The sequence below is a fragment of the Dermacentor albipictus genome, chromosome 2 (genome assembly GCF_038994185.2).
Source record: "Dermacentor albipictus isolate Rhodes 1998 colony chromosome 2, USDA_Dalb.pri_finalv2, whole genome shotgun sequence".
Taxonomy (NCBI): Eukaryota; Metazoa; Arthropoda; class Arachnida; order Ixodida; family Ixodidae; genus Dermacentor; species Dermacentor albipictus.
The window spans coordinates 52171700-52315878 of NC_091822.1; the positions used below are offsets into that span (position 1 = coordinate 52171700).

The 144179-nt window shown below is 46.7% G+C and overlaps 1 protein-coding gene across 1 annotated transcript; it reads right to left on the reverse strand.

The window, feature by feature from the left end:
• Positions 1-12760: 12760 nt before the first annotated feature.
• Positions 12761-102668, reverse strand: LOC135904297 (alpha-amylase-like). The gene is made up of 7 exons (XM_070533595.1): positions 102499-102668; positions 97325-97482; positions 69679-69868; positions 44633-44954; positions 35312-35687; positions 24171-24489; positions 12761-13971 (listed from the first exon to the last, which is right to left on the reverse strand). Exons 1-7 carry the CDS (start codon positions 102604-102606, stop codon positions 13948-13950), a joined length of 1497 nt encoding a protein of 498 aa, XP_070389696.1. The 5' UTR covers positions 102607-102668; the 3' UTR covers positions 12761-13947.
• Positions 102669-144179: the final 41511 nt, after the last annotated feature.

Genomic DNA, 144179 nt, shown 5'->3' on the forward strand with positions numbered 1-144179 from the left:
CAAAAAGAGAATACCTGTTACCATCCTGCCTGGTGAAGCGCAACGCGTTGGTTGTGTGCACTGAGGTACAACCCAGCAGGAAAACTCCAACACTGGTATATGAGAGCGGGAGAACTGCGTTTCTGCAAGTCAACGCCGCATCGGCGAAGCCTTGTCCATACAGCATGCATCGATCATTCTGTACTGTTAAGCTGACCAATCGCACGGTGGTTATCAATGTGACTCACTCTGGTTAGCCTTTAGATCCCTGTGGTTAGCATCATCGGGGTTAACACAGTGACTGTCTCCAAGGTAGCGCTCCACGCACTGCGCGGAAGTGACGCAAGAGGCAGAGTCTGCTCTCGCTAACGCAGCGGCATGCACGGTCGTAAAACATTAAGAATGATGCTGAGGTAAATCATTCGTCGAACCAGTTCGAAATCGTCCCGCGAAGAAGTTCCGGTTTGGGTTTGGCTCTCAAGTTAGCCAAAAAAGATATCGCTTCAGTTCGGTTGCGGTTAAGCTGGAAAAAAAGAAAAGAATGTCGCTTGAGTATCCTAACGTGATTTGAAAGCGAAAGCATTCAAAACCACTTTAATCCACATAAGTCCTCTTTAATGGACCTTATTTCATTTCAACGGCACTTTACTTCCCCTTAGGTCACCGTACTCTAACTTGTTCTAACACTAATTGCCTTCACTTGTGTAATTCATACTAACCACGAGGTCGCGGGATTGAATCCCAGCCACGGCGGATACATTTCGATGAGGGCGACATGCGAAAACACGGATGTACTTAGATTTAGGTGCACTTTAAAGCACCCCAGGTGGTCCAAATTTCCGGTGTCCCCTTTGCGGCATGCCTCAAAATCAGAAAGTGGTTTTGACACGGAAAACACCATCATTTCAGTTTATTCACCTTTATTACTTTCATTGCCCAAAAATTCAAAAAAGCAATGCGCTACTCAAAGAAACCCTGATCCATACTGTTTCCAGTACAGTGGAGTAGCTGCCAGAAATTTTTTCGCTACTGCGATTTAAGCAGGTAATGGTAATTAATTATCTAACTCGAGGCGCGCTATCATATTCATCAAAGTGTCAATGAGGCACTTGTCCTTTAGCTGTGCCTACATCTAACTGCGGTATCTTCAACGACATACTAATTTTTTCTGACTGATAAATAAACCCCACAAAATATGGCGAATACCACGCCACTGCACTCCCAGCCGCACCATAAAGCAGCGCCCTCGGACAGGCTCCTTCCGAGTTAGCCAGAACGAAATGAAGTAATGAAAAAAATCACCACCGAAGCACTCCGTAGAGATGATTAACCAGCGAAGCTGAACCGTGCGGTCCCGGTGTTTATCACTCGATTAATCCCGACTGTTCATTAAGGGACAGATTGGTAGGCTGCCGGATCTTCGGTACGCAGTTGCTGCTTGCGCTCGGCTGCATGAGCCTCTTGTTGTGCGCGGACTGCAGCATCGGGATGGCGTAGACGAGCTAGTTCCCGGTTTTGCTCGCGGCGTTGCTGATCGAAAGCTGCCTGTTCCTCAGGGTACGTACGACGCGTGGCCTACCCATTTCGGAGCCGGAGAAAAACTGCGGCGCGCCCGCTCGGCTACGACGGAGAACAACGACGTCATACCGGCGCAGCCAATGGCGCGCTTCTCTTTCGCTTTTTTGTTCGTTTATTCGCATGGGATGGCGCCGGAGTAGTTTTCGGCGCACAGGCGACAAACGCAGGGACGGACAAATCAGATAGTCATACACAGCTTCGATATAAAACTTCGTGATCGAGCTAGTGCCTTGTCTGCTCCGCCTCGGCCAAAGTACCACGTCGGGTTTGTGTTAGTTGAAAACAAGCTGTGATAGTAGTTGTCAGCGTAGATAAACTGCATGAGTTGTTCATCTTTCTTGGCCACAAAGCTTATCGCCACAAAAGCAAATTGACAATGTCAGTGCAAATGTTTAAATGTGGGTTTTGATTCATCCCAGTCGCCATGTCTTTCTTTATTGAACAGAAGCTAAAAATGGCAAAAGTCCTCGTTGCCTTGCTAGCTTCAAACCACAAGAGGAAGGCTGCAAGTATATATCGGTCATGGAAGTGTGGCGGTGGACTGAATGCGTCGACTATCATCACAAACGATCAAAACCTGAGACAAACCGCAGCTTCAAGAAACGGCAGTGTAGGACTCCATCTTTGAGTCCTAGCGTACGCAAGGATGCTCTACAATTTGTGGCCTCAAACCCTCATGCTAGCGCGTGCGACGTGGCCACCCAGGTACCAATTCCTAAGTCATTAGATTGTACGATTCCAAACGATGGACTTTCACCCGTACCGCGATAACCAGCACCAATGCATGGAAGATAGGGACCTGTAGAATCGTCTAGATTTATCGAATTGGGTCTTCACAAAAGCCGATGAGTCACCTGACTTATTGAGCAACCTCATGTGCACAGATGAAGCCAATTTTCACAAGAACGCCCAGGTAAATTTCCATAATGTACGCTATTGAAGTGACTACAATATACACTGGGTAAAGCGCAATCGACACCAGTACAGTGGTCGTTCAATGTGGGGTGCGGAGCTTACGCCTCTTTTACAATCAGTCCCATCTCCTTCGATCAGGCATTCACTAGACTGCGTTACGTGGACGAAATCTTTGAAGGAGTAGTGCATGAGTTTCTCAGAGAAGTCCCGCTGTCACTTATGTGCTATCAGCAATATTGAACACGAGCACACAGCAACAGTTGAGCACGAAATTGGATGGATGCGACTTTTCATGCGCAATAGGTTGGAAGGCATGGGCCTGTAAATTGGTCGGCTAGGTTACTTGACCTCTCTCCCCTCGAATTCTTTCTTTGGGGTTATGAGAAAGACCGTGCTTGCGTGGTCGAGAAGGACGTCAGATTAGCTCAAGACAAGGGTAACGGATGTCTGCCGTAGAATTCGAGCGTCGGTCATAAAGAAAGCCACTGAAGATGTGATAAAGCGGATTAGTACTGCGTAGTTGCAGACGGAGACCTGTTCGAACACGCCCTCTTGGCAGCAGCTGGTGTTCAACTCCGCTTACGAATGCATAGGTAATAAGGGCATATTGAAATCAGATGTATTCTTTCAGTTTCTTTTCTTTGTGCAGGCGTCCCGATTGCCAATTCGGCTCACCTATAAGTGGACATTGTTGAACGCATCGGTTCTGCCTTTTCTCCACACGTGGGCCGTTTCCAAGTGAGTTTATTTCGCTTTTATTTGATGCCTTGAACCTGTTTTTGCAGCACGTATAGATTCTTATGCAAATTAAAACCCTCACTTTATTTCGGCTTTGGGTCCAAGCAAGTTTCTGGCGCGAAATATAGCTACGCGTGCACTCACTCGATGCGGTGCAAGCAGAGCCGGGATTTTGAAACATGCTGTGCCTATTACATTGCTTTTCGAGTTTCATGTGAGGTCCGAGCGGCGCTTCGGCCACGTTATCGACGGTCTTTTGTTATCAATGTGCTCGGTCGGCTTTGAGAGATGGATAACAAGTGTGACGTAGAGAGGAAGGAATAGCTGCAAAGACGCGAAACATGCTGTTGGTGCTCCTTCCATACCATTATCAGTGTGGCGCGCTGTCTCTTAGGGTCGGCGACAGGCAATGCAGTTGCTTTCAACCAGCTTACTTGAGAGTGCTGCTTGATGATGCGGGTTTACCCGCCGTGGTTGCTCAGTGGCTATGGTGTTGAGCTGCTGAGCACGAGGTCGCGGGATCGAATCCCGGCCACGGCGGCCGCACTCCGATGGGGGCGAAATGCGAAACCTCCATGTGGTTAGATTTAGGTGCACGTTAAAGAAACCCAGGCGGTCGAAATTTCCGGAGTCCTCCACTACAGCGTGCCTCATAATCAGAAAGTGGTTTTGGCACGTAAAACCCCGTAATTTAATTTTGTTTTTTAATGATGCGGGTGGGAGCGCAGTCACATGATTTTCTTCATATTTCGTGAGGTTTGTCTGCCAGTCGGAAAAAATTGCAAGCAATTAGTACGTCGCTAAAAGAACATCAATTAGATGTCGCTTGGGGCTGCCTGGCACTGCCTACAAGAGCCTAATTGACACTTGGATAATTAGGACAGTACTTCTCGAACTAGATAATCATTTGCAATTGTCGAATTAAATTTAAGGAACTAAAGAATTACTGGTGGCTACTTCACTGTACTGGAAACAATATGCACTAGCTTTTCTTCGGTTAACGCAACTGCTCTTTTTGAAAGTCTTGGTGCATGATAGTTGGGGCATTCTGTATAATTCACTCAGTAAGGGATATGAGGACCCCCGGATTCAGTGGAAATCAGAATCGACATGAGTCCTGCGCAGGAGCGCTTACTCGGAGTCACAGAAGAAGACAGAGAGAGGCTGCAGTTTCGCCAGCAAGGCGAAGTAGTATTAGTGATAGCGAAGTATAGTACTCTTGCACGAAGGAAGATTACACCACCGAGAGATGCCAGATTCTTGGTGGTGGGAGAGGACTCAGGGTGTGAAACTGAACTGTCTCCTGCTATGAGGTCTTGTAAATTCTTACGTAGGTCCGTCACTTCAGTGAACAATTTTTTGAGGTCGCACGAGGTTTCTTCAAGTGCAAGAACTATATATATATATATATATATATATATATATATATATATATATATATATATATATATATATATATATATATATATGTGGGTTTCAGAAAGCTGGTCCGGCCCCAGCCCCCGCACCCCCCCGCATTCCTTGGAAAATATGTATGAACGCTGTTGTACCATTTACTATCTTCTGTATTACTACTGAGGTCATACAAGACACTGATGACGTCACTTCCTCCCCATTGGCTGCGCCTTAACCTGCCGAACTACACGCGCACTAGGCCACACGTTTAGTCAGCCAGATGGCTGCGACGTGACGTGTGCAATGACGCATGCACTAGGCCCACTTTTAGTGAACTAGAACCGTGGAGCCACCGTGGCGACCGGGGAACACACCCCGGAGGCCCGTCGGGTTCTATTCCAACCTAGACCGAAGTTTACCAAATCTTCTTTTCAAAGGCATTCCTTTACTTTGTCTACACTATCCTTCCTGGAAAGTCTGAGCTCCTGTTTGTGGTTTGGTTTGGTTTGGTTCGGCACAATGCTGCCAAGATGTTCCTCTCTGAAACAATCAGCTGAAATGGGCGATCTAGCTTGTAGGCGTTGCCAAAAAAATGGCGCAGTTTCGCCCGAAAATCGCAGCATCAATTGCGACGATAAAATATTAGACAACTATAGGAAGTATATATAATACTTAATAAGCACTTTATCAGGCTTGCATAGGCAATATGAACAAATCTCGATCGATGACCGTGGACACTTGCTGTCAAAACGCTGACGTGAGGAAGAGCGTCAGCAAAAGCTTGGCAATCGACCTTCGTGCAGCCTCTCCCTTCAGAGCGTACTAGACGGCGAGAACACGGCGCACACAAAGCTATCAGCCATTGGCGTGCCTAGAATCTGTGATCATCGTAGATCGCTTTCAAGACAGGGCGTGCGCGGGCACGCACAGCCCCGACATACCTAGACGCCGCCGTAGTAGAACGTAAAAGCCCCTTGATAATTTGAAAGTAGCGACACTCCCCTCCCCGCGGCGCTTTCTTCCTCGATTCTCCTCGCGCACCGGGTGCGCGCGTTGCAAACGGCACGCTTTTTCTCCTTGGCAACCGCGAAGGGGCCGCAGCATCCGATGGAGGCGCATGATTTTGGGACACTGGTGCGCCCCAGTGGTGCAGAAAATTTCGAAAAATCGTGATAACAGCATAGAGAATGCTGACGGTAACGTTTGTGAGGAAGTTGGTTTCTTCTTAAAGCCGTATGAATAGGGACGCTGATGTAAAGCGAGCGTTCAGGCGAGTTCTATACTCCAAACATTTTTTCTTCCACATGATAAGGTGCTTTACTTAGTGCATCTTATCTAGTATTGTTTTGCGGCACATCCCTCTGTGCTTGGCTTTTTTTTCTTGCCTGTGCGCGCACTTGAACCCAGGGACTATATTAAGCGTGCCTACAGATAATGAATTAGTTGAGAGTGCATCGTCCGTCCATGTGTTTGTCTTCTTAAAGGGAAAGTAGCGTTTTGCACTGCAGTCTTCAAACTGTATAAGAACGTTGCGCGAGCAAGTGTACGCGATCATGCGAACACGCCTAGCACATTGCCTGTATCAGAGACAAGGCCAAATAGTAATCCTCACTCACTCATGCGTGCGTGGCAGCTCAATTTAATTTCATTGCGTTTTATTATCCTAAAGGCCCCTATATATGGGGTGTTGCATAAGGAGTGCCAAGAATAAAAATACATAGGCACAATAACAGGACGTTTTTTACATTTTCGACGAACTTCGATGGGATTCAAAGCATATTCAACATATATATATATATATATATATATATATATATATATATGACCCCACTGAGCAATATAAATCTCTGATCAAAAGCACAGTGCTAGATCTCGTCAAGAAGAAAAAGGTGCCTGACAATGCGGTTCATTCTCTAATTCCACTAAGTCCTGTTGCTGGTCGTTTCTACCTTTTACCTAAGATACATAAGATAAACAACCCAGGTCGTCCCATCATTTCTGGTATAGGTACAGTCACAGAAAATTTGTCCAGCTACGTAGATTCCCTGATTAGTAATATCCCAGCTACGTTTTCCTCTTATGTAAGAGACACTACCCACTTCCTGTCGGATATAATCGATCTCATTATTCCTCAAGGTTCTCTTTTGGTCACACTTGATGTAGCATCTTTGTATACTAACATTACACATTCTGATGGCATCATGGCAGTCGTCAATTGCTACGAATGTGTATCACCCGAGAAACTCATCGACAGCGACACATTGGCAAGTTTGCTAGCCCTTATTTTGGAACTAAATAACTTCGAATTTGAAGGACAACACTATGTGCAAATTAGTGGGACGTCTATGGGTACGCGAATTGGCCCGAACTACGCCAATATATTTATGGGTCAGCTAGAAGATAAATTTTTGCTAACCAGGACCTTAAAACCTTTTTACTACAAACGTTACATTGACGATGTTTTTCTGATTTGGCCTCATGGGGAACAAGAACTGCTTTCTTTCATATCTGACTTTAACAATGCCCATCCATCTATATCATTTTCTCACACGTATTCTGCATCTACTATTAACTTCCTTGACGTCAGCGTTTCAGTGCTAAATGATAAACTATCTACTGCCTTATACAAAAAGCCGACAGATAGATGTCAATATTTACACTTCGATAGCAGTCACGTTAAACATTGCAAGACCAGCATTCCTTATAGCCAAGCCTTACGTTTTAAAAGAATTTGTTCTGAGCAATCAGAGTTTCAAAAGAATTGTGGTACCCTAAAAAACGCTTTAGCCAAACAAAATTACCCACCACAATTAATTGACGATGCAATAAAACGCGCAGACGTGCATGACCGAAGGACGCTTCTTTGCATTAAGAACAAACCGACTCCCTCACCCCAGGCAAACCTTGTCCTAACCCACACTGCGTCAGTCTCAAATGTTTCGCATGTATTAAAGAAACACCACAATATTCTAATGCAAAGTGAACGCCTCAAAAACATATTCTCTGATCCGCCTAAAGCAGTATACCGTAAAGCTAGAAATATTCGAGATATACTAGCATCATCATCTAAGACTGACTGCCCTGATGCCATCGGATGCCATCCTTGTCGAAAACCGCGATGTAAAGTATGTCCCTACATGGCCACATCGCAACAGGTTACTAGTACGTCTTCAAACTTTTGTTTAAAAATCAAAGGCGATTTTGATTGTGACACAAAAAACGTAATATATATGCTTGAATGTACGCTCTGCAAAAAACGGTACATCGGACAAACAGAAGGGCCTTTCAGATTCCGCTTTAACAATCATAAATCCCACGCTAACACGTTGCCCAACCTGCCCATCTCAAAGCACGTACATCTTCCTGACCACTCATTTGATAAACTGAAAGTCACGTTGCTTGAATCTGGATTTCGCTCAAATTATGATAGAGAAGCCCGCGAATCCTTCCTTATCTATAAATTTGATACTGTCGCGTGTGGTATGAATGAATGTGTAGGAAAATTGAGTTGCCTGTCTTTGTAGCCCGTCACTTGTCCCTTCTTCTACTAGTACGTTGCTATTCCCCTTTTTGTGTCTGTGCTTGCTTGATAACATAGCACATATTGAGGGCATATCGACGTTTTGTTGTCACGTGGCGATTGGTTCTTACAATTCATTTCGGTACGTTTTTATACTTTGTATCTTAGATTATATGTTTGCAATCGCCATCGGTCTATACACGTGTCAGCTATCCTTTGAACGATTCGGATGTATTTTGTTCGCCCATTTTATTCGTTTTTGATACTGTCGCGTGTGGTATGAATGAATGTGTAGGAAAATTGAGTTGCCTGTCTTTGTAGCCTGTCACTTGTCCCTTCTTCTACTAGTACGTCGCTATTCCCCTTTTTCTGTGTCTGTGCTTGCTTGATAACATAGCACATATTGAGCGCATATCGACGTTTTGTTGTCACGTGGCGATTGGTTCTTACAATTCATTTCGGTACGTTTTTATACTGTGTATCTTAGATTATATGTTTGCAATCGCCATCGGTCTATACACGTGTCAGCTATCCTTTGAACGATTCGGATGTATTTTGTTCGCCCATTTTATTCGTTTTTCATGTTAACGTATCTTCATTTGGTTGATAAGCGCATGTATATTAACTGTAATGACACCATGCAATGCATTCTGATGAAGGCCGGACCCCGGCCGAAACGTCAATAAACCGCTTCATACGCGCGTCTACTTCACTGTGTATATATATATATATATATATATATATATATATACACGAGAAGTAAGGGGGTTAACCGAGGGTCCCGATATTTATTAGTCATATAATGAGAAGGCAACAAACACTGACACCAAGTACAACATAAGGGAAATTGCATGTGCTTAATAAATGAAATAAAGTAATGATAAATTAATGGAAATTAAAGTGGATGAAAAAACAACTTGCCGCAGGTGGGAACCGAACCCACAACCTTCGCATGTCGCGTGCGATGCTCTACCAATTGAGCTACCGCGGTGGCGTTTCCCCATCCACTTTCTTGGGTATTTATGTGGACTAGTAGAACCCTGGGAGTGTTAGCCAGCGCCCCCACTCACAGACCTTGGCGGCGGACGTGGAACGTCTTTTTTGCCGCAGGCGTCACGAGAACGTGATCTTTTCGGGTGAAGGCAACTGGTCAATAAACCCACATATGCTACCTGAAGGCATCAATGTTGCCGGATGCGAGACCCTCGTTAAGTAATAAACGAGAAGAAAGGGGGTTAACCGAGGGACCCGATATTTATTAGTCATATAATGAGAAGCCAACAAACACTGACACCAAGTACAACATAAGGGAAATTGCATGTGCTTAATAAATGAAATAAAGTAATGATAAATAATGGAAATCAAAGTGGATGAAAAAACAACTTGCCGCAGGTGGGAACCGAACCCACAACCTTCGCTTGTCGCGTGCGATGCTCTACCAATTGAGCTACCGGGGCGGCGTTTCCCCATCTACTTTCTTGGGTATTTATGTGGACTAGTAGAACCCTGGGAGTGTTAGCCAGCGCCCCCACTCACAGACCTTGGCGGCGGACGTGGAACGTCTTTTTTGCCGCATGCGACATGCGAAGGTTGTGGGTTCGGTTCCCACCTGCGGCAAGTTGTTTTTTCATCCACTTTAATTTCCATTAATTTATCATTACTTTATTTCATTTATTAGGCACATGCAATTTCCCTTATGTTGTACTTGGTGTCAGTGTTTGTTGGCTTCTCATTATATGACTATATATATATATATATACAGTTAAAGCTCGTTAATTCGAACTTCAATAATTGGAACTGTACGATTGGGTCCTGCCAAGCTCCACAGAAGTGTATGTATAAAAACTCCGTTAATTCGAACGCGAGAAGGTTCCCTCACGGAGAATTCGAACTACGCTCGCCTGGCACATGGCCAGAGAAACGCGCCTACTGCCTACACACAATGCTGTATCGCCTCCGAAACGGAGAGAACGGCGAGAGAAGGCAAAATCGGAAAAAAATCTAACCGACGCGGGGTCAGCCAAAAGGCAGCGGCGGCTGCCGCCTCTCCGTTCTACGTAACCTCCGAGACTTCATGCCCGTTGCGAATCTCGGAGGCTTTGCAAATCTTCTACAGCTGCTAATGTTGTGCGGAGATGGCATGGCAAGCGCCATCGTAACACAGCGAATCAAGTACGTCGCAGCTGCGCTTGCAATCAAGAACCAACGAATCAGGGCCTTCGCCACCTTCACATGTTCAACGTCTTTGTCTCGCACGTCTGTTTTCAGCTTAGGAGGTATCGACCATCGTGATTCATTGTGACGGTGTTAAGCCTCGGCTAACGTTCGTTTCGGTGGACATCGGTAGTGTGGCACAGTCGGACCCAGAGCTCCGACTTCAAGATGGCGTGTGCCCGCGGCACACGCCATCACTTTCTGACACGCCAAATTTCTGACATGCCCTACTGCTTCTAAATCGCAGTGAACTGTTGCTCTCCTTCACTTTCGTTAGTTCGAACTGAAGCGGCTTCCCTTGCGGTTCGAATTAACGAGCTTTTACTGTTTATATATATATATTTATATATATATATATATATATATATATATATATATATATATATATATATATATATATATATATATATATATATATACCGCACACATCGAAGTAAGCTGGAATAGATCTTTCTTACAAGCCGCTACTTCGATTTGCAGTAAGACATGCACCGGATCCTAAGAATCACAAGACGTGCGAACTGGAGGCTGCATCTTCCCATATAATTGTTCACAGCAGAGAGCAGCACCTGCAGAGCTGCATTTTCGACTGAATAACAGTAGACGACGTGGGAGTTGATCGCGTCCCAGCAGAATATTGAGCATACTGAGGAGAGCCTCACTTTTATGCAACGTACAAATTGTGCAACAAAAACGAGTCCGGAAGAACAACATAGTTATGCAGAAACTCCATTAGAGTTGTCTAAGTATGCACAACCATGTCTCCCAATTTAAGTTGGATCATCCCCAAATTTATATTTGCCCACCTCCAAACTTTACCTGGGCCATTCCTAAACTTCAAGTTGGGCCAAACCCAAATTTCAAGCTGGAACAACGCCAAATTTCAAGTTGGGTCACCTCCAACTTCACGTAGGTCCACACCAAAATTAGGTTGGCCCACCTCCACATTTAGGTTGCCCCTACGCATTTTAGTTGGCCTACGCCAAAAGTTAAAGTTCGCCCATGCCCAAATTTAGGTTCGCCAACCCCAAATTGCAAGTTGGGCCACCTGCAGATTTGGGTTGGCTGACCCCAAAATTTCACTTTGCCCACCTTCAAATTTGCGTTGGCCCATGCCGAAATTTAAGTCGGCCCAACGCTACTATAGCCTTCCTCATAGAATTTTTATGGAGCGCTGTGTATCCCTATGGAAATCCTCTCTAATCAATATTTTTTTTAGTTTGCTTTCGATTGTTACGTATCGCCTATAAAGCTTTCGATAATCTACATTTAAACTATTATAATAATTAGATGTCGTAACTTTGTGAATTACTCATTTTGGTGCAAATACAAGACATTGAACTTATTGCATGAGGAGGTGTGGCACTCGCTAGAGAATGCTTACACATTAAAGAGGCAGCATCAGGGCACACTTTGGTACTGACGATAAGAAAGCCGCCTTACCTCGGAAACAACACTGCTCGTTGTCAGAACAAAGTTCTTTCGGCCAGTGTTGTGTCGCAAGTGCCTCTTGCACAAGGCGTCACGTTTTCCTTGTGGTACACAAAAGCTGCATAACGATTTTCAGATATCGTGCTGCTGTAATACGCGCTATAGCACGGCGCAGCCCTGGCACCACACAGTAGCAAACACAGCGTACAACGTTCGCTGCGCCGTGCCAGCCGAGTCAAGGAGAAAAATGGCGCCAGCGAAATAGAAAAACAGAAGCAAAATGCAAGGTCTGTGTGTTTCCAAGTACAACGGCACGGATATCAATGGTCGTACAGAAAGCAGATGCGAAACCGGTTCCCGAGGAGGTCGTACAAGGGGCGAGGAGGAGGCGAGGAGGTCGCGCGGCGGCAGCAGAGTTTAAAGAGTGGCGGTCCTTTCAAATTATCAAGGGACTTTAGCAGAACGCCCTCTTCTCCGCCCCCTGGTGCCTTGCGCGCGATGGAAGACTGCGCTTTCCTGATGTCATGACATTCAGTATATGAAACACATATTCAATGCTAAAAATATCCACATTGAAATGGAGATTTGAACATCGATGACAGAAAGTGATGCTTTATCTTTTTATTGAGTTGTCTACAAGTCACATTGACATTCTTGGCCCATACTGACATAGGGTGGGTCTGTTTCGAAGGCAGCGAAGCGCAGATCAAAACTTGCGTTGAAGAAAGATTCGCGTACATAGATCAAAACAAATAGGCGGCTAAAGTGCTCACGTATCGGTACATCGAAAGCGGGGTCAAAAAATGAAAGAAGAGGTTAAGGAAGTTGCCAACCAAGTACAGGGTAATTGAATGTGTAAATAGCCAGGAATTATCAAAATCAAAGTGAGAGAAGCGGAGACAGTGTATTGACGGAAAAAATTGATACAGTAAAGGCGGTGAAGATTGACAAGAATGGGAAGAAATTAGAAGAGAAAATACGTACTATAACACAAAGAGTAGTGCCGTCCTATTTGAGGCTCGATCTGGTTGCCTTAGGACAAACACAAACCGGAGCAAATACTCGCAAAAAGATTAGGTGCGTTTATGGTGCATCAAAAGTACTGACCACAAATGCAATGCGAATGGATCCAGCCAGTGGGACCCGTATGTAACTTAAACCTTCCAAAAGCGCCTGAACTTAACTGGACGTAAGCATCAAGCGGTCATCAGTCGAGATAAGTTGGAGACATTTAGAGTATGGGGGTAAAAGCAGGGAAGAGACTTCGTTACAGGCCTAGGTAGCGGCACAAGGTAGACAGAGAAGTTCCGAAGAAGAGAAAAAGATTAACGAAAGGTACACAAAAATGTTCGAAAGAAAAGCATGCATAGCATACATGATTAACTCAAGAAGGCTAGGTGACTGTTTGTCACTGTTCCTTTTAAAAGGGGATGTCAATAAAGCATCATTTTCGTCGTCATCAAACTCCCGTACTGGTTCCCCATATCTTCCCTGTCACGCCACCGCTGTAATACATTCGTGGACGTTTTATTGTCCCTATACCGTCGTCCTCACGTGGTCGTCGTTCTACCAACGTCATCATCCCATTCTTGCCATGCGTCACAGTCACAGCCAGCCCTGTCGCGCCAGTGTTATAGCAAAGTGGGCCCTTGCCGTATGTAGTCTGTCGCATACAGCCGAGAGGAACAATGAAAAAATGAAAGGAAGAATGATCACGACAGATTTTAAATAAGGGTGTTATTAATTCGGGGTGTCGCCACATTGTTTAACTGCCAATTCCGTTAACATCGAGTCATCGTGAAATGGGTTCTGCCTGCAATTTTCCTCTACTGTTATTTTTGAATGCTTGTCCCTGAACAACGTATATTCGGAAGCATTAATAGCCGTTGAACAAACCATGCCCGAAGATGAAGCCACCATATTAGTTCCACTCAGTTTAACACGTCAATTTTCTATCTTCCTGTCGACCCCTGTCGTATTGACCAACACATGTGGCGTAGACTGGTTTCCACTCGTAAGGGTAGCAAAACTCAGCAATTAGGTATATTACAATATTGTAGTAATTCCTAAATTTTGAGAAAGGGTCATTACTAATACAACTGGTGACTAAACGGAAGTGATAATTTTTGTTAGAATGTTTGCGTATCCTTCCACCTACACGAAGCTGCGTGGTCTTTTCATGGTGTGCTCTGGAGTTTTGCCTGCAGAAAAGAAGGAAAAAAGACAGTGAAAACTAAGCTAGAATACCTAAAATTACCAGCAAACCCGTTAATAACCGCATTCAGTGTTACGAAAAATACTCTGCCCGGTTCTTCAGCCTGAACTACAGCTCACACAATTTGCTCAACACGCAGACCTACTCGGTTTTTTTACTTATGCTCACCCTTGCACTGAGCAGTTATTATCGCTAAGTTTTTAACACAAATATTTGCAATATAGTGTAATGTTTTGCTCTCTTTTGTTAAAATGTGCATTATTATGCCAATCAGTGCTCGTATTTTGGCACAATCGTACGCTTATGTGCGATTTTATGCCTACGCTCTCTGCGTATTAAAAATTGAGTGCGTAGAGAGAGGTTAACCATGTTTACAAATGGCTTTAGTCAGCACCATTCCAGATGGTGCTAGTAGAAAGAGCTCTGAGCGTTTTATCATCTCTGTTGATCGCAGTCGCTGAGCAGTAGCTATCTAATTCTCAGACGGTCTGGAAATGCCTCAAATGCCCGTTGGGCTCTTTCTTGTGCAAAATCCTAAGTATTGAGGTTTGCCAAACGTAATTCTGTTCATAACTTTAATTGCTGACCAGAACAACCACGCTATGGACACCATATCTATTTTTGTTCACTTTCTTACGACATTGTAAATTTTTTGTTAAATTTTCTTGAGGAAGCGGTAAATACGGCCTATAACATAGGCTTTCTTTAGCGATGTCCACAGTCTTGAGTTTAGGCTGCTCTTGACACAATATCTTTTCATTAAGTGTCATCGCCGAAAATCTGAATACTGCATGAAATATTTTCTATTAACTATCGACCTAATCAAGTACTCTTTCAAAAACAACAATAACAAATGTACAGAAACAGTTGAAGCTGATTCTCGGAACCAACAAACCATGTAGTGTTTTTCTTTCACCATACTGCGTTTGCATTGGCTCTGATTTGTTTTAGCTCCTATCGCAGCATGAATAGCACAGCAGAAAGAACTCTATCAGGAGACGTATTCTGTGATTATAACTTTCGGCAACAGTGTCGCCTTGGCTACGCCTTCGCCATCGGCACGTGCAGATTGGCTGTCTCAGCAAAATCAGTAAATAAACAGCGCTATCTAGTAGTTTCAGTCTACGGCAATATTACGTCACGCTGTCGATGGTTGCTCCCGACATGACGTATGTTGAATAGCGGAACACGTCTTTTCACATTCGTTTGGTGCTGAAGTGTAGTAGAGACAAGTGAAGTGTAGTAGGTCGTTTATATTGCTTGTTTTTAAGGCGGCTTACACGTGGTGTTTCACGGCGATATTATTGAGTGTTGACGGGCTATTGCATTCTGTTGCTTCCTATAAGTGACAATTTTCGTTGACAGTGTCTTGAAGCAGCTGACAGCGGCACCATGAACAACGCGCTGCTCGCCTGGTTGGTGGTCACCGGTTGGTGGTGAAGTGTAGTAGAGACAAGTCAGACGATGCCACTCTGGCGGTGAACGATGGATGACGCACAGATTGAGAAACAAAGTGTGTCGCTTTATATTATCATTATATTATTACCACATGAGTTGTGCACAATTTGATAATAAAAAAAATGATTCGGACTTTCTTTTCAAGTTATTTCACTTAAATCGGCCGTAGTGAACCCTAGTTCCTGTGCAGAAGCCGTACTGAGGTCGACACACTCGAAAGAACAAAAAGCACACACACACAGTTGAGCCACTCTGCACTCGCACGGTGCGCTCTCTCTCCTATTGTGTAGCGTTTGAAAGCGCGCGTAGGCCGTGCAACGATGACCTCGCGGGTGCGCAGTCGCTTGAATTATTGCAAGTGCCTATCGCCGTGGCGATAGTGTGACTGAAAATGATAATCGCAGTATACGGCCTCAGAAGTAATCTTTTCTAAGCACTTATCTATGGTCCTCGAGAAACCTGCATTATATGAAAGTCCTTAATGTGAAAGGGCTCTGCATTGCGCCTAGGTGAGTGCCAGTGATTCGCTGTATGAGACAGGTGCCAAAGAAGGAGCACGCTTGGACAAGCCGGCTACATTATGGCTCTAAATTCAGTGATGCTCCCTAGTAGTACACGAACATCCAGAATCACAAACTGAGATGTATTACGCACCTTTATGTATACACTGAAGTATCTGTACAAATATTACTGCATACTTAACTTATCCGCTTTACCTACACACCACTCGTAGTCTCAAAAACCCGAAAACCTGAATACTAGGTCAAGGATTCATTATGACCTGTCAAGAGTATCGATGCCGGTCGGGGAAAAATAAGAACTTGTTCCGCAAACACCGAAGGTGACTTTCGAAGTAAAACGAGCTTACACTTCATGCTGCCATACACATCAGCATTCTTTTGCTTTGTAGCCTCATTGAAGTGTGATCGTTTGGTGCGGCTTCAGGACAGCTGCACATCGTTGGCCATTGCAGGTATGACTGCCAGATGCGCGGCTGTGGGTTATCTTTGAAGCAAACTAATTTCTTGTTTACATTGGGTCCCTTAGTGTTGCACAACTCGCAAAGCTGGAAGCGTTCTTTATGCAGGCGACATTGGCCGATTGCAAAAGCGATGTCGTGTGCCAGCGTTTCAAAGCACCAGACTGCTCCCGGGAATGATGGGGGAAACTAGTGTGGTAATGGTGCGGAAACTATAGCCGCGATGACGTGTTTCCATCCCCTGCAATCGTAACTGGCACTTTCAGAACACAAAAGCACGGCCTTCGAGAATAGCTTCCATCCCTGGGGTGTGCTTAAGACACACCCTCTCGTTGCTATAAATGGCGACGCGCGCGCCCAGCAAATTGAAGGCAAGCTTGAACGATAAAATGCCTGTTACCTTTCTGTCACGCTAATCGTGTGTCTGTGGTATCTGTTGAAAATTGCTAGCGACCGCCGCGCGTTTCTTGTAACCGTGGTTGGGGGCCTGGCGACGCCCCAAGAGGGAGCCGGCAAACGGACGAGGGCCGCCCCGCTGGGCTAGCGTCCCGACCGGCGCCTTGACCCGAAACCTGATCCATGCCCTGTGTTTCCGGCGGACCACCTGTTGGGTTCCAGTCGCCGGTGCCTCCGAGAAGGACGAAGGCGTCGGTGTGACCAACGGATAACTTCAATTTTGTATTTTCTTTCCTCATCCTTTTCTCTTCACTGCGATCATCATCATCATCAGCCTGGTTACCCCCACTGCAGCGCAAAGGCCTCTCCCATACTTCTCCAACAACCCGGTCATGTACTGATTGTGGCCGTGTCGTCCCAGCAACCTTCTTAATCTCATCCGCCCACCTAACTTTCTGCCGCCCCCTGCTACGCTTCCCTTCCTTTGGAATCCAGTCCGTAACCCTTATTGACCATCAGTTATCTTCCCTCATCATTACATGTCCTGCCCATGCCCGCTCCCGCCCCCCCCCATTTCTTTTTCTTGATTTCAACTAAGATGTCATTAACTCGCGTTTGTTCCCTCAAACAATCTGCTCTTTTCTTATCCCTTAACCTTACACCCATCATTCTTCTTTCCATAGCTCGTTGCGCCGTCCTCAATTTATGCAGAACTTTTTTCGTAAGCCTCCAGGTTTCTGCCCCATGGGGCTCTTGCATTGCCCAGGGGGCGTTGCGAAAAAAGGGCTAAAAAGCGCCCTCTGTCCTAAAGTGGGTCGTACCACGCTCGGTCGTCTGCTTCGGAAAGCAAGTTTACAATATGGACCCGCCACTTTCGGTTGTGTTGTATCACGGCCTGCAGCGAATATCGGCCGTCGAAGCTGTTCTTCAGGGGTGGTACGCTGCGTAAAAGCAAGAAATGGTGCAGTGCCGAATACGTGTACGCCGTTGAAGAATTAGGCGGCGAAGTTTTAGCACGGTGTCAATCGCAAGTGAAGCGAGTCGCGTACGAAGTGGAACTTCAGGTAAGGTTTGCACGCTAGCTGCTAGATTCAGGCGCACAAACGCGAGGAAATGCTTGCTATAAATGAATCCACAGCAGCGATAAGCAGACATCATGTGTACGGAGCTGCTCGAGCGCAACATCGTCCGCGCCGCGACGGAAGCGGTCTTTCGACATGCCGTGAAACGGCAGGCCTGCTGCAACCTTTGTTGACTGCATGACGCTAAACAAGTAGTCATGCCTTCGTTGTAGTAGCGGCCATCTGTCCCTTTTAGTAACTGGTAATAACTGATGCAATGCATATGAGCTCGCACGTACGTGTGAATCACGCTGAAGCGCGAACTCATGCGCTGCTCGCTTGATGTAGCTTTTAATGACAGCGCTCGAATATCGATGTGCTGCAATCAATACTGCCTTGCTGCGCTGCCTCAACGTGCTGGCTTGAGATGAAGGATGAGCGCATTTAACTCTCTTAACCTGTGCTGCTTGTAGTGGAGAGTGAATTGTCATCGAATGAGCCCGACCATTTGTGCTCATTTGCACACACCTGGTCACTTCACCACTTCGCATCGGTCGAATTTTTTATTGTCGCTGTAGTCAGGTCTCGAATCGTGAATTACCAGCCATGCCTGCTGCTATGTCGGTCTGCTGTGGGGACCGTAGGTTCAAAAGACCGAAATTTAGAACGCAAATAATCAAGCAAGCTTCAAGACACGCGAAGCAGTGAGCGTGGCGCGAAGTTTCGCTTACTCAGCGCGACGAACTGCAGCTATGCAGCGCGCCCGCCGCTCCACTTCGTGAGGCCTTCAAGGAAAACGGTAGAATCTGATGTTGGGATTCAGGCCTTCTTGTTCACGGCAGCCCACGACGCAGAAGTAATGACGGTGACGCCTTTTCGAGGCTGGGCTAGGTCTCTCCGAATCGGCGTCACCGATTCCTTCTGCTCCCAGCATTACGTCCCACGGCACATGGAGAGTCCGTTTTCGTTAAACTATAGGCGGCGTCGAGCTCGCAGCGTGGTCGGCGTGGTCTGTGAGAAGTGACGAGCCTTTTCGCACGCGCAACAGGGCATAAAAAAGTGCGAATTTACGCAAAACTCGGCCTAGAAACGTGCTTCGCCATACCCACGGCTCAATACGACTCAAGCTGGTACGACCCAGAGGTCGTTTCCCGCGCCGCCACCAGGCGCCGCTACTATACCTCAAACTCCAGCGTAAGACGCCCATACGTGAGTACTGGTAGGACATAGCTATTATACACTTTTCTTTTGAGGGATAATGGCAACCTGCTGTTCATGATCTGAGAATGCCTGCCAAATGCACCCCAGTCCATTCTTATTCTTCTGATTATTTCCATCTCATGATCCGGATCCGCCGTCACTACCTGCCCTTAGTAGATGTACTCTCTTACCACTTCCAGTGCCTCGCTGCCTATTGTAAATTGCTGTGCTCTCCCGAGAATGTTAAACATTACTTTAGTTTTCTGCAGATTAAGTTTTAGACCCACTCTTCTGCTTTGCCTCTCCAGGTCAGTGAGCATGCATCGCAATTGTTCCCCTGAGTTACTAAGCAAGGCAATATCATCAGCGAATCGCAAGTTACTAAGGTATTATCCATTAACTTTTATCCCCAGTTCTTCCCAATCCAGGTTTCTGAATACCTCCTGTACACACGCTGTGAATAGCATTGGTGAGATCATACCTCCCTGCCTGCCGCCTTTCTATATAGGGACTTTGTTGCTCTCTTTATGGAGGACTATGGTGGCTGTGGAGCTGCTATAGATATCTTTCAGTATTTTTACATATGACTCGTCTACACCCTAATTCCGTAATGCCTCCATGATTGCTGAGGTTTCGACGAATCAAACGCTTTCTCGTACTCAATGAAAGCTATATATAAGGGTTGGTTATATTCCGCACATTTCTCTATCACCTCATTGATAGTGTGAATATGGTCTATTGTTGAGTAGCCTTTACGGAATCCTGCCTGGTTATTTGCTTGCCTGGTACTTTGCTTCACTGCGATGTCCTTTGCAAAATAAACATTCAGTCTCGAAGCGAACCCCGACGAGTGAGAATCGTTCCTTCGAGGCTCCTGCGCGTGCGGCCGCTATACGCCGCCCGAAAGAGTCTCACGCAGTTTGCAGTGTTAAGAACGGCCCGCTGACGTGCAAGTTTTGCCAGTCCGTTGGGACAGCGGGCGTCAACTTTTCCTGGAAGGCCACCGCAAACCTCTAGCCACGGTGTCACTAAGTCGACTGTGTGTGGACAAGAATACGCGCGTCCTCGACTCTCCCTCGCTTGAGCCAAGATGAGTGCGACGAAGCACGCTTTGAGGCTGAATCAGCCACCGCCAACCGGGTCTGCTGTGAACAAGGTTCTCCCCGAGGGAACGTAGTTCAAGGCCCCCTCCCAAGCGCCGTTCAAGACGCAATACAATGGGCAAACGGTGGGCGGGCTGCGGGGGTAAGCTCGGGGAATGAAATGCGCCTTTATAATCGTAAGCCCCGAGTTCTGCGAAGACCATCTGACCGTGGTTGGGGACCGTGAACCTGTGCGGAAATGTGTGTGTGTAAGCCCTCCCGCCTACGGTCCCTGGTCGTCTCGCCTACAGTGCCAGGTCGGCTCGCCTACGGTGCCTGGTCAGCTCGTCTACGGTGCCTGGTCGAACGTTTCCCTCACCTTCGGATCGAGGGAGCACCGAGTGTTTATAAACCGCTGTTGTGCGGCTGCTCAGTGCACTTTTCTCTCGCAGTCATGCTAGACTGATGAACTGCAACGTTCTGATGTAGATACTGTAAATAAACCCATATTCCTCGTTCTCGATGAGAAGCGGTCCTTCCCTTCAACAACGTCCTCATCGTGGATAAGTTGGACGACGGCATGGGCCAGCTACCATCTAATTCATGCCCCACTCCAATCTTCACAACTGATTACGAGCGATAGGATTGAGCCCCCAATCCTTACAGTAGTCGCACTCGCGAAGTGACCTTCACAGTGTTGGTCGTAGCTTTTATTCCACAGTCTCATGGGCAGAGGATCCGGCCACCAGGCTGGGAAATCCCGCTTTACTTTCAGCCGCCGGACGTGTAGTTATATTTATTGAGTGATAGCCTGTAAATCACGCAGCTGTTGTCGCTTCTATAATGCGAGCGCTAAGCACTCTCCCTTCTGAGCACTTACGCGACGGCCAAATTCATGTCAACGTTTGTGGTGTAACACACCACAAATATTGTAACGTAATACAACAATTCACAGGAGATTGGTCCAAGTGAGAAAACATTCAGGTCAAGGAGCGTAACGTTATCATGTGAAGTTGCCAGGCGCAAAGCGTTCATCTGGGTAGCTGTAGCCGCTGATGCTCTCCCTTTTTTAGCCTGGTTACACCAGACAATATACAACACTGCGTTCAGCTGCGAGGTTACCTCCAGTTTTTTTTTTTATACGATGCTTGCGTAGCTCCTTGGGCTTTGGCCTGGACCGACTGGTCCGTCGCCCAGTTTTTCGCTTCAATGACTTACCGAGGTGTCGCAGCGCTCGCGCTGTAGGAGCGCCGGAACTCGTAAAAAAGCCGAATGTTGACACAGATTGTTGCTCTATCAAAAAACTTAAGCTTGTCATATAATAGGTTTTGAACACAAATGCCCTAGCACAGCAGCCCGAGGCCTTAGCGCTACATCGCAGATGCATATGTTGCTCGAAATCATAATAACCTAACGAGACCTTCCCTCGTTCAAGTAAGAGCTTCGAAACGCGTGACGTGTGGGTCGTGTCTAACAGTAGCCATTACAAAAGTGATAGCACGCCAGCTTCCCCTATTCATCCAGCATCGACAAAGAGCATGAGCAAAACAGACACTAAGTTCATCCGGATATGGCAATGCAACTGCTGCCGCTACAAGTGAAATATGGAGCATTACGACAGTACACTTGAAAAGCAGACATCTCGTCTAGCACCATCGGCCTCCAAGAAAGCAGCACTATACCAAAGCACATAGGCAACAACAAACACAGATAATCACGAGAAAGCACAGTGGCAGGCAGCACTTAACAGCTAACAAAAATATTACCAACAAAAATAAAGTCATAGACGGCAGGGACACTGACGACAAAATGATAGAAATTCTAGCCGCCAAAAAATAACAAATGCGTATTCGTGCTTAACGTATAGAGTTCTCCGAGAAAGAGAAACCAGTCCTAAAACTACCTGGTTACTAAGGCTTCAACCATTGCCAAAAACGACGGCTTAATGATAGTAGGTCACTTTAAAACAGCACACCAGGCGTGGTCATGGTCAAGGCAACAGCACTACAGAATACGAGTCAACAACATTGTTTGACGCTACTCATGAACCTCTGTAAACTCGCGGACTGGTGCGAACGAAAGGGTATGCAAATCAATTTTGATAAAATAGTTGCTATGACAATAACCACAATGAAAAAGCCACTGTATCATACGTACCACATTTCTAATAAAACTATTCAATCAGTAACATCTCTCAAATAACTAGGGCTAACTATCACAAATAACTTAAAATGGGACGAACATTTGAAGAAGGTTTCTACAAAAGCGTTTAATAAACTTTGCTTTTTGCGCAGGAAATTAAAAGACTCACTGTGAAGTGTTAAACTCGAGGCATAGCGCACTTTGGTTCTGCCAGTCCTTGAATACGCTTCCGCAGTATGGGACCCATACTACGTTAAAGATATTGCACAAGTAGAACGAATTTAGCGCCTCACTGCTCGATTTATTGTATCTGACTATCGGTCTGTTTCATCTGTTACTGACATGTTGCAGCGAATGAATCTGGAACCCCTCAATGTCCGCCGAAAGAGTGCGAGACTAAAAACGCTTTATTGGATCTATCACAACAAAATCGGTCTGCCGCGCGAAACTTATCTTTCCCGCGCACGACACAAGTCTTCTAGAATTAATCACTCGAACGTTACCCGCCCGTACTTTGCGACGACGCAGGTGCTTCAGAAGTATTTTTTTCCGCTCAGAATTGAAGAGTGGAATTGCCTGCCAGCGTCTGTTGATTGTGCAAATGTAGATTCCTTTGTGAAATCTTTGTCATCGCACTTGATGTAAACCTCTCCTGCTTGGGCAGCATTGCTGCCTACACTATTTTGAAATAAATACGACTCCACGTGGATAGGAAACAGTGTGTCCAGATTTACCAGCCCCGACTTCACCGTCGTAAAGGGAATACGACAGGCAGAATTTCATAACACGGAGGAAACTGCAGGCATGCAGTGAACACTTTATACTAGCCACCGCGCTGCCAATGGCGCACGCATGCAAACGAGACTAACAAAGTTAGATTCCTATCGAAACCAAAGAAATGACTGTAGTATAACAGACATCGAATCACTGCAACAATTACTGCAACTTTCGCCACATGATTTCAATAAACATTCCGAAGAAAAAACCCTGACCACAGACACGCCGACTGCAGAACTACACCTCCTCCATCTCTGCGAGGCCAGACGCCGCCTAATCAAGATATAGAGAAGAGAAAATATCACCCGGAAGTTAAAACTGCGCATAGCGAAAATCGCATAAACAGCAGCGACGTCCGCGAGAGATCTCATGTGGCAAATATGGAAGCAGATGTGCGACGGCCTACAGGGTACCCTCACCACAAACAAAACGTGGTAGATTCACGCCATCTCCTGCATCGAACAGAAAGCAAAGCAAAGAGTGAACAAACAGTCCAATGGATCCTAGACAATTATTCAGGCATCGACAACGACATCGCCACCGAACTGAAGACGGGATATATATAGGAACCTACACCAATAGGAACCTACACAACCGGCTGAATGCAGCGCACGACGAGTGCGAGCTGGACAAAACAATCATGGTTGCAGAAGTTCGGCAAGCAATTCAATCGCTAATTTGAAACACCATACCGGATAAAGGCAAACCCCAACAGGCTTCTGAGCAACCTGAACGATCATTCAACACGTGCTCTGACCCAATTATTTCTACCACCATCGCACGCCGAAAACCAGCAGAATAAAAGCATGCAGGCAATCTCCTTATCAATAAATTAGACAAATACCTTTACCTGAAGAATCTGAGGCTGGTATCACTGAGTCCATCTACCGCGAATCATTTTCAACACGTCGTTTTGAATACACCTTAACGCTGTATGTCTTGGGCAATACAGCTTAACGAACGATCTTTTGTGACCATGAACACGGGAGCTGGTGGCATTTGCTACTATCAGGGCTGTCTAATGCTGTCACGGAAAGTTTTGCGTAAGCTCAGTTTCCGCCTGCGAACAGGTGCATGCATACAGTCTCACCTCAATATGTAGCGCGATCACAGGATCCTCCCATAAGTTGTCCACGGTAACATCAACTTTCCCATCAGGCTTCACGACGAATGACCTTCCAGTACAAGCGACTGAAGTCTTCACGCCAGAGATGACGTCGCAGTATGTTCCCGGTGGTAAAGAAGTCTGAAGAATCACGTCAAGACGGAAGTCCTCGTTGTTGATGACGACGAACGTCGCGTTTCCACGGCCGAATGCGATTGCATGGTAACCGTTGTCCCACCAGTTGGTGACAGGCGAGAACCCCGCCACATTGTGCAGCTTGACAAGGTTGTAGATCTGTCTCCATCTGGAGTGAAAGTGAAAGCAGAGTCTTATTGCATGTGCGCACAGTATCTCGAAGATACTGAGTCATCTGCAGCGGAAACACTGGGCCGGTTTCATGTGATACGTTGTGTGTCCGGTAATACAAAATGTCACCGCTCTTGCTGCGTACGTTACAGAACTCTCCGGCAGGAACACATAAGAAATGAAACAGCGAAAAAACGTGTCACACCAACCGATCCCTAAATACCGCTCATGGAAAAAATATGCGTACAGCAATGCAATTGCATTGTCCAATACATAGGTTTCCGCAAGTTTCGTTACAAAAGGAGGACAGCTCAAACAGGAAGAGCTTTATTTTAGTTCTGCTTTGAAATGACTAGCTGTCCCATCGGAATGATTTTTTTACAGCGCTGCTGGGAGTGTGCCTTTAAAAAGAAACGCTCGAAAACGCTATCAGCCAGTTTTCACGGTTACCTTATAAAACTACATAAGTCACAGAGTTTAAATTTTCGAACACTGTGGCTAACAATAGGGGCAATGTGCAGGCCAGTTCGAAAGTTTGTGTGACAGTTTGGAGTGTGCTGAAAGTTGTTAAAGGCTCAATTTCGACTCGTTTGGAAGCGCTATATGAAAGGCTTCAAAAGTTTACCCGCTTAACTCAAAGGACCAGACACAGAAGAGGTTTAGAATGATTAGGAAATGCGGCTTCCACAATGGGTAACACTTACCGAAAGTTTGAAAGTTTTCTGAAAATAATTTTTGAATACTCGTCTTCACGCAAAGTTTATGCAAATAGTGTGTGTTTTGTCATCAGCAGAATTGCGTTACAAAAAATTATTGATCCCTCCTTTTCAGTTTTGCACGCGTGATAACGAGGAATGCACTTATTCCTCCGTAAATTATACAACCCTCCTCGTTTGTGTAGGAAGCAACGAAGGGGAAGGGACCGGGTAATGTCTACGCAAAATTTAAGTTTTGTGGGAATTATGGCGTTTGCAATAATTTAACTATGCCAGTGCTCCAGAACGTTATGAGTATGTTTTGCGAGCAACGCAGAATAGCTACGATTGGAGGATTTTCTTAGCCGAGCACGAAAACAGACTTTCGTTCATTTTTCTGACTTGTGGGGTGCTATGAACGGTACATTGCGAATTACTCGCAAATGGCAAGTCCATTAACGGACGCCCTCCGAAAGGGAGCACCGAGTAGAGTACACAGGTATAAGGACAAAGAGAACGCTTACCGAAGTTTGAAAACGCTATTGGTTTCTCGTGCTTTGCTTCGCGCGCCAGACTACACAAAGGAATTCATAGTTCAATGCGACGCCAGCGACAGAGGTATGGGCCTGGTACTTAGTCAGGTCGGCGACAATAACGAGGAGCATCCTATCCTCTATGCCAGCTGTAAACTAAATGTAAGAGAGGAAGCCTACAGCGCTTCAGAAAAGGAATGCGCTTGTTTAGTTTGGGTCGCCCAGAAGTTGTCGTGTTAGTTGTACGGAGCGACGTTCATCTTCGAGACCGACCACTGTCGTCTGACCTGGCTCGATGAAATGCCACAAAAAAAAATAGTTGCTTGCTCCGATGGAACCTCACTCTCCAAGAGTACAACTTCTCCCATAGATATAAGAAGGGAAAGTTGCATAGCAATGCGGATGGTTTGAGCAGGCTAATTTGAATTCTGCCTTTGAGGGTCCCGCCTAAATTTTAGGGTTACTAGTGTTAATTTTGTTAAGCCAAGAAGATCCCCTCTCATTTAGCAAGATTCGATCCATGATTGCTGAAGTTGTCAGCACGAAATTGCTTCAAAAATTGGCATAGCGAAATGCAGCATTTTTTGTTTCTGCACTTATATTTGCTGTGAAGCCTAGTGGGTCTAAAGTGAGAGCCAAGGTACGTCATCTCGGCGCAAAGCCGTGTTGTGCGGTTCGTTTTGCAGTTGCCTGTCCTTGTTGGATGTTTCGGGGTGGTGACATCATTACACAAGTGGTTGCTGCGATCCAAGGAATCACCTCCTGGCCACCAGCCGTTCTCTTCCTGCCCAGCCGTTGTCAGCGCTGGACAGTCGAGATTTTCCGGGCCATGGAGGCACTGTTAAGAACGGCCAGCTGAAGTGCAAGTTTTGCAAGCCAGTTGCGACAGCGGCGGCAACTTTTCTTGGAACGCCACCGTTACGCTCCATCCTTGTCGCAATTGTGACTGAATGCGCCACCGCTGCCCTGGTCTGCCGCAAGCGGGGGAGTGCTAACGGGAACGTTGTTCGAGGCTCCTTCCCACGCGCCGTCCAAGACGCAAGACAATGGTCAACCGGCCCCGCTGCAGGGGTCAGCTCAGGGAATAAAAGGCACCTTTCCTGATACAAGACCCGAGTTCTAAGAAGTACGTCTGATGTCGGCTCCGGACCGTGAATCTGGTGCCAGGAAGTGTGTGTGGGTAAACCGTCCCGCCGAGAGGTGACTCGTTTGCGATGACTGGTCGGCCGTTTCCCTCACCTTGGGATCGAGGGAGGAACGAGTGTTTATAAACCGCTGTTGTGCGGCTGCTCAGTGCACTTTCTCAAGCAGTCATGTTAGACTGATGCACTTTCTCAAGCAGTTATGTTAGACTGATGCACTTTCTCTCGCAGTCATGCTAGACTGATGAACCGCATCGTCCTTATGTAGATACTGTAAATAAACCCATATTCCTCGTTCTCGATGAGAAGCAGTCCTTCCTTCAACAACATCCTCAGCATGGGTAAGTTGAACGACGGCATGGGCCAGCTACCTTTTAATTCATGCCCGACTCCAATCTTGACCACGAGTTGCGAACGGTGGGATTGATCCCCCAATCCTGACATTGAATACTCCAGCTGTTCGGATGGAGCTAGAGCGTTACAATATTCGCGGTAATCTGTCAAAACAATAAAAAGCGCAAAGAATAAACGCACCATTGCTTCACACTAAATGGTTCTGCCCGCCACTTGGTAAATAATTTTCGATAGAATCCTTAGGCCAATGAATTCAGTTTCCCGTTTTGACATATATTTACAACTCCGAACAGATCGTTTGACAGTAAAATGGGAAGCCTCATTTATTAAGCATAAAAGCAGCCGAAAGTGTTGCTCAAGTTTGTTCACAGTGGTGATGCAAGGTCACACGTGCAACAGCACACATCGCAGTAAAACACTGTGCCCATCGCAAGATGCCACTCTCAGCTAACAGGCTCTATGCAGCGGTAATATGCAATTACTTCCCTTAAACAATACACATACTCTATGCATAAACTCCGCTTCCACGAACCAAGAACTCAACTAGGCATCTGCGATGCCATCCGCACCTTCGCGTGACGTACCAATGCCAGTAACAGACCGAACGAATGTTTAGAGACTTGGTCAAGAATAATCTTGGCTTGAACACAACTGTTCACTTCTCAGTAACTGCTAACTCAGTAACTATGTGGCTGAAGGGGTTCTTGATGACATGGTAAAATGTGTAGTTCTCAGGCGTATCAGATGCATCAGTCATGAACAAGACCTACTGGAATGCGCACTTCGATATTGCAACATACTGTTGAGACTGTCCTATCCCCATCTTGCGTAAACTCCAGAATGAACGGAACTACGTCGTGTAGGTACACTTGCAGTATCCGTAAAGTAAGTGACGCGGTCATCAAGGCACCCTGCAACGAAGCGCCGGCATCTCCGAGGCCATGGTATTGGCGAATTGTCTTCTGCACTTGCGAATTATCGCGCTAAAGATACAAGCGCGCCACGTTAGGATGACTTATGAATTTGTTGTAGGCTTGCGTTCAATCACAAAAAAGTAGGGTAATCATAATTTCTCATAAACATTTTCATGCAATCTATAAAATCACGAGATTTGAACAGTGGGCTAAATGTTCAACGTGATCCATTTTGTGCCTGAAAATAGCAAAAGGGCCAGACTGAAACATCAATACAAACATCTAATACCAAGATAAAATTATAAAATGATTATTCTTCTGAAAGTAACAAAACGTTGTGCATATATGGCCACATCGCATGCACAACGACGACTTCTCGGGGTCTCCCGAGGTGATCAATTGTCACAAATTTTTTTGCTGAGAGCTAATGCTGCGGACCTCTTATCTGCTGAGACCAAGAAAGATACCTTGACATATGTACCACAAGGCGTAACCTGCGGCGCTATAACTTAAAGCTAATCCAAAGTGTGTCTTTTCCTATTCTGCTAACAGCCCTCCATGATAGGTCGAAAACATTTTCGGGCCACCCTCACTTTCGTGTCTGTCACGCGACATCCCCATAACCGCGAAAGCTGTCCATCTGATTAACGCATCCACATTGACTATGCATGATCAGAGCGAATAGAGGAGGAGGAAATAACTTTATTGGGTCCTGAGGAACCCCTCCCCGCCCATTCTTGTTTAGTGGTCGGCAGGGGTCGCGGGCCGCACCCACGTTGGGACGGGAAGCCCGTGAGCCTCCGCCCTTTCGTGAGCCCTCTGGACGCCCCGGAGCTGGGTCTGGTGGTCGTCGCTTCGCAGGGCGTCCACCCAGTCTTCTTCTTTAGTTAACACGGTGCCGCTTAACGCGGAGCCTTGCCAGAGCATATGCGCTAGCGAGAAGTACGATGCGCCACAATCCGGACATTGCGGCTCTACTCCCGGTGAATAACGGCTCAGTCTGCCTCTCGAGGGGAACGACCCTGTCTGAAGCATTCTGAATATCGATGACTGTGGTCTAGTGAGTTTAGCGTGGGGCAGCGGGAAGGTTCTCCTCGACAGCTGATAGTGAGTTGTTATTTCGTTGAAGGTGAGCAGCGGGTCTCGGTGCTCCCCTCCCTCCCCGCCACTTCGCTCTCCACGATCGCCATGGTGCGTGAGTCCTCGCCCGCGTCCGTGCGCCAGCTCGTTGACGTGGGGAAATTCGGGGTGCACGTCGGCCCCCATGTGGGCTGGAAACCATTTGACGATTTGCTGACCCGCGGCTCCCTCGCTGCCGAGGACGGCCGCCGCTTCCCGCGATATCGAGCCCGAGGCGAATGCTCTGGCCGCCGATCGCGAATCAGTTTAGACGTAAGGACGTTCGGGGTCCCTCATTGCTATGGCTATTGCCACCTGTTCGGCCACTTCGGACGTTACCCCCTTGACCGATGCTGCGTTAATTATTGTGCCATCCCAGCGTATCGAGACGGCCGCGTACCGGTCATTGCGCCCGTACTGGGCCTCGTCTACAAATGCCGCCAGTCCCGGGCAGTTGGCGGTCGATTTCAGCAGTGCTCGGGCCCTCGCCTTTCGGCGCCCCTCGTTGAATTGCGGGTGGACGTTTCTCGGAAGCGGCTCTACCTTGAAAGTGCCCCTTACCGCCGCGCTGAGCGCGACGCTGCGTGCGTTGCACTCTGCCTCTGCATTTATCCCTGCTTCTTCTAGGATGCGTCTGTTGGCCCTGGTGGTCGACAGCCGCACGACCTGTGCCTTGGTCTGCGCTTCGATTATTTCTGATAGTGAATTGTGGACCCCTAACCGATCGAGCCGCTCCGTGCTTGTAGTAATCGGAAGACCTAGCACCCTTTTGATGCTCTTGCGCATAAGTGTCTCTATCTTGGCCGCGTCTCTCTTGGTCCATTTTAGCGCTGAGGCTACGTAATTTACGTGACTCATGAGGAAGGCGTGGTAAAGTCTGATAAGATTGCTCTCGCTGAGGCCCCCCCTGCGGTTCGTCACCCTGAGGATCAGCCGGAGCATGTGCTCCGTTTTGGACGTGAGTTTCTTGACAGTTTGCGTGTTACCGCCTTTGGCCTCAATTAGCAGCCCCAGGATTCTTATAGTGTCCACCCTGGGAATCGGCTGACCGGCACTCGTGTGTAATTTAATCGGTATTTGATCGATCGGCGTCAAATTCCTCATGCCTTGTTTCGAGGGCCTGTACAGCAACAGTTCCGATTTGCTGGGTGACAGATGGAGTCCCGTTTCCTGCAGGTACTCTTCCGTTGTGTCCAGCGCCTCTTGAAGAGCCCGTTCGACTTCTGCGTCGGACCCTCCCGGGCACCACACCATAATGTCGTCGCGTACAGGGCGTGATTGACGTTGGTCACTCTCGTGAGGCGGTCCGAGAGCCCTTTCATGGCCAGATTGAATAATAGTGGGGAGAGCACCGCCCCTTGTGGGGTGCCCCTCGCGCCGAGCGTGTACCAATCGGACGTGGCCTGTCCTAGTTTGATCGTGGCTTTCCTGTCTCTGAGGAAGGAGCCTATGTAAGAGTGGAATTTCCGGCCGAGCCCCATCACCGAGATCGTATCCATGAGAAATTTGTGTTTCACCGTGTCGAACGCTTTCGTTAGGTGTAGGGCCAGTATGCCCCTGGAGTCTCTTGTTACGCCGTCGATTATCTGCTTTTTCAGTTGTAACATTACGTCCTGTGTGGAGAGGCCCGGTCTGAAGCCCACCATGTTATGTGGGAAGAGGTCCTCTCTCTCTATGTACCGCGATACTCGGTTATGTATGGCATGTTCGGCCGTCTTTCCTACGCAGGAGGTTAGCGATATTGGCCGCATGTTCTCCGCCGCAAGTGGTTTACCGGGTTTCGGTATTAGTATGACCGAGGCCTCTTTCCAGACCTCTGGTACTCGTCCCGTTTCCCACGCTCTGTTGATTTCTTCAGTGAGCTTCTCGACCGACTTTCCGTCTAGGTTCCTCAACAGTTTGTTCAAGACCCCGTCCGGGCCCGTAGCGGAGCGTCCGTTGAGGCCTTGTAAGGCATCCCAAATTTCCGATTCCGTGAAGGGCGCGTCGTGTTCTTCGACCTCTGCCCCGGCGTATTGTGGATAGTCGCCGTCGGCTGACTGGCCCAGTGGGAGATACATCTCCGCCAGCTCCTTTAGGAACTCGCTTTCCGTTGTGCCCTGCTCCTTTTGCTTTTGTAAAATCCTATCGATTGCCAATCTCTGATTGCCTTTGGACTGCCTGTCGTCTAACAGTTGCTTTAGGAGGTTCCATTTGCGCCCGGTTCGCATTTGTCCGTCTACCGATGCGCACACCTCGTTCCACTGTTGCTTGGAAAGCTCGATCGAGTGCGCTTCGATTTCCCGGTTTAGTCCCGCTATTTTCTTTCGCAGTCTGCGATTCAATCTTTGCGTTTTCCACCTGGCCGTGATGGAATTCTTTGCCTCTAATAGGTGTGCCAATCTCGCGTCCATCCTTTCCACGTTCAGTTCAGTTTGGACAACCCTCGTCGCGGTGCTAACATCCTCTTTGAGCCTTCTAAAAAGATTGTCTAGATGCGCGTATTCGCTTGTGTCTTCCTTCCTTATTTTGCGGAAGGCGTCCCAGTCGGTGACCTTAAATTCTCTCGGTGGTGCCGCCCTGATGGGGATTGTGACCGCCAGTATGTAGTGGTCGCTGCCGAGGTTCTCGTGCAGGTTGCGCCACTCGGCCCCTCGCAGGTTCTTGACGAAGGTCAGGTCGGGCGTCGTGTCCCGCGCCACCGACGTACCTAGTCGAGTCGGATAGCGGGGGTCCGCCACCAGCTCTAGCGAGCACGTAGTGACTGCCTCCAATAGCCACTCTCCCTTAGGCATTGGCCTTGCGTAACCCCAGGCTCCGTGGGGCGCGTTAAAATCTCCTGCCACTATTAACGGTGCCCCCCTGGCCATTGAGGCCGCCTTCGTTATTATCGATGTAAACGACTGTCTGTGGTCAGAGGGCGGGCTGTACACGTTCACTACGAATACGCTGTTTTTCAGCCAACTGTTCGGTATGATTTCGATCACGGATACCTCCGCTTTCGCATTGCCTAATTTCAAATCTCGTTCCTGGAAAGAGCATTTCTTCGCAACGAGGGTCGCTACTCCGCGCTTACCCTGTTCGAATTTGGACGAGGCGACTCGGTAGCCGGACAAGGTCGCCTCGCTACCCAATGTTTCTTGTAAAATTATGACGTGCGGTTTGTCCGCCTGTGAGGCAACGAACTTTAGCAGCGGAGCCTTGCGCTTTTTGAAGCTAGCGCAATTCCACTGCCACATTACCAGCTCTCTAGTTGAGTTGTTCGCCATGATTGATGCCTTGGATTTGTTTAGCACCTGCAGGCGCCATAGTGTTTCGATACGCGTCACTCTTGCCGCGAGCGCTACCATGCTTTCCGCTAGTTGCTGAACCATTAGCTGCAAAGAGCTAATCGACTGCTTAATTCCCAATAGGATGCTACTGGACTCGGGTTCCGTTGGGTTTACCTCCTCCGTCAGGGGAGGGGCCCTGCGTTTGACCGAGCGAACCGACTGTTCCCCTTGCGGGGTTGGTGTACTTTGCGGCACCTGCTGCAGCTGTTGTTCGACTAGCTGGGGAGTGGAACCTTGTTTCCGAAACGATTCGAAATCCGCCCTCATTTTCTGAATCTCCGCCTTGAGGCGCGTGTTTTCTTCCACTAGCTGAGCTATTTTAGGGTCCTCCTTGTTATGCTTTGGCAATGCTACCTGCGTTACCTTCGATTGTGATTTCGGCTTTGGCTTTGGCTTGGCCCGGTCCGCCCAGGTCGGCCCCTCTTGAATGCGAACTTGGCAGCGGGAGCGCCCCCTGGAGCGGGAACGGCCTCTCGATAGGCTGCGCTGTTGTGTCGGCGTTGTCAAACATCCCCCTCTGGAGGCGCTTGCCACGCTTGAATCGCGTGATCTACCCTCCAGCTGTTGCGGCTGGCTTTGCAGCTGCGATTTCTTCGCATTTCTGCGTCGGCGCCTCCTGCGCCGCACGACGTAAGGGATTTGGTATCGTTGCTTGCACTTGCTGTCCACCGTCGGGTGTTGACCCCGCAGAGGGCGCACTTGGGCGAGCACTGGTGGTCTTCAGCCGGGTTGTTGGCTCTGCAGCCACGGCACCTTTTCTTGTCAGGATTTGGACAGACGTCGACTCTGTGGCCCAAGTCACCGCACCCGTAGCACACGTCGTTCTGCCGCCTGTATAGCGTGCAGCGTATTAGGCTAACGCCACACATGACGTAGTTCGGCACTTTCATGCCGTTGAAGAGCACTACCACCGTCGAGGTGTTTTTGATCCGCTTGGCTTCCAAGGCCTTGGGATTTCTTTGATTCACGATCATGGCCTGAAGCTGGGCCTCGTTGATTTCGGGGTCCACTCCTCTGATGACCCCCTTGCACGTGTTCTCCGGCGCCGCAATGTATGCGGCCACATTGTATGCGCCTTCTCTTAGGTGAAGCTTGTGAACTCCGGCGTATGCGTTCGCGTTCTTCTCGGTTGGCGTGGACACGACGAGAATGTTTTGGGTTGCGTTCGGACAAACGATGTCTTCCTCGGTCTCGTTCGGCGGGAGTGATGCCGCCATTGCTAGCGCCTGCGCCAGGCGAATTGGACACTTTTTTTACGTCGAGGCCGTCTCTCGGCCTCACTATGATGCGAATGTGGTCCCTCGGTAGCCGGGGGAGCCTCGATGCGGCGACGAGGCGCTTGACCGCGCTCTGCGAGCCGGCCGTGCGGCAGCCGCCCTTCGTCTCTGCTCGTCCCTAGTTGCCTCGGTCCGGAACGGTCGGTCCCGGTTTGGCCTTCTTGTTTCTGCCCATGGCCGTTGTCCAGCCTGGGCGATTCGCTTCTTCTTGGGAGATGTCTTCTCCCTCCACGACGGTCTCCATTGCGGGCATGCTGCCGCGCACACGTACGAGCGAGGCCTGGGCCTGTTCGATCCTCGCCCCCGACGATAGGCCTAGTCGGGTAGGGCTAGCTGAGCCTCGGCGTGGTCCGAACTAAAGGCCTCGGAAATTGAAAAGAGCGCACTGACGGGACGAAAAATGGCACATCGGCGTGTTCCATAGAAGAAACTGCGTCGAATAGTGCACATTTCGTTGCTAGGAATCACAGAAATCAGTCCGAAAACGTGTACAGAAGCGGGAGCCGCAAATTCCACATACGCACTGGTCGGCTTCTTCTTCTTCCTCCGAACAGAAGCCGCACAGAAAAATAATTATTTCTTATTGGAAGCTTTTTTTTGCCATTCGCCCTGTTCTACTGGTCAAAAGTTTTTGGTCTGCGCCCACTTCACCTGTCTGTCACACGACGTCACAACATCATGAGAACTAAGCTCGAAAAAAGTGTTGTGTACGCATGAAAGATGCATTGCCATGTACGACAAAACTAGATTTTTTTCTGAATAGCCACAGGCTGCCCCTTTCCAAAAGCAATAGAGCATAGTTGCCCGACGATCGCTTTGGCACTGGTTACCTTTGATGCCGGGGTGCGTGCACTCATTTGTGTGTAATAAAAAAATTTGCATGGAAATATAACGTTATCGAGACCCTTCGACACGTGAACTACATCGCTCTGCCTACTCTTATTCGACGGGAATTCATTTTAGAGGCATTTTTAACGTTCCCTTGCATGCCACCGCGGTTTTTTCGCCAGCCACCGCAAGCTAAAGTAAGGGGCTGAGGCCCGATCGCAGACGTCGGCACTACCCTCCTCATCCAGTTTTTCACTGGACTGGCCCTGACCCGCCAAAACTTTCTGTACTTCAGCGTGCTCCTTGCCAATTGTGAACCAACCATATCAGCAAAACCGCTCAACGCAGGCAATGCTATTTGCTTTCAAAGCAAAGAAAAGTGGCCTCCTTATTGAGGAATGCGTTTGATTGGGCTTTTCGGGTTCCAGCCTCATGCTTCCGTCAGCGGTTACGTGATTGGAACGAAAACAAATTGGCATAGCTTTACGTTGTAGGGACCCTGGCGACACATTCGTGAGGTTTGCCTTTTATGGAATAGGGAGAGCAAGAACACTTATATGCAAAAGTGCTGAATGACGGCACCCTCCTCTCATGCCGCAAGGAAGCGGAGGTGTCGCGCACGTTCCCTTACAGTGGAGCTGGCTTACCTGTGCTCGCATATCCATCCGCCTCCGCAGGTGTCATCGCTGTGCCGAATGACGGGTTCGATGTTCCACGCGGCATCCGACGGCGGTCCGAACCAGGCGTTTCGGTCCTCGCCATCCCGGAAATCCCGGGGCCAGCGGTAGCTGCTCATAACGCGAGGCAATCCATACGGCCACGCTAGTAGGAAAACGTTGGCCATCTTGTAAAGGCGGGGCTCGAAGAACGTCAGGATGTCCGCGCCGCCAGCTCCGTGGCCCCTCTGGCTGTCATGATTGTCTACGAAAGTCAACGCGTCTCCACTCGGAAGGAAGCCCCAGTCCTCGCCAAAGTTTCTAAGGTACTTCAGCAGCTGATGCGGCCGTTTCCTAAGCACGGCTCCTTCAAAAAAACAATATGCAAACTGTCAGCAAAGATGCACGGTAACAATAAAATTCAAACAGCGCTAAACGACAGGACCAGAATGAGGAGGAGACAAACACTGCGCTGACAAACACGGCGCTGAGCAAAGATGCACTTGCGCGTGCATGCTTTCTCCTTTGGAAAACTAGCTACCAGCTGCAGTTTCCTCGCTGAAAATTTCACTCAAACATATATTGGTTGCATTTTATTACCATGAATTCTTACTCGTCGTTCGATGATAACGTAGCGCATAGACGCGCCTTCCGCGTGGTAATTAAAGATAAAAGCCACCCCTTAATTAACGATCACAGCCTGCTGGGCGAGGTACATATTTTTAAGCCACTCAGCGACAAATGGAGCAATGCTGAAGCCCATCTCGTTGGCAGATTGTAAGTGTGCTGCCGCTGCACAGTAACGCGTTATTCAACCGTAATACTCTACGTACGATGTGCAGTACACCATATGAGGAAATACATTAGTAGAGCAATATAGTAAAAGGGGCTCCGCCAGTAATCTCTTGTGGGTCACCTAGGCTCTCAGCGCTCCTAGCGGATTGCGCCGAAATACACCAGCGAAGACTTCCATTTCAGTTTTGCTTGAGAGCGCAGCTCTTAGGCGCCTGTTCCTGCGGCGAGCGTGAGCGTTGTCCTTCGTAGTCAAGTCAACGAACGCAACGAAGGGCGAAAGCGAATAGAGCGCGAGAAGGAAAGTGGAGCAGGAGATATGGCGAAAAGAAGTGTAGTGGCGCGCAAGGCGGCTTCGTGGCACGTGTCGTCTCTACGGAAACAAAGCGTTGTATGAGCAGAGGTCTGTCTGTTGCAGCTGCTGTGAAGGGGACCCACTCGTAACCTACACGCCGCCTGTCGCGATCTCCCGAATAGCGAAGCAGTCGCGCCACAACGTTCCCTTTGCAACGTGTCGAACGAGGCAGATTGGCCGCGCCAGCCAATGTATCGCGATATGAAATCGCGCACACAGCTGGGCTCAAATTTCACATGAGAGAATATCGTAATCGTCGGTGATTTTCTGGTTAGACCGACGAACGTTGCATGCTTCATCGAGTGGTTTCACGTCACGCTTGCGCCACTCCTCAGATTTCCTGACGACGAGAGGGCAAAGCTACTTAATTCGAACATTTTGTTTAAATTTATGTTGATTACGTCTTAAACTCTAACTTAGGGCAACAATCATGCAACGCATTGATGAGGTGCTGAGCAATAGTACTAAGCTTTATGGCGTGTAAAACGTCCTTATACTTCACAGGCGAAGATATATCGAAATCGATCATGCCGCTGGAAGGTAACTGGCCGTCTGTTTTTGTACGGTTGATAAAAAAGGAAAAATTGTGAGCACTGAAGCCTTTCCTAGTACACAAGTGATAAACAATATACGCAGCTGAACGTACGATGCCAGTAACACAATAAGACAAGTTATTACAATGAGTGCAATGAATACATTGCAGTAAGTTGCGAAACACATTACGGCAGAAGTGATCTCGCGATCACTGTCGAAATTAATGCGATTAGCAATTTAGAAATGTATCGACACGCCGTATTGCTGAAGTAACGTTTATTTAACATCTGTAGTGCTGATTCTTAGGATTTTGATGCTTCGGATAATTGCGACATACCCCGATACCCCACCATTTTCCAATGTTGCTCCATTGCACTCCTTGCCAAGGTCTCACAAGAGCTTGGTGGCATGACGATAGCATGGCGCCAAAGTAATTACGACGATTGAATTACGAAGAAAGAATGACATTAATGGAACGACAAAAGAAGTATTTTATGACGATGATACAAATGATGACGATGTCATATGGACGACAGCATGGCGACGGCAACGTAACAATAAATTAATGACGACGAGTGTATGACGTTAGCAAAATTTCTTGCTGGGCTAGTTGATTCATGCTTAACAACTGAAAACTGGTAAGCGCAGTTCCAATGCGCTTACTTGTACTCTGTTGTTTAGTGTATGACGACGATATGCCATGACGCAGATTATATGAAGACAGCAGGATGACAAAGCTGGAATCACATTAATGGTTCGAACAGGATGGAATGACGACGACAATGCGGGAACGAACCCATGATAGCGACTAAGGGCGACGAAATGACGAACACGGCTTGACAACGGCGCATACTTACGACTAAATGACATCATGATTACGATAGACTGATAAAGAAGGAATGACGTCGATCGATCGAAGTAGGCGGTATGATGAAGAAGGCGTTACCACAACGGCATGACATTATTGAAGTCATAACGATGGTAAAATGATAGTTCGACGACGACGACATGAGGACGATTATGTGACGACGACGGCGTGACCACGACGACAGGACGAGTGTAGGCGGAGTTGGTTAGAATGACAACAGTGCAAGGAGCACGGCGCCATCAGAGCGACGTTAAAACAACAAATGCATGACGACGATAGGATGACTAGGGTATGAGCATAATAGGATGAAAGCGAGTGTATGACAGTATAGGCATGACGAATACTTTATCATGAAGGCTCTAAGAACACGACCGCATGACGAGAGGTGGACAAGGAGGCTGGAGTGACGAAGATGGCCTGACAAAGCCGGTTTGACAAATGTTGCGTAATAGCGATTGTCTGACAATGATGCAGTGTCAACGATGGCATGACAGCGGCGGCCTAATAATGAAAGAATGACAACAGCACGATTATGATATAAAGAAGAACGATTAACATCGATGGAACGACGAAAGGGGTGAGACGACTACAGGAAGACGACAACGGGAGTGCGTTACTACAGTGATAACAAGAATAAGACGACAGCATGACAGCTAGATCATCATGACAGTGGTATGACAAAGACTGTGACGACGATGGCGTGACGACAACGGCAGGACGACAGTCGAAGGATGAATCTAGAATTACGACAGTAGAAGTACTACGCCGGCACGACGACGACGGACTACAACAAATGTCGGACGATGACCGTATAATGGCGACGCGATGACGTGACAGTGGTGTGGGGATAATGGACTGACTACGAGCGTATGATGACCATGCCTTGACGACAACTGCATCACGAAGCCTGTGTGACGGCGATGACGGTACGACGGCGGCCTGACAAGAGTCCGAATAAGAGGCTTCTGTGGCGAGATTAGAACGATCACGAAGGCGTCACAACAGTGGTGTGACCATATGGTGTGACGAGGGCATGCCAAATGTATGACATCGATAGCACGAAGGAGACGGCTTGAAGAAAGTTGGATGACAAAGCTGGAATGACAACGATGCTATTGAACAACTTTTGTGATTGGGTCGATGTAGAAAGCTTGACGACGACGGCATGACGAGCCCGATGAAGAAGTTGTAATGACCACGACGGCATAACGATCAAGAGCACATACCTAGTGGACCAGACAAGTGAGTGGGACGGCGTAGGCGGATAGATAGATAGATAGATAGATAGATAGATAGATAGATAGATAGATAGATAGATAGATAGATAGATAGATAGATAGATAGATAGATAGATAGATAGATAGATAGATAGATAGATAGATAGCCTCAAAATGACTGAAGTAGGTAAAGCATGATAATCGCATTACAACAGCATATAGGGTTCATATACTTATTTACATGTCCAGATCGTACGCAACAAGCAATACTTATTGCAACAGTTATATTGGGATATCCTGTTATTAAATCAAAATACTGTCGAGGTACGGGAATAAATCAGTGCGAGAAATAGTGGAAACTTCATTGATCAGGTAGGAGACACGTGTGTCGCACGTGCGTCCGTCTGTTTCGCTCCATGAATCAAAGATTTATTTCCTTGACAACTTTCTATGGAGACATGTTGATATTGTCATTTCATGCGAAGTGCGCTTTACGACATCATTTTCGTATGGCGTCATGTGCACCGTCGCTTACTTATATGCCTGCTTTCAATAATATTGTCTGTTGAGCAAGCGCTTGTCGGTGTATGTCTGATGTGTAGTTCGCGCTACCAATAGCTTCAGAAAGTTATATCACATTGCCTATTAGACTGCGGCGCACCGATACACTAGGAAAACGTCATCATCAGCAGCAGAAGCTCATTTTATATCCACTGCAGGACGAAGGCCTCTCATTGCGATCTCGAATTACTCCTGTCCTGTGCCAATCGATACGAACTTGCGCCTGCGAATTTTGTACTTTCAGCCCCCGCCTAGATTTCCCCCGTCCTCGACTGCACTTCCCTTCTTTGGCACCAATTCCGTAACTTTAATGGCCCACTGGTTATTCAGCCTACGCATTACATGTCCTATCCAGCTCCACTTTTTTTCTTGGGGTCCATAAGAACATCGGCTATCCCCGTTTGCTCTCTGATCCACACCGCTCGCTTCCTGTCTCTTACCGTTACGCCTAGTATTTTCCCTTCCATCCCTCCTTGCGGGATCCTCAACTTGTTACAGCAACGGGGGTCATCGCGCTGGAAGGCACAGACAAGTATGAGAAAATAGGACGAGGGCTAACTTTCAGCTGGGTGTTTACTTCCAGAAAAACAGCGTATTTATAGGCCCGCAAACCGAAAAGGCTTAATCACAGCAGGCGAAACGCAGCGCCTTCCAGGAACGCACATTCACTTGTCAGAATAACTTAAGGGGAGACTGTGCAGTTATCAGTGGCCCTCGCTATCAAAGCAGCTTCAGCAACTTCCCGCGTAACTTCCCGCGTATACATTGCCTTACGTCTCACTTCACTTGCTGCTTCTGAGGCCAGCTTGCTTACGATTTCATTCATTACCTCTAGGTCATCTTCACCTCTCTGTTCTAAAGCTGCAAATTTGTTGCAAGTACCAGTCTGAATTCCGGTTTTTACCCTTACCGAGTGTCGGTTCGCCTATTTCTTCTTCGCTAACTTCACGCTTTCTCTCTTTATATTGAGGAAAATCCTAGACAACACAAAGATGTGATCACTGCATTTCACCCTACCTAACACTTCTACATCCTGCACAATTCAGGGATTGACCGAGAGTATGAAATCTACTTGACTTCTTGTTTCTTCATTATAGATTTTCAGGTCCACTTCCTTTTGGTACGCTTCTTGAAGAAGGTATTCATTATTTGGTACTTATTTCTTTGCCCGAATTCTACCAACATATCTCCTCTAGTGTTCCTAGAATCTACGCCATAGTTCCTAATTGCTTGTTCACCAGGCTGCTTTTCTCCACTTTTGTATTGAAATCGCCCATGACTACAGGATACTGAGTTTTCACTTTTCTGATCGCTAATTCGACATCTTCATAAAGCTGTCATATTTCTTAATCACCATGAATGGTGCTTGGAGCATAGGTGTACTACCTTTATTCTATGACTTCTATTTAGCTTTATTACGACTACTGCTACCCTCTCATTAATGCTGTGGAATTCGTCAATGTTGCCCACTATATGGATATGGATTAGGAGTCTTGGCCCATATGGTTTCTTATCTGGAAGTCCTCTGTGGTACAGGACCTGGCCGTTAGTCAACATTGTATAAGCCTCACCAGTTCTACCCTCACTAAGGCCAATGATATCCCAAATATAGCATGGCAGTTCCTCAAGCAGTCCTGCTGAGCTAGATTCACTCCAGAGGGTTCGTGTACTAAACGTTGCCAGGTTCAGTTTCCAGTGGCAGCCTGTCCTGGTGCAGAGATTCATAGCACCCCCTGCCGCGTCGCAGGTCTGACCACCGCCTTGATCAGGTACTCAGCAACTGCTGGGAACTGAGGGCCATGGGTTTATTGCGGCAGTCATGAGGGAGGTAGTGGCCGAATACTGCACCAGGGAGGCGAATTCCTCTTTTTGTGAGGAAGTGTCTTTTGTTGAAGCGTAGTGGGCCTTTCTAATTTGATTGCACCTGGTCTAGTATAGCTTCACTGGCTCTCGGTGTTCTTCTTTCTTTTTTGCCGCTGTCAGGCGCCACTCCAAGCCTGGAGATGTAGTGTACTGGAGGAGGATTTGAGCTTACGACTTTTAGATTGAAAAACTGATGTTCTACCTGTGCTCCATGCTATCGTTTCAGCCGTATAGCTACAAATGGTACACCTCAAAAAAGAAAAGAAGAGGGGGGATTTGAACTTCTTGCTATAGGAACCGAGATAGCTCAGTTCGATAACCCTAGGAAACAAAAATGCGAAAATGGAATTCATCGAGCCATGGCACTCCTGTCAACTGGAATCTCTGATACAGCAGAACCCAATAACGATCTTCGTGTGCAGTTCACAGAGAAGCGAGCGCGACGACTGGAGCCCGACTAGCCACAAACTAGCCACTGGGTTTCGTATGTGCTGACAGTGACGGCGCCTACAAGAGCTTCAAACAGGCTAGGTCGCACCGCTGCCGTTGTCGTAGCCCCAACACAGACGGCTGTGGTACCGTGCTGCGAGCCACGTCTACAGCATCAGCCACATGATAATATCGTGATGATCCCCGTTCAAATGCCGTGGTGATGTGGTACCACCTACCAGTCAGGCCGACCCCCTAAGATTGCCCAGAAAAGCACTCGAGCTGCTACTTATACGGTTTACCATATTACTCGATGTTATGTAAGCTTTTGTGTGACTATGATTTGGAGAGTTTAACGTGTTTAAGGTGAAAATGTGCTGTCGTTTACAGCATTTCTGATACGGTCTCCGGGGATACCGTGCAGGGAGAATAACACGGCGATATAATATACTGCTACACATGCATTCCTTGGCTCAAGCCACAGCTAGCAAGCATACCAAATTTCTCTGACGAGTCTCCAATTCTACAGCGAAAGGCGTTTGCCCAACAAGGGTGCGCGTGCAGAACGAGTACTCGTATATCTAAGATGATGGATCGACATTAGGGCGAGTTGGTACTGCTTGAAAATCTTGAAGGTGCAGCGCAATATGACGAATACAGAAGGCAGGAACACACATGACCGTGCGCATGACAGGGCAGTGTAGAACTGGAGTTGTTTTCGAGCTTCCATTCTCCTGCGGTCACGTATATATCGACCAAACAGGTCGTTGCCTGAACATTGGATTGTCTGAGGATAAGCATTGTCTCGCTAACGGGTAGTGCCTACTCATAGTCGCGCGGCATTGATCTGAGCATGGGTGTACTCCACTGTATAAAAACACTACAATGCTTTGCGTGCATAGAAATCAGACCACGAGGGAGATTACTGAGGCCTACTTTATCCGGAAGAAAGGGTCGCGTTGTGTAAGCATGCCATCGATAAGTTTGTATGAGAGTGAATTTGGATTTTTTAAGCCGCCTGATAATGTAGCATTAGATTAGAGGATTTTGCGTCTTGCCTGAGCACTGATAATGCCGCCATCGATGGGAGAGCACGTGGCTATGGGTTGTATACATAAGTTTGTGTATGCCTTCGAATAAAGTTAGTTGTGACTTCAGCGCTGTCCTGTGTGTTCCTGCCTTCTGTCTTCGTAATATTGCGCTGCCCCTTCAAGACCTACGATGATGTACGCGATCAGCAGCGATTACACTGGAATGTACAATGAGTCATGTATAAATGGCCGATGTAATTGCTCCGTAGATTAAATTTTGAAGCAGGACGACTGCGCTTGCCGCTAACTCTCTACTTCGAAGGAAACTTGTTTTTCTGGGCACATGACAGAAAGTTATATCTGTGAGTCACAGCTTTGTAGCTGTGTGGCTCTTCACTGTCGCTACATCATCACAATGTGCTGTCTACGTGGGAACGAAGAAAAGGTTCTAGCCTCACTATACAGACCACCTGAAAATTCAAGATATTTCAGGATTTCTGGCTCTGCACTTTACCCTATATTCAAGACCTTAATAATGGACAATGTGGAAAGCTAACTTGAAGCGTGACATGCACAGGTATTTGCAGGTTTCAATAAACATCAAACTGTATCCCGCCTCAACTCCTAACTGAGACTGGAGCTACATATCTGTATCTTCAGTTAATATTTTTTGGAAGAAACGGATTGCAACTGCAGTCGCCGTAAAAGCTGGGATAAGGCACGAGCGCCGTATTTTCGGCTCTATTTCCTGTGTTTCACGTGTTTCTTCCAGCATGGCGCCACGCAAGCACATGCAAACGAACACATCTGACTCAACTGCCGTGGAAACCTACTGTCAAAACGCTGCAGTGAGTAAACGCGGCAACAGCAGCGAACCGAATTGACTTTCCTTCATCCGCTCCCACCAGCACGAACTAAGTCGCGAAAACAGCGCAACGTGGACTCTGTACCCACCGCAGATTGCTTCCAAGAAACAGTGGATGGCCGGGCGTAAGACATGGGCCGCCGGAGTAGAACGCTGCACCTTCTCTACCACCCCGCAAAGCCTTGCGCGCGACGGAAGGTAGCGTGCTTCCTTCCCACTTTCGTCGGTTGCGTGCGCGAGATTGAGCGGTGATCGCCAGGCCACCCTCGCACGCTTTCACTAGCACAAAGAGCTGTACGACGCGCAGCGACGATTTTATCGCCCTGTTGCTTTATATGTAACCTGACGGCGACGCCAACGCATACGACAGGAATGCACCTGGAGTATCCCATATAATATCTATCGCAATGAAAGAAAGATTTCAGGGACGATAGATGATAAACCTACGCTTGACCTATTATAGAACCTGGTAAAGATTTATGGTAGATTTTTCTTAATTATCGTATTTCTTTGGTGCACAAACACACATCATCGCAATTTCTTAAACTTTCACTGTGCCTGATCAAACGCCAGATTGCACACGTTTGTTGCTAACATTGCGTCGTATTCTCTAAATTCAAACATAAATCTGCAGGGCACCTTTATGTTACCCTTAATTGCTTGTGTAATATCTTCCACTTGCCAAGTCAGCACTTCCATTGCATTTGAAGTGCTGACTTGGCTGTCCTTAGACCTTTTTTGTTAGCTTCACAAATCCCAAACTAGAAATTAGTATCGTGCATTCACTCTGAATTTACCGAGCTTAATGCCGTAACGGAACTCGGTCACTCTGCCCAGGCGGTGATACTGCCAACTGGTGACTGGTTCGCCTTGACCCAAGTCGACCACCTCCTGGTAGATGAAGGGCTTGGTTCCCGGGGCAAAGAACTGTGTATTGAGGTCATTAAGCCTAGCATAGATGGCTTGGAGGTCAGCAGGCCACATGTGTTTGGCGGCGTCGACGCGGAATCCAGCCACGCCAAACCCGATGAGTCGATTCAAGAACTCAGCAACCTTGGCTCGAACGTGCTCTCTACCCTGGTTCAAGTCACGGAGCCAGACGAGTTCGCAGTTGCGCACCTGTGCAAACATTCATAGGCAAATGCAAACACTGGAAAGGCCCTGTGACTTCCAACGGTATGTTCGAAAAATCATGGCCTTTTATGGTATCAGAAGGAATATTCTCTGAGCCTGCTCGAAATTAGATGTCGTAATGTGTTGAAAACACGGCCAAAGGGAGAAAACCGTCTCAAGAAGGACGCAGCAGGCAGTTATGGTTTGAAACAATCATAAAGCATTGACAAGAACTGGCAGCTGTTACAAAAGCTTCATGTTCCCATTCCTCTGCTGTCGCTAGAGTACCGATACCCATTTTTTGCAATACTTTCGTGTGACGTGTTAAACACGTCACAAGAAAATAACAGGCGTCACGTCACACCTGATAAGCAGGCGCAATAGTGTGGTTGCGCGCATTTCCTCAAGCTCGAACTTTGTATAGTTACATGGCCAGCGACTTTAGTTAAGTGCAAAAGTAAGTGCAAGATTGTAGTAAGTGGCGCAAAAATCCCTTCCATCCAATTGTCAAGTTTTTTGGTTTACTGAATAACAATACACCACCTCACAAACAAAGGCGGTGCAGAAAAGTAAAAAAATGTTTTTCTGTAGTGAAGAACTGTTTCTTCCAATCGCTAGAAGACTTGAAAATTCATTACGCAGCTCATAACACGCCGAAAATAACGAAAAACGCTTGCACACACCACTGACATCTTCGTCACCGTCTTTCGTGCTGTTACAGCATGAATTCTACTAACTTACCTATTTCTATCCTTGTCCCATGTATAACCAGATGTACGACATTTTTGGTATCTAAAATAATGACATGGAACACTCTTTGCCCTAGACTGACAAATTGCGTTCATAAGCGTAAAAAGGAATTGAAGCTAACTCGAATTATTGTAGCGATCAATTCGCACGTGGCTTCGCACAGCGGATGCTTGCTGGCGCTCTGCATGGATATGCATAACTGAATGTTTTATGTTGTTCTGCTAAATAGGCTGCAGATCAACACATACTGAAAATTTTCACCGCTCATATCGCAGCTCGGCGCAGTGAACTAGCAAGTAGTGACCAAAGACGAATCGAAATTAACAAGTGCACTAGCTTAATCAAGAATTGACTCAAGCAGCTTGTATAGATTTCTTCTCATTTATTTTGGCCGACGAGCTAACTTGTGCAACCACAACTGTCATGTGACGACGTTCTTCAGTATTGATGTTGAAAAACTACTGACAAACTGCCGCCTATATCGCTTTCGCCATAAGCACGTTAGGGCTGGTACAACTAATTCATATATAACTTTTCCTAAGATAGATTATATATATATATATATATATATATATATATATATATATATATATATATATATATATATATATATATATATATGTATATATATATATATATATATATATATATATATTGTTACGTCCAAGCGCGTCAAAGGGACGCGGGGATCAAGAAGAGAGGGGAAGAGGAGAACGAAGACTGTGCAGCGGCCATTCCTGTTGTTCGTAGCCTGCCGTTCCTGCTCTCGCACGCCTCAATAAACCCCTTTTCCCCGTGCTTGTAACAAATTGGTGGAGGTGCGGGGTACACCTCGTAACCACGGAGCCTCCGCTGCTACAACTTCGCCGAAGCCGTCGACTTGCCGGACTTCCGCCACCCTCACCTGACATGCCTGAATACGCCTGCCAGACTCCCGAAGGATCTGACGCGGCTTCTAGGCCAGCACCTGGTGTTCCGTGGCAATACTACCGCGTGCCACTCACTTTCGGAGGAAAAGCCGGAGAAGATGTCGACGAGTGGCTCACGAACTACCGAAGGGTGAGCCGGTCTAACGGTTGGAACTCGACCGCACAGTTGTCCAATGTTGTATTTTCCCTTACCGACACTGCGCTCGTCTGGTACGAGAATCACGAAGACACGCTCACTTCGTGGGAGCTTTTCGTCGAGGAGCTAAGAGCGTGTTTTGGAGATTCTAGCGCAAAAAAGAAACGCGCTGAACAGACGCTTTCGCAAAGAGCTCAGATTCCCGGTGAGACCTGTACGACTTATATAGAAGAAGTGCTGAAACTGTGTAAAATAGTCAACCCTCAAATGTCTGAAGATGACAAAGTTGGACATTTGTTGAAAGGAATAGCCGAAGACGTCTACAATTTTTTGATCGGCAAGGAAAGCTTGGATTCCGTGTCTGACGTCATTCGCCACTGCCGAACCTTTGAGACGCTGAAGATGCGACGGATAATACCGAAGTTTGGTCGCCTGGCTAATGTCACGACGGTGGCGAGTGTCGACCCAAGCTCGTGTGTTGACCTTCCATCCACTATACGGCAGATTGTTCGCGAAGAGTTGCTCCATCAGGAAGAGATGTACCGTTGCACACCCGGCATCACTGGCGCGTACTCACCACACGAGATGAGAAACACGGCCGTTTCGACGACATGGCAACCCACGGTGAACTCAGCGACCATCGAGTATAGGTCTCCCCCACAAACGAGAGGGACCATGAGCTATCAAGGTCATGACTACGACCAACGCCCACGCCGCACACACGCCTCCCAGTGGCCGATGCCTACCCATGATGAATGTCACCCACCTACTGTCTATGCAGTCGAAAGCAACATGCGCGACTACATGGAAGAACATCGCAATTTGAGGCATCTGCCGGTATGTTTCCAATGCGGTGTCGCGGGCCACATAGCGAGGTTCTGCAATCGTCGCCCAACGACGTGGAATGGTCGATCCGGATCTTCAACAAGGCCCACACCTCCTACGAGGACAACTCAACAGCCGTACACCACCTCTTGGTCAGCTGGCGTCCCTTCTGGCAACGATTACTGGCAGAGAAGCTTCCGGAGCCGCTCGCCCGCATCTGACAGGAGTTTGACGCCACCGCCGACTTCTCGTGCACCGCGTTTACGTCAATCTCCATCGCCAGTGCGCCGCTCAGCCTCGCCTTCACAACCGGAAAACTAGCTAGCGCGGCCGATGGGGGTGAGGTCGCTCGACACGTGCTATTGACAGAAATGCCCCCTGCAGTTGCTATGATTAAGAACAGAGTGCATGTACTTGTTGATGGTGTTGCTACAATGGCTTTAGTGGATACCGGGGCAACTGTATCCGTAATGAGTCTCGGTTTTAAAGGTCGGTTGGGGCGTAAAGTTGTATTTCGGTGGGACCAGGCTGCAACGTTTTGTGGAGTGAGCGGCGAGTCGTTGCGCCCTGTTTGTGTGTGCACTGCTGACGTATCCTTGGCTGGTGGAGTTTTCGCGACGGAATTTGTAGTTATTCCCCGATCGACGCACGAAGTGATTTTGGGCATCGACTTTTCGCGACAGTGTGGTGCGACCGTCGACTGTCGCACGGGGGAAGTTTGCGTCGATGGCCATGTTTCGTCCGGGCTCTTAGAGGAGACTTGCAGTCAAGGTGAACTTTGTGTATCTGCAGATACTGTTGTGCCTGCGTCCACCTCTGTGTGCGTGCCGGTTGTGTGTCGCGGTGAAGTGCCAGACAGTTTCGATGCCTCCGTAGAGCCAATGCATCTAAATTGTATGAAGAAGAACATTTTTGTCCCTCATTGTGTGGTATCCATCGGCAAGGGGCGTGCTGGCTTGTGGACGACCAACTGCTGGGCAGAACCCGTCCTGCTTCCAGACGGCCTGAAACTCGCCTACTTTACAGAATACTCGTCCTCGTCCGTAGCCGTACTAACAGATCCGCCGTGTGAACCTGCTGACCTTCGCCACGTCTCAGACAAAAAGCTTCTGTCTATGATAAACAAGTCACTCAGCACGAGGGAGCGCCATACCTTGGTGGATACGCTTTCTAAGCATCTGTCAGTGTTTGACTTTGCGCAGCCGGACAAAGCGTTCTCGATTCCCGAGTCACGAACATGCCATACTATAGATACGGGATCTGCGCGCCCGATCAGACAAAAGCCTTATCGCGTGTCGCCTAACGAGCGGAAGATAATCGGGGAACAAGTGAGTGACATGATGAAAAATGGAATAATACAAGAGTCCTCGAGTCCTTGGGCAGCTCCGGTCATACTTGTCAGAAAGAAAGACGGTAACTGGAGATTTTGCGTAGATTATCGAAGATTAAACGCCGTGACTAAGAAGGATGTCTACCCCCTGCCCCGGATTGATGATGCAATTGATTTCCTGCATTCGGCCTCTTATTTTTCTTCAGTGGACCTGCGCTCAGGATATTGGCAAATCCCTATACACCCGGCAGACAAGGAGAAAACAGCCTTCATAACCCCGGATGGATTATTCGAATTCAATGTGATGCCATTTGGGTTGTGCAACGCTCCAGCAACCTTTGAAAGGTTCATGGACACCATTCTGCGTGGGTTAAAGTGGAACATCTGTATGTGCTATCTTGACGACGTTGTTATATTTGGGCGCACATTCAATGAGCACAATACGCGCCTGGATATTGTCCTCGACTGCATCAAAAACGCTGGCCTGGTTCTGAACTCCAAGAAATGTCACTTTGGTGACCGTCAAACCCTTGTGCTGGGTCACCTTGTTGACAAATACGGTATCCGGCCTGATCCCCTCAAGACGGCAGCTGTCGAGGCATTCAGTGCACCGCAGTCAGTGAAGCAACTTCGCAGTTTTCTAGGCCTTTGCTCTTACTTTCGCCGATTTATTCCTGGTTTTGCTGACGTCGCTCATCCTCTGACAAATCTGCTACATAAAGACGCACGGTTTGACTGGACACCCGAGTGCGATTCTGCATTTCGTCAGCTGAAGTTCCTGTTAACCTCCCGACCTATCCTTCGCCACTTCAATCCTACTGCGCCGACAGAAATCCACACAGATGCTAGTGGCGTTGGTCTGGGTGCCGTATTGATCCAACGCTATGACGACCGTCAGCACGTGATTGCTTACGCAAGCCGCTCATTAAGCAAACCTGAACGGAATTACACGGTGACAGAGCAAGAATGCCTCGCTGTAATCTTTGCGGTTCAGCGATTTCGCTCGTACTTGTACGGACGCCCATTCCAAGTCGTCACAGACCACCATTCCCTGTGCTGGCTCGTGAACCTTCACGACCCTTGTGGTCGCCTTGCGCGCTGGGCTTTGAGGTTGCAGGAATATAACTTCACTGTTTCCTACAAGAGTGGCCGAAAACACGCTGACGCAGACTGCCTTTCCCGTATGCCGCTTGCCACGACGGACTGCGACGCAGACGATTTTGATCATCTCGTCGCTTCTGTGACACCCACTTTTCCGGATATCGATGCGTTCAAATCAGAACAACGGACAGACACTAAATTGGAGCCACTCTTTACTTCTGCCCATTCAAGTGCAACAAGCAGCTAATGTGTACGTGACGGGCTCCTGTACAAAAGGAACTACTCAAGCACGGGTGCACGCTTCCTTCTAGTGGTGCCGGAGCGTCTCCGGCCAGCAATCCTTCAGGCTATGCACGATGACCCTACCTCCGGTCACTTAGGCACTGTGCGCACACTTTATCGCATTCAAGAACGCTTTTACTGGCCCCGGATGCGACATTCGGTTGAGTTTTATGTCGCCAGCTGCATACAGTGCCAACGTCGGAAACGCCCAACCACTGCCCCATCTGGTCTCCTTCAACCTGTGCCGCCTTCCAGCTCACCCTTTCGGCATGTTGGAATTGATCTGTTGGGCCCTTTTCCAAAGTCATCTAAGGGGAACCGCTGGATAATTGTCTGCGCCGACTATTTCACACGCTATTGCGAGACGGCGGCTATACCATCAGCAACTGCCACCGAAGTGTCGCTTTTCTTACTTTACGCTATTGTTCTACGGCATGGACCGCCTGGTGTTATCATAAGTGACCGGGGACGTCAATTCACGGCGGATATCGTGGAAGAACTTGTGCGTTTATGTAACTCGCACCTCCGGCACTCGACGCCGTATCATCCCCAAACGAATGGCCTCACTGAGCGCACTAATCGAACAATCACCAATATGCTTTCCATGTATGTTGCGTCCGATCACAAGAATTGGGATGAAGTTCTACCGTTTATTACTTACGCCTACAACACCGCCAAGCACGAGACCACCGGCTACAGCCCCTTCTTCCTTCTATATGCTCGGCCGCCCCGGTATACGCTTGACACTGTCCTCCCTTTTTACGACCACGACAATACTACGGTCGCCGATGCGCTATGCCTCGCTGAAGATGCTCGGCGACTTGCGCGTCTTCGGACTTTGGCATCACAAGAAAACTCCAAAGCCCGCTACGACGCACGACATCGGCCTGTTACATATCACCCTGGTGATCTCGTTTGGCTTTGGACTCCCACAAGGAAGCGCGGTTTGTGTCAAAAGCTGCTGGCAAACTACGATGGACCGTATGTTGTCATCGACAAAGTCAGCGAAGTTAACTATACTCTCGCGCGCCTCACGAACACTGGTAGACGTTCTGCTAGGACACAAGTCGCACATGTCGCACGGTTGAAATCATGCACGCCACGACAAGCTAGTTGACTCGCCCAGGGGGCTTTGTCTACGAGGGGAGGCATGTTACGTCCAAGCGCGTCAAAGGGACGCGGGGATCAAGAAGAGAGGGGAAGAGGAGAACGAAGACTGTGCAGCGGCCATTCCTGTTGTTCGTAGCCTGCCGTTCCTGCTCTCGCACGCCTCAATAAACCCCTTTTCCCCGTGCTTGTAACAATATATATATATATATATATATATATATATATATATATATATATATATATATATATATGTGTGTGTGTGTGTGTGTGTGTGTGTGTGTGTGCGTGCGTGCGTGCGTGCGTGTGTGTGTGTGTGTGTGTGTGTTTGACCCTTATTTAGTAGGCTTCACTTGTTTCTCTTCGTTCAGGTCAAGCCTATCAATAATTTTTAGTGGATTTTCATGCAATCCTGAAATCCCATGGTCTCCAAGCTCTGATGTATGCTACTCCATGAATTGAATTAGTCCTGGCATGAAGGAGGAATACCTCAGTCTTTTCATTTAATGCGAGGGTAAATGCCTCAGCGCATACAGGGGTATGGGATGGGGGTGAATAAGGATAATTAAATTAATGAAAAAAGATTTGCTGACCTAATGAAGTCCAAGAGGGATCGATAATGCGAGACCTGCGTCAAAGCAGTGTAATCGCTCGGATTATGGGGCGAGAGTCCCGCTGCTGCGAGGTGCCGGAGCCTCGTCGGTTTCAGTGCAGGGCAAAGCCCCAGCAGGTGGTGGATGTCGGCATCAGCATTTCGCGACTTGCAGAGTGGTCACTGAGGACGAGGATATAACGGGCGAAAGTGCGGCCACTTCCTAGTCACGGCAGGAGTGAGGGCAACCCCGACCCGGAACCTCCGAAGCGCAACTTCCTCTGCACGGGTAAGACCGCTGGGGAGGTTTACCACACATGGAGGTATGAGAGCACGTGTGCGGCGCCGGAGGTGCTCCTTTCTTGTTAAAAGGAAGGTGGCATCATCTAGGTGAAAGAGTTGAGGCAATAACGATGGCGAGGTCGCTAGACGGGTCGCAAAATCCGCGTGGCTTTGGAAGCTTAGAAGGTCGCGTGGGATCCACTCGACAGATATTGGCTGCCTCAGACTTCGAAGAGACGGAATTTCAAGGTTCGTACAGATACGTGGAGCGTGCTACCAGTAGGGGCTTAAAATGTACCGTTCATAGGGCTGCTTCCCTGACGAATTTCTTATGTGTAATGAAGAAGGCAAGACGACGACGAAGCAGCCAAGGAAGCAAGCCACAGCGTCGGTGGTAGCCACGCGACCCGAACTTGCGCTTGCCCGGAATTTTGGCCGCTTGACGCTCGTCATTTCTTGACGCTCACCTTTGACGTTCCTCGTCGTTGCTTAATGTCTCGACGTCAGTAAACCACGTGACATTTGGTGGAGGTTGCGTGGGTACCCTGCACCACCATGGAACTTCGTTCCCGGATGCTCTCTTCTGTCTCTGCTCCCATTATGGCCAACGACTTCCCGACTCAAACTGTCCCCTCGGCCGCCCAGGCCACCTGTGGCGCCCTGTACACGTGAGCGGGATCCGCCAATCTTGAACGGTTCAGGTGAGTCAGATGCTGAAGTTTGGTTGTCGACGTACGAACGCGTCAGCTTCAATGACAAATGGCCTGATCCAACGAAATTGACTCACGTCGTGTTTTATCTTGCGGACATCGAGGAACTGTGGTATCGCAACCACGACACTGATATTCCCACTTGGTCCGCTTTTAATACATCTATTACGGACGTCTTTGGTCGGCCTACGGCCCGTCAGCTTCGCGCTGAGCTGCGCTCGCGTCAACGTGCGCAGCCTCCCGGCGTGAATTTCACGTGCTACATCGAGGATGTGCTCAATCTCTGCAACAGCGTCAACGCCACCACGACTGAGGAGGAGAAAATCGCATCCTGAAGGCAATCGAGGACATCGCTTTTCAGATGCTGCTCGCCAGAAATCACACTACGGTCGCTGCACTCATTTCATTGTGTCAGAGCTTTGACGAGTTGCGTAGGCAGCGCGCGATCGCCCGCCACGCCCTCATGACGCCTGCCACACTATCTATTGTATGCGCGCCGGCGGGGCGGGCAGCTAGCTTACAGCTTACAGCTAGCTGCCCGCCCTGCCGATCAACAGCCGGTGCTCTCCACAATCAAGGACTTTATCCGTGAAGTGGCAGCGCGTCAGCTTTCAGTACTACCTCTCACGCAGGAGCCTGCGCAGTCTTTGGCTCCGGACATTCAACACGTTATTCGGACCCAGGTTGCTGAGGCACTCCCGCCTATGCCTCCACAACTCGTCACTGCGCCGCTTACCTACGCTTTAGTCGCGGCTCGGCCCCCTCAACAGCCCGCGCCGCATGCTCGACCTGCGATGCCGCCCTATGCCTTGCCGACGACCGCGCAAAATGAGTCGCTCCCCATCGCGAGACCTAAGACTGTTTTTCCGCCGCCCAGACGCGTGGCGAACGCCGGGAAATAGGCCCGTCTTCTTCGCCTGTGCTTTCGCTGGACACGTCGCCCACTTTTCTTGATGTCAACCTTCATTTAACGCCATGGGAAGGCCTGTTTCTTCGTCGTCACGAACGCCACCGAGGTACACCCCTGACGATCAACCACACTATGCCAACTGCCGGTCACCATCTCCGCGACGACGCTCACTGTCATCCATGCGTCGCCGACCCACTCAAGAAGAGGGATACTGCTGCAGTTCCGGAGGCAGTTCCGGAGGCATGCGAGTCGAACTGCCCAAGGTCTCCACCTGTTTCGCCGCAAAGTGTTATCAACGTCGCTGTTGAAGGAACCGCAGCGCTATCGCTTATGGACACTGGGGCCGCCGTTTCCGTCATCTGCGAGAATCTATGCGGCAAGATAAAAAAGTGACCACGTCGCTCTCCACACTTGCGCTCCGCATTGCTAGCTCACAGTACCACTCGTGTCGTTATTCAAGGTGAACTTTACGTCATAGAGTTTTTAGTGCTGCCGTAATGCTCCCACGATGTTATTTTAGAATGTGTCTTCCTTTCGCGCCATCGCGGCATCATAGACTCCATCTATGCAGACGTGGCCCTTACGCCATGGGAAACCTCTCTTTCGTTGGCTCCTCTTTCCGACACTCTCAAACTTGTCATTGCTGCGGACACATATATCGCCCCGAAAACTTCGACCTTTGTACTCTTGTCCTCTACAACCGCCCCAGACGGAGCCGTTTGTTTTACCCCATGCGAAGTAGTTCTCCGCTGCCACGACCTACGACTGCCGTTTGCCGTACTTACCATTGAATCTTGTGCTACAGTCATGTTCGTTTCCAACTGGCTCACATCCTCCGTTACTTTACTTCCTGGGGAATCCTTAGGCCACGTACAAGATGTTGACCTCCGGCACTCCCTGGAGTCTGCTGAGGACTAACCCAATCTTCAACTGACTGCCATGACTACACCTGTTCCTATAACTTCAACTACAGACAGTTTCCACCCTTCTATTGCCGCCACTCTATCGTCAACACATCGTAGCGAACTCCTGGCCCTTCTTCGATCCTTTCGATCTTCCTTCGATTGCGCTCTATCCTACTTGAGTCGTAAAACGAGCGTCGCACGCCGCATTGACACCGGCTGTCATGCGCCCTTACGCCAACGACCACATCAAGTTTCAGTGACAGAAGTGCGTATTATCAACGAACAAGTCGATGATATGCTTAACCGTGGTGCCATCAACCATCCCAGAGCCCCTGGTATTCTCCTGCTGTACTCGTGCGCAAAAAGGATGGATCTATCAGATTCCGTGTAGACCATCGTCGCCTCAATAAGATATTTCGGAAGGACGTATACCTATTGCGGCGCATCGATGATGTTCTTGATTGTTCGCAAGGGGCACAGTACTTCTCGTCTTTGGATTTACGCTCGGGTTATTGGCAAGTTCCAGTGACCGACGTTGACCGACCTTAGACGTCTTTTGTCATTCCTCACGGACTGTATGAGTAGAAAGCAGTACTGCGTGTGTGATAACTTTCTTCGGAATCTGGCAATTGGGTGGCCCGGGCCTGGGGCCGCCTAGATGGCCACTGGGAGCTGCTGCTGTGGCCTCCTTGGCTCGCTGGACGGCCCAAAGTTGGTCTTGGAGTTCTGAGCTGAGAAGCACGGCGGGCCACCACGCCCGTAGATTTTCCGGCGAGACTGCCCCTTTATCTTGGTTATTTCGCATCCCCACAACGTGTGTTGAAGGGTGGCTCTAACAGACTTGCATAGCTTGCACATATCGCTCTCGTATATATCGGGGTAGCAAGTTTTTAGTAGCACGGGACTCATATCAGTTTCTGTTTGTAATCGCCTCCAAGTAAACAACTCAGCTCTGTTCAGTTTGGTGTGAGGCGGTGGTAATACTCGCCTACGATTTTGATAGAATTTGGCAATATCACTACATCTTGTTAATCTATCTTTTTCTCTCCAGATATCCTCCTCCGCGTTTTCCTGACCGATGGAAGTCACTCTTTGCTCATCTCGGCGAGTAAGACCTCGAGCTTCGCGGTGTGCTACCTCGTTGAGCTTGATTGCGGGAATACCTGGAGTCGTATGCGCTGGGAACAAGAGCAATTGCCTCCTGTTTTTCTCCGCGTTGGAGAATTTTGCTTCATTTACTCTGATCATGTGCCATGCCTCAGGAGAATAAATACGCTCGTAAGGGGTCTTTGGATTTGATCTACGATTACTGCTACTTAGCTAATTCTGTGTGAGTATTCAGCCGCGTCAACGAAAGTTGCTCTGTCGTCTGACCCAAAGCTTCAGATAATTTTGTCGGCTCTACTCTTGCGTCTGCCATCGTTGTAACCTGGATGCATGTTCTTGGGTATATTTAGTACAAGCAGTGTGTCACGAATTTCTCTCGTTATCGTCCTCTTTTCCCCGTATAGATTGTGGTAATTCATTCCTAGTTTGCATTGAGAATATGCCGTCCCGTTTTGGTTAGTCGTTCTGACTGAGATGTTTGTTGTGCTTCTATGAGTTCGTCCAGTGTGTTGTGAAGTCCTTACTTAAGAAAGAGATCCGTGCTCGTACTGATGGGAATCCGTAGTGCTAGTTTGTATGCCTTTTTATCAGGTTGTTAATTTTAGTCTTTTCAGCTGCAAACAAATTGTAGAAGGCTGCTATGTATGAGACCTGACTGAATACACATGATTGTATCAGCCATATGATACTTTCTTCCTTCTGACCCTGATGGCTGCTAGCAATTCGTTTTATTAATCTCATGGTGTTTGTAGCCTTTGTGTCTAACTTCTTTATGGTTTCCCCACTTGTGCGTTTGTTCTCGATTACTAGACCCAGCACCTTGAGCTGGTTGACTATTGGGATATTCCGCCCTTTCTTGGTGTGTAGTGTTACGTTTCGCCGACAACGCGCGGTATAGCTGGCGCGGATGCAACGGACGCCGGGGCTTCGTTCAAAGCAGCGGACATTTTGGCCCGTTCGGAGCAGCCGCAACGCATCCCCGCCAAGCGCATCTAGGCATGTTTCAGTGCCACGTGTCTTCGTGTGTGCGTGTGTGTGTGTGTGCCCACGCTTGTCAAAGCGCGGCAGCCGGGGAGAGGAGCTCCCCAAGTGTGAAGCGAGGAGGTCTGACCGGCGCCGGCTCGGCTGATGCGTCACCTTCTTGTCCCAACGTGTCTCTCAGCGTGCCCGTGCCCCGCCGTCACGTGACCTAGTCCCGTGACCTTCCCTCTTGCCCTCAACTCAGAGAGTATAAAAGGAGCTGCCCCCGGACGCCAAGAGAGAGGCTCCGATTTCTTCCGTTGAGTTACGTGCTCTGCCATCTCTCCACTTCGGTCGACCTGAGCGGCCGCTCTTTTGCAATGCTAGAATAAACGAGTTGTTCTGTTAGCAGTCGACTCATGCTTTGCCGGGACCTTCGGATGCTTCCAGTTGTGCCCCAGGCCGCCAGGCCAACGGTACCCTTGGGGCTTGCGACCCAGATGCAACAACGGGCGTGAGCACTGAGGTTACAACAGCTGGTTGCCAGCTGTGAGATCGCGACAACGGAGGCCAGCAGCGAAGATATGCGGTTTACTGTATGCTGAGCAGCACAACGACCATCCGGGAGCAGTGCAACGAGCCCTGTGTGATGACTGGGTGCCTGCAGCGGAATGACTGCGCTGAATTCTTGGCTGCGAGGTTTGGAGAGTGCGGGACTTTCTTCTGAGTTTTGCCAGGCTTTTGTTAGTGTCAGAAACAGAGCTGGTAATTGTAGTTGTCGTTGCTGCCGGGTTAGTTTGCGGCAAGATAATAGTAGGCAGCAGAGAAAGCAGCATTCAGAGCAGCCATGGATTTGAAGTCGTTGCGCAAACCGAAATTGCTGGAGCTTGCAAGAGAGTTGGGTCTGGATGTCTCAGACAAACTCAGAAAACCAGAACTGCTAAGGGCTATTCTTGAGTTAGAAGCTGAGGATGACGAGCTGTCGGAATGCCTTGAGACCATTGAGGAGAGGGCAAAAAGACAGGAGCGCGAACTTAAAGAACAGAAAGAGCGAGAGCAACAAGAAAAAGAGCGCGACCGTCAACACGCTTTGGAAATGAAGCGTCTCGAGATAGAGATGGAACGCGCTCGTAATGGAAGTCAGGCACCCGGTGCAGTAGAACGAGTATTGTTCAAAATGACTGACCTGATGCGGCCGTTTAAGCTTGGAGAGGACATTGGTTTGTTCCTGGTTAATTTTGAGCGAACATGCGAGAAGCAGGGGTTCTCTCGGGAAACGTGGCCACAGCGCTTGCTCACTTTGTTACCCGGCGAGGCGGCCGACGTAGTCGCTCGCTTGAATAGAGAGGAGGCAGAGGATTTCGACCAAGTGAAATCGAGTCTGCTAAAAAAGTACAGGCTGTCAGCGGAGCCGTTCCGTCGGAAGTTTCGGGAAAATGAGAAAGGTAAAAGTGAGTCATATACAGAGTTTGCCTACAGGCTTATGTCAAACATGCAGGAGCGGCTCAAAGAAGAGAACGCGTTTGGTGACCACGAGAAAGTTCTGCAGTGTTTCGGGCTGGAACAGTTTTATAGTCGGTTACCAGAGAATGTGCGGTACTGGTTCTTGGATAGGCCAGACGTTAGTAGGGTAGCTAGAGCCGCTGAGCTAGCCGAAGAGGTTGTGACGCGTCGAGCTCGCGGAGCTAAGGACGGTGAAAAGGGTGAATTTGGCTCCAAGTTTGAGAGGCCGAAGTTCAAGCCCATGAGAGCAAAGGGGGACACACGTAGTGCGGATACGAGTGAAAGCAGTCCGACCGAACGTAAGGAGACGGCGGCTGCCGAAGCCGAACGCAGAAAGCGGTTCGAGACGAGGCAAGTGCGCGTGTGTTATACGTGCCAGAAGCCGGGTCACTTTTCGGCGCAGTGTCCAGAAACAAAAACAAAAGTCGTGTTTTTGTCATTATGCAGCACTGACGAGAACATGAAGCTTCTTGAGCCTTACATGCGAGACCTCCTCGTGAACGGGAAAGAGTGCCGAGTGCTTCGCGATTCCGCAGCAACGATGGATGTAGTTCACCCCTCTTACGTAGAACCCGATATGTTCACGGGCGAGTGCGCATGGATCAAGCAAGCCGTGCAAGCTCATAGCGTGTGTCTGCCCGTAGCAAAAGTGCTTATTGAAGGACGTTTCGGAGCGCTTGAGACGGAGGCCGCAGTGTCATCTATGCTGACCCCCCCCCCCCCCAGTACCCGTACCTATTTTCGAACAGGTCCGATCACCTCCTGCGCGAGAAGGGGCTTTTGTTTGATGAGGCTAGCGTTCAGGCCTTAACCAGATCGAAGGTTCGGGAGCTCGCTGCAAAGGCGGTAGTTGCGGGGCCGACGTTGTCGAACAATGAGAAAGGGTCAGAGGCGCAGCAAGCTGATATTCAGAGCACGTCCAAACTGAATAAAATTGAGCCTGTAGCGTTGAAGGTACCAGAAACTGGAGAGGAAATGCCCGATGCGGGAACGTTAGAAGAGCTATCCGCAGATTTGCTCATCGCGCCTACGTCAGACAGACTTAATAGGTTGCTAAAAGTCAGCCGGGCGGCTTAGATAGCCGAGCAAAAGAAGGATGGCAGCCTAGAAAACATACGCTGCATTGTCAAGGAAGGTATCGCCAAGAAAAATGCTCGCTTTGTGGAAAGAGGTGGGGTCCTGTACCGGAAGTATATAGACCGCAGGGGAGTGGAGTTCGATCAGTTGATCGTGCCTCAGTGCTACCGTCAAGATCTGTTGCGCTTGTCGCATGGGGGTTCGTGGTCCGGTCACCTAGGAGTTAAGAAAACTAAGGACCGTCTCTTGCAAGAGTACTATTGGCCAGGGTGTTTTCGGGACGCAGACCACTTTGTGAGAACATGTGACACCTGTCAGCGGGTGGGCGAACCAGGGGACAAATCGAGGGCGCCGTTGAAGTTGGTACCTATCATTACGGAGCATTTTAGACGGCTCGTTATTGATACAGTGGGACCTCTGCCGGTAACAGCCACGGGGTACAGACACATTTTGACTGTGATCTGCCCAGCGACAAAGTTCCCTGAAGCAAGGCCGCTTAAAGAACTCAGCTCAGTTGAGATAGTCAATGCACTACTGTCCATATTTGCGCGAGTTGGTTTTCCTGCGGAAATGCAATCAGATCAGGGCACAGTGTTTACTAGCGCTTTGACGACGGCCTTTCTTGAAAGGTGCGGGGTAAAGCTGTTACACAGCTCAGTGTACCACCCCCAGTCGAATTCCGTTGAGAAGCTCCACTCCGTCAGGGAAGCGCGTGTTGAGAGCATTGTGGTTTGAACAACAAACTGACTGGGAGCTGCGTCTGCCTTGGGTGATGTTTGCACTGAGGACCGCGCCGCATGCGGCTACAGGGTTTTCGCCAGCTGAGCCAGTGTACGGTCGCTCGCTGCGATCTCCGCTTCGCATGCTTCGAAACGGATCACTGCCCTCTCCAATGGCTGTAGACCATCTCTTTCACAAATGGCCGCTTCCTGCGCTGGAGCCTCGCTTTGCAACAACATTCCTTTGAGGTGCGTTACAAAAAGGGGAGTCCCAACGGTAACGCCGATGGCTTAAGTCGAAGCCCCTAACGTGGGAATCAGCCTCAAAAATTGTTTGTTACTGATATTTTTCTTCCTGAGGCAGGATTTTTAACATATTGCTTTTGTTTAGTGTTTCAATGTCATGATGGGCTTTCTGCTGCAATTTTCCAATTTATGGACGCGTTCTGGGAGCTCTTAGACTAGTGTAAGGAACTAGGCAGTAGTATAAAAGGGGAAAGAGCCTGGCATGGCTTAGTGAGGCTTGTGCCGTGCTTGCTCACTGAGCGGCTGAGTTTCAGCGCAGTTCTAACGCTTGCTGGGAACGAGAACAAAAATTGCAACTCTCCCGAAGTCGCTTTGCAGTGTCCTGTGTGAACCTCAACGTGAGAACGAGGCCTTCTCGGTGCGCTGCGCTCAAGAAACGCCGAGAGACGACGGACTTCGGTTATGAGCATCATCGAGCGACATCCCTGCGGACAGCGGATGCAGTCCCCTGACCATCGGGATCTCCTTCCCCCGGCGGGGCGGTCTGTTACGTTTCGCCTACTACGCGCGGTATAGCCGGCGCGGATGCAACGGACGCCGGGGCTTCGTTCAAAGCGGCGGACATTTTGGCCCGTTCGGAGCTGCCGCAATGCATCCCCGCCAAGCGCGTCCAGGCATGTTTCAGTGCCACGTGTCTTCGTGTGTGCGTGTGTGTGTGCGTGCCCACGCTTGTCAAAGCGCGGCAGCCGGGAAGAGGAGCTCCCCAAGTGTGAAGCGAGGAGGTCTGACCGGCGCCGGCTCGGCTGATGCGTCACCTTGTCCCAACGTGTCTCTCAGCGTGTCCGTGCCCCGCCGTCACGTGACCTAGTCCCGTGACCTTCCCTTTTGCCCTCAACTCCGAGAGTATAAGAGAAGCTGCCCCCGGACGCCAAGAAAGAGACACCGATTTCTTCCATTGAGTTACGTGCTCTCCCGTCTCTCCACTTCGGTCGACCTGACCGGCCGCTCTTTTGCAATGCTAGAATAAACATGTTGTACTGTTAGCAATCGACTCATGCTTTGCCGGGACCTTCGGATGCTTCCAGTTGTGCCCCAGGCCGCCAGGCCAACACTACCCTTGGGGCTTGCGACCCAGGTGCAACAACGGGCGTCAGCACTGAGGTTACAAGAGTAGCTTGATTTCCTTATGAGCCTTGTTTCTGTCGCATCCTTTGGGAGGCCAGCCCCTAAGTGTGCGACGGTACAACAGTTGAGATTTCTCTGCAGAGCGTGTGAGGCCTGTTCCTATGACGTGTTCCTCCACTGTGTTAGTTGCCGTCTGGAGCCGTTGTTCTACTGATCCGTCGCTGCCATCAGAGGTCCAGATAGTAATGTCATCCGCGTAGATTGTGTGATTCGGGGACTCTATGTGGCTTAATTTTTCGGGGAGTCCCATCAAGACGAGATTAAACAGCATCGGCGAGATTACAGTGCCTTGCGGCGTGCCGCCCTCCCCCCCCCCCTCCCCCCTATGTCGATCTCAGGCGATGTGAGCCCTCCAACGGAGATGACTGCTTTCCTATCTGATAGGAAGCTCTTGATGTAGTTATACGTCCGTTGCCCTAGCCTGTTCGTTCGATCTTTTCCAATATGGTTGCATGGTTGGCATTATCTAAAGCCTTCTTAAGATCAAGGCCCAAGGTGGCACTTGGAGTGCGCGTTTTATAATAGATTATCTGATGCTTAATTTGAAGCATCGCATCTTGTGTCGAAAGGTTTCTGCGAAATCCTATCATTGTATCTGGGTATATGTTATTATCCTCTAAGAAGTTACTCACTGCGTTTAAAACTACATCTTCTATTAGTTTTCCGACGCAGGATGTTAGTGAGATTGGTATGAGGTGGTCAATCTCAAGCTTCTTACCAGATGTTGGAATGAGCGTTATCGTCGCTTTCTTCCATTGAGCTGGCACTTCTCCCTTTACCCAAAACTCGTTTATGTATTCTATTAATTTGGCGATCGATTCATCAACGAGGTTCCCGAGAGTCTTGTTGGTTATACTGTCCGGGCCTGGGGCTCAATTATCGTTTAACTTTTGTAGGGCACGTGGATTTTTGCCTCCGTGAGTTCCTCGTCTAATTTTGCGTTTGCATTCCGTTCTATCTAGGATAGCTAGAAGGGGGTGCCTGCGTTAAGTATTTCTGCTCAAATTCATTGAGAAATTCTTCTTCTGTGCCCTCATATGCGTGTGTTAACTTATTAATAGTTTGCATGTGATTTTCCTTGTTACTCTTATGGTCAAGCACGAACCTAATCATGTGCCAGGTTTTACCGGTGCTTGATTGTCCCTCCATGGAATTACATATCTCGTCCCATTGTTGTTTGGTCTATTGCTTAGCATGTTCTTCTATTTTTTGTTGAGCGCGATGCGCTTTCTTGACTTTCTGTCCGGCTTCTGAGCGCTAAGTCCATTCTGAAGCGACTGCTTAGCTTCCCAAATGTGGAGTCTGCTGTCGCATTTTGGAAGTTAGATTCAGGTGGTGCTATTTTAGTGGCAGCTTTGAGGTCATCGCTGAGCTGCTTAGTCAATTGTTCTATGGCTGCGATTGATCGTTGCTGTGTCGTCTCTTGCGTTCTACGAAATAGTTCCTAGTCTACTAATTTAATCGGTCGTTCCTTGGGTTTATTCGGCTCTTCTCTGACGTGTAACTCCGATATGCGGTGGTCGCTACCCAAATATTCCAGTGTGTTGTGCCACGTCGCCTTTTCGATTTTCTTCGTAAAGATTAGGTCTATAGTGATGTCCCTGTTTAGCGCCGTGCCTACTTTGATCGGAGTGACGTTGTCTGTCAAGAGCGTGAGGCTGAATTTTTGCGAGTCGTTCTATAAGTCCCTTCCTTTTGCTCTGGTATATAAATATCGCCACGTGGTTTGTGGGGCATTAAAGCATCCTCCTATAATTACCGTGTTTTCTCCAGCAAGCCTGAGTGTTTTCTCGAATAGGTTCTTGAATTTGTGTTTATGTAGCTTGGGGTTGCTATACACGTTGAGAATAAATAAGCTACGTTCTGTCTTCTTTTGAGCGATGAGTTCCAATAGAATATTGTCAATGTGCATTATATCTGTGTTGTGTAGCACGGAAGGTATGTTTCCGTTTACCAGCGTGGTTAATGCTCTGGTCTCCCCTTCGGCACAGCCAAAAGATCGGTATCCAGCTAGAGTTAGAATCCCGTGTGTATCCTGTAGAATTATGACGTCCGGTGTATCCTTGTCTTTTAAATACTGCTGCAAAACTGACTTTTTGTTTTCGTGACTTCTACAATTCTATTGCCATATCCTGAACGCTTCTTTAGAACGCCTCATTTCGGTTGCGACCATGCGAGGGAGACGGGAGGTTGGAGAGAAGCTTGTCTTATATAATTATGTGGTTGTGAAGGGGGTAAGGATTGTGGTGCTTCTGATGAAACGGAAAGGAGTCCATAATCGTGCGACTGGTTTGCCTGTAGGATGTCTAATCTACTGAAAATTGCTACTATTGCCTTAGCCATTTGATTCATCATTTCCTCCCGTTTTTCATTTGACTTTTGTATCTCTACTAGGGTCTTTTGAATATCGGCTAATGCTTTATCTACCACTGCATTATCTTGCTTATCCCTTCTGGCTTGTGCCTTGTGTTTGATTAGAGGGGGGTCATCCCCTTCGTCCATCTTATCGTCCAGTATTTCAGATCGCTCTTTGGTGCTCGCGAGTGGAGCGGGAGTTACCTGATTTATTTGATTTTTCCTTCCTTGAGAATCTTTATTTCATCGCTCATACGTGCTAGAAAAATCCTCAATTGCGCGTTCTCGTGCTTTAGTTACTTTATCGCGTTATTAATGGCAGTCTCCCCGCCTGCCCCCGGGCGCACGCCATTGACCACGTCTGCCCAGCTCACCTTGGTTTTCTGGTTTGCTGAAGATAATGTCCTAGTTCTGGTCCTGGATCGGGATCCGGGTCGTGTCCCCAGTGTCGTGGAGCCGGACAGGGATAAGGATCTGGTGGCGGATTGAGACCTTGTCCTCGACCTGGAGCGTCGTTCCCAGGCGTTTGGGAGGCCAGGCGTTCCACGAGACTTTGCTCTTTCTTCTCTTGAGGTAGCGTCTTCGCGTTGTCATTCTCGCTGCAGTCTGTGCCATTGTCTCTGTTTAACGATGAAGGGCTTCTTGAATTTGGCTTTGCACGTCTTGTCTGCGTTGGGATGGTCCTCGCCGCAAAACTGACATTAGGATTGGCACCTATGGTCCTTATCTGGGTTTGGTGTTCCACATCCCGCACAAATCTTGTCGGGGTTGGGACATACATCTCCTCTGTGCCCAAGTCTGTTGCATTGGTGACAGAAATCCACTTATTTCCTGTACAGGGAGCAAGGGAGTAGCGCTGCCCTGTATCGTACGTACGTGGGCACTTTGTGACATTCAAAGAGAACAATCGCTGTGGTAGTAATACTGAGTCTCATTGCTGCTACCGCCGTTGAGTTTTTGCTCGTAACCACCGCTGTGGTGATGTCTCTTGGGCACTCGTCGATTGGGATTCCACTGATGACTCCTTTGGCCGTCATGTTAGGCGCTGTCTCGTAAGCATTGGTCTCGTAAAACGTGCCTTGAATCTTGATACGTGCTACTTCCTGATATTTGTTTGCATGCTCTTGATCTGGCGTACTGACAATCAGGATATTTTGATGATTGTTGGGGCAGACAATGTACTCCTCCCTTTCGTCTCGAGAGATGCCTGCCGCATCTTGTACCTCCGCTGTGAGTTGAACTATACCGTGCTCGGATAATTTGAGTCCTCCACGTGGTCTGCTCACAATCCTGTAATTCTCTCTCGGCAAATGTGGCATCCTGCTTGCCTTGCGTATTTGCTGTAGCCTGCCTTTCCACGGGCTATTGTTGCGCTTGTCGAGTCGCGTCGGCGACAAGGTGCTCTCGCGATGTTGGGATCTTCTGCGTCTGACCTGCTTTCATACCTTGCTTATATCCATTTCCTGCAGGGATATGCTGCGCCCCTCTGCGGTGACTACCATTGTTGAGAAAATGATCGGCAATTGTTGACAAGGGCAGCCCTGGCACCTGGCCTCGCGGCTCTCCCGCCACGAGGTCCAACAAAAATATTGTCGTAGAGGCTTGAAAAATGGGAATCCCACCTGGTTTTCGGTATCCACTTGTTCCTGAGAAGGAGCTGAATTCGCTGGTGCGCAATAGCGGGTGTCTTTCTGGCAATTTGCGCAACAAAAACATTCGTGGATTAAGGAGCCGACATGATCTGCATCCACTCCCTCCTGCGTCTTCTTCTTCTCCTAAAGGAGCAATGACACAAAAATTTTCGATCTTGTTTTTTCTGCTGCAATAAGTAGCTAACGATCCAGTAATCACGGCATCACACATCATTCGATTCACGGCGCGACAAGTAATTATTTGGAGCCTTGTTTGTAGGGAATATTCCAAGTCAATACAATCAACGTCTCCACATTTGTGACAGAGACAATATAATTAGTCTTCCCGACGTCATTGGTAATGATGAGAAAACATGTTAGCCAGGCTGGTAGCTTCGCCACTGCAATCAGCGGCGGCTGCGCTCATCGCTTGCGAGTCAGAATAACGCCAACGATTCACTATATCGCGCAACCTTTTATAACATGCACCCTTCCGAGGTCACTTTGTGTTATTTCGCGGCAGAAACAAATTTTAGCCGATTTTGGTGCCGCCGTCAGCGGCGAAAGAGGTCAGCGTCACGACCAGGGGAAAAAAGAGTACTAGGACGATCGGAGCGCCGAAAAACTTGCTCACAGGACCCGCCTCGACGGTAGCGCAAATTCGTGATACAGAGTTTTTTCGGTTGTTTACATACCTTTCTTGATTACAATGCCGCGTGTTGGTGCGTTTTGCAGTTGGCTGTGCGCACGTATTCTAAAATTGGTTTTAAATATGTTCTGAGCTTTATTGGCCGTTCATATTTTGCAGACGATGTGTGTATGCCCACATAAATCGATCTCGCACGCTAACTCAACTTCCAAATTGTGTGTCAGTACTCCTTTAAAGTAATGCCGTTCGGAATGTGCACCGGCCCGGCTACTTTCGTACGGTTGATAGATAACATCCCTCGTGGCTACAAGTGGAATACCTGTCTCTGCTACCTTGACGACATCGTCGTTTTTTCTCCAGATTTTCCAACCCCCCTTGTTCGTCTTCGTCAGATTCTCACGTGCCTCACCTCTGCTGACCTTCAACTTAACATAAATAAGTTCCATGTTTCTGCACGCCAGCTTACGATACTAGGTCACGTCTTCTTCAAGGAAGGCGTTCTTCCGGACCCCCCGAAGCTCCGTGCCGTAGCTCAATATCTCAAACCCGATTCTCTGAAAACTCTTCGAAGTTTCATTGGGCTGTGCGCGTATTTTCGTCAATTTGTGAGCGACTTTGCTTCTATCATCGCGCCGCTTACCAACTTTCTGACAACCTCTAGCGGCCTATCTGCTTGGTCAGGAGCGTGCGACGAATCTTTTCTGACGCTGCAGCGCTTACTAGCATCACTACCAAGCCTTCGGCACTTTGACCCGATCGCGTCTACGGAGGTCCGTACCTGACTAGCAGTGCCAGCCTTGGTGCAGTACTGGCTCAAAGAAAACCAGGATACCAAGGATACGTTGTTGCTTACAGCAGTCGAGCCCTTAAGAATGCCGAATGTAATTATTCCGTCACTCAGAAAGAGTGCCTCGCATTCATTTGGACTTTGCCTAAGTTTCCTCCCTACCTTTATGCCGTTCTGTTGACGTGACCATCATACTGTATGTGGGCTCCCGTAGCTGAGAGATCCCTCGGGACGTCTTGGTCGTTGGGAACTTCTCCTGCAAGAATAAGACACTCGGGCTGTGTGCCAATCCGGCCGCAAGGTCTCGGACGCTGATGCGCTGTCCCGCTTGCCGTCAGCGTCTGACACGGCTTCTCCTCAGCTTCATCGACTCCCTTGTCGCCTATTAACTTCGCAGACATGTCGTCGGAGCAAAGCAAGGATGCATGAATTTGTGAACTTCTTAACTTTCTAACTGATCCATCAGGTTATCGAGCTTCAAGAACTCTTTGTCGCCAAGCCTCCCATTTCAGTATTCAAGACGGTCTCCTCTGTTGGCGAAATCACAGGTCTGATGGCCGCAGGTGTCTGCTATTGGTACCCCGCCACATGCGGACGGAAATCTGCGCTGCTTTCCACACCGACCCACAAAGCGGTCACGCCGGCGTTCTCAAGACCCACAACCGCCTGCGTCAACGATACCACTGGCGCGGAAGGTACGCATTTGTGTGCAAATACATACGTGCTTGCACTGCCTGTCAGCATCGCAAGTCTCCACCTCAACGCCTGGGATGTACACTTCAACCTCTCCCTTACCCGGCCCATCCATTTGACCGCGTCGGTATCGATTTATACGACCTGCTTCCCTCGACCACCTCCGGAACTAACTCGATAATTGTCGGCGTGAACCACCTCACGCACGCGTTACGCAGAGACTGCAGCTTTGTCCGCAGCCACAGTGAGAGACGTTGCGTTTTTCATCTTACGCAACTTCGTCCTGCACCACGTTGCTCCCGTAAACTCTTGACCGACAGAAGACGTGTTTCTCTGTCAGCTGCTATTCAAGCCTTCCTCATTCAGTGCAACATCGTTCATAGCATGACATCTGCACACCATCCCCAAACGAGTGGGTTACCTGAACGATTTAATCGTACTATCGGTAATATGCTGAAAATTTACACCCCATCGGACCAAACCAATTGGGACACCGTCCTTCCATTCATCACATATGCGTACAACACTGCTATGCACGCGACCACAGGATTCTCGCCGTCCTTTCTCTTGTACAGACACGAGCAATCATTCACGCTGGACACTATACTTCCATACACATCTGACTCCTCTAAATACACTCCTATTGCTGATGTTCCCAGGTACGCCGAAAACTGTCGACAATTGGCCCGTTCATTCGCAACCGAGGACCGAGGTCACCAGCAGCTAAGGCACGACACCGACCGACCTCTCCCAACTTTCGCGACTGGTGCCCTCATTTGGCTGTAGATTACTCCGAGTAACCCTTGGTTTTCCTCCAAATTACTGGCCCGATGTCGTGGGCCCTACCGCATCTTCACTCGGACATCTGTACTCAATTATGATGTGGAAGCTTTAACACTATCCGATGACTTACGTCGTCGTGGTCGCGAAATAGTCGACGTCAGTCGCCTCAAGCTCCATTATGACTCCGCTATACTATCAACGCATTAAGTCCCCACGAAGGCTGCGCTATTCCAATGTATCAACGAAGGCGAGATGACTACGAAGCAGCCAAGAATTCAAGCCAATGTGTTGGCTGTAGCCATGCGACCTGAGCTTGCACTTTCCCGGATTTTCGGCCGCTTGATGCCTGCCGTTTCTTGACGCTAACCTTTGGCGGTAGACGTTCCTTGACGTCTAGATGTCAATAAATCACGTGACACACGTAATATGGGTAGGAATTCGTGCCTGATGTTGTAGTAATTTGATGCTGATTTCCAGCTTACGACTTTTTCAAGCATTCGCATTCCTACTCATAGGAAACAAAATTAGGGAACTGAAACCAATGTACACGTTGTGATGAGCGGGTGAAAATCCAACCATTCCTACTTTTGTCTAAATAAAATTGTTTTAAATGGAGCAATATGCCCCGTGATGTTCCTTTTCTTTTTTTTCTTCGTTACCAGAAGTTCTAAAAAAATGTCGTCTAGAGCATGCAGCACAAGACGTCTGTTTTAGCGCTCGCCTGCTTGGCACTGCATACCTCAATGGGCATTTGAGTTCAAAAGCCCAATCTCTCAACGAGGCCTAGTTATCAATTGGGATTGTTTCATTGACATTGAAAACAAACCATACGGGAGCAATATCGGCAAGTTTCAGCTATTTGCTAATAATACTTTATCTTCCTCAGCAGTTTGGTCATTTGAATGGGTGACCCATAGAGCAACCTGAAGGTACTGACATTCCTTGCGCGACAAGCCTTAATGTCCGTGCAGCCGTGTAAAAGAATCTACTTTAGTTACCGTCCTAATTATTTACATTGTACGACATGTAGAAATAACAGGATAAAAAACGAGCAGTAGCAGTGCTATCATGGCTTAGCAAAAATCCTAACACTAGCAGCACTTTCCATATACTTGTCCCTAAAATGGGCTAGGAATCAGGGACAGACACAAAGCAGATTCGATAAATTTTTCTCACCTGCTGCGCGTCTCCGTAGTTTTCGATGGCGCCTGATTCGCTCCCACAATGTTCTTTCCTGTTAAAGTCATCTGCGCCGTACGGCACGGCCGGGTAGCTGAATTCATCGTAACTGAAAGCGCTCCCTGCTGTGCCCTTCTTTATCTGCAGGGTGCCAGTCATGTGATTGATTACGACGTCCACGTACACTCTGTAGGTACAAAAGCGCACAATTCTGAGTATTTCCCCACTGAATTCAGGAAAAGGTGCGCAGGAAGTTCATGTACATTGTTGAACATGTTATATGTGCGAGTGCGTGCGCACGCGCTAGTTCTGCTCAGCTTGATTGGTAGGTGGCTGGAAAAGACGAATATATATCTGCATTGATAACTGGGAGTAAAGCTTGAGTCCGAGTAGCAAGGCCTCGCAACTATTGATATGGACAGGCGCTACGAGCTGCGAATGTTGAAGATACTGGTGCTCCAAGTGCAAACAACCCCGGGTTATTTGCAGCATACAGCTTCATACAATAATTACTACAGGCAACTCTGGTGCTAGTGTCTAGGGAAACTGTAATGGGAGCGGCTACGCCAGTGTAGGAATTACGGGGAGCGCATGGGTTTGCCTAACTTCGCCCTTCCTACTTCAAACGGTTTCGTGGCTTTGCAAACTCGTCATATTTAACAATGTACTCCGGAATAAATAATCAAATAAACATTATTAAAATTGTCTAACGGCAGGATACGAACACAAGACGTCTATCACAGAAGGCCGATATTGAAACCATTGAGCCATGGACGCACGCATCGCAAGCGATATGAAAGGCCTCTATGTATTTATCGGAGGCAACCCAGTGCCTTGAGACACTCCGCGTATTTCGATTTGGCCACCTCGACAAGCTCAATCGTTGCAATTAGTAGCGATTGTGCGTGTTCGCAGCATCTTCTTCACATATATTGCTGTGAAATCTACGACAATGACCGAATATGAAGCCTAAAAAACAAAGCCACGAAAACCTCTGAATCCAGAAGCACGAAGATCAGATAAATCCATGTACTTCCCATCATTCCCATGGTGTCTCAAACATTGCAGCGCCAGAGTTCCCTCTAGTATATTGCACGGAACTGTGGTTTGAAAAGTGTATGCGTAATGCGAAAATATCGCTCCTTAGCAAACGTAGGCTTCAGCAGGCTGCGTTGACATTCATATCCCTGGGGCTACGTATACGTCGCTTTGAGAAACCGCGCATTGAAACGTTCACTGTACGAAGATAATGTTTGATTGCGCAAGTTTGCCAACGTCTCCTTAAAGCAGAGATTGAGCCCAGGAACAAGTGCTTATGTCATCGGCATCGTGTGCACAAGAGACTGGAAATCAAATGTCGAAACAAGTGATTTTAGTCTGATGCATGCGCACTACCTTTAGCTTTTAAAACGTTACGATGAAATACGCTTATTTGTGGGAGGTAGTGAATGTTGATCGCGGGGTGTTTCGCTTGCTTGCTCGCTTCATGTATGATGACGGGAACCCACTGAGGGGGATTGGCCAAGAACGCAGCGGTTCAGCGGATGGGTTGAGATAACGCTTGATATATATATATATATATATATATATATATATATATATATATATATATATATATATATATATATATATATGGCTGAAGTTAAAATTGTACCGGAATATAAAGTAGTCAACCTAAGTTTAAAACGTTTCGTTTCCAAAGAAAAACGTGTGCTTGATGGAAAGAGATGAAATTGGAAGTTCATAAATTTTAGTCGATTTCAAAGTGCAATTCCTTTTATTCTTTCCTGAAACCAAAAAAATTGTCAAGTGGGACGCAATCTGGGCCAACGTCGGCGTCCACTATTGCCTAAAATTTCCCCCGTTGCATACGATGGCCACCGGTCGAATAAGTCGGTGTTCCGATGCTGAAAGCGTTTGAGACGGGCGACGTGAACGACGTCGGTCTTGCTAGAGCGGCGGTCAGTGGCCGTGAGGTACGATGTCATGTACGTGACATCACCGATACGGGCCACAATCACAAAGTGACTGGTGTACCCGGGCCAGTAACTTTCCTATGCACTGCGCTTGAGGAGTGCCGTCCACAGCCGCACTGAGTCGCCTTTGGTATGCGATATCCGCTTATGACGCTCGTCATAACGAGTCTTGGGGTGGTCTTGTAAGGGAAAAGTACGAAATTACGCCGGGCCTCCTCAATGCGGTAGACCATCTCGGTAAGGGAAGGTTCGTCCTTTTAGGAAACTGGTAGACTGGAACCAACTGCGACGCATGATTCGCAGATGCAGAGAAAATTAATAAAGGTCTGTACCTGGATGTCGCAAGCTGTGCAGTATTACATGCAAAAGATATGAAAAGTAAATCAATTTCCCAATTTTTGCGTTTGAAATCGACACACGTGGAGAGCATGTTGCCCAAAGTCCTGCCAGCCCATTCAGGGAGACCGTTACTCGGCGGGTGGCACGAAGTCGCATGACGATAGTGAGACACAGAAAGACGACGCTGTTCCTCAATAGCATCGGCAACAAGTTGCCGGGCACGGGGACTGATGGAGACATGAGGGGATTCATGACGAAAAATTGTGAACGGCAGCACGAAATGAGGAAATTTAGCAGTGGTTGCTGCAGGAATTGTGTCACTTGGTGAACGTAGACTATAATCCATTGGTTTCCATTGGTTTAATGCGTAACAGGGCCTAACAGGTAAATACAAGCAATCTCTAGAGGTGATATAGGGAGTGCGACAAGATGGAGAATCGAGGCGGCCTACTATTCGGACTTTTGTAGAGCTGACATAGATCACAGCTGGTAACGTACGTAGTCGTATATTGGCGCATCTTCGGAAGTCCATATTGTAGAAGGAAGCGGGGCTGAAAAAAAAGGTAGCCAAACTGCTATCGTTGAGTTGCTGTGTACGATAAATAACAATGTCGGGAAGCGGAGGGTCAAGAATGGCGCGATATTCTTCGAAATCGCCGGCGTCGCACTCAGTTGTAGGAAAGGGAAGCCGCGAAAGATACTCCGCGTTTGTGTTACGGTGACCGTTTTGTAAAAAACCTCGTTCATTTTCTTGCAGTAGTCAGCACCAACGAGCTAGTTGACCAGAGGGGCCACGCAGACCAGTGAGCCAAGATAGCGCATGATGAGCGGTGGCAAATGAGATTTGGCGTGACTACACACTAAGAAAAAAAAGAGTACCTCTTACTCTTTTCGGAGAGTCTGGATTCGCCACGTGTACGACACACTTTGTGGGAGACACCCGAACTCTCTTTCGGCAGAGAGTCCCGAGACTATCCGTGCTCAATACAAGGTGTTTGCGTGACTCCGCACACAATAGTCATGCACACTCTGTTGTAATAGTCGCCTATACCCTCTCAAAAGGGTTACAAGACTAGTGCTGAGGGAGTCCGTTAACAATTCTAAATGAGTCGAACGACTCAAGATAAAAGGGTGACATGACCACTGCTGAAGGATTCGGTCAACTCTTCTTGACGAGTCTGATGACTCCAGCAGTGTGTGTCAAGTCACCCTTAGTGCGTGGTGCAGGACTCTTGTAAATGGAGTAAAATAACTAATCCATGTAAGTCGTTTGACTCTCGGATGGCAGTGTCGAGCCGCTTTTCAAAATGTGTCACCAACTTTTGCTGTAATTACACATGACTATGGCTAGTTCTCAAGATGGCTACTGTGAAAAGACAACATATAAGAAAGAACCCATAGCAAACTTGCCAAAAAGGACGTGGCAGGTTAGCAACAAAATGTTAACATTTCATCACCCTTTGTTGTCTTCTGGAAAATTCAAATGTATTAGTCAGCACAGAATCACCATGAAAGCAAGACAGTTCTCATTACCATTAAACTGGAATCAATAGCCAACCAAGCAAAACAGTCTTAAATAAACATCCAATATGTAGCCTGCAGGTGCATATGCATGACACTGCAACGCAACTCAGAACCATAATGAGACCCCAAAATATTATGTAACTCATGTAGAAGTTCAATTCAGCACTGCACAGGTCTCTAATGTCAAAACATTTATAAGTTAAACCTATTTCACTGTTCTTCGAGACGTTTTTATTTAGAACTTACGATTTAACATTTTAAGCAAGTAAGCTACACAACAAATAAAGAAGGCCGCACTTATGTACAAAGGAGACCCAGATAATCAAGTGCAATAAAAACAATATTCCAACTTAGATTACATAATCTATGCGTTATACTATGCTTGCTGAAAACAACTGGTTGGCAATTGATAATCCAATCTAACAGTAAGAACAGCTGTCTTACCTTATGGTACTCTTGTTGGCACTTTTCCCCCACAACTTGTGTGTGTTAGCGTCAGTTGAAAATTGATCTGAAAAATACCACATTAAAAAGTTGTTCATCAATTTTATTGTCATACAACATGCAACAGTGTATAAAAGCTTCACAACAGATAATATTACAAAAATAAATAGAGCAAAATTTATACTAATTGTTTATTTATGTTGACAAACATACTTTTTAAGACGAAGTATAATAGCTGACAGACAATTTCGCAGATTGCAATAACCACTAATACAAAACTTGCCATAATGCAAACACGCTGACAAAATATGTAGCACAGGTAGCTGTATTTTGTTACGGCAAAGATAGCACATGAATAATGAGGACAAGGGAGTTAGCAGAACACAAACTATACCCAGCTGCATGCATGCAGCTGTAACAATACACATGGTGCACCGAGGTCCAAAAGAAACAAAGAGGAAAATGTGAGGAAGGCTTCTTTTACTCATCACAAGCTATCCTGTAAGAGCAGACAGATTATGCACTGGCTGTAATGTACCCTCAGCACATACGTAAATAAGTTAGATTAGATGCCACATTTACAAATCACTCATACAATGTTCTTGTGATAGTCCTTATTCCGATTTTTAACTTGGAAAGCATGACTGAGTTATGTAATGCTTCCCTACACTTTCGCACATATGCAGAAAGAAGTGTTGCTATAAACACGGGAGATCATGGAAGGATGACTGACACATACTTCTTTTAATTCTTTTGTCTTGGTCTTTATGATTATCTACCACAGTAGTCTTTTGTAGAGTGAAACACATTCAGATAATAAATACACTGTGGGCAACAAAGTGTGAATACCTGTTCTTGATTTCTACCTTTTTCAAGTGTCCCACTAAGGTAAGATTGGTGCAAAAAATTGTCTTCCCAATGTATGCGTTCCCACAAAACAGGAGCAGATGATAAGCCACATTAATGGTGCGTGAAATAAAACATCTGTTCTTAACTTTCTGTTCTTAACTTACCACTGCCATTGCAATCTGGTGCGATTTTCTGCTTTGTTGTGTACTCTAGCACAGGTGCTACGCAGTTCACTTGGTGCCCAAAGCAACTCTCACACTATAGCAGGATGTCAATTTTGTTTTTCAAATTCTAAGCGAAACTCGGGTTATGGGGGACAATTGTAAACTTATAGTTTTGCTTTGTATCATCATAATGTTGTAGAGCAGGGTAGAAAGCAAGAACAGATATTTATAATTTGGGGTCCCATTGTGCATTGCATGGATATGTTTCAGTGAATGATAAAACTACTTGGTAGATAAGAGAATTAACTTCGAAGTCTACCATATCAGTAACTGGAAATTTTATGTGTAATTGAAATTTTGTGATTCCCAGTGATGAAGAAACAGTTTTGATAATATGTGTCAAGGCAACTAAGTCACTCATGCTCACAAAGGAAACAAAATAAAAACAACCAAGATTGCAACAAGTTCCAACTTGCAACCAAAAGTGAGACACCTCACATGACTGACTTATGTATTTACTGAGCATGATTTACATCTAGCGCATAATCTGCTTGTACAAGATGACGAACAATTAGTTACTGTTGCTTTCTCTCTGGGGCATTTGGCTCTTCTGAACACATGCACATTGTGTGGCAAAGCTGCGTGGATGTAGCTGGGCACAGCTGTTATTCAGCATCAGTCTGTTCTTATGGTCCTGTACTATTATCATTGTAATTTATAATTAGCAAATAGCCTAACTATTGGGTTTATCAGCTCCATTTTAAACAAAACATACTGACAGATTTCCCTGTTGATCGCTAACAAAGTGATGGGTAAATCATTTCAGATTTCAAGAAACAGCTGTGGAACAGAACAAATGCTGAAGACAGAAAATCTACAATGACCAGTACCTTCTTTATTAAATGCCATGTACTAGATTTTTCTGCAATGAATACCATTATAACCAAAAATTGTAGCCTGAAAAAATAATTGGGAAATATTTACAAAAGTGACAGAGATTAGAACTGCATGTTAATTACATATGTCTTCTTAAACAAGATCACAATAATTGAAGTTTCATTAATTTTAGCAAAACACTGACATCCCATTATTGAAGCTAGTCAGTGCTGAAGGTATTGTTAGTTTGTAGGAGTCCTCAGACTAGCAGCTCTGAAATATTTGTCACCATACTTGGTGGAACATGCTTTGCTCTTTCGGATATTACTTTGCCAAAAAGCCTTCTGTAATCCTTGTAGGGCAATTCTGTGTGGAAAAGAAATCTATTTGATCATTACTTTTTGGGTATATGTATCTCAGAACTGGTGCTAGTCTGAGTTCTTACAAAGTAGACGTTATTGAGTACTGTAATTCTAATGCCTGCCACAGCTAAAATTTATGTTAGTGAAAATTGTCGCACTGTCATGAAGCAGTTATGTTCAATAATTAGTGGCAGTCACCGGTGAAACACTCAGTACAAAACACAAATATATGGAGTCAAAATTTAAATGTCCAACAAAGTCACGTCTCAAGTCTACATTTCACAGAACTGTCTTTTTTTCTGTTAGTGTGCCAATACCAATCGCACATTCACAAACATTTTAGTATTGCACTTCTGGTAAATGCAGGAAAATTCGCCGTCTTTAACAGAAGCCCTTGGGAAGACAGCCCATATTTGCTTCGACAAGAGGACTTGCCTTAAGCTTTGCGTCGCTATGTTGTAGGTCACTGTAGCAAGGGGAACGTTTTGCTGATTGAATATTACTCGAAATATTTTTATTATTTGTACTAGAGGTTTCAAAAGAGAGCCAATTGTAGAGTTCTTCATGCAGATTTCATATATTCCATTAGTTTTTGTTTAGCTGCTTCGTGAGTTATGTCCTATACAACGGCGAAATACATAGTGATATTTGCGGGCACTTTCTTGTGTATTAAATTTTCACAAAAAAGCAGTGTGCTGCAGCTAACTCAGCTCCCTGTAGACTGCCAGGTGCCGATATCTATTCAAACAGCACGTAAAGTTACTAGAAGTATGCAAGATTAGTAGGCAGGCAGGCAGGCCTGCTACTAAAATTATTGAGAATACTTCAATAATTTTTTCTCACAATAGCATGAGAATAACCTCGTGCTTTATAATTGTCCTTTACAAATTAAATTTGGCATACATACTCTTCAAGATAAGCAGAATACCAGTATCTAATTGAAATTGCAATCTAAAAATTATTTAAAGTGGCCTAATATTTTTTGCATAATTCCAGTAATTGTACAAGCTGTTTGGATAGGTATCGCCACTTTGCGGTATACACCTAGCTAAATAAGATACAGCATGAAACCATTTGCGAAACTTTTACACACAAGTGCCCATAAAAATATATTGCCACTATGTAGGACATAACTAAACACCAGCTACACAAAAACCAATGACAATTCAAATCTACATAAAACTGCCTATGAATAGCAGTACATTCAAATTTCTAGTACAAATTAAAAATGTTGTTTCGAGGAGCATTTCCCCTTAATAAGTGGGTGTCAGTGTTTCTACCAAAGGGTTACAAAACTCCTTGAGGCATACCATAGGGAGTTTTATAAATAGCACACACATGCATCTGTCTAAAAAGTCCCATGCCCTGCTTGCATTCCTTAGACATTTTTCTGCATTCTGTTGTATGACACCATTTGCATCCCTTAACACTGAGGGCGCAAAACCGAAAAACAGCCTATTAATACACTTAATTTTTAGCCTGTAAAGGGGTTGTATGCGAATGGGGGCAGCCAACTCTAGCATGAGAATAAACAAATATTTGTTCTCGCATTAATGAAACCAGTCAAAATATAATCTCGCAAATGTGGAAATGAATGCACAAAGAACCTTGCTGATTGTTACATTAGTGTCCCGAACAAGATCTTTTGATGTTTATAATTCCTAGTTTTATTCACTTTCCTCTAGTAACTGGGCTTTGACCTAGAATACTCAGTGTAGGAGACTAACCCAGGCCTGGAAGCCAATATTTAAATCTGAAATAGACATTCATCCCCCGACCACATGGCACTGCTACGTCATCAGAAGAAACATGCATCCATGGACATATAGTCTGTAAAATTATTTTTACATGATCTGTAGCGTTACTCTTGCACTAACAAATTCTGAAAATTAGGAAATACATCTGCTATTTAAAGCACTGCTGCAAACCCGTGTGTTTGAGAAATGCAATACTCAAAAGGTGTAATACAACCAATGTGTGCATGAAACCTATGCTGCCTTTGACATTCGTCAGTGTGGCAAATAAGCACTGAGAAATGCCAAGGGTATCATAGCTTTGATGTCTCAAACCTTGTAAGCGAGTACCAGTATCTTTGCAGTGAAAGAAGTCACATTATTGCCAGACTTATGAGGGGAACCAATGTTTCTCTAGTTCAATGATGATGATGATATGTGGTTTTTAATGGCGCAAGGGCCAGTTATGGCCAAAGAGCGCCATGACAAATGGTAGTTAAAGGATTTATTCTGAATGGCGTGGACAGTGAATTTATTATGGTAGGTGTGACATGGCTGTATAAGGGCCTAAAAACTTTCGCTGTAAATGACGTAAATACATAGCTAGTAAAATGATGACACTGATTAGTTATGGACGTGGACGATGGCAGTTGTATTTTGATAAAAACATATGAAAACGAGAGAACAGTTACACTAAATCATTAAGACGGCCCTTGAATGTAAGGGCTGGTAATCACGTGTTAATATTTCTTGGACAAATTATTTTCAGAATGTCGGTTTCAGCTAAGAAATCTAAAACTATTTGCAGTTTAAAAAGCGGTTCATCACTGAGAAAAAATGCAGGGTGAAGTGGTATATTTTCCCGATATGCAGAAGGGAAATACTTTTTCCTCTCTGTTTCCATTGCAGGGCACTGGATAAGAACGTGGAGGACCGTTAGGCTATCGCCGCACCTACTACAAGTAGGAGGATCCCCGCCAGTCAAGAGGTAGGAGTGAGTACTGTAAGTGTGTCCTATTCTTAATCGGCAAAGGAGTACTTCTTTGTACCGTGCTGTTTTGTCACTTATCCAATTCTGCAGTTTTGGTTTTATAATACGTAACTTATTCAATGTCTGTGTATCCCACTCTGCTTGCCAATGTTTCCTCAATCTACGGCGCAGAAAGGGCTTTAGGTCTGTGGCAGGAATGGGGATATTTCCATCTGTGTCGCTAAAACTCACTGACGTAGCGTTTTCGTCAGCAGCTACGTTGCCTTTTATACCTTTATGGCCAGGTACCCAGCATAGGGTAATCGCTTGGTTGCACATATACGCGAAGCACAACAAGCTATAGAGCTCATTCAAAACTGGATTACCATGATTTCGTAAGCTAATTAGGGCTCTCACGACACTTAGTGAGTCTGTAAATACAACAGCCTTAGCGATATTTCTGCGCCTTATGTTTTTAATAGCCGAAAGTATAGCGTACGCTTCTGCCGTGAAGATACTAGTGTGTGGGTTTAGTGGTCCAGATGTTGAAAATGAGGGTCCGAGAGCTGCGTACGCAACACCAGCAGGAGACTTTGAGGCATCTGTGTAATATTCGTCACAGGAATACTTCTCTTTAAGTTCTAGAAAATGAGATTGTATGTGGGCCTCAGGTGCTTGTTTCGATATTTCTAAGAAGGAGATGTCACATCTTATAGTCTGCCACTCCCAAGGCGGTGGAAGCCGTGTAGGAGCCATTAGGACATTGTGTAAAAGAGGGACCCCTGTGTTTTCTGAGAGCGCTTCCAACCGGAGGGACAGAGGAGGCCTTGTGGCCGGGTGGTTACGAAACAGCCTAGCAGTGGACAAGTCGCTAATAGTGGAATGACAAGGATGTTTAACATCTGAGCTAACTTTCAGGGCGTAGGAGAAAGTTAAATATGTCCTTTGGTAGTGCAATGACCATTCGTTTGATTCGACGTAGAGGCTTTGCACAGGGCTAGTCCTAAAGGCGCCTGTAGCAAGGCGGATACCTAAGTGGTGAATAGGATCTAGCATTTTCAAAGCGCTAGGTGCGGCAGAATTATAGACTATTGCTCCGTAGTCAAGCCGTGTTAATATTAGGCTTTTGTAAAGTTTTAGAAGGCACCGTCTGTCGCTTCCCCAAGATGTACGTGATAAGAGCTTCAGCAGATTGATAGTCTTGAGGCACTTTGCCTTAAGGTGCTTCAGGTGTGGCACAAAGGTTAGTTTACTGTCTAGAAGGATCCCTAAGAATTTGTGTTCACAGCTCACAGATAACCGTTCTCCATTGAGATTGATTACGGGTTCCGGCAGTATACCTCTCTTATTAGAGAACAGAACGCACGTACTTTTTCTCGGATTTAGCTTAAAACCATTTTCGTCCGCCCACTTAGATAATTTATTTATGCAAAGCTGCACATGTCGCTCACAGATACTTGGATTACATGATTTAAAACCTATCTGGATATCATCTACGTATACAGAATAAAACATATTACGTGGTATGGCAGTCTGGATGGAGTTCATTTTGACAATAAAGAGAGTGCAGCTCAGCACACCTCCTTGTGGAACACCAGCCTCTTGCGTAAATGGACGAGACAGAGCGTTACCAACTCTAACACGGAAGGTGCGATCCGAGAGGTAACTCTGAATGACGCATAGCAAGTTGCCTCTAACTCCCATTTCAGACAGATCACGGAGGATTCCAAAGCGCCAGGTTGTGTCGTATGCCTTCTCCATATCTAACAATACGGACAGGAAAAACTGTTTATGGACAAAGGCATCACGGATATTTGTCTCGATGCGGACAAGGTGATCTATTGTGGATCTACCCTCTCTAAAACCGCACTGTAAGGGATCGAGTATCTTGTTGCTTTCAAGAAAATGGATGAGGCGACGGTTAATCATTTTCTCAAATAATTTGCATATACAACTTGTCAGAGCTATAGGCCTATAACTGTCGGGTGAGGAAGGGTCCTTGCCCTCTTTGAGAATGGGGATTATGATTGCTTCTTTCCAGGCAATCGGAATGTAGCCTGCGGAGAACATAGCATTGAAGAGTGACAGTAGTGTTTCTTGGGTTTCAGGGTGTAGGTGTCTGATCATCGCATACATTATTCTGTCACTTCCTGGGGCGGACTTGTTGCAATAGTTCAGTGAGGCCTGGAACTCAGCCATTCCAAATGGACGATTGTATGCTTCGTTGGATGAGCTGTTCCCACCCAATTTCATTTGTTCTGCTAGTCGCTGGTATTTTAGGAATGTATCTGTATAATGAGATGCACTTGAAATGTGCTCGAAATGTGCTCCTAGACAATCTGCCTGATCCTCAAGAGTGTCTCCTTGTGTACTTAATAAGGGTAAGGGATGAGTTTCGCGACCTTTTATTTTGTTCACCCTGTTCCAGGCTTTTCGTTCTTCTGTATACGAGTTAATGCTGCTGATGTAGTTTTTCCAACTTTCTCGTTTAGCGCGGCGGCGCGTTCTTCTACCTTGCGACTTGATCGCCTTGAATTGAATCAGATTCTCTGTGGTTGGGGAGTTACGGAGGAGGCTCCAAGCCTTGTTCTGCTTTTTCCTGGCTTCCCTACACTCCTCATTCCACCATGGGATACGTCGTTTCGAGGGCGAACCATTTGTTTGGGGAATGCATACCAATGCAGCCTCAATAATGAAAGCTGTTATGTACGCTACTGCGTCGTCTAAGCTAAGATCAGAGATATCATTCCAGGGCAGCTGCGTTAGTTCGCGAAACTTTGTCCAGTCGGCTGAGTCGACTTTCCATCGAGGAAGATGTGCATGACAATCACTTTGTTTTTTAAGGTTTAGAACGATGGGGACGTGATCACTGCCATAAAGGTTATTAATGACATCCCACTGGAGATATGGCACAATTGTACTAGACGCTATGCTTAGGTCTATCGAAGAAAATGTTTTATGTGTAGGGCTGTAAAATGTTGGCTTTTTCTTGTTAAGCAAGCAGGAACTTGAAGTGAATAGGATGTTTTCAATAAGCCGTCCTCTCGCGTCACAGCGCGAATCCCCCCACAGTGTGCTATGCGCGTTTAGATCACCGACGACAATGTAAGGGTGACGAAGCTCATCAATAAAGCTTTGAAATGTTGCGCTAGAGAGTTGATAACTTGGGGGGATATATACAGACGTGATGGTAACTAGTTTATTGAATAGAACTGCTTCGATAGCCACTGCCTCAAGAGGAGTTTGGAGTTGCAGTTGCCGACAAGCAACGCCTCTGTCGACTATTATTGCGACACCACCGGACGATGCAACAGCATCATCTCGGTCTTTCCGGAAAATAACGTATTGCCTAAGAAAGTTTGTTTGTGTCGATTTAAGATGTGTATCCTGAACACACAGCACCTTTGGATTGTATTTGTGTAAGAGTTCTTTGATATCATCGAGGTTGTGGATCAGGCCTCTCACGTTCCAGTGTAATATTTGTGTATCCATCTTGTTTGTGTTTATGTGCTGTGTGTCAAGAGATATCACTTAGGTTGGTTCAAGGGACCTTTCCAGGCCCCTTGATGCGGGGTATTTCTTTTTTGTTGGCGCGCTCCAGGGAGCAACGCCGTCCCTTCGGCGTCTCAGACGCCGGAGAAGTTTTTGTTACAGCCATCGCCTCGTCAGAGGTGCTGGATGACGCCCGCTCAGCGGGCACGCGCGGGGGTTTTTCGGGCCTGTCTGCGCGAGCAGTGGCCCTGGGACCGGCAGGCTCGGAGGTCTGCTGGCCCTTCGTCGTAGGGGGCGGAAGAGCCGTGGCTGCTCCCGCCAGGGGGGCTGATGGCATAACCGCCGTCACACTCCGTGTGACTTGCGCGGCCGCCTGAAGATGTAGCGCTGCCCCCCGGCGCGCCACATCGGTGTAGGAAGGACTGGACTGATTTTGGAGTGCGAAACGCTTACGTGCCTCTGGAAATGATAGGTTCAGTTTTACTTTCAGTTCTATGATTTGTTTCTCCTTTTTCCAAGTAGGGCATGATCGAGAGTAGGCGGGGTGGTCTCCTTCACAGTTGGCACAATGGTTTGTTGATGTACAGATGTCCGAAGCGTGTTCAGAAGAACTACACTTCGCACAAGTAGCACGTCCTCTGCAGTTCTGTGACCCATGCCCAAAGCGCTGACACTTGAAACATCGACGTGGATTTGGGATATACGGTCTCACGCGAAGCTTACAGTAACCGGTTTCTATTGTTTCAGGTAGGTTGCAGGTTCCGAAAGTGATGATTATGTGTTTGGTAGGTATTTGCTTGTCATCTCGCCTCAATGTTATTCTTTGAACTTTGACTACGTTTTGGTCTTGCCATCCTTCAAGCAGTTCGCTTTCGCTCAGTTCAAGGAGGTCATCTTCTGAGACGACCCCGCGCACTGTGTTCATTGTTCTGTGTGGGCCCACTGAGACGGGAATTTCCCCAAATGCTACAACTTTCGACAGTTTGTCATACTGCACTTTGTCGCGGAGTTCCAGAAGAAGATCGCCACTTCCCATCTTCGTTACTTTATAGCCTGGGCCAATTGCTTCAGTGAGAGATTTAGCTACAACAAATGGTGAGATCATTCTGACTGTTTTCTTATCGTTCTGACTATGTACAACGTGGTATTTTGGGAAAGATTGTTTTGGCTGCATAAAGAAAGTGAAAGTCTCATCGGTGCGCCCCCTCTTCAGGGAGCGATCAGGTAGCGAAGGAAAGTTATTTGCCATATAGAGCAGGGAAATTCGGCGGCGATGGTGGCCACCCACCACCGAGCCCAACAAGGGGACGCTACAAGGTTGGAAGAATACCTGCAGACGCCAGCCATGCATCGCCGCTATAACCTAATATATATATACCCAAGGCAGGATATATTACACACGGTTAACCCTAGCCGCCAGGAAATACGGAAGTAATAAGAAGTGAAGAGAAGACAGGAAAGGTGAAAAAGTGGGAGAGAAAGACGAAGATTAGAGAGGAGGACAGGAAAAGGCGACTGCCGGTTTCCTCCAGGTGGGTCAGTCTGGAGGTGCCGTCTATGTGAAGCAGAGGCCAAAGGGGTGTGTTGCCTCCGCCGGGGGGCCTTAAAGGTCCAAACACCCAGCATCGGCTCAACCCCCAGGATCCCCTTTTCCCCAGACACGGCTAAGCCGCGCACGGCTACACGCGGGAGGGTCCAACCCTCGTGTGCTCGGGTCCGTGGTGTCGCCACACACCAAACGCCTGCTGACGCAGACGCCCCTGCGGGGTTCTCTAGTTCAATAGTTTCTTTCTTGTGCTCCTATATCCTTGAGTTTTTAAAAAATAATGGGTGCTTGAAATAAGTACTCTATATTGCTCTTAAATTTATCCTGCACCAGAGCCCGTGTTATGTTGCATTTTTTGAACACATTGCAGTGCTGTAGATTATCAAAGGAAGAAAAAATGCCATAAGTTCGTATTTTAGCCTTCCGTACAACAAGAATTAATAACCTATCAATTACATCCACAAGTACGAAAGAACTACGAGAAACGGGGCTTAAAGGCAGGTATACATTAGAATAGCAGGGGCTGATGGTGAGAATTCTAAGAGAAAGGAACTATTAAAAACTAGATACTAAAGACACATATCAATTATAACAGAAATATTTACAATGAATTTGAAGAGACAAATAGAATGTCTGTTCAAATCACTCCACCCCAACATTCATCCATGGTTCGATAAGTGATCACAGCCGGTGATGCTGTTTGGATAGATGGTAGGTGAGGCACAGCTGTGAAATAGGTAGCACATGTAGAGGGGTCACCAAAGGTTGCACGCTGGTTGCAGAGTAGGTTGCCTTGATCTCCGGACTCCCTCGACCCTGATGCGTTGAGCCTGGTTATACGTCGTTCGCAAGAGGCCTGGCCCGAGTGTGCGGCATCGCTTGGGTAAAATTTCGAGGCAACCTGGAAAACACAGTTTCATATATTAGCACCAAAATATTCTGTACCATAGGGCAAATCTGAAGTTTACCATCTGCACACAGCAGATGATGAAAACAGACAGAAGTCACCAGACTCAAGGTATATAAATGTGCAAAAGTGGAAATGAATGTGAAGAGCTGCTTATAGGATGGAATCCTTCAATTTGTCTTTTGTGGATCAATAATAGTATCTTAACATAAAGTCAAGTGTACATGACCCTCCCTATTTGTGTAAGTAGGCTATTCCATGCCAGCTGTTCCAACCTGGCACACAACCACTTGGAATTTCTTCTTGAAAACTGAGGGCCTTTCATTATAGAAAAAATCTCAATTTCACACAATACTTGAAGCAAAAAAAAATTTTTACTGCCATAAACATTATGTCAAATTTCGTGTAATGCACCAAAGTATGCATCATAAAATGGCAGCCAGAAATTTGGTTATTTCATTAAGAGGGCCAAATTTTTAACAACGAAGAGAGGCCTTACACCAAAAACTTGACTGCTTATTAGCCACTGCTCAGTTTATTATGGCTGATTAAAAATGGACAAAATGGCTTATTAACTTTATTTTCACAAAAGTGACCTACAGCAAAAGCTGCAAATTTATGCAATCCATGTGTTTAGGACTTGTGCTGTGTGCAAGAATGGTATCAGAAAGATACATTATGCAGCAGTGCAGAGAGGAGGATGAACTTGGAAAAGAAGACAGTTTTGGTGTACGTTTATCGGCCTGCTTATCATTGAGGCAGCCCTAGTAAATTTATGCCAAATACCATGTATGAGCGTACATTGTATTCTTTTTAAATTGGTAAAGCTTTATCAAAGTAGTTTTTGTGTTAAGCAAAAAAAAATTGTGCAAGTGGTCTCTTGCAGTTTGAAAATTTACATCGCATTTCGTCTAATACACCTAGCCTCTTGGCGGCTAAGACAAAATGCATGGACTTGAGCATCCCTGCACAGATAGCAGGGAGTCTAAACTACTTCGAAGTTACGTCTTTCATTGCTGAGTGACAAGCCATTTCACTCAAAAAGACGTCACTTAATTACAGGTATTTACCTGAATCTTTCTGTCCGCTGTCAGCCTGCTGGCATCATCACTAAGGCTGCCAACTCCCTAGTGGACATAGTCGGGACATGGTGGCGGCAGGATGCAGTGGCAGAAGCCGCCAAAGGCTCCCAACTACCTAGTGGATGTAGTCAGGACAGGGTGGTGGGAGGACACAGGGGTAGGAGCCACCAGAGTGTACCTGCAACAAATTTGCACAAATGTTCTTAGTCCTACCATGACATGATTTACAATAAAACTGAGCTGTCTGTGTAACATGGCTACCAATACAAATAAAGGTAAACAGTTAGGCCCTACGACACAACTAGAAGCCCAACAAAAAAGAAACGGTACTTATGTTTATGAAAATCCAAACAATGAAACAAAAAATGTGTAACCGGTTTGTGCATGGAAGCTCGGTTGAAACCTGAGCTCATACCATCAAGTGATCTGCTAGACAACTGCAAGCCTGCCACCTAAATATGTCATTGTAAATTATTTTTACATGCATTATGTTAAGCTGCATTAATACAAGTTCAAAATCTCTTAATATAAGTAAATCACCAAGCTAATTCAATTAACGAATTCCAGTGGTCGTTAATGCAACAAAGTGCAAGCTTGGAATAAAGCTGGCTAAACTGGGCAGTGAAAAATAACAATGTGGTTCTCTATATCTTGTTTTCCTGGCTTTCGCTTTAGCGCTGGAATATACAAGAATTTTGACATTCCTCATATTTCACCCTGCTAATTTTTATGCCATAATGCATAATACTTCAGCGAGAGGAATAATGCTTTCTTTCAGCCGTAAATAGTGATAGAACAAGAAAATTCATTGGAGCCAACGTTTTGAGAAGAAAAATCTCCTTCTCTTTGTCGAAATATTGGCTCCAGCGGTCCTTGTTCTACGGCTCTTCATCAGTTCAAGTCTCTTGTCCTCCTGTGTACCTCTGTACTTTCAATGTTATGTCAATGAAACTGTAATAACGGATCATTAGTAAATGTAGCTGATGAGGAACTTGGGCTTGTTGGTAGATAACGACAGAGTAACTGCGCAACATAAAGATACGGACAAAGGAGGCTTGTGTGTGTTGTCTCCTCCAGCCATGTCCCCCCTTTGGGTGATTACTCTGTCTCAATGTAAAACTGTTGCCCTTTGCACAATAATAGTAAAATGCATAAAGACAGGAAAGTGGACACAAAAATTACAACAAATAGCATCATATGCTAATGAGATATGCAAAAGTGCCTGCTACGATTTGTCTCACCCATAACGTGCTGGTAAGATGGTGACTTCTGGCTGTTGCCATTTCTTGAATACCTAAAATAAAATACATTTCAAAATTATAAAAATATACAGGACAACAGCAGTAGCCGAGGACATAATGCATTGTTTAGTACAAGAAGGTAAACTAATCTCCGATACACGGCAGACGAAATTTCCTTTAAGTTAGTAGAAAAATACAACACACTTCATTTCATTCAATACTGTCAGCGTTTCTTGCTACAAGAAAAAAGGTATTTCTGCATGGAAGCAGCTAAATAATAAATGGCCTTCTACTTTTACAAAATATGTTGCAGCGACTAAGCCAACTACAGCTGTATATACTTAAAATTGCTGTATGCACATTACAATAGCCAAGACAGGATAAACTTGGGTTCATATGCAGCTCACTGGAAGGTACAACTTTGCAATCAACTCATTTCTGCTGGGCAAATATACGCACTAACATAAAACTACACATAAAAGGACCTTTTTTTTTCATAAACCACCGGACTCAATATAAAAAATCCAGTAGCAATAGTACAATTTTACCACATAACACAGCCAGGTTTTGTAAGCGTAGTAGGATTTACTATATAAATGTTGCAGCATATTCATGCTTTTAAATTTTTACAACCGTGAAAATAAAGATTACGTAAAAATAATACATTATATATAGGCTTAGATTGTGAGCTAATGTGTTTTCTACTTACAGCCAAATGCACAAAAAGTTTGTTCTCTTTCAGCGCTTTGAAAGCGCAGTGTCTGTTCGCTTGTGCAAGCAGCCGCTTAACCGCTCTTAAAATATCTGTGCTGCCACATCGACTGACACTGCCATACAGCGTTGTAGCGCTTTTATTATTCGCGGCAATATACCTAAAGCGCTAGTAAATCTTCAGAATGCACAAGCTGCCCTTTCGATTACCTGTCTTCGCCACGCGAAAGTCACACTGGTGCTAGTATTGTATATACACTTCAAGTTACGCAGTACTTGATATTCTACGGATTTTTCGATGCGACAGGCCACTCGTCACTAGAGTCGTTAAGAACGGTGTTTATCCTGAGGCTTCCGTCTGCCAGTAGTATTTCCGCATACATACGCGCACGCATGCCTAAGAAACGTCTGTGAACTGCCAAGAGAAACATAGCGCAAAATGTAGCCGTACCGGAAGGGCCGAGTACGCGCCGTTTGTAAACTCGGAACAAAAGCTGATATGCTTACCTGAGACGTTAAGAGAAATATGGCACAGGTCACAGGTCCCCGCTGGTAGTGGTTCGTATGCATCTGGTCGTCTCTGTCCGTTGCGATCTCCCATATCACAATGAAAGATGCAGTGCAAACCGCAGCACTTCGGGCGCTTGTTACGGTCCGGCGAGCGCACTTGCTCGATGTCGGCAAAGACGAAATCGGCGAAACGCTGCTGCTGGCGGCGGTCCCCTGGTCGCAATCACACAGCACGGACAGAAGCTCCCACCGTAACTTGCCGCAACGCTTGGTTGCAGTCTCCCCTAGCGCAGCGATTTCAGAACCACTCAACGACACGAGCGTGAGGCAGCGCAACTTGAAAATGGCGTCATGCTATTGACGGCTTCGGCTCTGGATCATTTTGTAGCTGCACAACTGAGCAAAACAGTTGCGCTAGTTTCGGTTTTGTTTCCTCGCGTTGAAATAAAAACTGTTTTGCTCACTGATAATTTTACGTCACTTAAGTAATGTTTACGAATGAAACAGCCATGAATTTAACACGCGTCTTGAAATACCCGCTACGTTCACTTGGCAGAAGCAAACTTTTCTCGTCCGAGTGTGGTTGTGTTTTAAATACCTATCGCTGGGCTGTCGGAGCGTGCTCGAAGTCTGAAGACGCGGCGTAATTGTCCTTAATTTTCTTAGCTATAACGGTGCGGCTGCCCTTGATTTCTGTGGAGTGCAGTTTGCTCTGATGTAAGGTAGAACTACAAAGCCGCCCATGTTACTGAATGGTCTAGTACACCTGAAGCTGCCAGAACTCCGGTATTTCCTCCACAAGTTCTTGCGACTGTGTGCCGCTCTCACCAAATGCGAGCGTGTAGTCATTTGGCGGAGATTTAGCAACACATTTTCTAGAACTATCGTTCACCGCTCTATCACAACATGGCAGCAGCGTGGTTGGTCCTTAGTAAAATTTTCTATGTATTGCGAATTTTGCGATAGCAATTATATGGACACAACCGCCGAAATATATCTGTCGGTGTTGCCGTGAGCTTACGTATAAAGTGCGATAAGATCCTATCCTGCGCCGTTAGCTGTGCGCGTTAAAGGAAGTGTGCGAGGGCGAGCCGAGATGTATAGTGCCTGGATGGGTGCCCCAAGTATCTATAGGTGGTCACGTGATAAAACGCGCGCAAGCCGGGGAAAGGAGGTGCTGGTTTAGCACGCTTCTCCTCTGGCCGTTGCTCTAGCCCGGTCTGGCGCCACTCTCGCTCTGTCTTGAAGATAATTCCCGATGGGTGCAAAGTGGGGAGGGGGGGGAGAGGGGAAAGGCGCTTCTATATCGCCGTTTCAAGTTTCGGGGACGCTTTGAAGGACGAGGCAGCAGAAGCGTTCTGTCCGCTCTGTTCGCGCCCTTCATCACGCGGACGCTGTGGCAGCGAGTGTTCGCGGTCATTGAGTGAAATCTGTTCATGTTTGCACGTGCGCGCGTGACCCCGTGCTTGCTAATTTACGGAGTAAGCGATTGTTTACTGCAGTTTATTCAGGCGATGAAGCTACGAACCTTGGTTCGTGCAGTTGTTCGTGCAGTGGTTCATGCAGCATTGGGGGGGAAACTGCTACATTTTTGTTTTTAAATTTCTGGGGGGTTCAAAAGCAGTGCTGCGTACGCTAGTGTTTGTTTCTGGTCGCGGAACACAACGCACTGCGGTAGCCCAGTGGCTTTGGTGTTGCGCTGCTGAGCTCGAGGTCACGGGTCCAATCACAACCGCAGCAGTCGCATTCCAATGGGGGCAGAATGCGAAAACGCGCGTATATTGTGCATTCCGTGCACGGTAAATAACCCGAGCTGCTGAAAATAAATCTGCAGTTTTCAATTACCGTGCGCCTCATAACAAGATCTTGATTTTGGAACCTAAATCCTCAAAATTTAACTTTACGTAGCGCAATTACATTTACAATCGACGCTGTTGAGTGCGCCTACTGAACTTGTTATCTCGTTGCTGTGCTCTCTTTAGTAGCCAATGCTATATTTTTTAGATTTACTTATGGTCAGAATCCATTGTGACAAATCCAGGTCTTCCTTAGCATAGGAAGCCAGCTATCGCTTAAGCGTGTGATATATCAACAAACATGTTCAAGGAAAATCGATATTTAGAGTTCGATGTAATTGCAGAACATGACAAGCTTGACGAAAGAATGATACACCGCATGTCGGTAACATGTCGGTAACATCATTTCAGCATCAAACAAAACCCTCGGTTTTCTAAAACGTCACCTTCGTCTTGCCCCACCACATGTTAAATTGCTCGCGTATAAATCACTTATAAGACCCAAATTAGAATATGCATGCCCCATCTGGAGCCCACTTCAAGCATATCTAATCACCGCATTGGAAGCTGTGCAGAATCGTGCTGCCCGATTCATTCATTCCTCATACTCATATGACGTCAGTGTTTCATCCTTGAAAGCTACATCCGGACTGTCACCCCTCTCTTTTCGTCGTCGCATTGCTAGCCTCACCCTTTATCACAAATTCTTTTGTTCTCCTCTCAATCAAGCACCGTATATCGCCGCCGCATCACGCATATCTCACCGCACCAGTCATCCCCTTCAAGTTGCCCGCCCATTATCACGTACTACTACGTTTTCAGCCTTGTTATTTCTTCGAGCAGCCACGGACTGGAACGGCCTACCCCATGACATCGTCGCCATCGCTTCAACACCTGCTTTTCAAGAACGCGTAACAGATAATAATAATAATATTTGGGGTTTTACGTGCCAAAACCACTTTCTGATTATGAGGCACGCCGTAGTGGAGGACTCCGGAAATTTTGACCACCTGGGGTTCTTTAACGTGCAACGCGTAACAGATCACCTTCAATGTTAAATCACCATCGCTGTTTGTTTTCCTCACTACAAATGTAATCCCACCCCTTATGTAACACCCCCTGAAATGGGGGCCTTTAAGGAATGAAACTGAACTGAACTGAACTGATTACAACCAGGACAGGAACCCGAGGGCCTGCCTAAAACAGAAGACGTTATCTGGTATTTCTTCTCCTGCATTTTAATCTTTCTCTCGCCAGACTCATCTCGAATATCACAGGAGTCGCAATCTTGCACGACGACTCTTCGCGTCCTATTAAGAGTCAAACGACCCACACACAAATGTTGACTCTTGTTTTGTGACTCTACCCGCGCGAAAATGGGTCTTCGTAAGAAAAAAGAGAGTCAAGTTGCTGTGACTCACTTTTTACTCTCTTTTTTCTTAGAGTGTATATATACCGGCGCAATTTCAGGACTGTGAAGATGACTGCAAGACACCCTTGCTCCGTTACAGTGCAGTTGCGCTCAGGTGAAGTTAAGGAACGGCTGCCACACCAATCATAATATAATCTACAGAGTCATTACTTTGGACTAGAAGGACGTCGACGCTAATCCTACTGGTGTCGGTATGTATTTTAATGGCAGCATATGGATCAAGGTTATTGATACACGGGTCTCGAATTAAGCTCATGCTTGAGCTGCGAGAACGAAGGCTCTCATCCTGCAGTCCAATAGAAAGGCAGGCCTTTTTGAGTATGCAGGTCGGGGAGTAGGTCAGGTAAGCAAATATTGGTACAAAAATTGGAGGACGCTTAAGCTTCGCCTTCAAGAGTGGAACGCGACAGCGTTCCCGTCGACCCGCCAAGGGGTGTGAGACAATGGGCTACGGCGCAGCGATGACTTACTAGGCGCCCCGCATCGGACGTGGACGCGGTGAGCGTCGAGCAACGCAGCGTTCGGCGCGGCAACGAAACGTGCGCCTGATCAAGCGGAACGAACCAAAGAACTCGGTATCTCGGAGGGGGAAACGATGCACGCCAGCGAAACGTCGTGATCGGCACGGGCAGAGAGATAGACAGATAGTGATGTAAAGAAAGAAAGAAAGAACGCTTTATTCTGCAACCCGTGAGGAAGCAAGGCGAAGCGTCGTCAGGGGAGAGGGAGTCGGGGCCGCGACCTGCCTCGCACCGGTCCCCGCACAGCTCCAATGCTAAAGCCCCTCAATTTTCCAAAAGTAGCGCCATTCTTAGATCTTTCCGCCACCCCGCTCACCCAGGCGCTTCCTCCTCCACTCCTCCTGTCGCCCCAGCCTCCTCCGCTCCCCCATTGGCCAATCTGTGTCAAGTGAAAGCGGGCCCCGCGCTTTTGTATATTTTTTTCTTTCCGGCGCAGAGCAGGCGCCGCGCTTTTGTATATCTTTTCTTTCCAGCGCGCTGCGACCCCCAATCTTGGGCCTGCGACCCCCATTGTTGGGCCTGCGCATCGAAGTACGGCAGGCGGTTTGAAGGAGCGCGGTAGTTTTATACAATGTGTTAGGGCCGAGTGCTTAATTGCGATGCCGTGCTGCTGCGCCTACGGTTGCCACAACAGACCCAGTGACGGCAAAAAGCTTTTTGTTTTACCATCCGCCGAGCGCAACGCAAAACGAAGAAAAGTGTGGATTCACAAGATCGGGCGGGCTGACTTCGAGCAAGTGGCAAAGAACGCGCGGCTTTTTGAAGTGACACGGCTCCTCCAACCTCTTCTTTTGACGCCCGTGTCAAAACGGGCCCGTGTCCAGTGCATTGGGGGTGCGTTAAAGAACCCCAGCTGCAAAAAAATTAATCCAGAGCCCCCATTATGGCGTGCCTTATGAGATCGTGGTGTTGGGATGTAAAACCCAAGAATCAACTTTTCCTCTGTCTTGTGTGCCTTGACTGTTCCAGTTAACGCCACACTGCTTCCTTGTGAAAACTCACAACGCAAAAGAATACAGACGCACGTAGTATACAGAGATAAAATTAGCACTTCAACAAAAGTGTTGCTGGTGCCAATGAGGGAGGGGGATAATTATTTTCTGAACCTCTTTCCAGTTGTCCCATCAAGTTCCTTCTTTCTTTTCTATCAAATTCTAACCATTTGCACTGTAATAAATAAATAACGATTTCATATGCTGGTACGTTGTTAAAATTATCTATACCGCCTATGTGTGAAAACGTTGCTCATGGCCACCACAACCTGTGCATGAGCTACGTACATCTGTAAAAGGCGCGGAACAGAAACGGCCCTGCTGCCAGGCATTGCTGACCGCAGACAGTCGGAATCTCTCACGCGCCGGCCGAACAAAAGCATCCTGCAGGTACGTAAATTAACCTACGAAACCACGTGCACATACTTTCGCGCTGTCAAAACCTGAAACTCTGGTAATTACTAGCGTGTCTGAGCACACCGCGTGCTTGTGTCGTGTTTCAGCAACACGAACTTTCAACGTGCGCGCGCTTTACGCCTTAAATACGCCTTGAATAATGGTGCTTTTCTCTATTTCTTCCGCAAATCCGACACCACATTCTTAAGGCCAGTTACCGACTGACAAAGCAAGATCTAGATTGAAAAAACTGCTCCGCAGGACTCGAAAGAACTTTCCCGCGGATTTCCTCCCGTAGCGTGTTAGCCGTCGTCTGCTACGGCAGGCCCACCACCAGCGGCGCCACCATCGAGGCCGCGCCGAGCGGAGGAGGAGGGAAGTGAATGGCGCTACTTTGGGAGATTGAGGGGCTTTACCCAATGCGCGCGTGGCGCGCCACCTGTCGGCGCAGCGCCGTACATTGAGAGGAGTGGGTCTTCTGTGTTTGCCGCAAGATGGCTCTGCGTGTGCGGAAAGCGCAGAAGAAATGTAGCGGAAACGCACTTCTGAAGTTACATGTTCATAATTACCGATATACACCGCAGTATTACTTTCTACGGCTCCTTTCTAAAGCAACATCGCATTCACTAGAGGCGATTTTGTACCGCTTTGAAGCATCGAACACGTGGCTGAGTGGTAGCGTCTCCGTCTCACACTCCGGAGACCCTGGTTCGATTCCCACCCAGCCCATCTTGCAAGTTGTCTTTTATTCATGAAGTGCCCGCCGGGATTTATCGCTCACAGCCAACGCCATGGACGCCGGCGACACCGGCTTTTCTGCGACACGAGCTCCTTAACGCTGTCGCGTTAAAATGGCGGAAGTGCGAGCACGAGCAATCGCCCAATTCATTCCACGCAGAACTATGTCCATCGAGCGCTCAAACGTTGTAGGTTCGATAAATAGACCAAAACGACATTACATTCAAACAAACCCACTGTGGCTATAATGGCTGTCTTCTCTATGTCATTTCTAAGCGTGATGATTTGCCAATAGCCAGGTTTTCGGCCGATGGAGGAGAAATACGAAGCCGAGTGCAAGCAGTCGATGACGTCCTCGATCGGAAAGCGTGTATACATTCTCCCTCGTAACAGAGTTGAGACGTCGGTGATCTACACAGCACCTCAAAGAACAGTATTTACTTGTACACAAGAATATCAGGTGCAGTCCAAGGACTAGGTGACTCCTGAATACCATTCTTTCACACACCTTCTACCTGCTGAGCTATAATTTTGCGTACTTTTAATGAGACGCGCTACGGTTTCTGGCGGATAGGATCGGCCAATCCCAAGTTAATCATGTGGCACGTACATGACGCGGGTACGCGGGCTTGTTCGACGCTCTCAGCATAATCAAAGATTGTTGCTTGCTTGTCACAACATAGACCACGGCTTGGCGCTTGTCAGGCGGCAGCCTTTCGTTGACCATACTCAGAAAGTTGGCCTCTGTAGAGCGACTGAAAGCGACAGAATCTAGTTTTTTCATCACTCAAGGCCACAATGCAGCTGCTCGCGTTTTGTTGAAGCAAAGTGAGCCGCGTTGCACTGAGCAGTGCAACAGGCTCTCGAGAACAATTCAGTGTCAGTAATGCGGATCGTCCATTAGTAACTAAAGCATGCAGCACTGCACAAGTACATTTTTCTTATTGCATTTGAGAGGTGTCGGCTTCTCTACCTCGAAAGTGTCTGTAGCAGAGGCGGCAACGGGAACTCTGACCATCGACTATGGCGGAAGGACGACGTCTTTAACAACAGTGGGCGTATCTTGACAGCCTGCCGAGCCTTTTATAAAAGCATACAACAAAATTTCAGCTGCGCGTCAATGTACACTAGCACCACACTCTTGAAGAAAATAGATCCCCCGAATCACTTCGAGAAGAATACTGAGGCAAATTATTGCTTACTAAAACCAACGCTTTTTTCTTCATTCAACTTGATGCTTTGTTAATTTGGCACTTCTGAACAATTTATTTTTCTGCGCTTAGCAATTTATTTCAATTAAAAGCTTTAGTTATGATAGCGAAGCTGTTAACGGCTAGGGTTCTGCGCATTTTTCGTGTACTTCAACAAACCTGTTCAGTAAAACTGTCACCCTCAGCAATGGATCGTGCCACTGCTCGCCCGCTCGTCGTCGTCCTCTTTTGTGACCGCTGGCACCGCTGCTGCGCATCATGCCAGAGTTGCCATACTGCCCCTCTCTCCCCCCTTGCCACTGGTGTCGGTGTGGTGATTTCGGTCACAAATTCTTTGAATCAATATTTCGCAGAATGAAAACACAAATGTATATAACGAATGTATATATGAACGCCGGTGAATGAAAATAAATGTGTTTGTACCTTCTTTCTAAAATCTGTGTCACCTCATTGCTGTGTGCTACACAGCTTCGCTCGTCATCCACCTTCCTAGAGTGGAAAAGCTGATCATTTTTAGACGCTATTACATGCGCACAGCGAAGGATTATATATTGAAAACCTAAGTTGATGTGACATGCTAGCGAAGTAAGTAAAAGATCAAAAAATGGGAAATGCTACAAATAATTCGACGAGACGAAATAATGAAGAAGGTGCCCCACCAACGTCTAATCTGAGAAAATACAAATCGAGCCCCCCTCTGCCTCCTCAAAGAGATTTCACGGAAATCGAAACAATAAAGAACAATAAGAGCAATAGCCTTGCCGTCTTTCTTAGTGCAGTTCGCATGTTCAACTTAAACCAGCAATCATGTGGCGTCTGTAGAGCATAGCAGCCTAAATAACACACAGTTTTCTGCTGTGACAGAGCATTCTTTCATAAATGTGATCGTTCATTAGAATATGAGGTGTTGTATATAAATAAAGAGTTAATGCCCGAAACTAGCTCTTACTGCTGACCAATTCATGGTGGCTACACTTAAACATGGAATGCGATCAATGAAGAGTGCAGTTAGATGGCAGCACATTTTGGGTACCATCCATATTCTGTGGTTTTGCGACGACTATCTGAGATTGCTAATAACAAGCAATCCAAGGCAGAACAATACTAATACGTGCGATTATTCAGTAGCAAGAATTGAACTCATAACCGTCAGTACTCCAAGCACCAGCTTTTACTAGAAACTTCGCGCGCAGCAACAATTTAAAAAAACACACAGCATGTTATATTGCGTCTGGTGCATTGCAGCACCCCTTACCACTCCTGCGCACTGCATTTTTCCACAGTGTTCCAACATAAGCCGAACCGCAACGCACTTCGGCAGAAGATTGAGCACAGTCAGAAGTGGTCGAAGGGCCAGAGTTTCCAGCAAAATGTTATACCTTAGATGCTGGCTGGCATCAATTCTGCAGTATACAACGCCCAAATCGTAGTCATAAACACAAATCGAATTAGTGAAATGTTGTCGAGAACAGTACTCGCAAACTCTCGTCTCCACTGTGTCAAAGCTATGAAATATGGTCAGTACGTTTTTCCTCAAGTTTCTTTCTCATAAATGTCTTCAATAGTCCTTGCACAAACGCTAGTATACTCATCGTCTCCTGCTGAAACGTCTGGCTCCGGCGTTAGCATATGCTGGACGGAGATCATCACCTGAACTCGCTTCCGGCAGCAACAGCTTTCCACGCATCAATTTATTTCATTGCGCTAGTGTTCCGTCTCATTACAGTCCGACTGTAGGGCGCGGATGCTTGGAGACTGAATGTTATAGCGAGCAAAGAAACGTTCAGGCGAAAACAAGTCGCAAGGACGGTATGCTTAGCTGTGCACCCACCTGACGCCGGCCCCGTCGCAGCGGCGAACCATGTCACGAAACTGCGTCTCGTTGCCGCTCCGGTTGCCAATTTTGTAACTCACCGACTGGTACCGCTCGAACCATGGCCGTTTCACTGTCTCCCCTAAGACGATGCCATGTTCATTCACTGGCGATGTCTGCTTCACGGAAACAGAAGGATTACCATCGTCGCAAAAATTGGATTTAAAACGAACCACAAGAACACTGAGTGTTGTTAATGTTGAAGTGATCAATATTGTCTTCTTATAACGACTGAAAAGCACAGGATTCCCATGTAGTGGTGTAATGCGGGCTGCAGCAGAGACCCTTGACAGTGGATTATTGATTGATTACGTGTAACATTTATGACCACCACAGGGACTAGGGCGGATGCTGTGTTGGATGTCTCAATATTAGGTGTCACCACTTGCGGTTCTTTAGCGCGCCTTCAATGATTGGTAGACGAGCACATATGGCTGTCGCTTAGTCGAGCAACGAAACCGCGACCTCCTCCTGAGCAGTAAAAGATGATTGCCACTTATATAGCGACATGGCCATGCGTGACTTTCTATCATAGCCGAGGCATTCTTCAGCAAATAAAGAAAGCGAATTCAGGACTCTGTTACAATATTGGGTGCCGAACAAATGAACAGCAACGCGGAAGTCAGACAGTGCTAAACAGTGTAACCTAACGCCTCTCTTAGCTAAACTTCGCTGACTGACATTTTATTTACAAATTTTCATGGACACATACCAATCGCGGGGTTCAAGTTACACGGTCCTCTCGACACGCGCTCCTAATACTGGTTGTAAAACTAGGAGCGATTCTGAGGTTGGAGTTTGGAACTTATGAAAAAAAAAATCATTGGCGTCGAATGTATTGACAAATCTACTTATTCGTCTTTATCGGGCGACACGTTTCACCTTCTCTAGTTATCGCACAGCGCAGGACGCGCCTGCATGTATCGGAAGTTTCTGGAATGTTATCGATGGTTCTATCCACTGTCTGTGACCGAACCTTGTGTAATCTGATTGCATGTGTGCGCGACGCGAATAAAGTAGAACTTTATGGAAGGCACGCGGGTCCCAGCGATTACTCTGGAACATTCGACGACTGATGTATAAAAGCCGACGCTCTTGACCCGCTCATCAGATTTTCGACGATCACCGACCGTGTTCGCCGCTATCGTTGTGCGATAAGTGTAGCCTGTTTTTGTGGGCACAGGTTCGCCCAATAAAAGTTAGTTTTTTCTTTCACAGTATTGTTACTGTGTTCTTCAACGTCACCACCATGTGACAGTACCACTTTTTTATAAACCTTAAGCGCTTCCACAAAACTAAACACAACACCCGTCTACCCTGTCCCTCATTTTGAGAACGAAATTATAACAGATGGGGTTTACTTTAAAGATAATAGTTCACTGAACGTTCCTTAAATTATTAGGCGTGCGAGAAATTGTTTCTAAAAAAGGCTGATTATAAAAACCTTACACTTGTAGTTTCCTGATCGGGCAGCTACGGTGGCATTCAATCAGCAGCAAACACTGCCACCTGTCAAAATCACTGATGCAGTAACTTATCATAATGCTGTGCCCTGCTGGTCGCGATAGCAAGCACAGAATATCCGGAGAGGCCAAACTCCCCCATTTCTTTATACAGGGACTGTACCCTTCGTATAACAAACAAGTTATAACTGTCAAGACAAGTTAAGTGAATGTTTTTTTCCTTATTTGTATTTTTGTATGTTTATTACTAGAGAAGATTTGCGGCACATTTCCCGCAATGATAAAAGAATTGCTTTTCTCTCTTCGTCGTCATCTGGCGCACTGCAGGCTGCGGCCCACGACAGTACCACAATACGAGTTACCTTCTACAAGCGCCGCGACAGGCTAGCGAAAACTATAATAGTGTCAGTGGTAGCGAGTGCTGCAAACAGCTGTCTCGTGAACATAGTGCTTCTAATGACCTCGACCCCTATGACGACGAAAATGATCAGTGTTCATGTATGCGCCTGTATTATATTCCTGACAGCCGTCATTGAAAATATTTTCTGCTTCAAGAAGCCTCAACTCACATACATCCTTCCCATCATCGTGGGAAACTCTGCCCCACCTCATCCTAATATATTTCGTTTTTGAGAAGCAACGCGTAAACTCACCATCACACCGCTAAATATAGCGATGGCACATTCCTTAGCAGCAGCGCACTTTCACAAAAATACGCCATTTCGATGTCCTATATTTATCAGGTTGCTATTGCGAAAAACAAGTGCGCATATCTATGCGCAAGTCGCTGTTAATCAACATCAATAACTGGGTTTAGAGCAAATAACTTGTTGTTACTATGCCACTCGGTGACAGCGCATGATAAGCACCCACAGAGTGATGGTGGTGGCTAAAGAAAAGTCACAAGAACCACCATTCCACTTCAGAAAGATGACCAAAACGCTCCCAATTAATATGCAGATTTTGCAAAAAACGGACGAGTCCATGCAGCATAGCGCGCGGCGGAAGTTGTCTGTAAATTACGGTCAGGCTCTAGTCACAGAGAACTGCGCTGCTGCAGAGCAGAACGAAGGAGACGCAGGTGAGCGGAGACTAGGAAAGGGTGGTTTAGAAAACAAAGTGTGCGACAGCTTCAATTTAGAGCCGTATTCACTGAATGCAGATGGTAAAATCTCAATAGCATGCTCAATTCAATAGTGCCAAAGAAAAGTGAACATTTTAAACACCTCCGAACGCTTACCTAAGTTATGACGCGCATTTTCACACGCGCATTTTCACACTAAGGGAGTATTTGTATCAAAAGCTTAGGATATAAAAAATATGATAAACAGAAAAAGAAAGCGAATCAGCGGGCACAATTGAGGTGTATAGAGAAACAGCATTGTTACAGAGGTACAATTCCGAACGATATCCCGAAGAAGAAATTGCTTTTAGCATACGATGATTGTTTAAGTCAGTCGCACTTATTCAATTATCTAGAAGCCATGACGTAAGTTCCGGCAGTTGTTTCGCCAGAAAGTGCGAATTGTATTCAAAACTTGCACTCCCGCTGATAATGTCGAGCAGTGACGCCGTATGTGGTACAATATTTCTAGAGAGGCTGTTGTGTCGGTACAATGTCATGCGGGTCAACCGGAAATGTCTGTGTGTACGATGCGACGGCCGCGCCTGTTTTGCAGCATGTGAGAACAGCCACCTTTGTAGAGCGTGCCGAATGCAGTAAAGAAGCGGCGAAAACTGTCACCGACAGCAATTCAGACGAACGCTTAGACGTTTAAGAAGCGTACTCGGGTGCCGGCAGAGCTGTTTCTGATGTAGCTGCAGAAATTTAAGCCCTTGTTTTGATCGACTGCGCATGCACAATTTAACGTAATCTAACATAACAGTTCACGCGTGCCGCTTATGGCGTAGCCGTCGATAGCGATTTCCGCTTGGCCCCCGCGATGTCGCACAGTCAGACATGGTGTTTGAGAAATTGGTGACACACTGTTTAATGTGGCGTCGCATTCCCTAAGGACTCTAGTCAACGTCTTCTTCCTGTGGGAAACTAAGGCCATCATTTGGTGAAGTGCAGGAGACACGGCTTTTCATTGCAGTTTTCTGTCCTGCATATCACTTCTGCTTACTAGCTTCTCCTGCACAGTACTCACACTAGCTGAGGGGATAAGCTGCAGAGCATGACCACGTCGTTCAAATGCGCATCGTTTGCTGCCCACAGTCCCGTTTATTCAGTTTAAACTGGAATCGTATGCGTGTGTGTCCTCGTGTGGTCTATTGCACTTCGTTATCGAATCGTAGACATTTATCAACCAGCTCCACTTGTAACATCCTCATCGCACGTAGTAGTGCTGTAACTTTCGTCTTTGGTAGTGTTTGTTCAATATGAAGAAAAAGCCACTTCGTAACGTTCTCAAGCACCAGAGCGCTATACTTATGCGAAATACTGCCCCAACGTGACGGTAGCCCTTCTATAGTTTGTTTTTTCATGAAAAGGCTTCATGTACCAAAAGCACGAGGCATGCTGTAGCGGGGGCCCCGGATTAAATTCGACCACCTGACTTTCTTGAACCTGCACCCAACACACTGTACAAGGCCGTTTTTGCATTTGGTCCACATTGAAATTCGGCCATGGGCATGGCCTCGATATTATCCCGCGACCTTGTCCACCCGCCGTAGTTACTTAGTGGTTATTATGTTGGGCTGTTAAGCACGAGGTCGCGGGGTAGAATCCCGGCCACGACGGTCTCATTTATATGGGGGCGAAATGCGAAAACTTCCATCTTCTTAGATTGAGGTGCACGTTAAAGACCGCCTTGTGGTCGAAATTTCCCGAGTCCCCCACTACACCATGACTAATAATGATATAGTGGTTTGGCATGTAAAACCTCATGGTTTTGTTTAACTTAAAGCCCCTAAGCAACCACGGCAAGTACCAACCCCTGGCAAGCGGTTTTAAGGGTAAGCTTTAGCTCACGGGCCCTTATCTAAATACATGAAACGGGATAAATTGTGTTCCTTGACCACCACTGTACCGATTTTGCTGAGGTTAGTTAGATTTCAATGATAAAGTTAAAACATCGTAGCTTTAGTAAGGGTATTTCTCATTATCTCATATAGGCTGCAGATTTTTTCAATTGCTCAAAACTGCAAAAAAAAAACTAAAGTATCAAGCGTACATCTCAAGCTGAAGAATAGCAGTTCAAGACATTCTTTATTATGAGGCGGATAAATTAATAAAAATAAAAGCCGCAGCCCACTCCACATAAATATGGCAGTTCAAGACAACACAAGAAGGAACACTATCAAGCATGCATACACCCACATACACGCACAAAAGCATCGGCCGTAGGCCGCACTTCATCAAGAGCTGCCAGCCGAAACATCTAAGCAATGCCATCGTATTTTTTAACATGGGCTCGCTGTAATATCAACAGAGTTACCAGGAACGCTGATAGTACCCCCTCTCTCTCTGTATATATATATATATATATATATATATATATATATATATATATATATATATATATATATATACCAGAAAAAAGCAATTCTGCGTCCGGGTAAATATTCACAGTGAAGTAGACGCGCGTATGAAGCGGTTTATTGCCGTTTCGATACGATCAGCTGGTCCTAGGGCGTCGCTTAATAGAGAGAAGTTGCGGAACTCGCCTGAACAGCGCCATAGCCACGCGGGCCAAGGAACCTTTCGCACTCTTCGGCAATGTCGTCGAATCTCCACTCGAACAGGTGCACGATCACGCTTCGACCTGGAACCATGTTCGGCTCCTTGTTGCTTCCATGGGCGCTGCGGCAGCAGTTCAGCAGCGTAGCCGTCAGCAACAGCACTGCAACATCCACATTATAGCTCGATATTCGCAAGACCACCGACTGTATTTTATTTTGTAAACTGAAACGTATTTGGAAGCGATGAGGCAAAGCATCTCTTTCTTCAATTTGTCAAACGTGGCTGAAATTTAGCGCTCAATCACCATCTTGTAATTGTGTACAGATTTTGCGTAGCATATAGAAGCCCCGATCTCATTGCTCCCAAATTTTTTCTCCAAAGTTGTTGAACCGGCACGAGTGCCGGGAATACGAAAAATAGAAGTAAACAACCTTCCATTATTCTTTTATGTATTGGAAGCTTTTTGGGCAATAATGTTTTGCGTGAAACATAAAAATAAGTGGTATGAAAACAGAGAAGACTACGCTAGATCGGGTGCTTATAATGGCGATGACGCTTTAGTCGTCTTCTTAATTTTTTTTAAAGCGAAATTTTCTTGGTGAGCCTTCCTCCACTTTTCTGACCATAGCTGCTGGGTGCTCATGCCTGCGCCAGTAGTTCACATTTAGAAAACTTTAATTACGTGCCCAATGCTGGTATCCCGCCTGGACTCCCATTAGAGCAAGGCGATGCTCGAACCCCAAGACCACCATTACCGCGAATGCTTCTGTCGTGCCAACGTCAACAAGCTCGTTGAGATGATCGCCGCGTGGTTCGCATGTTGTAGCACGGGTACGCGAGAGCACATGCACACTCACCACTTTCCTTTACGTGAAAGACGCGGGAGTGAAATAAGCAAATTTATACCATTTGGATAGCCGCTTCACGATAACTCTGCTTCACATAGGTTCAAAAATGCAGAAACACTTCTTCAAAAATTCAAGCGTGCATCGGGAAGTGCAACGGCTGAAGATGAACGGAAGGCGCGTAAGCCTGAGGTGGTGCCTTACATCCGTAAACTTTCCCACAATCATAAAAAGCTGGCATGTATGCATGGCGTGCCAATTTGTTTTTCGGCCCAAAATACGCTGGGAAAGTAGTGTCCTCGCATCTGTAACGCCAGAAAACGTGGATGCCAGAAAAAACCACCAGCCGCCCTTAGTTCAATGTTCCACTGGAGTGACGTATTGCATTCCCATGCCATGTGGGATGTTTTACATCGGCGAAACTGGTCGCTGTGTCAATGACCGTTTAGGAGAACACGCTAAAAAACTGAAAAAAAACTAGATGATAAATACGCACATTAGATTGCGCACGTTAGGAAATGTAGCCGATGTGTGGCCCGGTTGAAAGAGACGACCATTCTAGAAAAGATCACTGACAAGACCGTGCCCATCAGTTTAGAAACCTAACACATTAAAAAATTTGCTAGCAAGTGCTTTAGCACGGCTCCCTTGTTTTCTTTGATGCTGAATTTGATCTTATGGATGTGACTATCGGGAGTTCAGACTGCAAAGAAAAAGATAAATTGTTTGAGTTTTGTTGCGCTTGGTTGGCTGTATAGCGCTTGCATTCTTGGCACGCTACCACCCTTGAGATGTTTTTCCCCTTCGTTTTTCTTGCTTCACTCTGGCGTATATAAGGTGTGCTATGGTTGCCAATAACACCAGTATTTAGTCAGCTCTTATGTGTACGCGTGTCTGCCTTCTTTTGGTCGTCTGTTTGCGCTGTTACCCTATTTGAATTCCAGGTACATATTATTGCATCAGGTAGAACGCATTGCCACAGGTGCACAAGTAGGGGTACAAGGCAGTTAAAGAAGGTTTGAGGATGAAAGAGAAGACTATAGAGATGTAAAAATCTTAATGCAATGGAAATTATCTAGGACATAACTCATTAATTCAAGCAGGCTAAGTGACTGTTTTTCGCCGACCCGTTTCAAAGGAAATGCCATTAAATCATCATCACCATTACCGTCGTTCTTGTAGCTTCGACGGGGCTGCCGGACGAAAGGTTTACGGCATGAAGCTTAAACGGCCGGTGCGCGCAGCGCCGCAAGATAAGAGCCGGACTGCTCCAGTCGAGGACCAGACGAAGAATGAATCTATTTCTGAGGAGGCAACTTACAGGAGGCACTTACAGCGTTTGGCGCTGAGTGGCGCTCTGATGTAAAGACCCAAAACCGAAACCAGAAGTTACGGATACCACATCACCTCTCCCTTGAAAGGAAAAAATGATCTACTCGCTATCCTCGCAACAAAAGTCACGAGTCAAAGAACACATGTTAGTACTGTAACACACATGATAAGTGATACATCTTTACACACCAGAAAATGATCTCTGGCTTCCCTATTAAACCCGTCTTGGGAGGACGATGAGATGCAGCCTTGCACACAGAGATAACACATAGAAAGTTCACAAAGTACATAAGTATACAGTAACAACCATCTGTGTGCCCCCTTGGACAGCACTGATGGGTGGCTCATTCGCCCTGAGCCTGACTCGAGACAGTCTCTGTGGCTGTCGTTGATTGGCCTTGTGCGTAAAAGCACTTTACACTCCATAGTGCCCCCCCCCCGTTAATAATGCTAACGAAAAACTTTTTTTTTCTTTTTTGGCATGAAAGACAAATTAGTATGGCGGCTACCACAGTAGTGAAAATTCATACATGTTTATGCTGCAAGAAACGTAACATACAAGAAATGTATGGTATCCCTTCTGCGGGGATGCTAAGAAATGAAGAAAAGCGTTCCTACAACTAGGATCCATTGATAAATCTGCAGTATAGCAGTAAGTACAGCGTGCGTGTAGCACCGTTTATGCTGCCAGAAATCCCCCCATTTGAAGGATACTGCTTTTGTCTTATTCAGCTAACAAACATGAAAGGAAATACTTTTGGCGTTAAGAGCCGAATTCGCACGGGAGGGTTGAAACCTTTGCAGACAGTAACCTAAGGCAACAAGCTACTTGGAAACATAATCCTTAAATCGTTCCGGAGGTTGTCTATGGCGTGTAGACCTACGGAGGACTGGTTCAAGTTGTAGAGGAGGAACAGCAGAAGTGTTACTCGTACTGGGGCTAGAAGGTGTGTCAGAGACCTGAGTGCCTTCAGGGGCAGTGTCTTGGGGAGTAGTGTCGCACGGATGTTCAGGAGACTGTTCTGCACGGGGTGAACCCGGAGGTGGTGGTGGTGAAACAGGTAGTTGCAAAGAAGGGGTTGCAGCAGGAAAATGAGTACCAGTAGGAACTGGAAGCAAAGGTGGAAAACCATCGTCAAATGATGTTCCATCATTGAAATGACTCCTTTCATTTGTTTCTCCCTGACGTACCGAGTACTTCACCAGTTTAGACGCGTTCCAACGCTTGCCATTTTCAAGCTGGAAAGTACTTCGACCTACATTGCGGTAAATCTTGAACGGACCGTAGCATTTAGGACCAGATTTCCGTGAAGTACGTACCCTAAACAGATCGCCTGGCTGAAACAGAGGGCATTTAGTTGCGCGAACGACGATACGCATACTTTTTAGTATTATCCTATTTTACACGTACTCTACTCTGCACTTCCTGGCGCAACTTTGGAGAAGCAAATTCAGGATGAATTGGAGGCATGTTTGCAACGTCCAGCCGAGTTCGTGGTTGTCGACTATGGAGCAGCATAGCTGGAGACACACCGCTAGTCATCCGTAGAGTAAACCTGTAAATTGTCAAGTATTCTCAGACCGCAAGTCTGAGGTCTCGCTGTTCCAAAATAGCAATCTGTGTGAATTCTTTGAGGACACGGTTAAATCTTTCTACCTGGCCATTGACCTGTGGGTAGTAAAGAGAGGACAAGAAATGCTTAATGCCTCTTTCCTTCAGGAAGTTTTCGAACTGTGCAGAAACAAACTGTGGCCCATTATCGGACACTATAGCATCAGGACATTCTTCCCTACTGAATATGGACATGAGACTGTCCATGATGGCTTCCGATGTGATGGAAGGCATAAAAGCAACTTCGGGCCATTTGGAATGATAGTCAACCATGACCAAAGCAAAACGAGCATACTGTGGAGCACGATCAAGAGGGCCTATTATGTCTATGGCTAACTTTTCCCATGGTCTTAATGGCCATTCGACAGGTTGTAATGGCGCAAAAGATGGTTTGGCAAATTTATCTGCTTGTTGGCACACAAAGCAGTTTCCCACAAGTTCCTCAACTTGCCTATCCATGTGAGGCCACCAGTAGATGCTTCTCAATCTGAACTGGGTTTTAGTAATGCCTAAGTGACCTTCATGAGCAATAGACAGGAGTGTCTGACGCAAGGAAGCAGGAGGAGCGATACGTTCACCCCGGAGAAGCAGATTATCTATGTAGGACAATTCGGACTGTACAGCAGCATAGGCCTGTAACTCTGGCGGAAGCTCCGCCGCAGTTCTCCATCCTTTTACTATTTTGTGTTTTAATGCTTGGCACACTGGATCTGCCTGTTTGGCTGCTTGGAATTCCTCCTTTGTAATACAAGAAGAAACTAAAGACACTATTTCCTTATCTAGTGCTGGTTCACATTCGGGAGGGACAGGCAGGCGTGACAATGCGTCCGCAATGACATTTTGGTCACCTTTACAGTACTTTATGGAGAAATTGTAATACAGCAATCTTGCATTCCACCTTGAAATTCTTAACGGTCGTTGTCCAGGACCCTTTGAAGATAGCAATGCGACTAGAGCTTGGTGATCAGTTCGTAAAGTGAACTGTCGACCCCACAAGTAAACATGCCAATGTTCACACGCAGACAGACATGCCAATGCTTCCCGTTCGCCTACGGAGCACCGTCGCTCTGCGGAAGATAACGTACGAGAAGCGAAAGCTACTGTAAAGAGCTCATTTCCGTATTTTCGCTGTAGGACAGCTCCTATGCCAACATCAGAAGCATCAACCGTCACAACAATAGGCAGATGCGGTTGAAACATGCGTGCCACCGGGTGTGATCCAAGTACGTCTTTAATCGCCTGAAAGCTGCGTTCAGTATCCCGATCCCAGACAAAGGCTTGTCCTTGCCTTAGAAGTTTCCTTAGCGGTTCCACTACGTCGGCATACTGCGGGATAAATTTAGCATAATATCCCGTCAGGCCCAGAAATGAATGTAGAGCCTTCTTGTGCTTAGGCTGTGGTGCCTCCACGATTGCCTGAATTTTACTATCCATCGGCGAAATGCCATTTGCGGAAATTTTATGTCCTAGGAAAGCTAATTATGGGACACTGAATACGCACTTGTGGTTAAGCTGCATGCCTGCATTACTTATCCTAGACAGGACTGTTTGCAAATTTCTGTCGTAGTCACGTTGTGTGTGACCCCATACAAGCAAATCATCAAGGTAGCACAAGGGGCCTGGACAGTCCTTCAAAACAGATGACATGATCTGTTGGAAAGCGGATGGCGCAGATGCCAAACCGAAACACACACGCTTGAAGCGGAAAAGACCTTCATGAGTTATAAAAGTAGTAAGCTCACGGCTTTTCTCGGATAATAACACCTGGTGATACGCGGACTGCAAGTCCAACTAACTAAAGACAGTAGCACCAGCGAGTTGATGCAAAAGTTCGTCAGCCCTCGGTAGTGGAAAGGCGTCAACGATGATAACCTTGTTGGCGTCTCGAAGATCGACGCAAAGTTGAATGGAATTATCCTTCTCTCGAACGACGACGAGCGGAGAAATCCACTCGGACGCAGTGACTCGTTCGGCGACATCAGCTGATTCCAGGCGTTGCAGCTCGGCGGAGACTTGCTCCCGGAGAACCAGAGGTAGAGGACGCAGTTTCGCTGAGACTGGTTGCATTGAAGGTCGGAGACGAACGTCGTGGACGAAGCCCTTGACAAGTCCCAATTGTCCCGAGAACAGATGGGCGAACTCTGTTGGAGCATTGTGCGGAAGAGACGGAGGCTGAACGCTTGGGTCAGCTGGAAGTCTTGATACTTGACATGTGAGCGAAGACCCTTGAATGTCAATGCCCAAAGCTTGAATGGCATCTAAGCCCAGAAGAGAAGTGCATTGGTTCGTGACGTGAAATATCACTACTGCAGCGTTGTTGCGATACTTGACGAGCACGGAGAAACGTCCTGAATGCAGAATTTCTTGCTGCGAATAATTCTTGAGTCGAAGACTCGAAGGAGATAAAGGAAAAACCTTGAAATGTTCTTCGTATAGGAAGCTGTTCATCAACAAAACTGTATCTCCTGTGTCCACGAGCAACTTGAGTGTTGTATTCGCAATGAGGACTTCAGCGCGAATTGTTGCCGGACAGAAATTCGGTGCTTGAATTGTAAGCACAAACGGGACTGTAGATGCTGATTCTGTATCAGTGGTAAAGGAAACAAGCTGCGTTCGAGCAGGAGGCTGTCGCTGCGTTCGGTTCCTCGAACGGCAAACCGAAGCGTAATGTCCCACTTTTCCGCACGCACGGCAGGTAACGTGCTTTGCTGGACAGGCTGCATCGGATGCGATATGGCGAGGTGAACCACATCGGTAACAATGGGGTGCCAGTTCTCCAGTGGCTTTGCAGAGTTCGGGCCGGACGTCACGTTGGCCGGCCGCTCGATGCGACTGCCTGCCACGCCGTTGATCGCCATCTTGAAGGCGCCGGGTCGAGGGAGAAGGGGGGCGGTGACCGCCATCTTATACCCCTGATACACGGGCACTCTAAAGTCCTTTAGGTAAGGGGACATCTGCCGGAAAGGCGTTCAAGTGCAGTGGCACACGACAAAGGAGTATCTCCATTACGGAAAAGTTCCTTTTCGGGAAAGGAGATCGCGCAACTACTTTTCGAGCGCTAAAGGAGTTACTCTCGCACACAGCGTGCACAACTCGTCAACAGAAGGAAACATGCCACACAACTACGGTGCCCATAGGTAATTTTTTTTACCTTGCGAAAATGTTTTGATTGTTAGCGGTGATATAATTTGTCGAAGAGTGAAGATTTCCTCTAGCTATACTCTCAAACGCTCGCATTACGTCGCTAGTGCCGCCATGTTGAATTCCGGCAGTGTCGTCGTCGTTTGCTGCGCGCATGTGGTATGTTCACGTCGCGAGATGGAGACTGCACAATCAGCGCCCGCAGGAAATACCCAGAAGAAACCACAGTTGTTGGAATAACATATTGAAAGAAACGCGTTACGCCAGCGCGCACAAAGGAAGGGACGACAAAGACGTTAAGAAGCACGACAGAAACACGGGCACCACCAGAATAAACAGCACGCACAGCAAAACACCGGCTGCACAGAGTTGCTGGACCAAGTTAAATGGCTGCTAACAACGCAAAAACGCGAATAAAATAAACGACTATACGCATTATTAGCCATCAACAATGAAAGAAATATATTGTTAGGTTCTACAGTAGCTAACTGTAATTAAATACGCAGCTTTTTAAGAATGTTTTCTCTCTTGTGGCTTTAACAGCCAGCGCTATTTTTTTTTTGCGGCGTTCATCTGAGGAACTATCTAAAGAAGTTCAGTGCGGTGCCGTGTGTCATCGGCGCAACTCCTTTCTGCAAAGGGTCCTTCAGAGTAGCAAAAGGGGTTTACTGGAAAGGACTTTGCTTCTGCTCGTGTGTCAGGGGTATTACACGCCCGGGAGATGAAGGAGATGGCTGGCGACGCCATCTTGGCGTTGCGTCGAGACACGCTGAATAGATGACTTGCTGAAGACTTCAAAATCCTTGTCAACTTGCTCCACGCTTCGTCCGATTTCCTCGGCTTTCTTGAGCGTGAGGGATGATCCTTCGTACAGTAGCCGTTCTCGAACTCTTTTTGATGCGACGCCTTGGAGAATTTGGTCGCGAAGAGACTCGTCGTGCCAAACGCCGAACGCACAAGCAGGCGCTGGCCTTTGTAGCGCGGTGAGGAAATCCTGGAAGGTTTCCCCAGGTAGTTGCTTCCTGTCCCGGAAGATAATGCGGTGCACCGGGGGATTCGAGCTTTCTTCGTAGTGCTGGTCGAAGATGCGAAGAACGTCTTCGAACGTTGCGGCCGTCTGGTCCGTTTGCGACGCGAGGTCATAGTAGAGGTGCTGCCCCTCGAAGCCTAAGTTGCTCAGTAAAATGGCCTTCTACCTCTCGTCTCGTAATGCTTCGCATACGGATGCCTGAATAAACGTGCAAAAAGAACGTTTCCATGTGAGCCACGGTACCGAAGGAGTACCGGGTAATGCAAGGAAAGGTGGCATGGGTGGTGCGAACGCCATGCTGGGCACGGAGAACAAAGGCGGGGGAGTTGCGGTGGACGACGCCGAAGTGGACGTAGTGTCTTGCATGCCGGAAGGAGGGGAGCAGCAGAAGTAGAAAGGCAAGGGGGCCGTAAAAGTAAAGTAAGCGGTTTACCTCGTCGCCAGTTTGTTGTAGTTTCGACGAGGCGGCCGGACGAAAGGTTTACGGCATGAAGCTTAAACGGCCGGGGCGCGCAGCGCCGCAACATGAGAGCCGGACTGCTTCAGTCGGGGACCAGACGAATAATGAATATTTCTGAGGAGGCAACTTACAGGAGGCACTTACAGCGTTTGGCGCTGAGTGGCGCCCTGATGTAAAGACCCAAAACCGAAACCAGAAGTTACGGATATCACAGTCGTATCGCGCCATTTGACATACGCGCCGCGTAGCGTCGATACGTAGAAACTTTGCAGTGCAGTTCTGTTATGCTGCTTCAGGCATCCCGACAAGTATTAGTTGCATATAACAGTTGCATGCTGCATTTAGTTGGGCCTGATAAACTCAAGCAGGTTATGTGACTATTTCTCACCATCCGATTTCGAAGAGGACGCGAGCAAACCATAATTATCATCATCATCAGCATTAGCAGCAACGTGCCATGCCACGGGTCAAGGCATGTGATAAGCGAGCCACGTAGTCTGGGGCCAGATCCCACTGCGGTTCCGTTCGAGAACCAGTCCCTTTCGCCTCCTCTCATTGGCCGACCGTCGTCCCGTCTGGCGTGACGGAAAACTTCCGGAGGCAGCCTCGCAGTTTTCGCCTACGTCACGGGGCGTGGCCACGGCGCCGAAAGGAACCGTTTCGCTGGCCGGCACAAGAGCCGCGGCGAGTAGGTCCACTTCGCGGGAACCACTGTAAACAAACATGGCGGCGCCCACGACTCCGTATTTTTTCGCGGCTCTTTGCGGACGCACTGGGCAGAGAAGACCTCGAAACAGGGAAAATGCCTTCGATCTGCCGGAGCAGGATTTCCGCCGCCACTTCAGGATGAGTATGGCGCTGGTGCGTAGGCTGTGTGCTAATCTTGAGGGCGAAATCTGGACGAAGGGGCCGACCGGACTGCCGACAGAAGCGAAAGTTATCTGTGCGCTTCGGTTTTTTGCGACCGGGAGCTTTCCGACTTCTGTCGGCCGTGAGGTGACCATCCAGCTCTCGCAATCCTCAATGAGCCGCTGCATCAGTGCACTAGCTCTAGCTATAACTCTATAACTCGCGTAGTCATGCAAAGAGGGTGGGTAATCTTTCCGTCCACGCCAGCGCAAAAGCAGCAGGCAGTGGCAGAATTTTTGCACCGCGGCCGAATTCCTGGTGTCAGGCACGTACCCAGGATTTTTTTTCGGGGGGGGCCCACCACCACCACCACCATCATCATCATCATCATCATCATCATCATCATCAACCTGTTTTATGCCCACTGCAGGACGAAGGCCTCTCCCTGCGATCTCCAATTACACCTGTCCTGCGCCAACCGATTCCAACTAGCGCCCGCAAATTTCCTAATTTCATCGCTCCACCTAGTGTTTTGTCGTCCTCGATTGCGTTTCCCTTCTCTTGGTACCCATTCTGTAACCCTAATGGTCCAACGGTTATCTAACCGGCGCATTACATGACCTGCCCAGCTACATGTTTTCCTCTTGATGTCAATTAGAATATCGTCTATACCCGTTCGCTCTCTGATCCAAACCACTCTCTTTCTCTCATGAAGTTATGCCTAGCAATTTTCGTTCGATCGCTCTTTGCGTGGTCCTTAACTTGCTCTCAAGTCTCTGCCCCATATGCACTGGCAAAGTGCACTGGGAAATGCACTGGCAAATGCATTGGCACTGGACATATTGCACTGGCAAAATGCACTGATTGCACACCTTACTTTTCAATAATAATGGTAAGCTTCCAGTCAGGAGCTGGCAATGTCTGCCGTATGCGATCCAACCTATTTTTATTCTTCTGTGAATTTCCTTCTCATGATCAGGGTTCCCTCTGATTAATTGACCTAGGTAAATGTACTCCTTCACAGTCTCTAGTGGCCGACTGGCCATCCTGATCTCTTGTTCCTTTGCCCGGCTATTTATCATTATCTTCATCTTCTGCAATAATATTCAACCCCACTCTCACACTCTCTCTGTTAAGGTCTCCTATCATTTCTTGTAACTCGTCTGCATTGTTGTTGAATAGAACAATGTCATCGGCAAACCAATATAAAGGTTGCTGAGATATTTGCCGTCGATCTTTACTCCTAATCCTTCCCAGTTTTAATAGCTTGAATTCTTCTAAGCACGCAGAAAATAGCTTTCGAGAAATTGTGTCTCCCTGTCTGACCCCTTTCTCTATAGGTATCTCCCTGCTTTTCTTGTGTAGAATTAAGGTAGCTGTAGAACATTTGTAGATATTCTAACGCGAAAGACGAGTCAGTAAGACTAGAAACTATTTACAGATTATATTTACAACGGTTGATGCGCTGACCGGTTAGATTCACAGCGCAAGCCCAGTTCGTTCTTCCTCCTCTTTTCTGGAATGATGGCGCCCACGCGCCTCGTTCAAACAAACAAATACCTCACGCATATAGCAATATTTTCCAAAATTTTTACGTAAGCGTTCTGTACTCCTTGATTACGCAGTGCTTCTACGATTGCTGGTATCTCCACTGAATCAAATGCCTTTTCGTAATCTATATAAGCCACATAGAGAGGCTTATTGTACTCTGCAGATTTCGCGATAACCTGATTGATGACATGGAAGTGATCCATTGTAAAGTATCTCTTCCTGAAGCCAGCCTGTTCCCTTGGTTGACAAAATCCAGTGTTAACCTTATTCTAGTGGATATTATTTTGGTAAATATCTTATATAATACTGGGAGCAAGCTAATGGTCCCATAATTGTTCAATTCTTTAACGTCTCCTCTTTTTGTGAATTTGTATAATGTCTGCATTCTTCCAGTTTTCTGGGACCCTTGCAGTCCATAGACACTTCGTATAAAGAGCCGCCAGTTTTCCAAGCATTATGTCTCCTCCATCTTTGATTAAATCGACTGTTATCCCACCTTATCCTCCCGCTCTTCACCGTTTCATGTCTTGCAGGGCCCTTCTGACCTCATCGCTAGTTATAGGAGAGTTTCTGTATCCTGTTCATTACTGTTTCTAAGTGAACTATCGTGGCTCCTCTGGGTACTGTATACAGGTCAGCTTGGAATTTTTTCGCTGCTTTTACTATATCTTCGAGATTGCTGATGATATTATCCTTCTTAGCTTTTAGTCCATACATCATGGTTTGTCCTATGCCAGGTTTATTTTTTACTGATTTCAGGCTGCGTTCATTTTTTACGGCTTCTTCAGTCTTTCTCATGTCATAGTTTCAAATATCAGTTATTTTCGCCTTGTTGATCAGTTTTGACAGTTCCGCGAATTGCGTAACGCTGTACGGCCGCCAGTCCCATACAACCGCGTAGAGCGCAGGACTCTGCAATTCTAGACGTACTTCGCTCACGGCGAAAGGTTAGAAAAACACCCACATAAGCACAGCAGAGAAGTGGCTACGTGAGGCGGTTCGACCAATAACTGTAGAAGCGTCATCGAAAACAATTGTTCTCCACTTCTGGCGGCGTTTTTTCTCTACTTCCTTTTTAAATAAAAAGATGTTGATCCATACATATGTTCACAAACAACGGTTAACTTCTTTATTATTCGCTTTTGCTTGCAGTTTGGTTGTTGCCTTGGCTCTCTCCCTTAGTAGATCGCTTAATTTCTCAACTCCTTGGGATTTTTGTTTCCAGTTGCCAATTTTGCACAAAAAGTGCTGTACAGTTAGGGAAAAACAGACGAGGTTTTAACCCTTAAACCCTTAAACCCATCTTGCTTATGGGTTTAAGGGTTATTGCAGGGTTCCATGATGGACGCTCTTTCACATTATTTTATTTCCCACCTTATCTAACCCATATCACGTGTATATGGTTCCGGACATCTGCCAGCGTCGTGGCGAGCCGTGACTCAAGGAAGTAATGAAGCAAAGGGATAAGTTAAACGCAATTGGCGTTTTCTCCGGCCGCAACTCGTTCCATGAGAGTACAGACCAGCTGAGTAACAGCCGCATCCCTCTCCTGGTTCCAGGATCAGCCTAAACAAAGAAGGTTGAACTAACAAAAGCAACAGCTATGCGCGTGACGGTTGAATAGATGGTGACAACTGAACGCATCTCGCGTTAATCGCGCAGGTGCGGAATCTACGAGAAAACTGTCCTTCACATTACAAGAGATGGCAATAACTACCGCCATCTAAAAGGAGTGAAAAAGGCAGCATAATGCTGACAAAACATTGATCTGGCGGCGCTTTAGGAATGTGTGAGGAGTGGTGGCGTGGGTGGGGAGCGGGGGGGGAGGTATGCCACTTGATTTCGCGGGGGGGCCCGGGCCCCCCCGGGCCCCCCCCTGGGTACGTGCCTGCCTGGTGTTGTTGGCTGCATCGATGGAACCCTCGTTGCCATCAGTCAGCCCAAAGGCCTCAGCCTCGGTGAAACGTAGGCATGTAATATATCTGCGAGCTCACGCCACAACCGCGCTTTGCTTGCTTCTGTAACTTCTGGCGTCAAAACAGATGACCCTTTTACGAGCCACGGGTGTTGCTCCATGAACTCTACAGGCAAAGTACGCTGTCGCGGCGAAACATGGGGGCCAAGAGGCCGGCGAGTCGCTGCTAACGCTAATGCGAATCTTTGTGTCAGAAACGGAACCAAAGGCAGACGGAACTTCAACGCGCGCGCCAAAAAGCCACAATTTCCCAGATAGCACCACGTGCGCGCGTATGCGACACCGTCCACCCACAGAAAAGAGAAACATTTATCAAACGAAACGTCAAAATAGTTCTTTACTACACTCTCTTGCACGTACTGTGACTTCGTATTAAATAATATGTATTAACATTTATTTGTGATATTTCATTTCTTTTTAAAACAACCTATCCTTTAGTGTACGGCCCCCGAAAGGGCCAGACAGTCGTGCGCCAGGCTCCCGCGAGGTCGGGCGCTCGCCGATTGGCCGTTCGCTTGCCCTTCTTTCTCCTGGCGTTCCTCGCTGTCGTCATTTTGACCTCACTCCGAAAAGTAACGGTTCGAAGACGGAACCGAAGTGGAATCTGGCCCCTGGATAGCTGCATTTATATTTCGGTACGCGTTGTGGTGCCTCCTCGCAAGGTAAGAACCGCTGCTGAAGAAGCGAATCGTAGAGCTTCGCGCGAGGCTGCAACCAGGCAACATCGGGCTCAGCAGACCGCGGTGCAGAGAGCAGGGCAAGCTGCAGCACAAGCCGCAGTTCGCCGCCAATGCCGAGCGGTCAGCTCAGATAGTTCTCTTGAAAACAACGCGAAGAGACTTCGCCGCGTGGAGCCCGTAGTGCGTGGTGCCGCAAATAGAGCTCTTTGCAGCCGCTTCAACACCTCACGCTGTGACTGTGCTGCGTGTGCCGCGCAGGCCTGTGAATTTTTTGTGTACGCAATCAAATGTTCTTTTTATGCGAAGCATATTACGAGAGCTCAACCCAGCTCCTCAGGCGCGGCGGTGTCGCCTTCAATACCACGTGACACCGTGACGTCACGATAGAGGAGAAGTGGCTTTGGCTCAACTCTTGCAAGATGGGCTGGGTGGGAATCGAACCAGGGTCTCCGGAGTGTGAGACGGAGACGCTACCACTAAGCCACGAGTACGATGCTTCAAAACGGTACAAAAGCGCCTCTAGTGAATGCGGTGTTCCCTTAGAAACGCGCTGTTTCTGAGGCTCAGGCGTGCGTCGCTTGCTCAGGCGCACATTTCGTTGCCGCGCCGAACGCTGCGTTGCTCGACGCTCACCGCGTCCAATGCGGGGCGCGTAGTCGCTGCGCCGTAGCGCATTGTCTTACACCCCTTGACGGGTCGACGGGAACGCTGTCGCGTTTCACTCTTGAAGGCGAAGCAGAGTAACGCATGAGTTGTTTCTTCGTCTAGCCGAACCGTATATAGCCAAGCAACAGCAGTTCACCAGGCTAAACAGTGGTTCAACAACTAAAATAAAGGCTAGTATGCTTCGCATCCTGGGCTTAATCTTACCTAAGCCACAGCCATTTTTTCTTCTGAAACGCAGAATTTTATGTGTGCAGGTATCGTGCAGCAGTAAACCTGTGAAGGCTTTCTGTCTTTATCTGTGTAAGAGTTAGCCACTCTGCTAGCAAACTGTGCGGCTAACATAATTTTGAGCATCCTTTGCCAACAGAGGAATGACCTCGCACGTGTTTCAAAAGAAGGGAGCACAATAAAAGGAAAGCTTGTGCCTGTACTCAGAAACTAGTATTGCCAATTCACTGTCTGCCAAGGCTACATTGTATATGTCGTGCATTTTAGTTGTTGAAAAATGATCATTGCGAATTTGAAGCACTTAATGCTTTTTCTTACTTGTTTGCTTTTGTTACCTGAATGGTGTGCTCCTGATGGCAACTAAACCCGTGGTTATTTTGTGCAGTCGATTGCTCTGATACGTATTTTACCTGTATATATACTGTTTTTGGTTAGTAGACCCATTGCAAAAGTACGCCGCTCGCGGCACCCACCGCAGCTACGTGCGCGGCCGCCATGTGAACGGGCGCCACCAGCTGCTGCTGCTGTCACGGCTCTTACGCATATGTTTTTTTTTTTTATTACGCGGGCAAGTCTGCTTTAAAAATATTTACTTTGCAATAGCCAACTTCTGCTGTGTTTCTGAATGTCGCCAGCAGGGATACCGATGCAAAGGCGGCGAGAAGGTAAGTATATGCGCATGCTATTATTACGGTTGTTATTACGGGCATGTCATTGTTGTACTGCTGCATTGACCCCGCCTAAGCCAGCATGGAGCGAATTTTTCCCGATGCCGTATTCAGCGTTTTAACGAAACATCGTGGGAACGCTTTACAGGCTGACAACCGCGGTGTGCGTGTGTGTGTGTGTGTGTGTGTGTGTGTGTGTGTGTGTGTGTGTGTGTGTGTGTGTGTGTGTGTGTGTGTGTGTGTGTGTGTGTGTGTGTGTGTGTGTGTGTGTGTGTGTGTGTGTGAGAACAGCAGGAATGCAATGACCGTATGTGCTAAATGCAGGTGTTAAACGGCGCTTCGTATACCCTGCGCAAAACTAGCGATCGAACTTCGTTTCTCACCGCAATGGATGTTTCTGCAAAGCGTTCGTTTATCCACCCACCTATTCGTATTTTGATGGACCGTAATGTTGTGGAGCACTTACAGAGGGTTTAGAGGCGCTGTCGCTCGCTGAAACCTTTGTACCGCAGTGCAGCGAGCATAGTACTGACCACACGTTAAAATAAATGACCCCATCACAGTGTCCGCGGTCTGTACAGGCACAGATAAGCTACATAGATACGGGGAACTGTTTGCATTGGCGGAAAGTCTGTGCCACCCTAAAAACACAGTGATGCAAGTCGAACGTCGCACTCTTTAGTCGGTCTGACTGGTACGACGCTGTGACCTATAACAATGTAAAACGTGATTACTAAATTCCGTAATGGCACGGCGCCCACAGAATTTTCTAGTCAGATCAGACGCTGGGGTCTCTTCATTACCCTTCTTTGCCCACTTGATCATTCAATTGCCTTGTCGTGAAGCAGAAACACGAGCATGTTTAGTGCAGGTTTACGAAGCAACAGCCCGAAATCATTTAACAGTTGTTAGCGGGTTATAACCACTTTTTTTTTCCGGGAGATAAAATAAAGTATTTTGAGGTTTAGTAATGAGTAAGCGGCTTGTGAGTTCCACGAGAGTAAAACTCTGGTCAGTGATTCTCCCCAACAAAGTGGTTCTCCCCAACAAAGCTACAAGTACTAGAACAACCAACCTTTGCTTCAAAAACTAGACTGATTGCAGACATTTAATAACCGAATTCGGTTAAATTATTCGCCTTTCATTTAGAGAGCCTACTAAATGGGTCCGAAGAAGCGCACGGCGTGCAGGAGTTTTTAAGCGCTTCCCAACACGCCCAATCCCCACGCGAACCAATGCCCTTGCAGGCTTTCTCAGCGCTGGTGCTGAAGTTCTTTCATACAAAATTCTTTATTTCTGCCTTGTGCAAACACAGACAGCGGAGGCGCAGAAAAAGCTGTCAGAAACAGCTTGAGAAAGCCGCAGGACCATTTCGCTTGGCAGTGGCTTCACAGCAAGATTTTTAAAACAAAGGTAATTGCAGTCTAATAACAGTTATACAATAATGAACAATTAGAAAAGAAAACATAAGAAAATTAAACAATTTTTAAACAATATAGACCACAAAGAAAAAGGGAACCTACATGGAAACATACATAGCACGCAAAGCATTGTTTGACGCACTGAAGAGATCAAAATTATTACATACATAAGCATTTAAGAGGGAAGGAAGAGTGAATTGTAGGCGTTCTCTACCGGAATTTATTCGAGGGGTCGGCACCACTCAATTCTCCGCATGCCTTCTCTTGAAGGTTGCTTCTCGGGTACGTAAATCAGCAAGGTAACGTATGTGGTTCACGTTTTTCCGTGTTTCCAGTTTAACACGAACACTTAAGCGGTATTTGTACAAGTTGTGGATCTTCAGCACACTACTTTGCAGAAAGAGATCCACGTTCGGTAAGCCCCAGCGGACATTGTGAACATGACGAAGGAACTTCTTCTGCAAAATGTAGATGCACTGAAGACAGCTAATTGTGGCTGTGCCCCATACTAAATGACAATAGTTTAAATGGGAGTAAAAAGGGAATTGTAGAGGACTAATTTTGCGGGACTTAGAAGAACGTATCTGAGCCCGCCTACGACCCCAGTTATTTGTACCAGTTTCGTTGTGATATGGTCCACGTGATTTTCCCAAGACATACAGGAGGAAAAAACTACTCCGAGACATTTAAATTGCTCACCCACATCTATACTTCTTGAATTCAGCTTAATATCGAGGGAGGAGGGAACTGGTTTATTTTTAGGGCGGAATATGACAGCTCGTGTGTTCTTTTCATTTATACGCATGCACTTGGATTCGGACCATTTTTGTAATTCATTCATAGTGTCATTGTATTCCTGAACAAGAAGATCTAAATCATTTCCAGCAAAATGATGCTAGTGTCATCAGTGTAGATAACAAATTTAGCAGTGGAGTTAATGCTGGAGACATCAATAAGGTACGTATTAAATAGTAATGGTCCCAATATCTGTTCTGAAATCTGAACTAAAATCTTTTCTAGCGTCCCTATGGAACGCTAGAACAGATTTTAGTTCATATTTCATATTGTCTATGCAGACAGCCTGTTTTCTATGTGATAAATATGATTTAAGAAGCGTTTGAGCCTATCCCCGAAAACCACAATATTCTAAGTTTTTTAGGAGTGTAGTGTGGTTCACTAAGTCAAATGCGTTCGAGAAGTCCACGAGGACTCCAATAACGAAGGCTTTCTTTTCAGACTGTGTTAGTACGTATTCCTTTTGTTCTAGTAACGCTAATTCGGCAGATTTATTTTTGCGAAACCCAAATTGATTCGGTGACAGAAGATCATGCTTAGTAATAAGATTAGACAACCTAGTATATAGAACTTTCTCAAAAGCTTTTGAGAAGATTGGGGGTATTGATACTGGTCCTCAATTTCCTGAATCATTGCGGTCTCCTTTCTTATACAGAACCGTTACTTTGGCTATTTGCATTTTATTAGGAAGTGTGCTGGTAGCTACGCATAAGTTAAATATATCTGCAATAACAGGCGCAATGACTCCTACAACACGCTTCACAGGCCTTACTTGAATTCCGTCAATGTCATAGCTGCAGCTGCTATTAAGATTTTGTATTACTGTTATAAGTTCTCTTGTAACCGGGATTAGAAATATGGTTTCATTATTGTAAGAATTATTGTATTTATTAGAATCACGTGGCGGATTGCTATGAGCTAGGGTTGTAAAAAAGTTGTTAAGGGCATGTGGTAGCTTTTATTCAGATATATCTTTATTATCGAGCTTTAGCGTACTTGGGGAAGCTTGTCGTTGTTCACGTCTCTGTAGAAAATTTAATCTTGACCACAGCAAATCGTGTCGACCATTTTTAACTTCAAGTAATGTAGAGTAGTATTGTGCGCGTGCCTGGCGTAGTTTTTTTTGTTAACCTATTCCTGTATTTCCCTAAACGTCCGCAGGTCATCTGTTGAACGTGAATTTAAAAAGATTTTGCAAAGCTTGTTTTTCATTTTAATTTATTCGCGTAACTCAGAAGTTACCCAAGCTTTGCGAGTTTTACGCTTTGAACCCTGCACTTTTAATTTTTTTATCTATGCAATTGGCATCATTCAGCCACAACAACCTAAGTTTTGCAGGAGTAGGTCACAGGGATTGTAGAGGCAACCGCGCAGCTCTCCGGCACCAATTTCTACGACTTTCGTCAGCCCTTCGTAGTCGTAGTGGAAACAAAACTGCCGAGTGCCGTCTCTCGCAGTGGCGGTAGGCACAAGTCACTCTCCCAGCCGTGTACAGGGTAAACGACATCACTAATGTCGAAAACATCGTCCAACTATCCGAGGAGCGACGTTGCAGCAGCGAAGCGACAGCAGCTCGTTACGGAGGTTACGGTGCTCCACCCAACACGACAAATTCATTCCCAGGATGCTTTTCGCAACCGAAACCGAAACTCTATTTACTCGGCAGGTGGCGTAGTTTTGAAAAGGGTCTATTGATGCACTCTGTGGGAACACTACTATGCGGGGGTACAGTGTTAAAAAATTCAACGCATTTGAATGCTTCTCTGACAAATTTAAAACTAAACTTCGTGCAAAAAATAATCACTATGTACCGAATTTATATTCCGTATACTTGTAAATGGATATAAATTGGATATGTCCAGATCCGCACTCCTTCTCTGAACCGCCTTGTATGTATGACTTGAACAATGAAGTAATTTAGATTGAATTTGATGTGTAGGAACAATAGATTTCAGGGCACTCGTTCTTTGGTCTTAATTTGGAAATTGTAGTATTTTGAATAGTCTTGTTGCACTGTGATGTTGTCACGAATGCACTGCGGATAATCAAAATAAACGCTACACAATGCTGACGTCATGTGAGTGAACTTTAAGGAGTGGCTTAATTATTCCGATTGTTAACGTTGTGATTGTTAAAAAAATATATCAGCGAACATTTCCCGTTTCAACCAAGTAGCGCTCGACGTCTTAACGCTGCAATCAGCCGCTCCGGCTTTATGAATTATCATCTCAGCCCCACTCAGTGCAAGGGTGAGTTGTTTTCATCGAATGCTAAGCCGTAACACAGGGGGGAGACTGAACTGCTGGCAAATAAAATAAAAAAGCATCTTTATTAAATCGGGCGATATCATGTAGTCACGCATGAGTAGCAATGCACCGCGCTCCAGCAGGAGCGAGCCGGCCGCGCAGCTGGACGTAGCCTAGGTCACGTCACGTGACGCGCAGGCCTGAATATCTGTCTAGGAGATGTTGCATATTCCCAGTGGCATGGTGCCAGTGACCCAACTTGTGATAAAAATGGTTGATTGAAGAGCAGCGCATGCCCAATGGCAACCACGTGACCTTAATTCGCGTGAAAGAGGGTAGAGACAGATAAATATACTAGAAACTAGGCGAAATTCCCAGAGAATGCGAATCGCGTTATTACATTTTTCAAGTAGCTGTGCGGCTTCACCAGAGCCCTTGAGCGTCTGCCAGCTACGAAATATACTCAATACATGAGCCAAAGTGCTTTGAAGCCCGTCAACTCCGTTGACACTTAAAGGGATTGACAGCCAATTCTTAAGGTAAGCGTTTTTTTTTTTTGTGCAATGAAAAGTTTGTTGGTCTGAGTGCGCAATCATACAGAGACAACTCGGAAAACGCCGTGGAGCTTTTATTATGAGAATTTTCAGATCTCCATTGAGGATGCAGTCGTGCTCACGAAACATGTTGGAGACAGTCACAGGTGAGCGCGATGGCGATTATACCCCGTCATTGGTGGGAAGCAGACGACAAGTGCGGGTTTAGCTCTAAGAAAGTAATATTTTTCTTATAAAGCCGATGCTCCTGCGGTTCATGTTTTGTGAAGCGTTGAATTATGTTTACAATAACAGCTGATGTTCGAATCCACGCCCCAGCGATGGCTCCCTCCATGTAATAGAAACAGATCGTGAAGGCCATGGTATTGCTGGCTGCATTCACCAGGCTTTTTCTTTAGCCAAGCCAAGTGCTGGAAACTGCCACTAGTGCTGTTATTTCAGTGCTGTCTCTAATTGACGGCACAATTCGCCGAAAATATTTTGTACCTCACGGTGAGCACAGAGGTCGGTGTACTAACTCGCAAACCCGCGCGCGTAAATTACCCTCATGTACGACGCAATGCATTGAATAACTCTGCCAGCTTTATCGCTCGACGCGTTACCACGAAGGCAATGTCGGTCGTTAGCCTGAGCATTTGCTTATGTCCGTCCATGAAAAAAAATTACCATAATGAGCAACAGCTCATACCACTTTAAGCGAGCAAAAATGCAATGGCTCATCCCCCTCGTAATGCAGAGGCTACACGCACTCAGCGAAGTGTAGACAACATTGCATACATTCCTTGGAATCGCGCATGCAACGTACAGAACAGCGTACGTTCCAATAAAGAACAAGCTCCAAAGAAGCACCTGTCATCATCAGCAATGCCTTATACCCCCCTAAGCAAGCAAAGACTTCGAGGACGCTGAAGCTTCGCCTTTAAGAGTGGAACACCATAGTATTCACAGATCCCTCACTGCTTCTTATGCTTCCCTGCAAGTTCAGCTTATGTAACCTTAATGTTTTACCGGGAAACGCTGGCGGCGAAGGGTATGCACGGAGGCGAGCTTTCTGGTAGAAAAGCGGCCTCTTGCATGGGCCAATCCCGGGGGTAGGGCACAGCTGCGCAAAAAAATAAAGCGTCATTTTTTCAGACTTCTGGTATTGTTTCCCATTTTTAATATTTAAGTCTGAGAACCTTTAACATTGAAGGCATGCGCTGCCGGTGTTTTGTTTCATGATATTTGTTTGTGGGCTGATTTAACATAACCCACACATAACGCATGTTTTATAACAAGGGGTGGCATATGGCTACGCCTAAGGATATACAGCAGTTTTCGCTCGTGGGCAACTCCGCCGACATCGACAGTGCATTTTCTGCGACCCTGGGCCTCAGCGCTATGGCATTAAAATGCACTGGCTCAGAACTCCAAAGGATTGGCTAATATCACCCGTAAGCAAGCAAAATGGGGAAGGGCTCATACCCCATTAAGAAAGAGGCTATAAGCGCTAAGCAAAGTGAAGCGAACAGTGAATACATTCATACAGATCCCCCACACAAGACACAGAACAGCAGACGTTTCAATAAAGAACAAGCTCGAAACAACCATTGAAACCATCAATGAAGCATTGCACACTCCCCTCAGCAGTTTTCGTAATGGTTTTGCATCAGCTTCCGTGCACATCTGGCTTCCACGGCGACTGGCGGTGTTCGGTGTCGGGGCGTGATGTCGGCTGCTTATTGGCCGGGAGTTGCTCGGCGTTCGTTTATCGTCCCCGGAGCAGACTGGCCATGTGCCACATGGGCGCGATTTTATAAACGTGTCGAGGCGTCGGCGTTCACCTCTTGCCGTGTAGACGTGGCTCACACTGGATCTCGCCGCAGTTCAGAATCCACAGGCGGTCGCCTTCACCGGCAGTCAATTTGCCTCATTACCACTTCCAAAACCGTACAAGGCTGCTGTCTCAGGAACGATTTCTAGGCTACATCGCGGTGCTCCGGAGGCACGCAGGAGACAGCCAGAACTGCCTGTCTCGATGAGCCCAACGACAGAACTTTCCATTCAAATAGACTTCCTCCAGCAAAACGCTTGCGCTCTTGATTTCACATACTGGCTCAGTTACTGTGTTCGCCTCGTTGCTCTGCAGTGCCTCCTTGCAGCGACGGTGCGTGTGGTCTGTTCCGTTGCAGAGGAGACATTTCATTGGTCGTTTTGGTTGCGGACAGTCTCTCGTTATATATCCGTACTGGCTACAGTTGTAGCATTTTCGCTCTCCTTTTTCGTTATTGAGAGGGGGTCGCCTGTCCTTGGTACGTCCCTCCTCGACGGATTTTCTTGCATGCAGCGCGCTCGTGTTCGGAGCACGTGCTTTGTTGCTCGCCCGTCTATGGTCGCGCGCTGAACCGAAAAAGCTCTTGGCTTTCACGCTCGATCCTCTCGAATTCTTGAATGTCGCGAAGGATATCTTCGTCGCCTTCACGACTTTTTCCGAGCAACATCGTGCTGAGTTGTTTCGAACGTAATCATGTCATTCCACGCTCACGGGTGTCCCAAAAGTCCAAGTTCGCCTCCCTGCACAACCGCACCTTGGTGTGAAAATAGGCCACCCAGCTTTCGTTGCGCTGTTGCACACGGTAGTGCATTTTGAGCCAGTGTTCCGCCGCACGCGCCTGGCTCACAAAAGTTCGCCGAAAACGCTCTTCAATATCGCTCCTAGTTTTGATCTCGGATCTCCTCAAACGCAGCCAGTCTATCGCCAGTCCGGTCAAACGGGACTTTGCGGTCTCAAGCATGAAGGACTCAGTCCAGCTGTGCAGCGTCGCTGTTGTACGGAGATTTTCAATCCGATCCTTTGCTGAGGGTGCGTCCTCGCAACCGTTAAAGCTCGTTATGTTCTTGCTAAGGTCGGGCATCACTTGGAACGCAGTGATTCCACTGGGCGTGCACGCGGACACGAGCAGTGGCGTCGCCGACGGAGTCAAGCGTTCCAGCAAGTTCGTTGTACGCTGTCCTTTTTCACAATGGCGTTCAATAGTTCGCGCACGGGAATGCCATCACTTTGGTCGGTATCCATGGAAGGAACCGCCTCACGCGCAGTCTCACCAGTAACACAACTCTGGTTGTCGATGTTGGTTGGGGGGTTTCTACTCCGAACGTCATTTACATTCATGGTGCGGCTCAGTTTGTTGGGCTTAGTAATACCACTTCTGAGGTGTTGAAAATAGTAGCAATCCACAGGTCATGGTGGTTTGATTCAATGCCACTTGAGCTAATAAAGGGAGAAAAAGAAAGGAAGAATGCTCACCGATTAACACCCCGGATAACAAATTAATGAAACTGGGGCTCCACAACACAGTAGACGAGATAATAGAAGCTCAGCAAATTGCCCACAAAGAGAGGCTCTCTGGAACAAGGCCAGGTAGAGCAATACTAGAAGACGTAGGATGGTGTCCAAGCGAATCCAAAATGTCAGTTGAAGGCTCAGTAGAACTAAAAGATAGCATAAGAGAGATAATCAAGACGACTCCTTTCCCCAGAAATGTGCACCCAGTGCACAACCTGGAAAGACGAAAGGCAAGGGCCAAAGCTCTCCTGCAAGAAATAGAACACGACAGCGAACATGCGGCATTTGTAGATGCTGCGTGGGTCAGAGGAAAGAAAGCCTTTACGGCAGTAGTAGTGGATGCAGATGGTGTCACTCGGGATGCTATTACAATCATCACTAAAGACACGACAGTCGCGAAACAAGTAGCGATAGCATTGGCTTTAAGGAATAATAGGTGATCGAAGATTTACAGTGACTCTAAGATGGCTATTAGACGCTTTACCAATGGCTTTGTAACCAAAAGGGCTGCCCAGCTGATCGGTGAGTTGGACAGCCAAGAGATCGAAATCCGCTGGTTTCCTGCGCACATGGGGTCTGTCGATCCATCTCGGAAGAATTTAAACGAGATGGCTAACGCAGCTGCACGAGGACTTACTATCCGTGCACTACGCGACCAGGACCTTAATAATATACAGGAGGAGAACAACAGGGACCAATTACATATAATGAAATCACGAGGCATTACTACATGAACAGAAGGGAATTCCCAGTGCCACACGCTAAGCTCAATAGAGCTCAAGTGGTGAATCTGAGATTGTTGCAAACAAGAACTTATCCAAGTCCAAACTTTATTAACAAGATATATCCTGAAAGAGAGATACCAATCAATTGCGAGAAGTGTAATGGCATCATTACTCTGGATCACATGCTTTCGCAATGTCCTATGACTTTCACAGACTGTGTGAAGGAGAGAGACTGGTGGCGGCGAGTCCTATGCAGTGGAGTTCTTTCTGATCAAGTACAGGCCTTCCAGAAGGCCCATGATACGGCGGTAAGGTTAAACCTTACTGAGTAAATCTTGTTCCTACCACTTTAAAAGTATCGAGAAAGCTTCGCTAACATCTCAGGAGCATAGACATAGCAAAATTATAAAGATAGGATCCGTATTTTTGAATAACGAGAAGTTTTGAAATCCCACGTGTAGGAGCCCATACAGGCAATTGCCGGTTGCGGAAAACAACCGAGATAAATCCAATGACATCTTATTAAATACCTAACACCCAAACTTAGAATTATACCTATAGCCTCTTTGTATGGTAGGCCACGCAATTACAGCAATAGTTTGAGCAAATAATCGATAGCTTTGCATATTTTTGCATGTAAAGTTCTGTAAACAAACCAAGCCCGTCTCAAACAAAGGACGATATGGCAGTTTAATCCTTATTCATCCGTCCTTAATAAACGCAGTAGACAGAAAATATTCATTGGAACAGATAGAGTAAACCCCCAGGAACAACTCCCAAGCAATAGTTTGCCGAGATCTATACTCTAATTAGCAGAATTTGCATGCAAAAAAGTGTATTTTTAGCTGTCTCTTTGTGGGGGCTGCCATGTTGGGAGCCACAGTCTGCTAAGAGCGTGTACAAAGGAGCCAAACGTCAAGAGCTTCAGAGTGCGGACAACTTCGAGAGCCATGCGGTGAGGTATCCATGGTTTGTAAAGGAGAACTAGAGTAGGGACAACTTGAATCAAAGAAGACTGCTTATTTAAAGGACAACTTTGGGAATTGCAGGAAAGCATCCCAATTTTGCAAAGGGGCAATTGCGAATATTTTACGAACTCATATACGCCAAGCACAAAGTAAATAATGTAACCATAAGCCAGAAGAAAACATGCAGTGAAGCATCCCCATTCTCGAAGGGGCAATTCAGGAAAAGAAGCAAGTGGAGCGACAAAGAACCCGATTAAATCGCAGAAAGAGACCTGAGTGCATCTCAACCTGAGAAGACAGATAACAAACTCACAGCCAAAGAAATGGGGAAAAAGAAAAGTGATGAAAGAAATCAAATGAGAACACCCGGTTCAGGTGGGCACTCCGAAAGCCGGGAGAGCAAAGAAAAGCAAGCTAGCTTTGGATTGAAAACACAACCTGGAGTAGGAGGCGCAAAAATAAAAGAGAACGAAACCACTTCGAAGCAAGCGACATTGCAGAACTTGAAGAAAGCTCCAGAAACCATGGAAGCACTAGGAGATAACTCCATTTTTGAGGAAGGCTGGACTTCCGAAGAGGACATCCCTGACTCATGGGAGGATACAGAATCCAAGCAAAGACCAATGAGGAAGGAAATAAGTAAACCATCAGGGAAAAGGCAGACAGTGGAAAAACAACTGCAAGAAACAGGGACAAGGGTCGTAAGTGACACACAACCATCACAACAGCGACCACAGAACCCGACAGAGTCCAGGCAAGAGGAAACGCAGGAACAAGAGACAACCGAACGTACAAGTTTGAGCAACACGTTGAAAAAACTGTCCAAGATTGACAGGTCATTTATGAAAACTCTGCTGGTCCTGGCAACCGACGTAGAAGAAAAAGAAGCACTGCTGGACAAACTGCTGACAGACTTTGCAAACTAAAAAGCCTAACACTGGACGCCACACATGAAGTGGCAAGACTTCAAGGAGTCATAGAAACTCAACAGAATCAGAAAACAGAAAGGCCAACCTACTCAACAGTGGTGACAGGCCAAAAGAAAGCAGAGGGACAGAGCGTAGAAATACCTGAATACTTTAACGAAACCAGCAAAAACAATCAAGAAAACAAACCCAAGTTGGCAATGATTATAAAATCAGACAAACTGAATAAGGATGAGATAGGAAAACTCATCAAAAAGATCAACCCCCATGAGTTGGGAGTGCATGAACCTGAAATGAGACCGGGAAAAGAAGGAGTCGTCATCACTTCCTCCTCAAAAACAGGTCTTGACAGACTAAAAGACTACATTGCCAACGATCCAGAGATGGGCACCAAACTTACCACCAAACAACCTAAACAAAAGAGATTAGAAATGAAGGTTGTTGGAATTGATGAGGAGCTGGAAAAAGGAGAAATAGCAAAGAAAATTATCGAACAAAATGGGCTCCAGTGTACCGAGGAAGAAATACAGGTGATTAATACTTGGAAAGGGAAACAGGGCAAGACAGCCATACTAGCAATGGAATTAAAGCCATGGGAGCAGTTGAAAGACAGAAGCCATATAAACATAGGATGGAACAGATGTCCACTTTTTGATAACACATTAATCCCGAGATGCACCTACTGTGCCAATTACGGCCACACACAGCAGCGGTGTCAAGCCAAGGCAGCTAAATGCACAGAATGCGGAGGAAGGCACCATCACAGTGCATGTAGAAATGGTGAGTATGAATGTAGTGTTTGTAATGCAGAGGGATTTGCCGAGCAGGCAGACCACTCTATGATGTCGCGCAACTGCCCTACCTACAAAAAAAGGGTAGAGCAAGAACGCGGAAGAATTATTAGCCAACTACTGCTGGCACGAGTATAAAATACTCAATCAAACTTAACACAGCTATCTTTAAAGCATATTTTCTCTGTGAGTTCAATCAAAATGGCTAATCAGAAGCAAAACCCTAACAATAAACTTCAAATAGTACAAATTAACTTAGGACGAGCATTTAAAGCAAATCAGAATCTTAATAGTCTACAACAAGAAAAACAGCATCATATTTCATTAGTACAAGAACCATATCATTTAAAAGGAAAAATAATACCTTTTCCAATAAAAGATAGAATTATAGCACATAATGAAAATCCGAAAACAGGTATAATAATTCATTCTAATATGTTAAGCATTTTCCCTTTGCGAATAGAAGAAGAATTAATAGCAGTAGTTGTAAAATTCAAAAATAAAGAAATATTAATAATTAACTGTTATTCCCCACCTAAAAGCAACATTGAGAGACTATTAATTAACATTGATAACATTATACAAATAGCTCAAACGGAAAATATAATTATAGCAGGAGATTTTAATGCCAAGAGCCAGATTTGGGGAGGCGATATTCTAGATAAAAAAGGAGAAAGTGTAACAGAATTTATTATAAGGAATAACTTAACATTATTAAATGATAAAGATAGTGATCCCACATTTGAAACAAAGAATGGGAAAAGTTGGATAGATTTGTTCATCATATCGAACAATCTGTGTAACGAATCAAAAAGTTGGAAAATCTTAAAAGACCCATCTTATAGCGATCACAAATTAATAAGAATAGAATTATTTCAAGAATCAACATCAGCAATGTACAAATTAACTAAAACTGGCAAGCAAAAACCAATTACTGATCTAATCAAGATAAACTGGGAAAAAGAATCTCAATGTCTTCATAACCCAAAAGACATAGAAGAAATAATAAGTAAATTCTATGCCACCCTTGAAGAATTGTACAAAAAATATGAAAAACGTATAACGAAAGAGAAAAAACAAGGAAAAACTTGGTGGAACATGGAGTTGGAGATACAAAGGAAAAAAGTAAGAGCAATGAAAAGACGATTTAAAAAAAGTAGAGGAGAAATCAGAGAAAGTTTTAAAGAACAATATTACAAGGAACACCAAGCATATGTAGAAAATATAGCAATTGCAAAAAAGAAAAATTGGGACGACTTTTTATCAAAAATAACGAAAAACCCATTCAACATAGGTTATAAAATCGCAAGAAATCAAATAAAACAGCCAGTCATAATAAAAAGTATGGAAAAAGATGATAAGACAACAACCAACTCCTTAAGTGAAACAGTTGAATATATTTTAAACAACTTATACGCAATCTCAACGGAAAAAGAGACAGAAATGTCAAACGCCCAAGTCGAAATATGCAACAACGAGGATCACGATGTGGAATTTACTCAACAGGAGGTAGCATCGGTTGTCAGAAATTTGAAGAAAGATGTTTCCCCAGGTCCAGATAATTTAACAACAGAAATTATTCAATTCATTTATCAAAACACGAGTACATTCTTTGTAAATATCTTCAATAGCTGCTTGAAGACAGGGCACTTTCCAACAAGTTGGAAAATATCGAAAATAATATTAATTCCGAAAAAGAAAAACCAACTTACTCCGTCAGATTTTCGACCAATAGCAATAAATTCAATATTTGGTAAAATTCTAGAGAAATTACTTAAAGACCGCCTATACTATTTTGTAAACAAGAAAGGACTATTCCTTATAAACCAATATGGTTTTAAACATGCAACATCAACAACACAGGCATTACAAAATATCAAGAAAAAGTTAGATCAAACTATTTTGGACAAAGAAGTAGCATTAATAATATCAATTGATATTAAAAACGCATTTAACACTATTGATAAAGATGAAATTTTAAAATACTTAGAAGAAAACGAATGTCCAAATAACCTAATAAAATTAATCAGAGCTGTAATGACGAATCGAAGAATATTATATAAAAATGGAGACATAGAAAAGACATACAATTTTAAAAAAAGGATCACCACAAGGATCCCCTTTAAGTCCATTATTTTGGACAATAATGATGACTGATATTTTAGTAAAAAAGTATCCAGTAAAAACGTATGTCCAAGCATTTGCGGATGATTTAACCATTATAATAAAAGGAACATCCAAAAGAAATCTTCAAGATAAGGCAACCGAAACTTTAAACATAATACATGAATGGGGTAAACAGAAAAACATTGAATTCAATACGGCGAAAACGGAATTCATGATATTAAAAGGAAAGTATTCAAAAAGTCCTCCAATACTTAAGTTAGGAAATGAAAAAATTAAAATGGTGCAACAAATGAAAATATTGGGATTAATAATGGATGAAAAACTTTCCTTCATACCACATTTAGATTATATAAAAGAGAAGGTAACTAACCTAACAATGGGTTTAAATAAGTTTACAGGCAATAATAGAGGAATTAAAAATAAACAACTTCGCGAAATATATGTAAGAGGAACCGAAAGAATAATAACATACGCAGCACCAGTATGGTACAAATGCACCAACACTCTTCTTAAAAGATTAAAATCAACACAAAGAAAACCCTTATTATCAATAACTAAGGCGTACAAAACTGTATCCAATAATGCATTAAACGTTTTAGCAAATTTGCCACCAGTTCATTTAAAAATAGAAAAGGAAATAGAAATGCACAATATTATCAACAATGGAAAAGAATTTCTTTGGAACAATAAAGTATTCGATCGTACCAAAATAACACACAAAATCGATAAATGGGAAACTCATCCCACTAACAAATATAAATTCAGCTTTAATAAGAATGTAACTCAAGAGGCCGAATATGATATTTTCACAGATGGTTCCTCTAATGAACACGGAGCTGGATCAGCTTTCGTAGTCATAAAATCAGGAAAAATAATAGACAGTAAGCAATACTCCTTGCCAAATTACAGCAATAATTTTGAAGCAGAAGCAGTAGCTATTACAAAAGCATTAGAATATATAACTATCCAGAATAACTCAGCTAGCTATCAAATTTTAACTGATAGTCTATCTACATTACAGGGAATTAGCAACCCAGACAACTTAAATTCATATATATACCAAATTAAAGAAACAATTAGAAAAGTAAACCAGAACCATAAAATAATTTTAACGTTTATAAAAGGACATAGTGGAAATATTGGAAATAAATATGCAGACGACCTAGCTAAAAAAGCCATCCGATACGGGGAAGAAATAGATCTCCCCATATCCAAAAAGTTTATTAATAGTCAGTTATATAAACAAATATATATAAAATGGAATATTGTATGGAATCAAGAACTCAACCTTTATAAAAGCTATATTAAGGAATGGATCAAAAATATTACGGAAATTCCAACCTTATTTTTGGCCAATCATAATAGTTCACAATTCATGACAGGCCATGGCCGGTTTCCACACTACCTCCAGAGGTTCAGAATTAGGCAAAATAGAATATGTACTTGTGGAGAGGAGGCAAACTCCTTCGAACATTACTTAGAAAAATGCGAAATAACTAGGAATTACCGCGACAAATTAAAAAAGAAATTTGGACATGAATACAGCAAGAAAAAAGTGGAAATTCTAGGGGATGGGGAAGCACTTGGTATTTTGGAGGAGATGGTAGAAGAGATAAATAGTAAAATCTAAAAAAAAATGGTTTGGTTGGTTTGTCAAACCAAATAAAATAAATAAATAAATAAATCGAATATATTATTGGTTAAGAACAAAAAATCAAGAAAATAAACAATAGATTAAAAGCACTTAGCACATGCAAACGATAAAAGCCCAATAAAAGTCCAAAAGGACATTTTTCAAGTTAAACATAAAATCAACCTCCCATCCTAATAAACAATCATACCTCAGACCAATCATTTAGGCAGAAAAAAAAATGGAACTATAACCTGACATCTTCGGTAAGACGGCCAAGCTGTCACCGAGGAATAATTCTCAACCCGGTAAGACGGCTCGGCTACCACCGAACAGTCAACAACCCTGATACCTTGAAACGGTAAGACGGCTGCGGCCACCACCGAAGTAAAGGCACATACAGGAATGAAAAATATCATATGGAAAGTTTTCAAAAAGGAACGAAAAGTAAAACAAATCTGACATCATCGGTAAGACGACCAACGCTACCACCGAAGCAGAAAACATCAACTGCATCTTTCGGTATGACGGCGTTGGTTAGCACCGAACTCAGATGAACACCAACTGTTGAGTCCTCAATTGAAAAGGTACGACGGCCACGGCTACCACCTGAGTAAAGAGAGGCTCACAGAAACTAAAACAATCCCATATAAACAGTTGACTAATGTCAGAACTGAACGCCAACGAGTTCAACTGCCTTCTCCATGGTCTATTAAACTGGATGGAGGGAGGTAAAGTCACAGGGCAGAACTAACCCTTTGGACGGAGTGTCCATACTCCATACTGCATTGTGCTGTAATAAACAAATCAATCTCCTCCAAATCCGACCTTCTCAATTCTCACAGAACTATAGCACATTAACACTTAAACTAGTAGTTATTATTCAACAACAGAGAAAATAAATGAAGAACGTAAGGAAAAAAAATCAGAAAATATATATATGTGTAGTAGGAGTACGTACATGCGAAACGTACACATGTGTAGACATGTTATATCTATATGATATATAGATATACATAGTACATAGTTATATCATTTAACAAACCAAACTAAATACTTTGAGGAAAAGAAAAGACGAGCTAACATAAAATCAAACATTTACAGACTCGAATGGAAAAAAAAAGGAAGTGAAGGAATTAGTTCAGATATTAGGTTTTACAATCGGTATCATTTAATTCAGGCACCTAAAGCAATCTGGACTTCTGTAGGCTGTGGAAACCGGTAGAGAGGGAAAAAAATTTGTATTTCACCCTGGAAAGAAGACGCCAGAAGAAAGAAGATAACGACAGGACAAGACAGACAGAAGATAACCGACAAGACAAGAGGACACAAGCAATTGAAGACGAAAAAAGAAAATATTGTAAGTCAAGAAAAGACAACAAAGAAATTAACATTGTATAAGTATGCATGCAATATTACGGAACAGAAGAAGATCAATTGTACGTCAAGACAGACAATATTGATAATATGTATTGTATTCATGAATAATAAATCCCGCAACCATCCGTTCCCTTGGCCGTGGTTCCCCTGGTGGTAGACTCCCCCCCCCCCCCCATTTTTTTAGAGCGCAGCTCTTTGGCGTCCGTTCCTGGGTTTCGCGTCGGCGTTGTCGTCGGCCTCGTAACCAGCTCCGCCCCCCTTCGCTGGAGTGGGAGACGAAGGACGCGAGCCGCGAATGGCGGAGACCAATGAGAGCGGCCCCTTCAGTGACGTGCGCGCGCGATGCTGGTGTCATGCGGACCCTCCTTACGGCTCGATGCGCACTCGTGTCTGGTCTCAGCCGATCCGCTCGTTTCGTACTATCGTCTGCTCGCGCCACAGCTCTCGCCCGCGCCTGTTTGGTTCTGTTGGGTCGGTCTCGTTCGCGCTTGTTTTGGTTGTTATTGTGTGAGATTGTTTCTTAATCTGATTGTATGCGCTATGCGAATTGTATAGTACTTTCTGGAAGCCATGCGGCACCAGCGATCACACTGGAACCTTTGACGAGTCATGTATAAACGCCGGCTCGCTTGATCCGCAGATCAGATTTTCGACCATTACCGACTCTGCTACATGTCTCTCTCAAATTCTTTGCTTCAAAATATCGCGAAATGGAAACACGTATAGAGCTGCGCTCAAATTTCGCATAAGGGAGTATCGTAATCGTCGGATAATTTTTTTTCCTTACAAAATTATTTGACCACGTCATTTTCATTTATTTTTCTAATTTGGCAGCCTGCAATACTTCGGTGCAGCAGGCAGGGCTTAGTTTCCTATTTTAATTATTTTACTTTTACGAATTTCTATTGCCCAACAGAACCCTTATGTCCCGAGGTGGGAGCCGCCTGCGTCAACCTAAGGGTTGATCTTCAGGACATTAAATAAAGTTCATCATACCATACCATACCATACAGGGAGCAACGCAGGGGCTCACGTTTATCGCACAGGAACTCGCAAATAGCGTCCGTCCAACACGCACACGGTCTCTCGCGCTCACACTCGGGACAGCCTCTTGTCGCACGATCGAATGCGCACTTCCTCCGAACAAAGTGCCGCCATATGATCCCCCCGCCACTTGACGCGTCTCGGCCGCATATGGTGGTGTACAAGGTCGGGGGCGCTTGCTATCATCACCACCATCACCAGCGCTATGCATGGGTTTGTCACTCTTGGTGAGATTCTTGTGTTTGTTCTAACACCGTGTTAGCCGCTCTCGATTCCCCAGTCAATGGTCCTTTTTCCCAATTGGCGGAAGGTGCTAGGTAATTTGAAAACCTCCGTCCTGTATTTTTAGTACGGCACACTGCCGTCAACCATTTCCGACGACGTATCCCCGCTAGCGCCTCCTCCGCCGAAGTGACCCTGCTATTTTCAGCGGTGAAGTTCACAACGACTTGGAGTGTTGTCGTGCGAGAGAGGCGAGGTAAAGGCGTACGTGCGCGAGGAAGTTGCCGGCAGCTTGAATTGGTGCCCATCGCTCAGCCGCAGCACATACAGCAGCACGCTGCAAAATTTGAGTCTACACTCCCCCACACGATTGAACGAAAAATCACCGAAGTCTTGCCTGTGCACCGCCAACATCTCCCTGTAGTGGCGCTCCTCACTTATGCTGAAGTCGTCACCACAGCCCAAAGATTCCCCGCAGCTCCGCCTCTCAGCTACGACGACGTTATATCCAGTCACTGACGGCCAGTCGCCTTCCCGTTTTGTAACAAGGAGCCTCGTACACCGCGCCCTGTGACCTGGATTGGACGTGCCGTCACGAACTTGTGACTTACGTTCGACGATCGGCCAATATGCTTTGCGTGTGACTACGCCGGTAATATCACCCGCCATTGCCGAAGCGTCAAACGCTTGCTACCGCATCATCCACGATATACCGTGATACAGGCGTGCCAGGGCAATTTCTCAGCTCTTACAACACATTCGGCCCCGTCAGCTGTTGGACCGGTGCTCGTTACCCGCCGTTCCCCTTCTCCACGTCACCTTTCAGCATCGCCGATGCGACCTCGTCCTGTGGCTCGAGAAGAGGAAAACTGATTGTCGTAGTCCACGAGGCAAGGATTGTGGCGCCAACGAACAGTATTTAGCCATTTACTGTGTCCTTAATAACTTTCGTCTTTGTTTATATTGGCGCCCGTTCGATGTCGTCATCGACCACCATGCACTCTGTTGGCTCTCATCATTGAAAGATCCCTCAAGCCGACTTATTTGTTTGGCACTACGGCTGCAAGACTTCGACATCCGCGTTTTATACCGAAACGGACGCCAGCATTCTGACGCTGCTACCCCGGCGACTCACCCTTGACCGACAGCATTTCCTGCTTCTCGGCGTCTCATCTACCAATTTGTCCATTGACATTGGCATCATCGTGTCAGAGCAGCCCAAGGACCACACGATTGCCTCCCTTACAGACCTTCTTTCCCATTCCTCAACACAACCGACAACTCGCACGCTGCATCGTCAAACTCATCATTTTGCTATTCGGGATGACCTGCTTCACCGGCGTAATTATTACCAAGACGACAATGGGTGGCTACTCGCATTACCTCGAAGCCAGTATTCCCAATTTTTGCTCAGTTCTGCCCAATTCTGCACATCCTTCCATGCTGAGCCACCGTGTGGGCACTCGCCAGTTTTCAAAACTTAGCAACGTATTTGGCAGTGGTGTTACTGGCGAGGGATGAATCATCATCATCATCATCATCATCAGCAGCAGCAGCAGCAGCAGCAGCAGCAGCAGCAGCAGCCTGGTTACGCCCACTGCAGGGCAAAGGCCTCTCCCATACTTCTCCAACAACCCCGGTCACGTACTAATTGTGGCCATGCCGTCCCTGCAAACTTCTTAATCTCATCCGCCCACCTAACTTTCTGCCGCCCCCTGCTACGATTTCCTTCCATTGGAATCCAGTCCGTAACCCTTAATGACCATCGGTTATCTTCCCTCCTCATTACATGTCCTGCCCATGCCCATTTCTTTTTCTTGATTTCAACTAAGATGTCAACTCGCGTTTGTTCCCTCACCCAATCTGCTCTTTTCTTATCCCTTGGCGTTACACCTATCATTCTTCTTTCAATAGCTCGTTGCGTCGTCCTCAATTTGAGGAGAACCCTTTTCGTAAGCCTCCAGGTTTCCTATAAGCCTCCAGGTAAACCTCCTATATGAGGGATGAATGGCTATCTACAAAAGTTTGTTCCTCCTTGCTTCGATTGCCAACGCCTGAAATGTTCAACCAGCCAGTCCACATCTGCTCTGCAGCCTCTACCTTCCTGCGCGGCCATTTGCGCATGCTTGCATTGACTCGTATCGGCCAATTCCCCTGACAACTTCTGGTAACCGCTGGGCCATCGTCGCAGTTGATCATCTCACGCAACACGCCGAAGCCACCACCTTCCCGGAAGCTACGACGCGCGACGCCCTCTTTGGACCTGCGCCTTCGGGGCCGAGACATTGTCCATATGCAGCGCCTCAAGAAATACTACGACCCATTCGTCGTGGTGAGCTCATAAGTCGCCAGGGCCGCTCCTTTATGTTCCCTGGGGTGATTGTAGCTAACACGACGAACGCTAGCCAATCATCATCACCAGCGCTAGGCACGGTTTCGCCACTGATGCTGGGACACTTGCATCTGTTCTACAGGCGCGTTAGCCGCTCCCACTTACCAGTCAATAAGGTGCTTTACATTATTTATTTATTTATTTATTTATTTATTTATTTATATTATCAAAAGCCAACAGACACGAAGGACAACATAGGGGAAATTACTTGTACCTATGAATTGAATTAAAGAAAAATTGGTGGTGATAAACTTTATTGAAAGGCGGAAGGGTAACGGAGTACTTGCTAATACTTAATATTATTATTTACTAATATTAAAGAAATAATAAATTGTGGGAATGAAAGCGAATGAAAAACAATTCACCGCAGGTGAGATACGAACCCCCGTCTACGCATTACGCGTGTGATGCTCTTACCAGGTGAGCTACCACGGCGCCCCTTTCCCACCACTTTTTCGGCTGTTTATGTTTTACTACTAGTACAGAGGCTGGGAAGGGAGGGCGAGCGGCGGCGACCTGGATGGTAGTAGCGAGGCGCCTCGGGAGGTGGAGAAAGTGAGCTGGTAAGGACTCTGAGGAAGCAACGGGTCTCTCTCATAAATATCGTAGCCACGGCATTCGTCGTGTTGTCGTCTTCGGCGAAAACGGGATATGTGCCCCCGAATACCGCAATAATAGCAAATGGGGCGGGGCGTAGGCCGGGTAATGTAAAATCCTGTGGCAGGCGGACGGGGTGGTAGCGTCGCCAGGTGATTGGGGCCACTAGAAGGATCAGGATGCGCGGTCCGAATGAACGCTGGTTGCATAGCCGTGACCTGAGCATACGAGGCGGATGGCGAAGGAGGGCCACAGCTCGCTGCGCAGGTCATGGCGGACAGCTCCTCTTTGATCATGTCGCGCAGGCCAGGAACCGAAGGCTGAGCCTGGAGAACGGGAGGACTGAGCAGGCCACACGCTTGGAGCTCTTCGCATATGAGAGTCGGAATCAGGAGACGGAGGACAGTATCCGACAAAGGAGGCGCGTCACCGGCGACAGGTTGTAGAATGATGGCCTGCAGTGCGTCCAGGTGTTGGCAAGTCGCGATCACATGGTTTAGGGTATTTCGATTCTTGATCGCCAGTGCGTTGAACGCGATGTGGGCAATGTCTTTTAGGATGTGACGAACACGATCACATTCTGTCATTGTGGCGTCAACACGGCGACAAAGGGCGAGGACGTCCTCGATATAAGAGGTGTATGTTTCCCCGGGAAGTTGCCTGCGTCCATCAACCTTTTTCTTGGCGACCTCACAGCGAACGTTGGGAGCGCCAAAAATCTACCGAAGCTGGTGTTTGAATGCCGCCCAGTCAGTCAAGGTGCTCTCGTGGTTAAGAAACCAAGTCCTGGCAACGTCAGTGAGGTAGAATGGAACGTTGCGAAGCTTGCGCATGTCATCCCACCGGTACGACTCACTCACGCGGTCATAATTGTCCAGCCAGTCATCAACATCTTCCCTACGAAGGCCAGCAAACATGGTGTGATCGCACTGCCGCGTGCTGGCGGTCCATGAAGGAACAGACTGTGAGGCAAAGCCGGTGACGCCGGAGGCTCCTGGAGGATCTTCTTGGGGCATGGTGGCGGAAAGTGGAGCAAACGGCGGCCTGAACGAAGCTCCAGGGAAACTCGAAGGCGTAGAGGACCAAGGGATCGCAAGCAGCCTACACCACTTGCGAGACAGCTGTTGAGCCTCAACGGTGTATTGCGCAGCTCGCGTGCTGAAGATGATGACGCCCGCCATGATGATGAATATATACAGATGAAGATGAAGGGGTAGAATAATGCTCACACAATATTATATATATATATATATATATATATATATATATTGGGAGACACTGTTTAGGCAGCCAGTCTCTTCTTTATTCTCTCGAGTGAGAGCCCAACCACCAGGCGCGAGAACGGTGACGAGTATGTACAGGTCAGAATATGAAGCGTATGAATAATGCTCACACTAATGTCCCCGCGCGCGCAAGCGGCCAACCCGGCCGCGACTTATCCAGGATGGTAACGCCGAAGAAATCGTTTGAGGCGTGAAACGTGAACGATCTCCGACGACGATAACCATGGTCCGAAGAAATGTCTGTGGTAGTAACGCGATAGTTCACGGGGGATGTTTGTTCAATAATAATGTAGGGTCCAACGAAGTGGTATTCAAACTTCTAGCACAAACCAGGTGTCCGAATGGGCGTCCAAAGTAGCCCTTCCTCTCCAGGACGAAAGGAGACGTCGCAACGAGAGCTGTCGTAACGTTGCTTGCGATCTAGCTGACTGACTTCGGTGCTGAAGCGAGCACGTTGACGGCATTCCTCAAGTCTCGAGACGAACTGTTCGGGTATACTGGCCGAGGTGTTAGTTGGGGCATTGAAGAAAGCGGCGTCGATGGTGAATGTCGGTGAACGGCCGTAAATTAGGTAGAAAGGTGAGTACCCTGCAGTTCGTTGGATAGCAGTTTTGTGAGCAAACGTCACAAAAAGTAAAAGTTTGTTCCAATTGTCGTGGTTTGGCACGATATACATTGACATCATATCTGTTGGTGTGCGATGAAATCATGCTGTTAAGCCAGTTGTTTGAGGGTGATATGTAGATGTTGTCTTGTGAACTGTGCCACAAGCTCCGAGTACTTCTTTGATCATTGTTGACAGGAAAGTCTTGCCGCGGTCACTTAACAGTACACAAGGTGCACCATGACGCAGCACAATGGCATCCAGAAAGAAGGTGGCAACGTCTGAGGCTGAACTAAAGCGTACAGGAGCGGTTTCTGCGTAACGTGTGAGCTGGTCAACAGCTGTCACGATCCATCGATGACCTGCCGGCGTTATGGGCAGAGGGCCGACTAGGTCTATTCCAACGACGGCAAAGGGTGTCTCGAAACATGGGATGGGCTGTGAAAGTCCAGCAGGAGGCGAAGTCGGTCGTTTTCTCCGTTGACACTGGACGCAAGAAGCGATGTACTTGGCAACAAAGTTAGACATGCCTGGCCACAAGAAACGGTTCCTAACGCAGTGGTATGTCTTGTAGAAAACCAAATGACCAGTATATGGGTCGTCGTGAAAGGCTTCAAGGATTTGTGTACGCAGCGAACGTGGAAGAACAGGTACCCAGCGGTGTCCGTCGGAGTTGTAAGTGTAGCGGTGCAGCACATCATCGTCGAGCTTAAATAGTCGCAGTTGTAGACGTAATCTGGCATTTGGTGCAGAAGTAGTTCCGCACAGGCTTTGGATAATGCTGTTGTAGTAGGGATCAGAACGTTGACGAGGCGAGCTGAGTGACGTGATCAGAAGATAATGTGCCAGTCACCGCGAGAGGTAATAATGAGAGTGGAGACTTCATCTCATCATCAAGTGGCGAGCAATGGAGAGATATACTCGAAGGTAATAGTCGCCGGGGGCAGCGAGAGAGAGCGTCCGCATCTTGATGCTTTTTCCCAGACTTGTAAACAACTTCAAAATCGTACTCTTGTAAGCGGACCACCCAGCTACCAAAGCGTACCGATCAATTTTTTATTGACGACAACCAGCATAAGGCGTGGTGGTCTGTTATGACCGTGAAGTGGCGTCCATAAAGATATGGTCGAAATTTCTGTATCGCCCAAACTACTGCGAGACATTCATTCTCTGTGACAGAGTAGTTCTTTTCGGCAGCCGTTAATGCGCGGCTGGCATAGGCAACAACTCTCTCTCATGAGATGATATCACGCTGTAAAAGGACAGCACCGATCCCATGGCAACTGGCGTAGGTGTGCAAACAATTGGTGCGTTCTAATCGAAGTGACAGATGACAGGGTCGGCAGTTAATGCTTGCTTGAGGGCATTGAAAGAGAGTTCGCAGTCGTCTGTCCAAGGGAAAGCAGTGCCCGACGTGAGCAACTTCTGCAGCGGCGACGCCATGGCAACAAAATGATTGATGAAGCGGCGGAAGTAAGATGCGAAGCCCAGGAAACTTCTTAATTGTTTTTTTTATTTTCTGGGTGAGGGAAGCGAAACACGGCAGCAACCTTGTCGGGAACTGGTCGAACGCGATCTTTTTGATAAGGTGTGCCAATACTTTGATGTCCTTTCTGGCAAAATGGCATTTTTTTTGTTGAATTGGGGTCCAGCGTTGGAAATCCATGTGAAAACTTCGTCCAAGCACTCAAGGTGCTGACTTAAAGTTGTAGAAAAAATACTCAGTCATCTAAATAGCACAGAGAGCTCTTACACTTAAGGCCGCATAAGACTGTTTCGATCATACGTTAAAATGTTGCAGGAGCATTACATAAACCAAAGGGCATGACGTTGAACTCGTAAAGTCCGTCTGGTGTTGCAAAGGCTGTCTTGTGCTTGTCTGCTTCATGCATGGGGATTAGCCAGTACCTGGATCGGAGATCTAGACTACAGAAATATTCCGCACCCTGGAGCGGGCTAATGGCATCGTCGATTCTTGGCATCGGATATACGTCCTTGCGCATGATCTTGTTAAGGGCTCGATAATCGACACAAAATTGTACAGAGCCGTCTTTCCTACGAACCAACACAACAGGAGACGACCAAGAACTGGACGATGGCCGAATTATATTTCTTTTGAGCATGCCATCAACGTTATCCGCAATGATTTTCTGTTCTGCGGAAGACACGCGATACGGGCGGCGGCCTACAATCGAACCGCCTTCGGTTTCGATGCGATGTACTGCGACGGAAGTGCGCCCCTGAAGCTTGGAGTGAACGTCAAATAAGGAACTATGTTTGTGCAGGATTGCCAAACGGTCTTCTTTCTGCGCAGCAGTCAGATCTGGATTGATCGAGGCTGTTAAAGCAGCGGCAGTAGTATGATCATCAGTTGTGGTAGACAAATGGGGTGATTCGGGTGTGAAGCGGTACCAGCGAAAGAGGTTCGGTGTCAGTAAGGCAAGTCACAGTAGTGCCCTGGGAGAGCACAACTGGCGAGGAAGTAGGGTTATGAAAAGCGACAAACGTTCTACCGTCCTGAAACCGCATCAGGTTAGGAGTAAAGTTACGCCCACGAGAAATGCAGCGACCGCTCGGTGCAAGGAGCACATCACCATTACCAATTGTGTCGGAAGTCAGTATGATAATATGCTCATGGCCCGCGGGAATGAAACAGTCGGTAGACGTGACGAAACGTAGGCTGTGAGCATCGAGAGCGGACGAGCATTCAGTGTCCGTCATATGAATACTTCGCTGACGGCTAGAGATGAAAGCTCAGGCGGAAGACAAGGAGTGCCATCCTAAAATCATCGCCTAGGTACACGAAGACAGCACGACAAACTGAATGTGGTGAAGAATGCCATCAACGAAAACACGCACAGTGCAAACACCGGAGGGCTGAACAAGAACTGCGTTAGCACAACGAAGGGGAGGACCATTACACGGTGTCTTCACTTTTCGCAATCGAGAACACAAGTCAGTACTTATAACGGAAAGCGATGCGCCTGTGTCAACCAAGCCTTCGGTTCGGACACCTTCAACACACACCATAAGTACATTTGACGGGCGCTCCGGAGGAGTTTCACGATGTGCGAAAGATGCAGCTTTCCCTCCTGAAGCTGCACCATTTAGTTTTGCGGGCGGGGATCGGATGACGAAGTAGCCGGTCGAAGAGGGGAACAGGAGCGCCGCATCGGTGATGGAGAGCGAGGACGTGGGAAATGCAATAAACCGGCAGCGTTGAAGTCCTGTGGAGATGGGGAACGTCGTCGATAATAATCATAGTAAGAACCCCGACGTTGTGGTACAGAGCCAGAAAACTCATCCCTTTCAAACCCGTCATAGCCACGCCTTTCATCTTGCTGACGGAATCGGCAAAAACTTGAAATGTGGCCACGAATACCACAATAGTAGCAAACCGATCGAGGCGGGCTCCACGCGTTATAAGATTGACGAGGTGGTGGTCTTGCAGTGATGGGATTCAGGGATATGTGCGGTGCAGGTGCCTGTTGTGGAAGCTGCTGGGAGGGTGGCACTACAGAGGCAACTTGAGCGTAAGTTAACGTAGGGATAGGGTGCAGGCTCGGGACTTGCGGGCAGGTTAAGGCAGCTATCTTTT

What these genes read in the sequence shown, in the direction of transcription:
- LOC135904297 (XM_070533595.1), bottom strand. Translation starts at nt 102,606, where the DNA reads ATGGTTCCAGGTCGAAGCGTGATCGTGCACCTGTTCGAGTGGAGATTC. An exon ending in ACTACGGAGACGCGCAGCAG is followed by an intron (nt 44,955 to 69,678) that starts GTGAGAAAAATT and finishes ATGTTTGCACAG; the next exon opens with GTGCGCAACTGCGAACTCGT. An exon ending in TGATCGCGCTACATATTGAG is followed by an intron (nt 13,972 to 24,170) that starts GTGAGACTGTAT and finishes TCTTTTCTGCAG; the next exon opens with GCAAAACTCCAGAGCACACC.